The following is a 144179-nucleotide window of genomic DNA, read 5'->3' as shown; positions in this document are numbered from 1 at the left end:
TTCCTCGTTCATTTTCCGCTTGACTGCCCTGTGTAGATCGTACCACCTGGCTTGGCATTCATGCCTGGTCCTTCGGATGGGCGCAACAGCATTCACCTTATCGACGATCCTCTGCCACATGCATGATTTTTCAGCTATGCTGGTCTGTCTGACCAATGTTCCAAACAGCTGTGGCTCGACTCTGATGACTTTGTTGACAAGGAGGTCCAGCTCCACCCTTGTGAACTTTGGATTTTTGTCTGTGGGCATGGTGTGGGGTGTGGGTGTGGATGGTTGTGGGTGTGTGGATGTGAATGTGACAGTGTGTGTGTGTGTGAATGTGAAGAGGGGGTGTTTGTGAAGGAGGTTGTGTGAAGGTGTGTAAGTTAAGGTGTAGTTAAGGTGTAAGTAAGGTGCAGTTGTTTGTCTGTGGGGTCTGGCAGCAGTGGGTCTGTTGCAATGGCTCATGGGTTGTGTGGGTGGGCCCTTTTTATTGGTCCATTTGTGGGTGTGGCTGAGTTTGAAATTTTGATGGGTGTGTTATAAGAGGTGGTTGTGATTTTGGGCCTCTGTTTGCCTGTTTGGATGTGCCAGGTCAGTCATTGAGATGTATTTTGTCATGTAGATGTGTTTTGTGGTGCTGTGCGAGTCGAATTGACCCTCCTTGTGCTGTTTTACAGTGTCCTGGTTCTGTACGAGTTTTTTCACGTAGGTAAGGTCCATACATATGCAATGCTGGGTGAGGGGCTGGGGTACGGGCCTGGGGTACGGTGCATACAGGTTACTGGGCTGGGGTACTTGTCTGGGGTGCGGCGTGTACAGGTGCAGGGCTGGGGTACGGGCCTGGGGTGCGGCGTGTACAGGTGCGGGGCTGGGGTACGGACCTGGGGTGCGGCGCGTACAGGTGCGGGGCTGGGGTATGGGCCTGGGGTGCGGCACGTATAGGTGCGGGGCTGGGGTACGGGCCTGGGGTATGGTGCGTACAGGTACGGGGCTGGGGTACGTGCCTGGGGTGTGGCGCGTACAGGTGCGGGGCTGGGGTAAGGGCCTGGGGTGCGGTGCATACAGGTACGGGGCTGGGTACGTGCCTGGAGTGCAGCGCGTACAGGCACTACGGGCCTGGGTTACGGCGCATACAGGTGTGGGGCTGGGGTACGGGCCTGGGGTACGGTGCGGACAGGTGCAGGGCTGGGGTACGGTCCTGGGGTACGGTGCATACAGGTACGGGGTGGGGTACGGACCTGGGGTGTGGCGTGTACTGGCACTATGGGCCTGGGGTACGGCACGTACAGGTGTGCAGCTGAAGTACGGGCCTGGGGTACGGTGCGGACAGGTGTAGGGCTGGGGTACGTGCCTGGGGTATGGGGCGTACAGGTACGGGGCTGGGGTACGGGCCTGGGGTGAGGCGCGTACAGGCACTACGGGCCTGGGGTACAGTGCAGACAGGGGGGGGTACGGTGCTGACATACGGGGGTACGGTGCTGACATATGCGGGGGAGGGGGGGCTGTACGACTCGTATCCGGGCACAAGTTTACCCGTGTACATGTGTGCTACTGCGTTCGCTCCGTACTGGGCCTTTTACATGCGGTTGTGTATTCGGACGGGCGGTAAGGATCGTACTTGCACGCTCGGACTTCTGTTTTACGATTTGCACGTAAAAATTTCCAGCTCCCTCTCGTACACTTTTCCCGACGCTATTCGTATGTATTTTTCACTTACGATTCGTACTTCGCCGGTTGTAGGGCACTTGTACGAATCGTACGTAAAAATATACGGATACGAGTCGTACGCCATTTTTTTTTTAACGGATCGGAATCGCCACCTTAGTGTACCCTAGTGCATGTAGGTCTTTTCACTGTACACAGTAAGTGTGTATTCTGCACAGCACTGGTCCTGGGCCTTCTTAGGCAGAGCCTGGGAAAGTCAGAGTTGGATACCACCACTACCTGTCAGCAAAAAACGGGGGGTGCCCAGGGCACAAGGAGGACTTTACAACACTCACAAAGGTAGCTGTATAGGTTATATGCTCACCAAGAAGAACTATTTTTGTAGCAACCCAAATAATATCCCAAGTAATATCTCGGTTATCATTTTCCCTTAAATAAAGCCATCTTATAAATGTGTCAAATTTTAGCTGATGACATAGTAAGCACTACATCCAGTATAAACGCCAGAGGGGCATGATCAGACAGCACATCAATACCTATTGTAATGATTATGACTGGAGAGACAAGTCCGGAATTTACTATGAAATTGTGATTGTGTGTGTTTTGTGCTTATTTGAGAAGAAAGTAAACTCTTTCTCACCTCTGTTTTGCATTCTACATTTGTCCCAAAAATGTAGGTCATCCACCCCTTGTAGGAGTGGAGCAGATACTTTTGCCGCCAGAACTCTTCTTGCCATGCCCAGTCGCTGCCCCACCTCTAGCATCATTCGGCGGCTACACTGGCTGCCAATAGAGAGACGGGTGGAGTTTAAATCTCTCTGCTTGGCTTTTAAGATCTTGAAATCCCCCACCTCTGGTATAATCTCTGGCCTGCTCTCGACCTACATTTCCTTGCGTCATCTGCACTCTGCTGGCAAAAACTTGGTCTCTGTACTGCGTGTGAAGAGGGCCCATGCTGGTGGTCGCTCGTTCCGTTTTCTGGCTGCAAAGCTCTGGAATGATCTTCCGTCTCACATCCGGAGCATGGACAACTACCTGACCTTCCGAAAAGTGTTAAAGACCCATCTGTTCCCTCATTAAGTCCCCCTTCTCTTGACCCTCATGTCTTCCCTGGCCCTTCCTGTCCTCTTTCAGGAGGGATACTCGCATTTTAGTCTCTATTTTGCTCAGCGCCAGGACGCCCCGTTGCTGGGGCAGCTGCGCGCTTTACAAGTTATCTTAACATAACATAACATAACTTTCTTGCCTTAGGTTTTTTTTCAAGATGCTGATCCATTTTCAAACCTGATCAATTTGTCTCCTTTAAACTAAATAGCTTTCTGTTTTTCGTTGTGATCAAAATCTTTACTTTCATTTGTGAAACGTTACGCTACTGACGACATCTGGAATCACTTTTTTCATAGTCTGTGAAGATTCTGGAGAACTGTATGGCTCAATATCATTTCATGATCATTTAATGCTTGCCACAAATATTAATTAAGCTTGCACTCTCCCTCCAGCTCAGAGTTCCAAATAAAAAACAAAATGGTATTGATATGGACAAGCCTCAATTGAGCTTTTAGAAGTGAGTAATCAAACAGTTACGCATTTGCCAACGTCTTGTATTACAGTATTACAACACTAAGATAATTAATTCTTAGTTCACTGTTATGGGAAACAGGGGACTTAGGTATTAATTAGATGCCCAGCAAGCATTACCTCTCAAATAACGTTCAAGGGCGTGCCGCAATCAGCGAGGTCCTCAGTGTCACCACAGGCAAATAATTGCCCAAACCTTGCCTCTTTGGGCACCTTGCTGTCCCAGTGGGGTAAGTGTTGGTTTTCAAACATGGGTCAGGGCATCAGCATCTGTGGAAAATCTCCACCTAAGCACATTTTCTTCACTGGTGTGGATCTCAGGTTTACTAGCAGGACAGCAAAACTAGGCCTACATTTTGCTAAGAAACGTTACCTGCAGATGGTATTCATTTTTCAATCAAAGTCACAGCATCCAAGTTTCAGTCGTTTCCATAAAGAGCACCATGAACATTAAATTGAAAAGTGTTCCTTTAGATGGTGGCAAAAGACCATAATATAAACCCAGTGTCCGTTGCTGATCAAGAACACATCTTGCACAGGGTGCATCCTCTAAGAATCATCTTTTGACAATGTGAGATCCCTGATAAATTATGGACTAGTATAAAACATTTAAAGAAGACAAGGTGATTTTATTTTTTGGAATCCTTGAAGCAAGATGTCAATTATTGAGGCTATTGATAAGAGAAAATGCACCAGAGTTGTATGCTTCATGTTGCTGATAACATACAATAGGATTGTTGCTTTCCCTAACTACTAAAGCCCTCTTTTGTTGGCCACTCTCATGTTGAGACCCAATAGGCCATGTCAGAATGATTTGCAAAAACAGGGTGGACCATGTTAGGGGATTCCGTTCAGGGCGCCACATGGGTATTCCGCCACTGCTGGGCAGGTGGCAAGAAAGAGGTTGAAGTGTTCCTACTAGCTGCCATGCACAGTGGCACTAGCAGCAGTACATGCAGTTGGGGCTGGAAAGAGGGTGTGGACCAATGCAGCTTCTTGCAAGGTGGTGGGACCACTCAGGCATTAGGCTACTGCCGGGAGGACACGTCATACCATCTTTGCTCTAAAGACTCTGGAGCTGTCTAGATTGGTCAACAGTGTTTGTTTACCCTGTTTTCTGTCTTGGAGATGTGCTTCATTTAAGAAGATTTAAGAGAGGGGCTATCTATGGGCACAAAGAAGTCTCCCTAGTGAAGCCCTGAAGAATTTTCATCATCTACACCCTGGCAATTATGGGGGTGCAGTAGTCAAGTAACAAGCTAAGGCCAATCTTTAAGAGGTAAGTCGATGTTGACACTCTCCAGCCCCCCTTTAAGTTTATTTTTCATTGTTCATTTAGTTATGACCACATTCCTCCGAAACAACATTTAAGAAACACCTGCAACACAGTAACATTAAGTATTTGAGTATTGTCAGACCACTCTCATACCCGAGAGCTTAGCAGCTTTTATATTAGACATACAATATTGTTCATCGTGTATTATGACAGTCTGTGGTATCTGGCAGTTACCTTGTATTTCTGATATTCCTGTTATTCTTTTATCAGGAGACTAGAACATGATAAAGCTGGTAAAGGTGAAAAACCTTATGTAGCTTCACAAATAATGAACAGATCACCAGCTAACTATTGTGTATAACTAGCAGAAAAATCATTAGAAACAAAAATATTGGCTTCCCAAAAAGGATACAAAATTTGAGTCTTTTTAAACCTAACGATAAGGTCTGGGTGTATTAGAAAACTGGCAGACCCATTAACAAAATATAAAAAAAAAGTCCTCCAGATTCATTTAAAAAGAACTCAGATAAAAAAACAAATGCATAATCAGTTAATGCAGTGATTTCTCATCCTCTACTGAAGACGACAAGCCTCGCCAGAGAAACAGATAAACCCCTCCTAAATTTCATCACAATTTAAGATACCAAATGGGCTGATGAACTCATAACTGTCCACATCCCCTCAGCTCAGGTTATACATCAGAGTGTTAACAACTGTTAGAAATGGGATTCCCGGTTGGTTGAGGTATGCACCAAGGCCAGGCAGGAACCACCATGCTTGTCAGGGTAAACTTGATACACACTAAAAGATAACCTGTGCTCACACTGTGGTAGCTTGGCACAGAGTAGACAGGATTATCTAAAGAGGATATTTGTAAAGTATTTGTGCAACACACACACAATAACACATCAAATACACCACAACAAGATTCCCCATAGATTTAGAAAATAGAGATAATTTACCCGAGCAAAATATGATCAAAACGACAAAAATACAATTGGTGAAGTTGAGAAATGATTAAATCAAAAGATAGCACTTAGAAGTCACTATCGGTCAAAACGCTACTTGAGGCTGCAAGGGACTTGTGCACATCCAAAGTTCAGGCCTACTGCGATCTAGGGTAGACCAGCTACAGGACCCATGCAGGGCCAACTGAGAAAGTAACTAGGATGGAGCAAAGCGAAGATGCTGAGGGATCGATGCATCAATCTTTTCCACGCAGCTGTGCGGCTGCATCGTTGTGGAGCCGCACAGGGCATCACTGTCAGTCCGCGCAGGGTGTAGAACTTCTGTCGCCGAACAGTCTCTGCTTTGGTGTCGAAGTGCGATGTGTCATTTCCGATCTGCTCAGTGATGTTGATGTCTTGGTTTTGAAGAAAGCAGGAGGCAAGCCAACATGCCCTTGGAGATCACTTGGAGGGAAGGCAGAGTCTAGCTCCCCTTTCAGCAGAGTCAGGGACCAAATGTGCAAAAAGCATAAAAGCAGTCCTTCCAGAAAAGCAGTACTTCTAATTCATTTAAGCAGCACAGCTGTCCTTATGACAGAGATTCATTTCAAGATCTAGAAGGGTCTGATTTTAGGGGGTTAGAGACTGAGTACGCATACCCAAAAGTGGCTTTAATGTAGGTTGTGACTTAAAAAAAACTCTCTGAAGTGCACAAGGATCCCTTTCAATGCAGTCCTGTCTGCCAGACTAACCATACGGGGTTGAATCAGTCCTTTGTGTGAGGACAGGACACAGCCTATTCAGATGTGTGAGCCACCTCTCCACCTTCCTGCACTGGAAGGCTATCACAATGCCGATGAGTCCCCTGTCACACCCAACCCTTCCTGGGTTTGTGGCTGTCTAGAGGGAGAGCACGAAGTGTAACTGTCACCCAGCCCAGATGTATATTGGGGACAGGCTGCCAAGCACAAAGAGCAGAACGTACAGAGAAATGTCCACTTTCTGAAAGTGGGATTTCCAAAACAGCAATGTTAAATCCAACTTGACCAGTAAGGAGGATTTATCATTATCATCCAATCATATCAAATATGAAAAAGCTACTCCTCTCTGATCAGGAATTACAGCTTATAATGTATTTAAGGCATTCCCACTGCTAACCTATGAGAAGAATAGGCCTCATAGTAGTGAGAAATGAAACAAACTATTTGTCACTACCAGGACATGCAGAACAAAACAGTGCATGTCCTACCTTTTACTTATAGCATCCTGCCCTTTGGGTTACTTAGGGTCTACCTTAAGGGGGACTTATATGTAATGAAAGGGGAGTTTAAAGCTTGGCAAGTAGCTTTATATGCGAAGTAGAAGTGGCAGTAAACTCTGCGACAAACTCAGCACCTTTTTCCATCACAAATCAAGAGCATCAATGACAACTTTGACGAAGACAACCAACACACTGAACCCTCACCAACCACCCCGACACCCTAAAGCCAGCGATCGACAACTGGACACCCCTCACCACCGAAGACACACTGAAGACGATGAAGTCAATATACTCCGGGACCCCACGGATCTCTGCCCCCACCACATTTTTAACAGAGCCGCTGACACCATTGCACCCATGCTCTGCCACACCATCAATTGCTCATTGGCAACCGCCACGTTCCCCGATGACTGGAAACATGTCGAGGTCAATCTCCTCCTGAAGAAACCCTCGGTGAACCCCACCCACCTCAGAAACTACAGACCCATTTCCCTTCTCCCGTTCCCAGCGAAAGTCGTTGAGAAAGCCATTAACAACCAATTCGCCACATTCATCGAAGCGCACAACATCCTCGACTCCTCCCAATCCGGCTTCAGAAAAAAAACACAGTACGGAAACCGCCCTCCTTGCTGCAACAGACGACATCCGTACCCTACTGGACAAAGGAGGAACAGCAGCCCTCATCCTCCTCGACCTCTCAGCGGGGTTCAACACAGTCTCTCACTGCACCCTAATACGCTGACTCCACGATGCAGGGATCCAAGACAAGGCCCTCAACTGGATCTGCGTCTTCCTCCCTGACAGAACGCAGCGGGTCAGACTCTTCCCTTTCCTCTCCGACCCTACAGCTACCACCTGCGGAGTCCCCCAGGGGTCCTCCCTCAGTCCTACACTCTTCAACGTCTACATGGCTCCGCTCGCCCCCATCGTCAGAAGCTATGGACTCAACATTGTGTCATACGCAGACGACACCCAACTCATCCTCTCCCTACCCAACGAACCCAATACCGCCAAACACAATTTTCGAGAAGCCATGGAAGCCGTTGCCAAATGGATGAAAAACAGCTGCCTACAACTAAATACCAACAAAACAGAAGTACTCCTCATGGGCCCAAACCCCGACGCATGGAACAAGACCTGGTGCCCCCCCGCCCTCAGAAGCCCGCCCACCCCCACGGACCACACATGCAATATGGGAATCATCCTGGACTCCGAGCTCAAAATGGACACCCAGATCAACTCCGTCTCGTCCTCCTGCTCCCACACCCTCCGCCTCCTACGTCACACCTTCAAATGGATCCCCCTCGAACACAGAAAGACCGTCACTCACGCCCTGGTCACCAGCAGACTTGACTACGGCAACGCATTCTATGCTGGAATAAACAAAAACCTCACCCTCAAGCTACAGAACATCCAGAACACCGCCGCAAGACTGGTCCTCGACCTGCCAAGACATTGCCACATCTCCCAGCACCTACACACACTCCACTGGCTCCCCATCAAAGCTAGAGTTACCTTCAAGATGCTCACCCATGCCCACAAGGCCATCCACGACACCGGACCAGCATACCTTAATAGCCAACTCAAATTCAACGTACCCCAGAGGACCCTACAATCTGCCCAGCTCTCCTACGCTGTGGTCCCCCGCACCAGAAAGACCAGATCGGGTTGCCGCTGCTTCTCCTTCCTCACAGCCCGAGCCTGGAACGCCCTGCCGCTCCACCTAAGACAGACAACATCGCTCCCCACCTTCGCTAGAAACCTCTAAACCTGGCTCTTTGACAGACCCCCCCCCTTGATGGACTGGAGCATTCTAACCCCCGAAAGCCCCCTCCCAGCACCTTGAGACCCTTACAGGTGAGTAGTCATTCTTAACAAACACCTGATTGATTGAGGTTTCTAAGGCTACTTCAGTGGGTGGCACAATCAGTGCTGCAGCCGACTAGTAACATTTGAAGTACAGACCCTGGGCATATGGTATACCACATTACAAGGGACTTACCAGTAAAAAAAATCCTTACTCTGCTGTAAGGGACTTAAGATATACTTGTATCTTCATATACTTATACCTTAAAATGCTATCTCTTTGATTTGGTGTAGCTAACTTGGCATGTGTGCCAATATTATTATATCATTTGCTAATGATGTTTCTCCAATTAAATGTTTAAAAACAAAAAAAGCCCTAAAGCTTCAGTCAGATGAACAAGGTATTCCAATTGGTTTAGTACATTCTTTAGCCACTTGAGGAGCTGGAATCAACACTAAGCTTGAACAGCAAAAGAAGCTTATTCACTGGGCAAAAACAAAAACAACTCCCGCTCGAAAGTCTTTTGAATTCTCGCCACCTAGGAATTAACTAGAATCTGTTCCAAAGGTTGTAGACATCCTAGTGTGGAAAGCAAAATCCTTAAATAGCCATCATAGTGAAATAGACACTTAGCCAGTGCTAGAGGCATTAGGAGGTGTGGGTCCTATACATCAGTACCATACCTTGATAATGCAAAAGCATTGCTGTTTGCTATTGATAGTGGATCCTCTAAACTTGCTTGTGAGCAATCCAAACTTCACACTGTATTGGTTCATAGCCCTTCAGAAATATAGGGGATCCAACTTATAAAAAACTAATGCAATGATCAGTACAGTCCCGCATACCAACAATTCCAGAATATCACCTCAAAACCACTGTCAAAAGAAGCTGTTTTCAGAAAAGGTGGCACAAATCTCACACAATAACAAGCAAGAACCTCCTGACCAGAATGTTTTGGCAAGCTTAACACAATCTGTGGAACTAGCAAAAACGCATCACTGTTAAAATCCAAAAAGGGACGATACATCTCTCTAATTTTAGTTCACAGTTAATCATTAACCTCCCCACGACCCAACAGGATCACACAAGAAAACAAGAACACACAGGCAAACATATCAACTTTCTGAAACTAATAATCCCTCATCACCTTCATATAAAAGCTGATCACTACTGCTTCATCAAAAGGAACTTAATGTGAGCGCTCATAACACTGTCAACTCAAGTAGCACACCCCTGTTTAGGGAAAAACTTTGCCCTGTACACAATTATTCTTCAACTGTAGATGGGCCATAAGCTAAATTAAAATTCCAAGTACCATATCCAACTTACTTTCCCATATACAGGACCTGAAGAACTTGGTTCAACAACCTCTGACAACCTATGAAAACCTATACTATTATTCTATTTCACATGTAAATCATAAGGGCCCTTTGTAGTGTTAAATAGAGGTAACATCTTTAAGCTCCCGGAATAAATCAATGGGCTCTCACTCATAACTTATGCACACATAATTGCCACAGAGTTCCCATCCTGAAAGCAACAGCAAGAGAATGTGGTTCTATAGAATCTTGAAACAGCAAACTAGGTATTATGAAAGACACGGGACCTTGTTAATTGGTGGATGAATATCAAAGGAAACTGAACCCTCATCCAGACATATTGCTAGATCTCCCTCCCCCCCAGGAGTTAACCATATCTCCATTTGTGACTAATTGGATTGGGGAATTAAAGGTCACCTGCACATAACAAAAGGTATTTTATTAAGATGAGGATCTGGGCCTGACCATACATAATACTTAATTGAGCATATTTGTGCCAATTCTACCCTTGAAATATGTTGCTAACTTAAAGGTACACTAAGAAACTGATTAGTGTTTGATGACCACAACATTAGGTAACAGCACCTTCCACCAAAATCCCTCACCTCATGAACACTCCAGATTTACTCATAGAATGGAGGAGTCCTGGCACAGATAGCACTAGATGAAAATGTAACCTGATTTTGGCAAGCACTTTTTCATCCTGCAATTTCATGATATGGGATGTGATTCAGCATTCCCCTTCATAGGTTATCTTGAATTCCACCTTCCAGTAAGAAGGCACTTTGATAAAAGCCACCGTAAAGGAGAGTGAGCCATTTATGTAGCATCAAGTTTAAAACTCAGCATTACTTATTTGAATTGAGATGTATCAAGCATGATTGGGGTACTAATACACAACAGGGCCGTGGTAAGCTCAGGTATTCCATTGTTGTTCCTCAACATATACATAACCTCAAGATTAACACAAAGGTGAACTATTTCGAAAAACTGTGAAGACAATATTTGCATCCTTAAACCATCTCTCCTGGAAACATACTGGATATTGAGTTGTGACTTTACTATGAATCTACTATTTGAGAAATATTTATATGCGTATAAAATCGGAGCTTCTCAAAAATGGGAATGAGAAGGATGCGCTCAGAATTTTTAATTAGTTTTTGACAACATATACCCCGAATGATCTCTTAGGGCATAGGGGTCCCTTTCACTCCGCCTGGAGTGTATTGACAGTATAGAAGGAAGTAACAGATTCCCCACGGTTAACCTTTAAAGAAAAAGATAACAAAAGAACTGATAAGTCCTGATGAAGATGGTGATAATGCTTTATGGACCCATAGAACCCGAAATGTCGGGTAAAGAACCTAGCAAAAACAGGAAATGATTTTTGCTCAATCAGAGTCGGAAAATCAGCAGAAAAGAAAAAAAATTATTTCTTGTGTCCCCTCACTCATCAGGGTTTCCCCTTGGTGACATGCTTCATCACAGGGGCCATCTCAGTCCGCTGCGAACTTAGACGTGCTGCCACTTGCAAAATTACGTAGGAGCACTTTTGTGCGGATTATGTGTAGTGCAGTCGTGTTGTGGAGTGGGAGATGAGAGTTAAAAATACCTAACTAGTGGGCGAAATAACTTTATTCTAGCTCCTAGTCGGTATGTCTAAAAACGGGGTACGATACTGGGAAAAACCTAGCTGTGATGGGTTAGGAGTCCCTAGTATACATCAACATGTTTCGAGCATTCCCCAGAGCTCTTTTTCAAGACTACACAGGGTCCCGCCCTGTGTGTGCCACTTCAAAATAACCTAAATTGAGGTAAAGAGTGAAAAATAATCAAGATAAAACGCTGCAACTAATGAGCATGCGTTAATACATACGATAAACCATTGTCATGTAGTATTCATATGAAGGCAAAATTGTGCCCCATGGCATGCGGTCTCGAGGGGAACTACTAGGTAACATACCGTGAGGTGAACTCCCATCAAAATTAGAATACAAGAGCCCTCATCCCCTCAAGACCATGGGACACAATTTTGCCTCGCACTTTAGCGGCCATCTTGGGTCAGCGCTCTAGTTGCTGGACCCTGCCCGGCCTTCATAAAAGCGCGATGACACGACTGCGCAGCGGACACGCACAGCTTGTGCACCTCTGGCACACTGAAAGCGTCCAGATGGGGCCAGGGGCCACGACCCTTGTCCATTTCCCTTCAGATAAACTGTGTTATAGAGCGGAGCAGCTAAGACAGTTAAACTCAACCTCAGAACTCTACCCATTCCATTACCCCTAGCAGCTTAGTCTCTTGTTGTATGCATTGCACATTTAGGCATTGGTCGCCCCCACATCTTCCCCGTCGCACGGCATGATCATACACACTTTAAATGATTCCTATTAAATTGCAGATCATTACCTAAACATGCAGCAGAGATGCGCATCTTGTTAATGGATGAAAGCCCTGATGTTCTGTTTCTCACAGAAACCTGGACGAATGCGGGCTCAGAGCCCAACATTGTTCAAACCCTCCCCCCTGATTACAAAGTACAGAGGTTGGACAGGGCGACAGGTAAAGGGAGTGGCATTGCCATCATTTATAAAAGCCACTTTAATTGCCGGATTTTTGGGAGCCCCTTACCTGACTGTGAGAATCTCCACTTCTCAATAGGATTCACGCCTACGCTATCACTACCCGAAATAGTTACTAAACTTGCAAGCACCGCCTCGAATTTTACTCTTCTGGGCGATTTCAATGTTCATTTTGATGATCTAACTTTGACAGCCGCAACCGACCTATCCCTTGATCTTGCAGCCTATCAGCTCACGCAGAAGGTGCTATGTGCTACACATTCGAAAGGGCACCTCCTAGATCCTATATTCTCTAATCTGGAGGAGTTACTCTGTCAGGAACCAATTCCTATCCCCTCGTCAGATCATTTTCTGATTCTTTTCCTTTGGTCCCCTACCTATGTCATCCCCCCACCCAGACAACATGAATAATGTCTCGCTGCTGGCTGAAACTTCCTTTAGAAAAGTGGGTGTCAGTACTGGGAGATTCTAGGCCACCTCCTGAAACCGACCCAATTGTAGCTAATGAAAGATTTAACAACTGGATTGAGGGGACATTAGACCAGGTCCTTCCGAAGAAAATCACCCAGATACTTAAAAGGTCCAATAGAACGGCTTGGTACACCCCTAAACTCCGAGAGTTAAAGCAGATCTGCAAAAAAACTGAAAGAATCTGGAGAAAGGACTTCCCCTCAGCAAGAAAAGGGAATATAGGGTCGCCATTAAAACATATAAGAATGAAATCAAAAAGGCTCAAGTCTCCTATTTTGAGGAAAAAAATCTTCCTGGCAGCCAATTCCCCTGCGAAACATTTCTTATTGCGAAAAAAACGATTGAAAGCTCCCTCTCCCACTGATATACCCAAAGCAATGGTTCAACGTTGCAACTAACTTGCAGATTACTTTTATAATAAAATCCTAATGATCTATGGGTCCTTCGTCTTGACCGATGGTTATACCATCTTGCAGCCAGAGGATTCTAGCTAGGCCTGGGCAAAATTTCCGTTCCGTTTGCGGAATTTGCGATAATTTGGCATTTCCGCGTTCCGCGGAGAGCGCGGAAATGTCAAAATTTCCGCATTCCGCAGCTTTGCGATAATTTGGTTGTTGCTCGCGCTGTAAAATAATACATTCTCGCGCCCGCGCCATCGCCTTACCTGAATCCCCGCGTTCGCCGACAAGTTTTCCCGATCCGGTCGCGTTCTCCATGAGATGTTGTATTGTTTTAGCCATTTGCGCTGTCTCGCGACAGTTCGCGCCCGCAGTGACGTCATGCGTCGCGCGATAACGTCTTTCTTCTCGCGATCATGCACCGCGAGAAGAGTGAAAACAAGATGGCCGCGCCCGCAAGCAACCGCATGGGTAAGTTGGCGAGCCGCGAACACGCAGAAAATACCGCGAACGGGTGGGAAAAAAACTTCCGCATCTTCGCGATATTTCCGCGTGTTTGCGGAGATTTTAAACACTTTCGCGATAATTTGCGAAAGTCGCTTTCGCAAATTCCGCCCACCCCTAATTCTAGCCCTAGGAGCAAGAAACATTCTTTAGAAGCTTTTCCTTTAATGGACTGTGAAACTCTCCAGGCTACCTCTCCACTCACCAAGAGCGGGTCGCCTAGAGACTCCGCCCCGCCCAAGATTCTGAAACAGGTGGTTGAATCAGTTGGCCCAATCATATTGGATGTGATCAACTCCTCAATTTCTGTTGGTGTGGTCCCTCCCCTATAAAAAAATATGTCATGGTGAAATCCCTTTTGAAAAAACCTAACTTGGACCCAGACTGCCTTAGCAACTATCGATCCATTTCGCTTCTCCCAGGGATCAGCAAAATTGCAGAGAAGCATGTTAATTTGGTGCTTTCCACATACCTGTAATCCCACAACTTCCTCCATTCCTTTCAAACTGGCTTTTGCCCTTGCAAAGGAATGGTAATAGCGCTCCTGGCTGTCGTTGAAGATTCCAGAAAGATTCTCGATGCAGGAGGCTCCTCAGCTGTGATTCTTCTGGACCACAGCGCCTTCAATACGGTCAACCACCATATTCTGGTTCAACGACTCAGAAGTTCGGGGGTGTCCAGAATCGCCCTTACGTGGCTGCAATCTTTCCTGGAAGAAATATCCTTCCAGGTATTCGAGGATGAGACTATTTCGTAATCCTTGCCTCTCCACGGTGGGGTTCCTCAGGGGTCGTCCCTGAGCCCCATCTTTTTTAATGCTTATATGGCTCCTCTTGCGGACATCGTTCTTCCCTTTGGGGTGCATATTGTGACCTATGCTGATGATACCCAACTGGTTGTTACATTACGGTTAATGGGCATTGATTCTCGTACTCTACAGCAATATGGGACTTATATATTATGATATTATGTAAATTAATGCCATTGAGACCCATTAGATTTGGTGTCTCTCATGTTTCATTTTTTAACAATATGTCTTATTTTTAACTGTCATCTAACATTAGTTAAAGTATATATGGATATATTAGAAATTTGATTGCATCAATATAATAATTAATGGATAAGATCGACCTTGTAGCTTACCATGTACTGATTTCCATCGGTTTCTGCTTTTTCCTATGGAGATCGGTTATTAGAACAAAGTTTATATGTTTTAAACAAATGATTTCCTTGATCGGTAAATGGACGAGATCAAATATGAAATTGGGTTATACATAGACCACTGAGATTATATAACAATCAGTTTGTATGGAGAAATAAGCTGCTCTTTATGTGTATATATATACATGGAATGTATAAGGACGATATGTATTTTATACTTGATATATCTGTTATTTCAGAGATTTTACATTGTATAGAAACTTACCGAACAATGGAGTTTTAAATGTCTGAATTGTACAGTCATTCAATGAACACACTTTATGACATACTGTGAAGCCCTGAAGAAGTCTCTTTGTGAGACGAAACGCATTGGCAATGGCTATGATCATTTGTTCTTGGGGAAATAAAAAAAATCCTTTTAAGAAAGATAAAGAGAAAGTACTACAAGAAACACACATCTTGTATTCGGAAGTCTTTTTGTGTGCTAACTGTTTTTGAACTTTGATGTGGCACGTTTATATTACATTGTTTAGTGCTGAATCATTTTGCATTGACTGTTATTGTAGGACTTGTTCCTATTTGGGGAGCATAGAGGGGAGTGCTCCTTGGTTTTGTGCACTATTTAATACTCCGACACATTGTACACTTGTTGAGTGCAGTTTTCATAGCCTCTACCCACATTCTTTTTATTTTCATGATAACATATATGTCTCTGTGGTGGTACGTGCTCTGTGTGAAAAAACTGCACATGCCGAGAACGGACAAGCGGTCTGAGGGAGGAGCACCTACCTTGATGAGAGTGTGACTACAGGGTGTAGTTCCTTGTCTCTTGCCAGTTCTATTAATAGTCTAGTGTAAACTCGTATTTCAGGAGAGTGTTACTTAGGGGATACTGTTAGAAAAGTCTTATTTATCAAGAATGACGAGTGACAGCAAAGTTCAGCTGGAGCAGAAGTTTATTCACCTTCCACACTCCCAGTACAAACATGAATGCCCAACGTTTCCCCTAACGCTCACCACCACCCGAGTCGCGCTGTTTGAAACACAACACTCCGCGTGGTCTCCACGAGCAAGATGCAAGATTGCTCGTGGACACCACGCGCCATGAGCGAATATGTATACAACACATCTCCCCCCTTTATTATTATTATTTTTTTTTTTCATACATTATTATTCGTTAAACTAAACCATAATATAATCTTTAAACCTTCCCGGACAATGGTGTTCACGTTTTCTTCTAGAAAAATCCCTTCTCCAATGAGAACACCCTGGTTGTTGATCATATCTCATTTCATTGTGCACATTCTCCAATCGTGTGTCATTTTTAACATTCCTAAATGAAATGTCATTGCTTACATCATCTAAACACATGTCATTGGATGCATTCCCAGATGGTTGTGTAGAACCCTTAAATACAGATACTCTGCTCAAATTCCAAACACTTCCACCCTCTATTCTCACCGCATTGCTGAAAACTTGTACAACCCTCTTTGGATCTGACCAGCTTTGGGAACCCTAAGGACATTCTCTTTCCTCTTTATGCGAACCAGATCACCCACTCCAATTTTTTGTGTGCTCATTGGACCTCGCTTCTGGTCCATAACTTCTTTCATTTTTTTTTTATACTCACTGACCCTTTGTCTAACTACATTGTAATCAACAGCAACCAACTTCTTGTCATCCATACCCTTCTTTAAACACCACGGAACCAAACAAGTGCTGGGTTTCCGTCCTCTCAAAAGCTCGAATGGACTGATTAAAGTTACTGAATTAGGAGATGTCCTATATGCTAGTAGCATGGACTGTAGAGCATTGCTCCAATTGAGTCCACCCTTAATGGCAAGTTGAATCGCTTCCTTCACCACATGATTAAAGCGTTCCACCTGACCATTTGACTCTGGATGGAAAACTGAAATTCTCCTATGAGTTATGCCACATTTTCCAAAAAATGACTCCATTTCAATGGTAATAAACTGGGGACCATTGTCTGTGACAATCTCCTGAGGAATACCTTCCCTACAAAATATACCATCAAGAAATTCAATGACACTTTGTGACGTAACTTCCTTAACCATCTTGATTTCAGGCCACTTTGAAAAATAATCAATTAAAACGATCCCAAAGCATTTATCCTTGGGCAAAACATGAAATGGACCAATAATGTCGAGCCCTAGTTTCCTCCATGGCCCAACAGGATACTCCACAGGACACGACTCAACTCTTAGAGGCACCGCAGATTTGTCACTATTCGAACATTTGTCACATTTGCGTACAAAATGTTCAACAGCGGAATCAATGCCAGGCCACCAAAATGCCTCCCTTATTCGCCTTCTAGTAAATGAAACTCCTAAATGTCCCTCATGGCCAATTTCCATAATGGTTTCTCTAAGAGAAAAGGGAGGAATTATTCTGTCCATCCTCATAACCAACCCATTCTCAATGGCTAATTCATCATGGACCTTGGAATAGCTCATCATATCACCAGATAATTTTCTTTCTTCCGGCCATCCCTGCACAATGTAATTCTTAACATTGCTCAATTCACTGTCATTTCTCATTGCTTCCATCCAAACTTTTTCATCTAGACTCGCCTTATCACCATGTAAAAGGTTGATGTCATGTGTTGTGAAAGCAACTTCACAATCATCCTCCTGATAATCCTTATCACTATCCAAAGGTAACCTGGACATGCAATCCGCATGCATATTCGCTTTCCCCTGGACATATTCAATGTGAAAACGAAAAGATTGTAACCTTGATGACAGTCTAGCTAACCGTGCAGGCATGGATCTACCACCGCCAGGAGACATTAGAAAAACTATCGGTTTGTGATCAGTTTTTATTATGAAATCAGTCCCCCACAAGAAACTTCTAAAGTGTTCTGCTCCCCATACGCAAGCAAGTAACTCCCTTTCAATGACAGAGTAGTTCTTCTCTGCATCTCTCAAAACCCTGGACGCATATGCTACAATCCATTCACTAGAATTATCTTTCTGCAGTAAAACACCACCTAGACCTAGATTACTTGCATCTACCATAACTACGCATTTTTTCCCTGGAACAAACGGTCTTAAACAAGGTGCATTAACTATGAATGCCTTCAATTTCCCAAACGCCTCAGTCATGTCACTTGTCCACACAAATTTTGCATTTTTTTTCAATAGACACCTGAACGGTTCAGTCTTCATGGAATAATTAGGAATAAATTTGGCATAAAATTCAATCAATCCAAGAAAAGCAACCAACTGTTCTTTCGAGGTCGGTAGAGGAGCATTGGCAATGCTCTCAATGTGCTTATGTTTCGGTTTAATCCCCTTTCCACTGATAGTGTGTCCTAAATAATCCACTTCCTTAGCTTTTATTTTGCATTTATCTAACCGAAGAGTGAGGCCTTTTTTTGCTAAAGCTGCAATGACGTTATGTAAGTTCTCATCGTGCTCCTCATCATTCTTCCCAAAAACTAAAATGTCATCTTGGAAAGCGATGGCCCCTGATAGCCCTTCTAGAGTTTCTTTCATCAACCTCTGGAAAACAGAAGCAGCACTAGCCAACCCAAATGGCATACGACGATACCTGAATAGACCTTCAGGTGTGATAAACGCCGTATAATTTTTTGAGCTGTCAGACAGAACTACCTGGTGGTACGCGCTTGCCAAATCAATGCAGGAGAATACTTGCGCATCAGATAGAGTGGAAACCATCTCATGCAAATTAGGAAGAGGATGTGCATCTACCCAAATAACTTGGTTCAAACTGCGCAAGTCCACACATAATCTGAGTTCCCCTGAAGATTTGACTGAAATTACGATGGGAGAAACCCACGGGGAAGATTCTATTGGTTCAATAATGCCATCATTACACAGATTTTTTAACATACTCTTCAATTTATCCCTGTATGACAATGGGACATTTCTTACTTTTTGACGTACAGGAATGGCATTCTCATGGAGTTTAATTTCATGTTCAAACCCTTCGTATTTCCCAAGCTTACCACTGAAAACACTAGGGAATTCCTTAATGAGCTCACCCACAGTGACCGACCCATGGTGAACTTCATGGTCAACAACAAAAACTGGAGGATTGGCTCTGGGGTCAAGTTTGATGCTTAATTCGTGTTGATGTGGCCACCCTAAAAGTGATTTCCCTGACTTTGCCACATAAATTTTACTGTAAGTTTGCCGTCCTGCGAATTTTATGTTCGCATAAAAATAGCCAATCAAATCAATCTTGTGCCCTGTGTAACCACCTGGAGAAACATCAGGGTCACTAAGTTCCCTTTTTGGCCAATTTTCATTGAAAACCTTCAAAGAAATAATAGAATACCAGGTGCAAGAGTCAACCAAGAATCTCAAAAAAACGCCATCAACACTGATGAGACAGGAAGGAAATTTCGAAACTTTGTCATCACTACATACATTAATTACAGTGTTAATTTCATTTTCATCATTGTCATAGGACGGTTCATAATCATCTGAAAACTGTATGTAATTTACTTTCTTTGTGGGTGTTTTGCAAAACCTACTGAAATGACCTTTCCTATTACATTTAGAACAAACTTTCTCAATAGCAGGACACCCTTTAAAATTTGCTAGATGGCTGTTGCTTCCACACCTGAAACAAAGTAATGATGAATTATGTTTCTCAACCCTAGCATTTGGATACTTATTTTTGTTCCCATTTTTCGCAAAATTTTCAGATCTTTGAGTAACAAATCTTTTTTGTTTGTCACCATCTTTTAACTCTTTGTTGACACTGAATACATCTGTTTTCTCATTTCCCCTAATTTCTTTCATGAACTCTTCAGAGTGTTCAATGGATTTTGCAATATCAATAGCTGCATTTAATGACAAGTCAGATGTTGACCATAGTTTTTCCTGAACTTTCTTGCTGTTTGTACGCATTAAAATTTGATCTCTCAGTACTTGTTCGTATGATATATTCTCAAATTTGCAAGAAGCTGCCAACGATCTGAGTGCTGAGACATAGTCTTCAATAGATTCATCGCTGCGTTGTTTACGGGAGTAAAAGATAAATCTTTCCATCACTACGTTTTTTTTTTCCCAAAACGTATGTTAAGCTGTGTCGAAGCATACTGGTAAACATTAATTCTCCCAGGACTAATTAACGCAGGTAACGTTTGAAATTCTTTTAAGCCAAATCCACCTAAGCAATGTTTTAACAGTGACAATTTCCTTTCTGGTTCGCAATCCTCGCCTTCTAAAACCTCCACATATGCCAAAAATACTGGTTCCCATACTTCCCATGGCATGGGAGGATCGCCCGATGATGATAGAAATGAAGGAGGAGGTACAATACCAGACATATTGCACTGGTAAATGAACTGTAAATTGTACATGCAAAATAGTTATTATTCTGAATAACAATGAACTTATGGCACAGAAATTATTATGACTCACATATTGTTTGTCGATTTTTGTAGATTATCTTCCATTAATATGACAAATTAATCACACCCCAACCTTACTTTCAGTGACTAAAGCTGAATTTACGTGGATTATTCAGTCTCGGTTCTTTGTGTTGAATCAGGCAATCCAAAAACAAGATTGTATTTACAATCTTGACGAACAACGTGACGCGATGATACAATGCGCTTCCAGTGACTAAAACTGAATTTACATGGATTATGCAGTCTCGGTTCCTTTTGTTGAATCAGATAATCCAAAAACAAGGTTGTATTTACGGTCTTGACGAACAACGTTACGCGCTGATACAATGCGCGCATGCGCATCAACGCTGGGAAAATCAAAAGGAAACAGGTCCAGGATTCCTCTGCGATAGTGAGTAAATAAGCTCCTTTTATTTATTTTTTTAATTCCGTTGAAATCCTTGCTGTTTCCTTAAGCTAATCACTTCCTTAATACATTTGTTTCGACAATTCCGCGCTGTATTCAAAACACCTTAAACAGTCTTGGACTGGTTAAGTACTCGTTGATATGCTGCAGCTGCAGATACCCCTTGTAATCCAAAAGGCTTGAAGTTGTATAAGTCGTCCTTTTCGAAACGCTCCTTCCGATGTCAGTTTCATCTGAGCAAGATCATTCCTTTTTAAATGAACTTTATGTGCCGTCCTTTTCGAAACTCTCCTTCCGATGTCAATTTCATCTGCGCAAAATTATTCCTTTAAAATGACTTTTCTTCTTCTAGTATGTATGGGCGGTCCGTGCCCGATCGTCGCCAATGTTAGAAAAGTCTTATTTATCAAGAATGACGAGTGACAGCAAAGTTCAGCTGGAGCAGAAGTTTATTCACCTTCCACACTCCCAGTACAAACATGAATGCCCAACGTTTCCCCTAATGCTCACCACCACCCGAGTCGCGCTGTTTGAAACACAACACTCCGCGTGGTCTCCACGAGCAAGATGCAAGATTGCTCGTGGACACCACGCGCCATGAACAAATATGTATACAACAGATACCTCGGTGCAGGAACGATTTGTTCTTGGACAACCACACTCCAGGTAACCAGGTGACTGTGCATTTGGGATCAGAAAGGTCCTGACAAATGCTGGCGTAACCCTATAATTTGGGCACATAACGATGGCTGAAACATGTTGACAAATTGGCAGTAAGGAGGGGTGTAAGGAGTTCCTAATCTCTTTCAGTCACTACCATCCTTCACGTTTTTAATCCTAGCTACATGGTCCAGGAATAAAATTTACGCATAGCGACACATCTGAGCTAGTTTTAATTCACACTACACTTCCTCTTTCGGTGATCCCAGTCTAACTGTTTCTATATATTTTTTATATGTTGTGTCTTGTCTTCCCCTACCCTATTGCTCCACCCCAGGCGTTGGTCTGCGAGGGGTTGTACTGAATCAGCCCTATGATAAAGCATGTCACACAACTGTGTGAGTGAGGGCAGATTTTTCACACTGTGCACGTGCCACCACAGAGACATATATTTTATCACTCTCTATTCCTTTTGGTGTGTTTAAGTTGTGGCTAGGGGGGCCAGAGTAGAGCGGTCTTAACCCCTCACCCTTTACTTTTGTGTAAGATACCTTCCTTAGCTCTCCCTACTAAGGCTGAAGACTTCACAAAAGAGAAGGACAGAGACCAGCTGCTTTTCAAAGACAGCTGGGAAAACGATACTATTCAGATCAGTAAAATATATATGAAAGGGAGGTAATAGAAGGAAAACAAATTCCAATAAACATCAAAGCCATTTGAAAAAGCCCTGCCCTCACCCACTATGTAGTGGCGTGCTTCATCATAGTGTCGCTGTCACACCCTAGTGCAAACCAACACTCTGGGTGGAGCGCTTGTTTTATTTTTTATTTTTCCTCATGGTGAGACAAAGGGGGTAATTTACACCGAAACCCTTATCTTCTTAGGTAATCCATGAGATTGTAACATGTGACATAAACATAGGATTAAAGTCAGAGGAAATAAAATCCATATTTAAATGTCTATTGAGTTCAACACATGCTTTTGATGGAAAGGGGGTGTCTAAACCTCAATCACTTTGTATAGTAATCATTAATCTGTTCGAACAATTTTTAAAGTTATAAATATGAGAAAAAGTTCAAAATGCCCTTGAAATTGCAATATTATAAAGTACAGAATGCAAATAATCAGCATATAAAGAATGCAAATTATGTAGATTGTTTCTTAAATAAAGAAATTCTAGTTAAATGGGAAATGTAGAAATGAAAGTGCAAAGGGGATTTCTAGAGTGGAAAGGAAGAAGGTATCAGCATCATTTGAACTTAAGTAGAAGTTTAGGCAGCAGAGAGAGTGTTTGCATAAACCTTCAAACTCCGCGAAATTGGGTAAAGAAGAAATATCTGCTCTCCTCGAAGTCAAGAATAGGTCTCCTATCTAATTGCTATGGAACAGTAATTAAAGCACTCTCGAATGTCCCAGGACACCCATATCTGGTACCCAATATTAGCAGTTAATAAATCATTGTTGAGTCAGCACTTTCTCTTTAGAAAAAGAAGTACATTTATTACAGACACACACACATCCACACACTACACAATAATTTACAAATGTGTACATTGGCAGATGAAAATACCATATATGATATTGTGTAATCACTTGTGACCTCCTAAAAGGATCACACAAGCATATCCAGCAAGTCTGTGGGCTTTGTCAAGGCTTAGGAGCAACAAATAGCATGATAAAATCATCAGGGGGTACCTAGAAGCAATTATCAAACATAAGCCTACAGCATGAATGCACTTATTAAGGATATTAAAACATATATACTGTGAGCAGTAAGCATTGGCATCATTATGGTAAACCAATAATGCATTTGAAATTAGATAAACTTGTGTCTGTCTACTTTTTAAACATTTTTCACCACCAACTTGCATTAATAAAATCATCCCCATGATGACATCACATTGCATTGAGATTGTCTTGTAACAATACACTTGGCCCCTAGAGAGCACTTCAATACCTGAACTTTCTTTAACCACCTATGGGCATTCCAGGCCAGAGTGCATGCAGCCATACGCACTACCCATAGAGGGCCTATTGCTCCCACGTGTAGAGCAGAAACTCCAGCCTTGGGAGTGCTTTAGAATGGAATGAACATTCTTGGCTGGTGAATGTTTTGGGGTCCCCCCAACTTAGGGTGAGGACTCCTCAAATCTGTCCTGGGGAAAGGCTATGCCTTCCCGATCTAACGGGTGGTGACCCTGTAGCCACAAATGTGGGCAAAACAATGCGGCCCTGTTAGGCATTATGAGGCGCTCTTCCAGAAGTCCATTGAATAACATAGCATTGGCTCTCTCGCTGAGCTTGGAAAGCTGTGATGCTGTTTCTTTCGGTTTTGAGTGGTTTATTTTGAGGTTTTGCCCTGCGCTGTTTTCCTCTCAGGGCACTGGGTCTCACTGTGCATGATCCCCTATTGGGGGACCACTCGGGATCCCACTCCTGGCTGTCCATACCGGCTACCTGTACCGGTAGCACTCCAGCAATTTGTTGCGGTAGCAGGCAGCACTTTTCTGGCCTGCCCACATAGCATCATCCAGGAGTCACTGGTCACATCAGCTCCTGGGGTCTCAGCTCGCCTCTCACTGACATCATTGACAGGGACTTGTGCACTAGAATTTCAAAGAGGGCACCTTTTTTGCTGTCTGGGCACTCTCCTTTGTTCAGTGTGCTTGGGTATTCCCATCCCTGGTACGGTGTGACAGCTGAGGGATTGATGGACATTATTCCGACCCACCCCTTTCCTCCTCAGGAGCTGGAAGAAGTAATGCTAATTGTTCCTTTTGTGTGGGGTGGCCTTTGTTCCTGCAGCTGGAGAAACATTAAATCAACGGACACAGAAGGGTGACAAAAGGCCTGGGCTCTGATCTGGAGCTGAGCAAGGGAAATATAAAAAAAACATGGATTACCCATAAAGTGTACAGAGCCCAATTTGAAAGTCACATGATTGAATTTCCTGAACGGGTTAAACTCCAAATCCTGACGTCAATGATCTCGGTAGGCAAAAAGGGAGGAAAATTGCACTCTAAGGCAGTTCTCTCTGCATGTGTATAGTAGAGTGCCACTATAGCCAAAACAGTAAATCTCACTGACTTTCCCTGTTAGTGTACACTAACATTATAAGGCCTATCCCAGGTGAATATCTAATCCAGCAGAGTCCCCAATGTTCAAGACTACCTGGGCGCAGCTACCAGGATGTGCAAACAGTATTCATTAACGCATGGCACACATGTTAATGTGTAACCAGGCAAGTGCCTCTTACTCTTGCTGCGTGTCTGCGGCCTTATCTGAAAAGGCAGACACTGGCGGTAAACACAAGCAGCCCGTTTGTCATGTGATTACCGTGAGTGAGACACATGCAGTGAGACTCATCCACAGTAAAGTCCAAAACTGGTTGATCTAAAAAGCAAAAAGTCTAGGCGTACTAAGGGGCAGACTCTTCCCTTTCCTCTCCGACCCTACACCTACCACCTGCGGAGTCCCCCAGGTGTCCTCCCTCAGCCCTACACTCTTCAACGTCTACATGGCTCCGCTCGCCCCCATTGTCAGAAGCTATGGACTCAACATTGTGTCATACGCAGACGACACCCAACTCATCCTCTCCCTACCCAACGAACCCAATACCGCCAAACACAATTTTCGAGAAGCCATGGAAGCCGTTGCCAAATGGATGAAAAACAGCTGCCTACAACTAAATACCAACAAAACAGAAGTACTCCTCATGGGCCCAAACCCCGACCAAGTTAAAAATGAGCTAAATGTGGCGCAAGGGGCTTGCAAAACTGTTGCACTGTCAAGCCAAACCTAACAATTCATATAGGTTACTAACTACCCTCTTTCAATCTGTACTGCTGCCAAATAAAACGCAATAAATGATCTAGTTATCTAGGACACTTGAATAGCTTTACAGTATCATGCACAGGCAGCCAAACGTTCGGGCTCAGGCAGCTGGATACATCAAACCAATGATCACAGCTGAGTGGAGGGCAATCACTTTTTTGTGGAATCACACAACTTCTATCCAATCAAAACATGTACTCCCAACGTGTGGGCGGAGCTAAAGCCCCTCTCCTTCTGATTCTCACATAGTTGTCTGGCGAAAGGTGTGCTGTCAAGCTAGGCTGTACAAGAAGAAACTTGAAAGTGCGCATATTGAGGAGAGACTTTCGATAATAGAATTACTTTGAGGCCCAATTACAAAGGGTAAAGCAAACTGTTGCATTCAAAGTTGTGTTCATGGAACCGTGTGTACCCTCATCGGTGCCATCTCTTAAAGTTATTCACAGCACATGAATTCCTACACTTTCTAATGGCTTTGAAATTACGATGCAAAGACATTGCACACACCATTAGCTGACGTTTCAAGCTTCAAGCACATATGTAAGCCCTGACTTGACTTTGGACTCGTAAACCAGCAATAAGCCCTGTAGAGACCCTCCATTAAAACATGCAGAAAATGCAAGATACACCGCAAAAAATATTAAGCAACTATGAGCTGAAATAACGAGATCGAAAATACGTTTTTAATGGCTTCTCTGACACGTAAAGGCACACAGCAACAACGCCAATGATATTTAAAAAGCGAGTAAATTAAACCTGATAGGCGCTCTCCGTTTTACAAGACAAAGAGCAGGTCGCAGCTTGGCCTACGCCGGGGTGAAACATTCTTACAAACAACCGAGCCGACAAATATCTTGAAAAACCACATACAGTTAAAGTTCCTTTCACACTTATGGGGGGGTGGCTTTCCAACAAAGAAACACACTGTGCAATGGAAACAGACCTGGTCCACTTCAAACTGCAGACTATGCGGATATAAAACGGAAACAGACTTGCACATTTTTGAGTCTGTGCCCAGCTCTGATAATCACACGCAGGCATTTTCTTCGAAACAATTTAATATCTTACAAATAAGAATTTGTAGAGACGCCATGATTGATTCAGAGTCTAAGTCTAATATTCCACCTGCTCCTCTACGCGCCTCCGCAGCGCTGGGATGCCTCCGGATAGCCATGCGCTATATAAGAATATTTTCATTTCATTTAATTTCTAAGTGGTTCTCACACACAGATAAACTGACACTTGGTGAAATGTATGGCCTGTGCTTTGTGCCTAGCAACTCAATGATTACCTGTTTATGTCCCCTCTATGCCCTTAATGCTGCTTGAAATGTATATCAGCCTGCCCTCCTCCCCCTATCCTTTAAATCTGCCCCGACCATGCACAAACCAGTCCAATCTGACACTGCTGATCAAAGGAGACCTACGGAAGTACCGGTAACCGCACACCATGGGAAGAATATAAGTGAGAGAGCCCGCAATGCGATTGCAGTGGAGAAGTCCAGTGGTTTCCTTTACACACTAAAGTATCCTGATGATAGGATGCATACCATTGGAGGTGAGGAGTTGGAGTACACATTTGGGTCAGTGTCAATACATGGATACTGAGGAAGGTGGAATTATGATGCCAAACACTGGATTATCTTCCCCCTACCTCAAAAGTTGATCATACCATCTGTTGAGGCTGCTCCGGTGGGATCACCTTGCAGCCTACCTCATTGTCATAAACGGAGTAGGTCGGTACCACAGAGCTGGAATCCCAACCTGCCTCCATTTCAGCAACGTCATCATGACGGTGCCATGTTCTGACAAGGTCGTGTAATGATGACGTAGCACAGGGGTATAGGTAGGCCAAGGGCTGGTGGCGCTTAAGGGGTTATAGTAAGCCTGTAAACCACAATTGTAGTAACCGTATGATATATTCATGGGTTGCATGTATTTTTGTCACCCTGATATGATTAAGATCACTCATCTGATAACTTCGGCAGGTAAATCTGGCTTTTGGGAAATTTAGATTCGTCTTTAGAATGCCTTAGGTCAATTCTGTTTCCCCCTTTCCTTCTACAATGGGAACCTTTTGTAGGCACAAGTAGAGATGGAAAATCTTACTGTGATAATCATCATGTTTTTTCCTTTTAAGGTATCCTAATCTTGAATTATATATGTTGGTTATTTAGATATAAATGTCAGAATATAAAATGCACATTTATTCATGTCATTATGCAAATTTGCAGATGATAATCAAGCTGGCTTTGCGATATTCATGTTATTTTTTTCAGAATTGTATTGGGATTCTCTGTTCATGCAATTGTTTTAAATCATGAAAAAGGTTTCATGAAAGCTGATAATTTCACTTCTACTAATAATCACAGCTCCATAGACTGTAACTGAAAGGGTACCAAGGGCTTTTCTGCTAATTGTTTGTTATGAAAGGTTCAACAATGACCAGATAAATTATATAAACTAAGAACAGAGCTTGAAGAAAAAGAGGAGGTTTTGCCAGAGATTCAGGATTATACAGAACCGTATCAGATTCCTTCGCTGATCGCTACTTTGACCCACATTGAATATTCACTCTGTGGGCTTATCGGATTGCATGCAGACGCAGACGATTATAGCAGATGCTGCAATTTTGCTGAACATTGACTCTATTGTTCAAGAGAGGTATGCAGGTATGAACCATCTTTAAAACTCGAATTAGTCACCTTTTCGTTTGGTACTAAGATTAGTTAGCCAAAGAGATGAGGGTAAGGTTGGAGATATCCATAAAAGACCTTCCATCGTAGCTCCTTGTTGACGGTCATCAACTCTGTCGATACGTAATGCAACTTTATATCCGACATCACATCACAGTTCCTCATCGACAGTTACTCAATGCCGGCCCATGCTTCTCGACGCAAGGATTTCTGATATCGATGCCCAAGCTACAAGGTACTTTTGGTAGGCTGAAGTCAGTCTTGTACCCGGCCCATGCTCTATCACGGTTGGCCTGAACTTGTGACTTGGACCCAGTGTGCTGTGACCAGATAACCACGGTTGCCGCTTTTTCCTTCCTAGTGTTGGATTTCTATGAATCCTAAAAAATGGCATTTCTCTATTTCTACTAATTGGATTTTTGTCTCTTTGGTGTCAAATATTTAATAAAATATAATATATTTTTCTTTACTGGTGTGGGAATTTTCCTGGTTTGTGTTTTTATTTTATTACTGTTTGAATTGCTGCATAAATACTTTCCACATTGCTTCTAAGTTAAGCCTGACTGCTTTTGTGCCATGCCACAAGAGGGTTGAGCGTATGTAATATTGGGGTTTTCCTGTGTGTCAACCTGACAAGTATTATGGTTTTAACCCCCTCAACCAGTTACCCAAATTCCAACAAGGAGTATTATTCACAAAAGGGTGACAGCCATTTCCTTTAGAAGCAATGTATTCTGTGATAGGCCATGCACGTCAAGATGCTCTGGAGTCATAATGCCCATTATTCCGTTTCTTTATTGATGTTTCTTCTTTGCTGTGCCGCTAGTTAAGGATTCTTGTTTTTTTCCCCACCATCAACAATGGTAAGTAATAGCATAGGTTCCAGAAATAGGAAAATGATACACCAAGTTGCTTGTCATAAGGTATTACGAGCTACTTGGACATCATAGTGCTCAAGGGGCAATGAGGTCCTCCCATAGCTAGAAATACATTTGTGTGAGTTGGCTCAAACACAGTCTGTGCACTAGTAGCACTTTGTAAAAGAAACTGTCACTTTCCATTGTCAGTGCTGAGGGCCCGTCTTGAAACATTCCTTGTTATCTCTGGGAAGGAATGCATGTCTGTCCAAGCAACAAAATAATTTCTTTCACTGGTCAGAGGAGCAAATTAATAAACTCCTCTACTCTCCACCTGTGGGAAAAATATTTTTGTTTGTTGGATGGGCAAAAACTGCTGATTCCTAGAGACTACTGAAACACAGCTACAAGAGGCCCCAGTCATAGGTGAGACCTTCTGAAACTCCTACCTTTTTAGCCTACAGTATGTTGCATTCTTGGACACGTAGATGTGCTTCAATATTGAAATTCCCAGTAATCAAGTTTGTTGTAAGTAAAAAAGCAGGATAAACAGAAGATGTGACACATAACACAGGGCCACTTGTCAGCTATCTAATGTATTATATTGGCTAAACCACCCACTTTCTGTACATTATGAAGTATGCTGCAAGTTACCTTGGAGTTCCGTGACTAATAAAGGCATTTGTCCTAGGGCACTATGCCTCTATATAGTCATGGAACTCTTCGATGACTTGTAATACCCTTATAATCTACAGAAGGGGAAACTTTATCTCACCTATGTAAATCTTTGGAGCAAGTATAATTATCTGCTGACTTATAATATTTGGTTTGGAACCAGTGACCATCTAGTTATGCACTTATCTGTACAGAAGAAACATTATACTGCTACCTATAATTCGAAGATGGGAAATTGTGGCATACATTTTTCACACACACACACACACGCACACACACACACACACACACACACACACAAACACAATTTCACATTAACCCACACAAACATAACAACACGCATCCACACTAGATACATTTGCCCATGTTATGTTATGTTATGTTAAGTGATATTTCTATAGCGCACTGACACCAAAGGTTTCCTGGCGCTTGACAACAGAGGAGTGATAACGGCAACAGAAAAGATAAAACAGTAAGCTGACTAACAAAGAAGAGGGAAAAGGGAAGTCTTTAACAGTTTCCTAAAGTTGAGTAGGGAGGGACTCAATTTAATAGAGAGAGGTAATGAATTCCAGAGGGATGGGGCCAGGAGAGAAAAACAACGGCCACCGAACTTCTTGGTTTTAACTCTGGGAACAATCAGTAAGTGGAGATGAGCAGAGCGAAGGTTACGTGACGGCCGATAGGCCGTGACTAACGATTGCAAGAAGGCAGGACTAGTGCAATGAAGGGCTTTGTAGGTAATACACGCCACCTTAAAAGCTGCCCTTTGTCCAATTGGCAGCCAGTGAAGCCGCTGTAATAATAATTTTGCCGACTGCCACCTAGGGATTTTGTAAATGAGACGAGCCGCCTGTTTCTGAACGACCTGAAGGCGGTGCAGAAGACACTGAGGGAGACCATGATAAATAGAGTTTGAGAAATCCAGGCGGGACAGGACCAGGGAAATGACAACCTGAATTAATGCAGGGAATGAGAGTAAATGGCTGATCTTACGGATCTTCCTGAGCTGGTACATGGAGGAGGAAATAACAGCCCCCACTTGGGCTTTTAGCGAAAGTTCTGCATCAATTATCACGCCTAGACTTTTCACTGATTTAAGTGGAACCGGAAGAGGGCCCAATTCAGTAGGCCAGAACTGCGGGCCCCAGTGAGCAGAACTAGGACCAGGGAGCAGTAGTTCAGTCTTCCCCAGATTCAACTTTAGTTGATTGATGTTCATCCATTCCAATATGTGAATCATGACAGAATGGAAAGTATTAGCAGCATTAGGGGAGTTGAGTGGAAAAATGATTTGTAAATCATCGGCGTAATTATACACCGTGATGTCCCAGTTCCTAAGTGAGTGGATGAGTGGGCGAAGGTAGAGGTTGAACAACAGCGGTGAAATAGAGGAACCTTGAGGGACTCCGCAGGTGGTTACAGTTCTCCCGGCCATATAGGGGCCTAAACGTACAGCCTGTGTTCTGCCGGTTAAGAAGGACCCAATCCAACTGAGGGCGATGCCCTGGATACCTGCCTGTGCGACACGGCGGAGAAGGATGTTATGGTCCACCGTGTCGAATGCGGCAGACAAGTCCAGGAGCACCAAGGCTTGAGGAGTACCAGCGTCCGCATTACTTCTCAGCGTGTTCAAAACTGCAAGAATGACCACCTCGGTCGAATGGGCAGGTCTAAACCCAGCTTGGTTGGGCTCAAGGTAACTGGAGGACTCAATGAATTGTGAAAGAAATTGAGTAACATGAGCCTCCAGTAACTTTGAGAGATAGGGAAGGAGGGAAATGGGACGATAGTTAGAGGGTTCCCCAGGGTCTGCTCCAGGTTTTTTTAAAAGGGGTACCAAAATTGCCTCCTTGAAGGATGCAGGGGCAGTACCGCTGTTAAGGGAGCCGTTCAACAGAGAAAGGATGCAATCCGGTAACTTAAGGCAGATGTCCCGCATAACTGAGGGCGGGCAACAGTCGCTGGGAGCACCTGATTTGACTCGAGTTGCGAGTCGAGCCAGTGAATCGCCATTAAGGGCAGGGAACGTTGTAATGGTCGAACTATTAACTGGTGTGGAGTCCTGAAAGAATGGCTGGGGAGGAGAGTGAATCGAGTCTTTAATTTTTCTAATCTTTTCAATGAAGAAAAGGTTAAGGGCATCACATGTCTCTTGAGAAGGGGTCTGAGCAGGAAGAGTTCTATCATCGGTGGTAAGCTCGTTCATAATTTTAAACACTTCCTTCGATTTATTGGCTGCTGAAAAGAGCCTATCTGAGAAGTGGGCTGATTTGGCTAAGGTGATAGCTGCTTTGTATTCTCTACGAGCAGTGATGTAGAGTAATCTAGCTGAGTCAGAATAGGTATGTCTCCAGATGCGTTCCTGTTGGCGTACTTTTAATTTATGCAATTTGAGATCATGCGTATACCATCTATGAGAGGTGAAATGCTTGGTGGGGGGGAATCGTGTCAGCGGGGCAAATTGGTCACTAGCCGACTTTAGCCAGTTGATAATGTTGCTGTCTAATATGTGGATATCGGAACAGACTATAGGATCCCGGGCTGGGCTAGTGTCCGCTAGGGTCGTAAGGAAGGCCTGGAGATCCAGTGCGCTCCACTTTCGAGAGAGCCCGCCAGCCATACGAGGGGCAGGGAACCTTCCTGTGAGGGAAATAACCGTATCGACTAAAAAGTGGTCTGACCAGACACAAGGAGAGACAATAGGCTGAGACAGCACTAAATTATGTGACCAAATCTGGTCCAGAATGTGGCCCTTAAGGTGGGTAGGGCAAAGGATCTGTTGCGTCAGGTTCAGACTATGCAGCATCTCAAACAGTTCAAGGGCGTGAGAGCCGGCGTTGAGGTCGTTATACCAGTAATTAAGATCGCCGACAAGTGCGAAACTGGTATGATGTGTCAAAATGGAGGACAAATGCTCGCTTAACTCAGTAGCAAAGGTGCTCATGGGATATGGTGGCCGATAAAGGAGAAGCAGCGTGAGGGCACCTGTGTTGGTTCCTATACTAAGGAGCAGATTATCCACCCCTGGTATGGAAAGAGAAGAGGAGGAGAAAGAATTGAGACGTTTAGATATAATGGCAGCTACTCCACCACCAGAGCGGTCTCCCAATCGGTCCGCGTGAAGAATATAGTAATCTGGGGGGAGAGCCGCCAGGATATCAGGAAGCGACTCAGCAGTGAGCCAGGTTTCTGTCAGGAGGAGAATGTCCGGTTTTTCATTGGTGAGTAAAATAAAAATGTCAGACTGGTGGTTAACTAAGGACCGAGTATTCAGGTATAATACCCTGATGGTGGTCTCGCTAATATTGGCGTGAACAGGGGGCTTTGCCTCAGCGCGGTTGGAAATAGCTAGGCGATTGATACCTACAGTGTCCAGGCGCCTAACAAAAGTGGGACTTAGGGTGATAAGGGGTTGCTGTAATGCTCTAAGAGAGTCCGAAGTGTATGTAGTAAGAGGGGCAACATGGGTGGCCCCTGGTCCCAGTCGGGCGCGGACGGGCGCAGACGGGCTTGCCTTAGGCGCGCCTTCGGCGCGCCAGCAGCGCCCGCTGCGCGCGTCCGCTGCGCGTCCGTCTTTGCATCCGATTTAATCTTTCCCCCACCGGAAGTCACGGACCACTAGAGCGCTAACGCTAACCTTCCTAAGTGAAGATGGCGCTCAAACTCCGATTTAGCCGAACTAAGTTTAGAACAGCGAAAGTGCGATGTGCGATTCAATGTGCAAAAGAAATTAGCAGCAGATAGCAGCAGAATGTCTCAAGATGCACTACTCTTTTAAAAACAAATTTTTCCTTATCTCAATTTAAAAGAATTTTAACAGCAATAATAGCGAGTTTGTTCGTTAAAATCAGTACAACAGCAATACAGTACATCTAAGCGTTCCCCACACACTCTTAGTCAGGTTTCGCTGCGCGTCCGTCTTTGCATCCGATTTAATCTTTCCCCCACTGGAAGTCACGGACCACTAGAGCGCTAACGCTAACCTTCCTAAGTGAAGATGGCGCTCAAACTCCGATTTAGCCGAACTAAGTTTAGAACAGCGAAAGTGCGATGTGCGATTCAATGTGCAAAAGAAATTAGCAGCAGATAGCAGCAGAATGTCTCAAGATGCACTACTCTTTTAAAAACAAATTTTTCCTTATCTCAATTTAAAAGAATTTTAGCAGCAATAATAGCGAGTTTGTTCGTTAAAATCAGTACAACAGTAATACAGTACATCTAAGCGTTCCCCACACACTCTAAGTCAGGTTTTGCCATGCAACTCTCACAACAGTATTATTTTCTGTGGCCCTATGAATAAACACATTTTGAATAAAAATCCACTTTCTGGCCAAGAATTTACATTTTGTTCTCTAAAACAGGCACATTAATACACTGGGTCAATTACTGGGACTGGAACTTCCTGTCTGCAGGATTTATAAAATTATGTGAGGGATATGAAGAAGAGCACTTGGGTATCTCATTTGAAATTAAACCTGTGCTCTGCAGATCACAAATTGATAGTTCCAGTAGATGTTCTAACCAATAGATCTCAGACTTAGTTAGAGTTTTGTAGGATGGGATAATGCTATCACAAACATACTGGATGTCTAAACCTCCATTTTAATCCCTGCCCCCTGATATACCTCTGTAAATAAATTGCTGCCCAGAGATTTTCATTTTTGATTCGTGATTTTGGATCATTAGAGAAGTAATTTAGGTTAGGTAGACATTGCTGATCCGGGCTGAATATTTCTGGACAACATTTTTAAAAATGGCGGATGGGTTGCAGTGATGATGTAATATTTCAGGAACTATGAGTCCCATATACTTCTTTTTGGTGGCAAAACATAGGTTTTGGGGGACAGGTATCATTTTCCAAAATGGCAGTATTAATAGAGGAAGAAGCAACATGTATAGAAATGAAACACATAATAATGGCTTTTAATCATTTTATGTATACACCAAACAATGTTTATGATCTGAATATGGAAAAAATAATGCTTATCGCTCCTATTTTTGAGACATAGTTCACTTGTTTATTTTTTCAGGAATTACTCATGCTACATTTGTAGAATGTTGAACATTTGAGAAAAGCATATCAACAGGAACATCCTTTTGTAGTACATGTACGTGTAAGTTCTGTGGGTACAGGATTTAGAAATTTTGTAGGTTTTAGTACCCCTCCAATATCTTCAGAACCAAATTTACACTGATCTTTCTCTACATAGGCATGATCCAAAACATTTACACATTTTCTAATCAAGCAGAACACTCCTTTAATGTGTCCAAGCACAGAATATGATGACAGTGGAAGTTCTCTTAGCGGAAATGATCTCTTAAACTCACTGTACAGAAGTTCGTCAAATGTGTGACAGTCAGAACTCATTTTCCGTACATGCACACTGTATTTTTCTACATCTTTAAAGTGATATTCTTCTTCTGTCTAGGCAAATCCTTTAAGACACTTCACAGGTTCAGCAGTTAAAGCTCCAAGCTTTATTCTAATTTTGCTCATAGTGTCATCACCCGTTAGAACATGCCCCTTGATAAGAACACTGGATATCTCTTGGTTACGTTTCTTGTAAAGAATTAGAAGCTGGAATAAGTATCTTTTTTTGCCTCTTCCATAACGTATCCATAACTCTGACAATCGTTTACTTATTAGCATTGCAACAAATCTAAGTAGCACAATAATAACATCTGTCATTTGCCAGTACAATGACTCAATTGGAACCATTTTGAACAGCCCACTCAGCTTCCTCCAAATTGCTGTTAAGTTCTTGAACAATATAACCTGCAGCTTTTTAGTATATCTCAGCAGGCACCAGCTTCTCATTAGCAAATTAACATATAGTCCACAACAGCAGCAGTTTTTAATGAGGACACCTTTTAAAATTGAAATTCGTCAGGTGAAAGTTTTTGGGGGAGATATTGTACGAGTTTGTGCTTCACTGTTTTCGGTCCAGCATCTCCATCAAATAATGCATTTGTTAGAAGAAGATCATGCAACAGAATTTCCTTGATACATTCACCCTTTCTTTTGTTACATCCATCTCTCTATGTGCTTGCAAAAGGTGTTTTTTTATAACCTATTTTATAGTGGCTGGTTGGATGAAACTCTTAAAATGACAATTAAAACATAGAAGTTTGGCTTTAGTGATTATGCCAAACAGCTTTTTCTGTTTCAATACAAATCTCTCCTGCTTCAGTTCTGAGTATAGTTTTGATCCATGTTCCAGGACATCTAGCAGATGTGTCTTTAAATTGTTATCCACATATTGTATGGTCATGAAGTTGTGCAGCTGCATAGGCTCAGTCATATCAAAGGGGTTTCCTTGCTGCTGCATGAAATGAAGAAGGCTGTCAACCTGTTAATTAAAATGTTCCCTCTCTTCCCCACATATTCATGGTGAAAAACAGTTTCATGATGGTCCATTAATTTTGATTTTGTCATTGCTCCTCAAAAATTACAAATAGAAAGGACTTCAGGGTAAACTAGCTGGCATTGAGTAACATATTCACTTTCACATGTCTGACCAAGAATTCCCCTGGAGCTTTTCTGTGATCTTGGGATATTCTGTTCCTGTTTCGTATCTAGAGCCACAGCATTGAACCTTCCCTCTAAGTCTTTCACCACAAAATGTCTTTGGATGAATTTTCTGTAGAAATATGTTTTTTCCACCTTCAGCTTCTTCACTCTTTCCAAATACCAGGACCCATATCTCAGGCAGTTTATGCAATCGAGCTTGCAAAACATAGTAGTCAGTGACTCCAGAGTGTTCATGTGAAGCTCCCAATCACCTTTCCGATCAGCATGTACCACATTTTTTAGTAGAGCTATCATGTGTAAAACATTTCCCCAGTACTTGCAAAGCTCTGATTTATCTTCACATTCTTTGACAAACTCTGCAAACTTGCTTTTCAAGTTTTCTGATTTCTAACTGAGTATATTGAACATTGCCTGGCTTTTTATTGTGTCTTTTGAATGAAGTGCACCCTGTGCCTTTTTCACTTCTGAGATAAGATATGCAAAACCTAATTTGTTTTTCTTGTGCCAGAAGCATTCCAACACAATGTTTCTGTAGCTTCAGATATTACAAGCATACCTTGTAACAAACAAACACCGCAACACATCATTCACCATGTGGAAAACACACATCACCGTATAAAGATCATCAAATTCTACCAGATTGCTCATAAAAATGTCAGCTACAATACGGAAAACACCTCCATTGCAGAAAACTGGCAGACTAGGCTGGTCTTTAAGCTGAGCATGCACATCTTGGAATTCTTTTAAAGCTGTGTATACTTTTGAGTATTTTGTTACTGGAGATGGTTACTGGAAAAACCCAACCTTCTTCACTGGGACGGTATTCTGGAAGATCAGAGCATGAATTCCAGCCCACGGAAGAACTGGTTTTTCCACATTCTTCAGTCCGCATAGAATAAGCGATATGATAAATTCAGTTAAATCAATTTTGCAGACCGCAGCATCCGGTAGAAGAAGATCCATGTCATCCGCCACTTTAAAACTTTCTGAAAGATTTGGACATGTTGATGGCCTGCAGTGACTTTGCACACATTGCAAAGCAGTTGGGTTAGCTTTGTTTGTTTATACCTGCAGCTGACACAGCTTGTTTTCCTGCAGCTGCTTCATTGGTACCGTCTTGAAAAAGCACCATGGCAATATCATGTGTTCTGGATGTTCCAGACAAAGAAGAACTGTCTTCAAAATCCAAATTATCAGGAGCAGCCATTGTAAATTCTTTCCTGGTAAAGTGATGTGGAAGTGGTGTGCTGTCAAATTCAGAAGATGTTATAGCATGTGCTGCTAACAAGTTCCTGCTCCATACTATGTAATGATAACTTGTTGATACAACAATCCTTTTTATTGAAGTGATTATCTCTCTACTTTTGCACTTGTCATAGCTTTTAATGGGAAGTCATCATGTGAAGCAGGGTTTTCTTTTTTGCTGTGATATAATTTATATAACATGATTTGGGAAAGAGAGAACATTTACACAACATAAGCCTGTTGGTTCATCAAATTGTTTTCCACCTCTTTCCTTATATCTTCAAAGCCATCATTGATGTTGTCAGTTTCTGTCCAGAACTTAAGAACTTTAATCTATAACAGTTTTGCTTTGCTGATATTAAACAATGATGTAAAAATTGTTAAGACAACATCAGGCATTCTTGTTGACTGCCATGATTTGCGGAGCTCGGTGGCATCACAAAATTTGTCATTAAGTCCAAAATCTAAATGTTTCAGGATGCTTCTTAAAATAGTTCCTTCTGAATTTACTACATCATATGATCTTATTTTGGCAGCAAGAACTTCAGGAGTCAAATCAGCTGAGAACACTATAAGTGGTTCATTATTTTTGCTAGATTGACAAAAACCAATTCCGTCAATGTAGTAGTCACCAGAAAAATCTTAATTTCATTAATATAGATCAATGCAGTTTCATCAATGTTGACCATTAATTCTCTGATATCACTGAGCGTGAACCTGTAGCGAACACTCAAGATAGGTTGTAAAAGTTAATTTGCTTTTTCAAAGAGTCCAAACTTAACTGAATGCTGTCGGTTATGTTGCTGCTGGGAGCCCATTGTACATTCATATTTTCAAATGTATGTATGCACACATGCAGTTCGAGTGGGCATACAAATCCACTGCAAGTACATTCATCTCGCTGTTTAGATCAGCTACTCAGCTGAAAACCTAATCTTGGAAGAAACATACTCCAGAAAAAAACATGTTTGCCCTTTGAGACTCACATACTCATATTTTTTTTGTCAATCCCTTCAGCCCTTGGTCTTGCTAAACCTCAGATAACACATTGAAAGAGGGGTAGAAGGTTTGAATTGTTTTTGTAATTCACAGGTTTCTGCTATTTTTTATCTCATTATTTCTGGTCTTTTTTCCATTGTAGACAACTTGTAGCACTTGTTGTTACTAAGATAAAATATTTGAGGCTCTATCAGTTTATTCTTTTGTGAACTTCGTTTTGCTTTCCAGCACCACTTAATGTTAGCTTTTCTTCTGGATTAATTTGGAATTTGACTCATTTTCTTTGTTGAAGGAGTCCTCAAATCTTGTAGTACACAATACTCTGCCAAGAAGCAAATTTCCTCTGCTACCACCTGCTTCGCTCATGTTTGCGAATTTGAATCAACGGAAAACCTGAAAAAAAATAATAATAAAATGAATTACCAATATGATGGCTAAAACACATCATTATAGAGCCACCATTTTGGAAAGTGGCAGAAGGGTTGCTCTGAGGAGTTATTTTCTATCTCTTTATGACTATGTGACCCGCAAAACCTATGTTTTGACACCAAACTGAAGCATATAGGCATCATGGTTCGTAAAATATTACATCATCACTGCAACAAATCTGCCATTTGTAAAAACGTCTTGAAAAAAAAATTGCCCCGGATTAGCAATGTCTACTTAAGCTAAATTACTTCTCTAATGATAATAAACCACAATTAAAAAAAGAAAATCTCTGCTCCACATCTTCTTTACAGAGGTATATCAAGGGGCCAGGACTATTTTCAAAAATATGTTATATCCCATGTTACTTGTAATATGGCGGATGGGATGTCCGTCACGTTTGTGAGGATGCAGCTCATCTGCAAAACTCTAAAATCAGGCTCTGAGTCACTAAGGGGTAAAGTAGAGTATTTCACAACAAATTACCCTGTCCCCAAAACAACTCTAAATCATCACCTTAGAATAGAACTTGTGGATTCAGTGCAGGGCTATTTGCCAAGACTCATCACTTAATGAAAGATGAGCTTTTCAGCAAAGTGAAAAGCTCGAGTACATGCATCTCAAAGATAACAATTAACTCCATAAACAGAAATAACAGAATTACCATGGCAATATGCAAAACTTTCATGCTATATGCACTCCGATATGTGCAAACCAAAGCATGCTCTTACAGCATGTAAACTACTTTTCTTCACAAAACAATTAAATTCATTGCAAACAAATTTCAAAGGCAAAGGAATTGGATACACCTATTCATAAAAAACAAATCAAGATTTCCCATTGAGAGCAAGTGCACGACCTCTCTTCACATACAATTTATTATGGAACACTCAAACAACATACATGCATAGCACAAAAAAGTTTCTATAAAAAAACTATAAACATTGATTTGCTTTATACATTTCTGACTTTTCTCTTTAATGATTTTAGATTCAAAAGATATCTTGTTGACTATTAAAGAGAGGTAGAAATGCAAAGGGTGCCATTTGCATTATTTGAGAAAATAAAAAAATCAACTTGAATTGTAATATAAAACACTGCAGCATATATATATATACATATACATATACATATATATATATATATATATATATATATATATATATATATATATATATATATATATATATATATATATATATATATATATATATATATATATATATATATATATGTATGTATTATCTACTGGCGGTCGCCAGTAGATAGTTATAGTCAGGACCTTGTTTCCATAGGAAAAGCGTTTTTGTTTTCCCAATAACTTATATATATATATATATATATATATATATATATATATATATATATCACCCAAAGTTTGCCCTGCATCTGAGCCCGCACTCCACAACAGGTAAAATTGGAACACCAATATTTATTCAAAAGCAAAGCAGGCTTTTCAGTTTGAAGCTTTTTCCAGTTCACTGCTTTGAAAGCTGAAAACTTTACATGCCTTTGAAAACGGAGAAAGGTTCTCTGAAACGCGTCAGGCAAGAGACTAGCAGTGAACTGGAAAAAGCTTCAAACTGAAAAGCCTGCTTTGCTTTTGAATAAATATTGGTGTTCCAATTTTACCTGTTGTGGAGTGCGGGCTCAGATGCAGGGCAAACTTTGGGTGATATATATATATATATATATTTATTCACTGAAAAAACCATAGGTTTCAGGGGTGTTATAGTTAGCTGGACATTTCCCTCGTACAAAACCCTAGAAATTCCCCTGTTATAGTTAGTTCCGCTAACTATAACTCGCGCCCCCGCAATGCACTGCTGATGACGTCACACCTCATCGCAGCCGAGCACATCAAGAGGTCCTCCATAAGCCCAAACCTTGGATATCCATCCTCAATTTCAATATTTAAAAATACTCTGCAATGCGACTTTGTGCTATGGTGAGCAGTCGATCGATCTGATCTGCCGCAAGCAAGAAAGTCACATTTGCTAGTATTTTTTTTTGTTTTTTTTTATTGTTCCCTGAAGTTCATTGTTTGGTTTCTCCTGTTTTTTTTTTTTTTTTTTTGCAGAAAAACCAAAAAATATAAAAAATTGTTCCGAAAACCCAAAGAAAATTATAAAAGAAGAAAAAAAAAAGTTCTTGTAAGAACTAACTTTCCTGGTTTAAAAAAAGAGTTACATTTCTTTGTTAGTGTGTGAAAGTGTAGATGAATGTATGTGTAGTACGTAATTGACTGAATGAATGCATTAGTAGCGTATGGTGAATGTATAAGTGCAGAACTATGAGGAAGTGCTGCAGCATCACACAGTAACCTCTTTAACTGCAGTGTGCTGTAGTACTTCCGAAGCACAGGGATGCAACATATGTACATAAATATGTTGCAAATCTATGCTTCTGTCTGCACGGCTGCTTAAACTGCAGCCATGTGGTGACACAGGCACCCTTGCACCATAGTGCAAGGATATCTGTGTCATGTGCTGTGTGTTTTTATACAGGAAGACACACCTTCCTGCACAAAAACAATGAGAAAATGCAATTTTCTCCTTCAATGTATGCTGAACATTTCAGCATGCATTAAAGATATAGAAATGTGGAGAAATTAAAACAATTCTCCTTGTTGTGCTATCCTACACCAATTTTAGACTGGTGCACCATTCACACACATATCGAGATTTATGATTTCTGATAAATCTAGACATGTGTCTTGTTCTATGAGTATTAAGTGCAATCATGCACAACAACACTTATAGAACACCCTTTCAACACAAAGTGGTCTGCATGATGAGGTTGTATTTACATGGAGTATAAAAAGTGCACTCTCTTTGTATATATGAAAGAGTGTCTTGCGCTATAACTATGTTACAAAAAGTGACATATTTCCGTTTTTAAAATTCCTTGCGAATGATAGAAGGTAAGCACAGAGTCTTGTCTGCAAAGATGTTCAAAGAAGAATGATTGAAATAATTGCGGTCCTTCAATAGCTAAAATGGAAAATATTATGAACCCCTGAAATCTCTTTTTTGCAGGTCACATGATATCTGATTATGGTCAGATTTCAAAACTACATAGGTATAAACAGAGTGTTTTTAGAAACATGTTTCAACTTTGTAGCTTCTTGCAGACCTCCTCATTCTGCATATTGAGACTTAGTTAAACTTACCTTCACAGTAATAGGAATAAAAAATGGTACACATTTTTTTCACATTTTCATTCCAATCTAAATTCATAAAAATTGCTTATTTTAAAATTTGGATCTGTGAAAGAAAAGGAAAAAAAAACTATAACATGTAATAATACATTTTTTACAACACAGCATAATTTCCACAAAGTAATTTTTTTGCCTTTTTTGCTGTTCTCAGAATATATTAAATGTCACTAAAAATAGTGATTTCAATGGTACTCATCACTTAACAGCGGGCAAAAAAAAAACAATCTCAAAGATTGTTAAAAAAAAAACAACATGCTATTCTCAAAAAAAAAAACAAGATACAAATCACAGATATATAAAATGCATACAGCTAACAAAATTTTATAAGTTTAACTTACAAAAACTGTAAATGTTTTCGCTTTAAAATATTCACCGAATCTAAGGATGAATTTTTGGAGGATGCACCATGCCCACAACGTTTTCCATTTAGTGGTGTGGAAATGTTCTACTTTTCTCGAGGGGCAAACAAAGATCAATGCCACCTTCGTCACGCACAATATTTGCATGAGAGTTCTGTTACAAGGGGATCCTAACAAAAAATACTTGTGCGGCACAGCAAGTATGATGAAACACCTAAGGACCCTTCATCCAAACAATCTTGCACGAGAAGAGTGCAAACAGATGAGAAACACTCCTGTACTGTATCTGTAAAAAAGAATCACAAATAAATGTATATTAATAACTTTCAAATTTATACTATTCCATTACTGTACAAACACATTTTATATAAAAACTGACTAAGAAACTATAGCCCTGAACCACAAGTGTGACGATCGTTAAAACACTACATGCATAGTGCATACTGCTTTGAAGCAGTTCATGCCCTAAAGCCTACCTCACTAAAAGACTACATGATAACTGACTAAATGATTACAGTACTATAAGGAGACACACTGGGTGAGTGGCAGGGTGTTTGCTAGAAGTGTATGAATACTAACTAGGGAATTGAAGGTGTGAAAGACAACTGTATAGGTGATTAGAGGACTGCATCCATACTGGTTAGGCTTTTAAAGCAGTCCATGTGCTAAGGCCTGGCTCACTGCATGAGTACTTGGGTACTGACTGAATGATTAGAGTACAGCAAGGAGACTGCCTAGGTGAATTTTTAAGTGGTAGGCTTTTCGCACAGGGAATGGATTAGTACTTGGTACTTAATGGGTCACTAGAGGAGTGCAAAGGGAGTGACAGGATGTTTGCTGGACTGTATGGATACTGACTAGGAAATTGAAAGTGTGAAAGACAAGTGTTTAGGTGGTTAGAAGACTGCATACATAGTGGATAGGGGTTTGAAGCAGTCCATGTGCTAAGGCCTGGCTCAGTGCATGAATACTTAGGCACTGACTGAATGATTAGAGTACTGAAAAGATAGTATCTTGGTGAATTTATAAGTGTTTGGGTTTTGGCACAGTGAATGGATTAGTACATGATGCTGAATGGGTCACTAGAGGACTGCAAAGGGAGTTACAGGGTGTTTCCTGGAAGTGTATGTATACTGACTAGTGAATTGAAAATGTGAAAGACAAGTGTATAGTATGTTAGAAGACTGCATGCATACTGCATAGACATTTGAAACAATCTATGTGGTAATGTATGGTTCACAACATGAGTACTTGGAAACTGACTAAATCATCAGACTACTGCTAGGTTAGTGCCTGGGTAAAACTTTTAAATTTTCAGTTCCGGCACAGTGAAGAGAATAGTACATGGTACTGCACTTTAGTGTCAAACCCTGACTCATTTTATCAATGCATAAGCAAAGAATAGCTTCTAAAGCTACTAAAACTTGACAACATGACCAATTTTAAAACAGTTATCTGTCATCTAATACACTATGTTACCAAATGCTTCTCTCACAATCCTTACCCAAATGTACACAGACTCACAGTGTGATTTTAGACAAGCAACACTATCCCTAGCAGTTTACCAAAACTCATTCACTAGTCTAGAAGAGGTAATGGTACTGCACACAATCTACATATTTAAGTACAGCACATTAGTGTCAAAGCATGACTCATTTAATCAACGCATAAGCAAAGACTGGCTTCTAATGCTACTAAAACTTGACAACATGACAGGTTTTAAAAGAGTTATCTGCTAAAAAATACACAATGTTACCAAATGCTTCTCTCACAGTGGTTCCCCAATGCACACAGACTCACAGAGTGATTCTAGACTACAACCACTATACCTAAGAGTTTACCAAATATCATTCACTACTGTGGAACTGATAAGGGAACTGCATACAATCTACATATTTCAGGACTGCACTTTTGTGTCAAAACCTGACTCATTTAAAAAAAGCAAAAGCAAAAACTGGGTTCTAATTCTACTAAAACTTGAGAACATGACAGGTTTTAAAACAATTATCTGTCAGCAAATACACAACGTTACCAAATGCTTCTCTCACAGTGGTTCCCAAATGCACACAGACTCACAGTGTGATTCTAGACAAGCAACACTATCCCTAGCAGCTTACCAAAACTCATTCACTACTGTGGAAGGGGTAAGGGGACTGCACACAAACTACATATTTCAGTACTGCACTTTAGTGTCAAAGCATGAATCATTTTATCAATGCATAACCAAATACTGCCTTCTAATGCTACTAAAACTTGACAACATGACAGGTTTTAAAAGAGTTATCTGTCAGCAATACATGATGTTACCAAATGCTTCTCTCACAGTGGTTCCCAAATGCACACAGACTCACAGTGTGATTCTATACAAAAACCACTATCCCTAGGAGTTTACCAAAAATCATTCACTACTGTGGAAGTGGTAAGGGAACTGCACACAATCTACATATTTCAGGACTACACTTTTGTGTCAAAGCCTAACTCATTTAATCAACGCATAAGCAAAGACTGGCTTCTAATGCTACTAAAACTTGACAACATGACAGGTTTTAAAAACGTTATCTGTCAGAAAATACACGATGTTACCAAATGCTTCTCTCACAGTGGTTCCCAAATACACACTAACTCACAGTGTGATTCTAGACAAGCACCACTATCCCTAGGAGTTTACCAAAACTCATTTACTACAGTGCAAGTGGTAAGGGAACTGCACACAATCTACATATTTCAGGACTGCACTTTTGTGTCAAAGCCTGACTCATTTAATCAAAGCATAAGCAAAAACTGCCTTCTAATGCTACTAAAACTTGACAACAAGACAGGTTTTAAAACAGTTATCTGTCAGCAAATACACAATATTACCACATACTTCTCTCACAGTGGTTCCCAAATGCACACAGACTCACAGTGTGATTCTAGACAAGCAACGCTATCCCCAGCAGCTTACCAAAACTCATTCACTACTGTGCAAGGGGTAAGGAGACTACACACAATCTACATATTAAAGTACAACACATTAGTGTCAAAGCATGACTTATTTAATCAATGCATAAGCAAAGACTGGCTTCTAATGCTACTAAAACTTGACAACATGACAGGTTTTAAAACAGTTATCTGTCAGGAAATACACGATGTTACCAAATGCTTCTCTCACAGTGGTTCCCAAATGCACACATAGTCACTGTGTGATTCTAGACAAACAACACTATCCATTGCACTATACCAAAACACATTTCTTCATCTAGAAGAAGTACTACATTTTAGTATAGAAACATAACATAACTCATTTCACAAACAATGACTGGTTTCTAATTCTACCAAAATATGAAAACAGCACAGTTATCTGTCTGAAAACACATGAAAAACACAAATGCTTATTACAGAAAGGTTTCTCCATGCACACACACTGTCAATAAGATTGTAGAGAAAAAAAGTACTCCCTACACTTTAGCAAGAGAAATACATTAGTCTGATTAAAATCAAAATAGTCTACATACATCCCCTCACAATTAAATAACTCACCTTTCAAGTTGTTTTGTAGATTAAGAAGTATATCAGTCACACACCAGATTTTCTTTTGCAGAATCTCTGCACTGTGCACCTCTAAGCAAAAACAAAGAATTGAAAAGTTTCTCTTTCATTTTCCACACATATACATGTAAACATCAAATCACAATCCTTCAGACATACACTCTAAAGCAAACACACATTTCTATTGGTTAAACATTTCAACCCTTTCCAACTGAAATGCATTTCAACCCTTCCCCCAATCTGCCTTCTGCCTGTTACCATAGAAACAGGTCATGGAACACTGCACTGAGCTCACAGGTTATAAGTTAAGCACACAATGTTCCTACACAAGACAGGAAGTGTGCTTGACTTTTCAACATATCAGCTTATCATATATAATGTTCCTTACAATCTGTTTTTGTTAACCAATAAGAATCACACCTTTAAAAAACAGAAATATACACCCTACCTTTCAGTGTAGAAAGTACTCATACAACCAATGATTTCTTGTCTTTTTTTAAAAAAAAATTCCGTGGATCCGCGCACCCAACGCGAGAGAATCCGTGCACCCAATGCGGTAGGATGCACGCACCATGCGAGCATTTCACCGTTTGCTTTTTTTTTTTTAAAAAGGGGGCCCCAGGGGGTCCTTCTAGGACCCCCTAAGCACCTCTAGAGGGTCAGAGTATTTCCACTCTGCCCCCTTTATGTATTACGCACTTATTCCCCTTGCTTCTTCAGCCTCCCTTCTACTGAGACAGAAAATGGCCGCAACAGTTCCTGGTTTCGATTGTAGACAGACACTAGACAGCCAATTAGCATTCAGTGCGCGATCAGGAGGGTCCGCGCTCGGTTTGGGGAGGGTGTGCTTACGGTGTGGGTAGGGTCCGCGGACCCTCCCCGGCCATAGATATTTATGCACTTTTTTAGTTAAATAGTTTTTATTGAAGATAAAAGCACACAAGAGAACAAATACAAATTTAGCCAGAAGGAGTAAGTAAATTGTAAAACATGCCAGCAAATATATAAAATGACTAAACAATAGGGTAAAACTACGAGAGGAGGAAACATAATGTAAACAGTATACAAGATAAAAAACCTAAAAAATTTGCGAAGAACAGGCATTAAGAAGATAAGGCATAGGAGATCACGGAGAAATACAAAACTCCTAAAAAGATAGTAAAGTGTAGATACTATTTTAAATGGAAGAGCAAAAAAATTTTTATCAAAAAGGAGAGAGAAAAGAGGAAAGAGGAAAAGTATAGATAGAGAAAGAAAAGAGAAGTAAAGGAGAGGAAGAGAACAAAGAGAAAAGGAAGAAGAGCAAGATGCTAAGAGTAGATAGGGACTATAGAGTTGATGATAGGAAGGATGTGAAAGGTATCCATAATAGGTCGGATTTAATTTGTACGTGAATGGAGGATGGAGGGATAGTAGCAATTCTATGTTCATCACAGATATAATTCCACCAATGAAGAGAGGATAGTTTAGAGTTATCTGTCCAACAAGTGAGAATGACTTTAAAAGCCACAGCAAGGAATAAGTCTAACAACGGGGGAGCAGGAGTAACTAGGTCAAAGTCCGGAGAAACAGTACCCAAAAATACGTTGTGAATATTAAGTTGTACAATATTAGGAAAGATCCGTGTACATTTTGACCAAATCTCCTTCCAAAAGGCATAAACTTTAGGACAATGAAATAACAAATGTAACAAGGAGCCTTCAGCATTATTGCAAGACCAACAAGTTGATGAGACAGAGTGATTGAATTTATGTAACAACATAGGAGTAATGATGACCCTATGAAAAATAAAAAAGAGGGATTGTGTGAGATTTGCAGCTTTGGAGGTCTTGAAAAGTTTCTGCCAAAACTTATCCCATTGTGATACGGACAAAATTAAGGAAAGATCATGTTCCCACTCAAGTTCCACCTTAGACTTGATTCGTGTACAGCCAAGAGTAGAAAGAGATTTATAGATAAAGGAAGCACTAGGAGTGGTATCAGAAGAAGTGTGAAATAGTGAAGAGTCAGAAAGAGAGGAGGGAGGAGTTGGAGGAGAAGAGAACTTCTGAAGACACTCTTGTATAATTGGGGCCAGCTTATCATAGTGCAGAATACAGGAATCAGGAAGATTAAAGGTAACTTGTAACTGATGGAAAGAAAGCAGTACATTGTTGACAATTAATTGATGTACAAATAGAAGTCCCTTTTCTTTCCATTGCTTGTAGTAGAATGATTTGTGGCGAAATTTAATGTACTTGTTGAACCAAAGTGATGACGCTAGAAAAGATTCATAATTATTCAGGTCCTTAAAGAAAAGTGTGTGTAACAACATTTGAGAATGTTTCAAAATGGGATATTTAGAAATTAACGTACAGTTAGTCATGTGCACAACATCTCGTATTGAAAATTCATTAAGCAGGGAACATTCAACATTAACCCAAGCGGGTTTAGGTAAGTCTTGATAATCCCTAGACAAAGTAAAAAATTGACGAATCAAAAATGCATTATGATACAAATTGAAGTCAGGGAATCTCACACCACCTTCATTCTTAGGACGAATTAATTTAGCCAAAGCAATGCGAGCATGTTTGTTATTCCATAGAAACCTTGTGCATAGCGAATTAATCTGGGAGAAATAGAATTTAGGAATTTTGAAGGGTAACATAGACAATATAAACAAAATCTGAGGAACAATCATCATTTTAATTGTATCAAGTCTGCCCCACCAAGAGAGGAACAGCGGAGACCAGAAATTTAACAAATTAGTGATTTTAAGTTTTAAGGCAGAGAAATTCTGGGCAAGTGTATCACGAATGGTGGGGGTAAACCATGTACCAAGGTATTTTATTTTCGGGGGACACCACGTGAAATTAGACATTTCAAACATGTATCTATAACAGAAAGGATTTAGAGGTAAAATCTCAGTTTTAGAGAAGTTCAATTTGTAACCTGAAACCTTAGCGAATGAGGCAATTTCCTTTAAAAAGGGGGGCAGGGAGGATACAGGATTAGACATATAAATAAGAACATCATCAGCGTATGCAGACAGTTTAATTTGTTGGGATTTAAACTTGAAACCAGTAATGAGAGGATTAAGTCTGATACGTTCCAGAAATGGTTCCAGGCATAGCAGGAAAAGTAATGGAGAGAGGGGGCAGCCCTGGCGTGTACCTCTTTGAAGGGAGAAATAAGAGGAAAAGAGGCCATTGACAAAAATGCAAGCTTTGGGGTTGGTATATAACAACTTAACATAAGAGATGAATTTCGGACCAAAGCCAAACCACCGTAAGGTATGAAGCAAAAACTTCCAATTAACACGGTCAAAGGCTCTTTCAGCGTCCAGGGATAAAGCCGCTAATGGGGAGGGATATGTTGTACTAAGAGCAAGGATATTGGAAAACATTCTGGCATTATCAGAGGCCAAGCGACCTTTAACAAAACCAACTTGGTCAGGGTTGATGAGAAGGGGGATAATTTTCTCAAGACGAGAAGCCAATATTTTTGCAAAGATCTTACAATCATAATTAATTAGTGAAATGGGACGAAAATTTTTACAATAGGAGGAATCTTTATCTGGTTTAGGGATTACAATGATAAGAGCTTCCAGGAAAGAGCCACAGGCCTGGGAATTGGAGATAAAAGAATTAAAAAGTTCTAATAATTTGGGTGCAAAAATTGAGGAGAAAGCAGAAAGTATTTCAATAGAGAAACCATCAGGGCCAGGGGCTTTTGCTTTCTTCATAGAAGTAATTGCATCAGATAATTCTTGTAAGGAAATATCTTCTTCAAGGGATTGGAAATTATCATGGGAAATTTGTGGCTTAGGGATATCATTGAAAAAAGCTGCAAAATCATCTTCAGAGGGTTTGGTAGTTTCTGTGTATAAGAGCTCGTAATAAGATTGAAAAGTGGCAATAATATCCGAATCGGATGACAAAAGTGAATCGTCCAATTCTGAATGGATTGGGCCAATAGCCTTCCGTTCTGATTTAATTTTTAAATAGTTTGCCAACATTTTTCCGGCTTTATTTTGGCCTCCATGATATTTCGATTTAACCCTAAGGAGAGTATTACAGGCCTCCGTTGTAGCAATCTTATTCAGGGTGGATTTAGCTTTGATTAGCTCTTGTAGAGATGAGGAGGATTTGGAAGAGTAGTATTTGTGTTCCAACGCTTTTATGTGGGTTAAAGTTTCCTTATATTTAACATGCAACAATTTTTTCTTCTTTGAGGAATAGGCAATAGTAAAAGCTCTGAAAGATGCTTTAAAAGCATCCCAATTGTTGTGTAGGGAGGTATCTAAAGAATTATTAAAAGAAAAAAATTCCTTAATAAAAGAGGTCGCTTCTGAAATAAAAGTGCGATCTGATAAAAGAAAATTATTAAAGCGCCATCTACCTTGTTTGCACGTGGTGAGAGATAAGTCAATATTGGTGGAGACAGGAGCATGATCAGAAATAAAAATAGAACCAATCTCAGAAGATTGGAGACAAGGTAGTAGTGATTTAGATACAAGAATATAATCAATACGTGATCTAGTGTGATGTACAGGAGAAAAAAAAGTAAATTCTGAGGAATCAGGGTTACATGTTTTCCAAGTATCGAAAAGTGGACGAGAGGAGATGGCTGACTGAAAGGATTTGTGAGATTTGTCAGGTTTGAACTTGCATTTGGATAGTCTATCAGAGAACGGGTCTAACCAATTATTAAAATCCCCACCAATCACAATATTAGGGTTGGAAATTGACAATAATTTCAATTTTATAGAATTCCAAAAATCCACATCTGGTTTAACCGGCCCATAAATATTGAAAAAAGTCAATTGTCGTTTATCAATGACAACGTCAGCCAATATCCATCGACCATTCGGATCACATTCAGATGAAAGGATTTGAGCATTAATGGATTTATGGAATAGAATAGCGACACCACCGTGTCGGTCATTGGCAGGAGAGAAAACAATTTGATTGACCCAATGACGTTTAAGTTTAAGTGATTCTTTATCATTGCAATGCGTTTCCTGTAAAAAAGCAACCTGGGTGTTAAGTTTAACTAGATGAGACAATACCTTTTGACGCTTGACGGGGTGGCCCAGACCACGAACATTCCACGACACGACATTAACCATATTTCCAGGAACAGGGGAACATACGAACATAGGGCCATAAAACTGCAGGATTGACAAAAAGAAAAAAGGAAAGACATGTTACAATAAGCAAAACAGAAGGACAAGTCCTATATAATAAGCTAGACTTAGTAAACAAGATGAAGAATGAGGGAGAACGAAGAAAAGAAAAATAGAAAGAAAGAAGAGGGAGGAGATATGAAAGAGAGAAGAAGAGAAAAGTAAACAGACCAAGGACGAACATCCAGATCTGAAAAAAAGAAAGAAGATCTAAGAGCAGGGAAACGAAGTGACACCGAAGGACGCGGACCACAATTAAAGCAGGTGCCGAGAAAGAGATACGAAATGGGCTATAAGCCCCACTGAAAGAGAGAAGGACAGAAAAACAACATTAGAAAACAGATGAGTCAATGAAACAGTTAAAGCAAGAACAATCAAATACTGTAAATAAAATCAAGATCCAGTATCCATGCCATGTGAAGAAAAGTTATGAAGAAAAAGTTTGAGTTTCTCCGGATCTTCAAACGAGCGGGAGCGACCCTGATGGGTGATTTTGCAGAGGCAGGGATGGAGAATTCCATATTGAATGTTGAGTTGTCGCAGCTAAGGTCGAAGAGCGAGTAATTCCTTGCGTCTGGCGTTAGTAGCCTTTGATATATCTTGAGAGATGAAAATATTATGACCAGACCAAAGAAGGCGACGTTTAAATCTGACAGCTTTCAAAACTTGCATGAGTTCGGTGAACTCCAAGAACAACATTATAATACCCCGAGGTTTATTAGCAGATGGTTGAAGCCGACCCAAGTGGTGTGCTCTTTGTATGTTGAGAGGACTAGACAGAGATTGAAGGTCCAGAAGCTCTGGAAGAAATTTCTGTAGAAATGAGACCAAGTCGGACCCTTCAATATTTTCCGGCAGGCCAAAAAGGCGTAGGTTGTTTCTACGATTGCGATTTTCAAGATCCTCAGTATGGAGTTTTAGTTTTGAGATTTCTTGTTCAAGAAGAGGAATCCTTGTGGAGATATCCTGAATGTCGCTAACTCATTGCTCAAGATCAAGAACTTTACTTTCCATAACAATCCATCTTTCCTCAATTTGCTTAAGCTTGTCATTGGTAGCAGTCATAAAGGGTTGAAGGCCACGGACCTCATCCAAAATGGTATCCAAGATTGGATTTTGCGAGGATAAAATCGGTGAAGGAGGATCATTTTTGTGCCTTTTCGGCTTTGTGCCAGAAACCGATGGTCTGGACGAGTGGGAGTCGCTAGCCATCATCAAAAACAATGGAAAGTCAAACCAGAACGTTGAATGAGAAAGTAAATCCAAGGCAGCAAAAATATGTGCCTGAACAGCAATGTAAGGAAGTAAGTACGCCACTCACACTGGTGCACTGAAGCAGGTCAGGAATTGGCAAGAGGAACTGGACTAGAGCTTTTTGGTCTGAACAAGACGGAGATACCCCCAGGGTAATGTACTGAAGTAAGTAATAAAGGAACAGTGGATCTCAGCGTTGAATAAAACTAGTCCATCAACAATAAAACAAAGAGGACCTGGTGAAGGCTGCAGAAATTGGAGAAAAAAAACACTAGTCACAAGGGTACCTCATAATTAAAGAAGGAGGCGGGTCAGAGCACTTCAGTACTAGGAAAAGTGGAAAAACGGCCAAAAATGGACCTCAGGCATCACAAGAGACTGTTTGGAGGAAATACCACTTCAGGGTAGCAGGTGACACAGTCTGAAGAGGGAAAAGTGAGCACCGCAAAAAAACCGAAACAAAATGGCGGCCGCTCGCATCGTTGAAGAGAAGAAACTGCCGGTGCGAGTGAAAACTGCCAGACGCTTGGAAACTTGAAACGGAGGCTGGTGAAAGACTCACCACGATGTCCCCATTGTCATGCAGTCCCTCATACTAGCACCGCTGACGAAAAGACGGCAAAAACGGGATCCGAGTCCCGCGACGAAACGGAGCTCAGGCAGGGTCCGCCATCTTCCTTCGGCATCCAAGCCACGCCCCCCTATGCACTTTTAACTCTAATTTTCTCAGGAACTACTGAACGGATTTAAAAAAAAAAAATTTTCTTCCTTCGGTGTCCTTCTGGGATCCCCAGACAAAGGCTAGGGGGTCAGGAACTCTCTACCCTGCCCCCTTTTCACGTCCTCCACCTTTCTTTTTCACTGTCACACACAAAATGGCGTCCGACACTTCCTGATTTTGACCGATTCGAATGTTGACTGACATCTAACCACCAATCAGAATTACGCTCGCGGACATTTGGTGCACGCACCGTGCGCGCACCCCACGATTAATTGAAAAAAAATAAAATGTTTTTTTCTCCCTTCGGGGTCCTTCAGGGACCCCCTGACAAAGGCTAGGGGGTCAGGAACTCTCTACCCTGCCCCCTTTTTACGTTCTCAGCCTTTCTTTTTCACTGTCACACACAAAATGGCATCCGACACTTCCTGATTTCGACCGATTCGAATGTTGACTGACATCTAACCACCAATCAGAATTACGCTCGCGGACATTATGGTGCGCGCACCGTGCACGCACGGTGCGCGCATGGTGCGCGCATATAGATATTTATGTACTTTTAACTGCAATTTTCTCAGGAACTACTGAACAGATTGACACCATATATGCAAAAGGCACATGCCTGACCTGAGGACTACCTCTTTGCCAAATTTCAAGTAATTCTGTTCAGCCGTTCGGGCTGTACCTTCGACTAAAGGTGCTATGGGAAAATGCATGGGGAACACGCGTTATGGGCCCCCCTTTTTCTCAGCCCCCGCTTGACGAATCACCCCGAGACTTTCAGGGTAGGAGCTGAGCGGAGCGCCCCATTAGTTTTGAAAATTTCACGAAGATAAGTCAACCGGCGCCAAAGGTATTCAAAATAGAATTTTCAGATTTCCTATGGGAACTCGGTCCTAACTATAACTATCTACCGGCGACCGCCAGTAGTTAATATATATATATATATATATATATATATATATATATATATATATATATATATATATATTAAAATACAAAAAGAGTTGCCCCTGGGTGGTATGCACTCCCAGGTGGAGATTGTGCCAAGCAAGGGCACACGCTATGAACAAAGTCCTTTTGTGGTTTCCTTTCAGACGCGTTTCGGGCCAACGCCCTCTTCAGTGGCAGACCATGTGACGTGACGGCGTCTGGCAACCGCCAGTAAATCCACATAATAATTATGCTCAGATAAACCACCTGAAGCAATGCTTTCTGGGACTGGTGGTTCAGTAAGATGCAAGTGGGTCACCATCGGCACTCAAATTGAAAAATTTCTTTAAAAGGATTGCCGATGTTCGCGCCGGCCCCCCTGCATATAACAGGCACCTCCTGTTCCACAGTTAGCTGCCCCAATAAAGCAGCCGCGGAACCGCAAGTGTTTTGCGGTGGTGCAATCCCGCGACCAGCTCTACAAAATACGAAAAGAGTTGACCCAGGTGGGATGCACTCCCAGGTGGAGATTACGCCAAAGCAAGGGCACACGCCATGAACAAAGTCCTTTTGTGGTTTCCTGCCAGACGCGTTAAATCCCATAATAATTATGCTCAGGTGAACCACCTGAAGCAATGCTTTCTAGGACTGGTGGTTCAGTAAAACCCAAGTTGGTCGCCGCCGGCACTTACATTCAAAAAGGTCTTTAAAAGGATTGCCAATATTTATATATATATATATATATATTACTCAGTGGGCAGTTAAAAGTTAGGTCAGTGTTTCCGTAGGGAATGCATCTTTTGTATTGCTAAGAACTTTGGCACTGTTTGATGAATCTCTATTTCCAAAAAGGTGCTCTTGTTTATTTAGTTTGTGTATGGAAAGTTTCAGGGTGGTAGGTCAAGTGGGTCAAGAAAAAAGAAGGGTCCCAAAATGCAAAATCCCCATGCATTTTCCTTAGACTTCTTTAAGAAGCACTATCACAAAAACTGTTAAGCAGAATTACACCAAATTTGGTTGGAAGCTAGATTTTGGTCCACAGATTGTGCTTTTTGCGATGTGGTGTAAATCCATTCAGTAGTTTTTGAGAAATTAAGGTTAAATATATTTGTATAGTATATCTGGATATTTGGGTTCACAAGAGTCTTGAGAGAGTCTTGTGAGAGCAAAAAATAAAAATTAGAGCTTTTCGATTGGCCCAGGGAGCCTTTATTCCCTTGGGCCATCTCACTCCAATGGGAGTCAGACTGATTAGATGCCAGCAACATTAGAAACATATTGCTGACAGCCATTTTAGGATGCGGGGACTTAGGGCCATATGTATCAAAGGGTTTTATCCATTCTGTGTCTATGGGAAAATGTGTTCATACATATGGCCCTTAGTCCCATCCTGAAAAAAAATAAAGAAATAAAATAAAGGGGCAGGGTAAGGTTATCCTGCCCCACAGACCCTGTGTAAAATAAAGGGGCAGGGTAAGGTTATCCTGCCCCATAGACCTCCTGGAGTGACCCAGAGGGACCCCTCTGGGTCCAAAATATAAAAGGAATCTGCAATTTGTGTTCTGATCCTGTGTAACTTCCATTGGCGTGAAAGAACAAAAAAAAAATTGCTTCATTGTTTAATTAAGGGGGGCACATGTCCCCCCCCCCCGAGCCGTGTTTGGACCCAGGGACCCCATCCTCCAGGGACCAATTCATTAATATGGGGCTCCCCTCCCGAGGCCACATTCAGTCCTGGGAATCCCATCCCCCTGAACCCACTGTGTCTTTCACGGGGAGGGGTGGGCCTCTTGGATCTCTACCCACTCTGTTGAAAGTACCCTGGGGACCCCTTCCCCCAGGACCATCAGTTTTTTAAAAAGACAGGTGAGATCATTTGAGATGTCACCAGAGATGTCTTAAATAATGTCACAGAAATTGTCATGAGTGATGTATTATGTGAGATCATAGGCAATGCATGTCGGGATGCAAGATAAGTTATAGTTAGCTCTGCAAACTATAACTGGTGAATTTCTGAATTTTTTAGTTCAAAATGTTATTGTTGTCACTGAAGTATTCACCTAACTATAACATTACCGGAACCTTTGTTTTTTTCAGTGAATGTATATATATCCATAATCACACAAACACAGGCCCAATGTGTTTATTTTGGCTTCTGTTAATCCTATTGCCATATTGTATCTGCATATAACGGGATGCTTTGTGTGACTCAAAGGCAGCTAGTTGGCCCGACATAAAGCAACAAAAAAAAGAATTAAATAAACAATTGCATAATTTCCTAAAGTCACACGGTGTTAAATCTCAGGTATGTGCATGATGTCCCTATGCCTTCTTTCATTAGGCACAGAGAAAAGAAGAAAACACCGGAAGGGTTAATGTATATTACATATTCCAAATTATTCACACCTTGCTTAATAAATAAAGTTCCTGTTATCATTAGTGGCAGCTCTCAGCAAACTTTTATCTTTTTTTCCTGTAGATAAGCACTCTTCAGGGAGATGAATATTGCTGCAGTCATATTGTACTTTAAGTTAATGAGATGTGGGCGCCATTTGTTGGAGTTTTATGATAATGAAGCTGATGATTTACTGGCAAACTGGCTTGCTTTCCCACTCCTCCTGCGCTGCAGCGGCACTTTGTATTTGCCTCGAGAACAGTGATGTGCTAATGTCTGCTCTGAAGGCAGCAGATGCGCGCCTATTCTGAAAGGTAACCGAGAGATGAATAAGGGCATGCAAGAAAACAGAGGCTGCTGGCTGTTTGTAATCATCATTGTAATGGATATTTATTAAGGTATAGTAAACTACCTTTATGCCTCTGCACATCTGCCAGCAAGGAACGGCTGGGAAAAGTGGGCCAGATGATAATTGTCTGAAGGGCTTTCACAAAAGCCAATTTATAAAAAAAAGATACAGAAAATATGACTTTATGGGTTACATCTAAGGGCCGCTCTGCATTTGTTAAAGGTACAGATCAATGTTTATGGAATGTATTTTAATATTTAATGGTGTGGTTTTATCAATTTAATTAGTCTGTATAATTATATTGTAAGTGCACCAGGATCTCTGTGTTGCATATGCAGGTGAAGCATAAACACACCTTTAATGCAATTAAAACAATAATAATACAGCGCCGTAAACAACGAAACAAACTAAATCGAATGTTTAAGGGAGGTGGAATATAGCGCAAAACATATACAACACATCAGAGAATTGTACATTAGAAGGGGCAACGCAAGGTAAAAGGGCAGACGTGAAGGTAAATGGAAGGGGCGAGTGGAAAAACATCGCATTAGTTCCTCAGAAATGGCAGAAAGGAGGAAGAAATTATTCGGAACAATACAAGTATATAAGCAGTAAACTCCAGTCACGGTCTCAATAAATTATTGCCTTGCTCAACCCTTGGTAGCTTGCTGCCAACAGACAGACTTCATTTATGAGACAGGTGTGCAAAGCATTTAAAAACATCGATACATTAAAACAGTAAGACACAACTACAATAATAATCCAACTCCAATTTTTAAAAATAGGAAATATTTTTATGATTAAAATGACACCAAATCGAATACATTCCAATGCAGAAGCCAAACTGTACAGCTGGTGCAGTCATTATGACTGCAGTCCTCTCTTGTGCTGTCCAAGGCTCCAGCAGGGCTCTCCTTCCTCTTGTAGTTTCAAGGCAGGATCGGAGTTGTTGGGTAGCCCTCTCATATTTATCCAGTGTTCTTGGGTGAAAAGCAGGGGGGCACCCCTGACCAAAAGGGTACAGGGTGCACCCAGAACTCTGTTAGCTTCCTCGAAAATATGGTATATTCTTGTCCCAGAAAGCACTGTTTGTTTAAAATCCAAAATGGAGAAACTCTCTCCTGGATGTTAGGATCTGGCTCAGCCAAACCACTGGCATGACTAAGTTTCCCTAACACTCCATTTCTAGACCCTCTGTTAATTCAATTACTGGAGCTCCTGTCTGGCTGGGGCTGCAGGATGTAGGGGTGAGCCTGTGTCCTGTCCTAACTTTCATTCCCTCTTTGAAGACCTATTTAGCTACTTCCCCCCATCTTGCCTTTTGATTTGCAGCTGCAGAGCTCCTCCCACCAGATGTCCTTTTTCTCTATGCAGGCCACTTCACACCTCAACGGAGCTCAGCCTGTCAAAGGCTGGCCAATCAGGAGATGCTGCTGGTAGGCTGGATTTTGGTTAATCAGAAATGCATGTTCTATAACTGATTTATCTAACCATGGAAAGTTGTTGGATTTATTTTATCATTTTAAGTCTTTGAATTATATGTGTAGCTCACTCCTATCAATAGTTATTCTTTATTAAATTATTTCCCATGTTAGCCTATTGTGCTACAATGGGGAAAAACAAAATCGACAGCTTATCCCTCACCAGGGCATATAAAATATCTTTTAAAATGTCCCTGCTTACAGTTACAAGGCACTGTACCCCTGGGGCACTTAGGGGAGACCTTAGAGGTGACATATATGTGAAACTGAGGTAGTTTAAGACTTTGAAAGTACCTTGGGCTCAACACTTGGGCAGGTTCCCTCCAGAATTTCGACACAGCCCCCTGCCTTTGCTTGAGCGGGATCCCTTGTTGCTTGTACCTCGGCGTACCCGACTTGGCTTCCTGTAGTGGGCCCCAATGGTTGCAGCTCACCCGGGAGACCACACCACCCCATGGTCATGGTGAAACCCAAAAGCACTAAACAGCAACACATGGTGGGTGGTGCTGCCTAAATGGATCAGACACAGTGGGATAAGACTCTAAGCAGCCCTCAACATCGCGAGAAGACTCTCCAGGCTCCATCGGCACAGTTTGGCAAGGTCGTCCAAGCCATCCTGGATACCAAGACGTCACTGGAGGCTTGTATTGACTCATTCTCAGTGGAGGTAAACTTAAAATCACCGCAAGCTGTCAGGCCGCGTGGATGAGACTGAATCTGCGCTGGCAGTCCTTCACCCCTCTAATACAGAACTGCATGAATGCCTGAAGAAGATGGAGGCAGAGGTCATCCTCCTACACCTCAGATCAGAGGACGCTGAGGGCAGGTCCTGGTGCAGCAGCATCCACCTGATGGGCTTCCCTCAGTGATCAGAGGGCCCCAGTATGGAGCTGTTCTTAGAGAAATGGCTTGTGACCAATTTCCTCAATGTCAAGGCTCTAAATTTCTTTTTGATTGAGAGGGTGCACCACACTACGGGCCATCTCAATCTCCAGGACTTCTCCCCGCCCCATCATAGCACGTCTCCTCAATTATTGAGACCCTGACCTGCTTCTGCAGCGCGTCCGTACCAAGGGCCGATGATCTTATGAAAATGCCCAAATAACAGCCTACCCAAACTTCACAATAAAAGTGCAACGCCATCGAGGATTGTTCCTATAAATCAAGCAATGCCTCTGAGAGCTGAATTTCAAATATGCACTCCTGTTTCCTGCTAAATTACACGTCGTTGATGGGGACATTGAAGGACTGGGCTATTCTAAGGCCCAGTGGTGCCAGGGGACAACACCTGAAACCTTCGTGGGTTACCTGTTCCGGCGTACAAAACACAGAGACACGGGACACTTCCGGCGGCGTCAAAGATCAGCGTTTATTACTGCAGGGATACAGAAGTCGCAAGAAGTACACAACGTGTAGGTTCTGGGAGACTGCTTCAAATTGCACAAGTGGATCGCTCCTTTTATACACATTTTCGTCATTGCACAACATGACGAACAAAGGTTACAACTCAGTTCCCACAATAAACTTCAAGAGGGTCGCATTCATGTTTCAGAAGCCCGGAACATAATTACAGCAGCATTGCCGGTTCCCAACTGTAAAAGCACACTATCCCCACATTAAGCACATTCCATTCTGGCTGTAAACGAATTAGGAGAAAGGACAGGAACAGATGCAAAGGAAAAACAAGGATGCACAACAGATTGGAAAAGTGTGTAAAGAGCAATATCGGAAACTCGATTGCAGGATCAAAGGACTCGTGCCTAATGCATGCATGACTGAAACAATACACTGGCACGGCAAGATGACCCTCGAGCGGAGCCATCTGCCTTTGCCGTGTCAACCCCCTCATCATAAAGACACCTTCAAAGGAACACGTGTCCTCCATGAAAGCTCGGGAATCCCAGGGTCACGAAGCGGACAGTGTCCGTTCGCTGGCTACTTGAGGGCAAGAAACAAAATGGATGCCGTATCTAAGATGGAACCCGAGGGTTCAGATGGACATACCCAGAAATGAGATGAACCGTGCATAGTAGCGTAGCGAAAACGCATACACCCACTAAACTCGTCATTTGCGGTTCGTAGATACCAAACTCGTCCATATTCGAACACACCCAAAAAGTGCCATTACGATTCTCACGGAACCTCAGACGCTCCTTTTGCCCTCATGTAGGCAAGCACTAGTCGAGATCAGAATCGATTTCGATATTCATCAAATCGTTTAGTTGTTGCTGGAACATCATTCTATCCATCAATATCTCCTTGGTAACAGATGGCCGTCTTATACACGTTGTGGCACAAAGACCACATAAGGCAGGACCACACTGCACACAAAGACAACACGTGAACAAAAATGTTACAACAACCCCTACGATCATAAGAATCTTCCAACCCCAAGTTGATATCAGGCCCCAAAACCATCCTAGATGTGTCCAACCACCTTCGTCCACGTGTATGGACTCGGAGATCTTATGTAACTCCGAGATGGCTTGGTAAACAGTTGGAGCGTTGTCAGGGATGAAAATGCAACAACTCGAATGGATCACTTTGCACACACCACCTCTATCTGCTAGAACAACATCTAGAACCATACGGTTCTGCAACGTCATAAGTCTGTCCGCCTGAAGTTCTGCTGTTAGATTACCAAGAGCACTCGCAGTTATGTTAGCAGTCGACTCTACCACACGGGTCAACTGTCTCAGGTTCCTACTATTAACCATAGGTCCCCAAAACGGCAAGAAACACTTAAAGAAGTCTCCTGCTTCTTGACCGGCAGTGTCCTCTTTACTAATAACGCCTCTCACAACTCTAGTCTTGTGATAGTCTGAGGCAACTGTGAAAGTCGGTGGCAAAAGATTTGCAATATAACAGGTACCTGAGAAGTCACGGGGCAACCATGTACATGCACGCTCATAACATACGAAATAGGTACCCTTGGCAGTCAAGAAAACAGGGGAAGAGAGCGTTGGTAAAACATACGTATCAGTACAAGCACTCTCCCCAAGTTGTGCTCTCGGATTTCGACCAAGACCTTTCAAGCAGAAGTTACCGAGGTGGGGTACGATCCATATTGGAGACGAGCTCTTTAGCTGTCTATCACCCACTGACATACTATACTCAGCCTCACTCAGATCTTTATAGGCTTGCACCTCTTCCTCTGGAATAAGCGATGCATCAAAAATATCTCTATCTAAATCAGCAATCGCTATCGCCAAAGGCTTGTGGTACGGACCAGGGCCAAAGTTTGCAGAACGTGGCTCTCGACTGGGGTAGGAATCTAGTGCACTACGGAACATAGTTTGGAATGCTCGAGCTGACCCTTGGGAACTATAAGGGAGAACCAAGTACGGAATACCCCTATCCATGGTATGTGGCATTAACCCACACACCCAACAATTGGTAGTATTCACCACCAACTGATGCTGATGTAGGAGTTGAACAAAGGAATTATTCATAAATTCCGCACGCCTAACCTGTTCATGTTGGGGCAGAGGATGAAAGGAATGTGGAGAAACAGTGGTGACAGCACTTAGTTTAGGAGAAAAAGTAGGTGAAATGGAAGGCAATAACGATTGTATTCCAAAATACACTCCACCCACCAATAGCATAGATACAGTCAGAAACAGCAAAAATACCTGAAACAAAAAACATTTCGTTCGTATAATCTTATGCAATTTTGATCTTTGCGCCGACATCCTTTCTTCTTCCAACAGCTTAGAGAATGCCATCCTCTAGAACCGTCCGTGACGTCCTTGACGCACTTCGTTCTGAGTAGCGATTATCAATTCCCAGGAGTTCCCAGGAGTCGACAAAAGTAACCAACCTAGTGTCAGGAACCTGCTAAACAGAAAGGAGTACCCGCACGGCCCTACGGTTAACCCGGATGATAGGTTTCCCTAAACAAACACTCAACTTAATAAAAATCTCTTAGCTGTAAAGAGTACACATAAAAAGGAACTCAAAAATCAGAAAAGGATGTAATTGTTCATAATGTTCGTGGCAACAGTAAAGGAAAAGATGAGGGAAAATTTATTAGTCTTTGTTGCGTGGGCAAAGAAAATATCGATTTCTTCCAGATCGAGTCTGCTCCTCAAATAATTGTTCAACCGGTGTAACAGTGTTCAGTCGATCAGATGACAATGCAGACCTTGAGTTCTCCAAAACTGATGACTCAACAGATGTGTATGACCGCGATGAATTGTCTCTTACAGGTTGAGCATCACTGAACGGCACAAAGCATAGTGGGGTCTCAGTTTCCGTTGCCGCAATACCAGTTCTCACCCAACTGTCTGCTGGTAAAGGGATCGGAACTTTCTTGGTATGAGTGGCGTGAACCCAGTTCTTTCTGCCTTCCAACCGAACTGCAGTCCTTGTCGCCAGCAGCACTTGGTAGGGTCCCACGAATCTCGTCTCCAGGTTACGCTTTCTGCCGAAATTACGGGTAACAACCCAGTCACCCGGTTGAAGCCGAAGTCCAGGACCCTCTGTCTGTGCCGGTAAAGCTTCAAAGACCTGTTGATGAATTAACCTTAGTTTAGCAGTCAGATCAAGAAGATAATCAATTAGCATTGGATACTCAAGACTGTCAAAGGTCTTAGGCCTCGGGACTCCCCAAATGTTCGCAGGGCGGCCGAACACAATCTCATATGGGCTAAGCCCTACTCGAGAGTGCACAGTCGCTCTGGTCGATAAGAGAGCCAGAGGCAAGGCATCGGGCCATGACAAACCAGTCGTAGCTTGTATCTTCGCGAGTTTCAGCTTCAGAGTACCATTGTACCCCTCAACCAAACCCGCTGCCAGGGGATGATTGGCGCTATGGAATTTCTGTCGAATTCCAAGGCCCTTACACACACTCCGCATCACACTTCCCACAAACTCGCTTCCATTATCTGACCACACAATCCGTGGCATTCCATACCGAGGAAAGTATTCTTTCAATAGGACTTTCGCTGTGGACAGGGCAGTATTGTCCTTAAGAGGATAGGCCTCGATCCATTTAGAGAACGCACAAACCACAACCAAAACGTACTTCAGATTGTTGCATCTCTCCATATGGATGAAGTCCAGTTGGATAACCTCAAAGGGACAGGCAGGAGGAGCAAAATGACCAGGTGGAGTGGGGGTTCCCTTGCCAGGATTATGCATCAAACACACCATACAACTCTTAACCACCCTCTCAGCACATTTAGCAATACCATCGTTCTTCCATACAGGGGACAATAACTTACATATACCTTTCGCACTAATGTGTGACAAACCATGAGCCATAGTCACAACAGCTAGCACATATGCATCCGGTAACATCCACCTCTGATATTCTGACAAGTCAACCCAACATCCATGCGTGTCTAACTTCCCCGTGCTTTCTTTCCACTTAATCTTTTCAGTTTCAGTGGCCTCATTCTGAATTGCTTTCACGCTCTCAACAGTGTCTTCACACATACTAGTCTCCGTCGGCCACCTCACTGAACTCGTAACATACATTCGGGTTGCAAGGTTCTTAGCCGTTTCTTTAGCAATCTCATCCGCAAATGCATTACCACGACCAACGTCATCCGTAACCTTTCGATGCGCACTACATTTAATGATCGCCACTTGTTTAGGCAATGTAAGTGCATCCAAAAGATCGTTCACGAGCTGTCCGTGTTGGATCTTCGCACCATGCGATGTCATAAATCCTCTTTCTCTCCACAGTCGACCAAAACTATGTGCAACACCAAATGCATACTGACTGTCGGTAAACACATTCACTCGCTTTCCCTTTGATAAAACACACGCTCTTGTCAACGCAATCAATTCCGCCGCTTGTGCTGAATTCTGGCTCAATCTCGCAGTTTCCACAACTGTACTCAACGTCACTACAGCATACGCAGTCGTCACATCACCATTCGGCAACTTAAAACATGAACCATCAACATACAAAGTTCCATCGGGATCTGTCAATGGAGTGTTTTTCAGGTCCACACGACCCTTCATTTCTTCCTCAGTTCGTAAATAACAATCATGTGGTGGTACATCATCTGATTCCATATTAATCGGCAACAATGTCGCCGGATTCAGCACATTACAACGCTTGATCTGTATATGACTTGCCAAAAGCGTCAACTCATATCCGGACAACCTTGCACTCGTCAGATGTTGAGTCTTTGTCCGATTCAGAAGAGTGTCAACTGCATGCGGAACCATCACTATGAGCATATTATCCATGACCAGACCTGCGGATTGTCGAATAGACACCGCAGCTGCCGCTGTCGCTCTCAAGCAACTTGGCAACGCTCTAGCTACCGGGTCTAAGGTCGAGGAAAAATATGCACATGGACGCTGCTTACCACCAAATTGTTGCGTCAAAACACTCAACGCACAACCTTCTCTCTCGTGAACGTATAGTGTAAACGGCTTACTGTAGTCAGGAGTACCTAACACAGGAGCCGAACACAACGCATCACGCAGTTAAGAAAAACTTTTCTGACATTCTTCCGTCCATGGCAAAGGAGTCGAAACATCCTTGCACGTGAGAGCTATCAATGGCTTTGCTAACAGTGAAAAGTTCGGAATCCACTGCCTGCAGTATGACATGATACCTAGAAAGGCACGCACATCTCTCTGAGTTGTTGGCACAGTCATTCGAGCAATTGCTGCGATTCTTTCAGGGGTCAACCTTCTTCCCGCCTTTCACAATAAGTGACCTAGATAGGTTACTTCTTGACAACAATATTGTAATTTAGAAGGCGACACCTTGTGATGTAGGTCACATAGATGCTGTAAAAATGATATTGTAGCAGTTCTGCAAATCTGTTCAGTGTCAGCAGCTACTAACAGATCATCAACGTACTGAATCAAGGCCGCACCAGCCGGTAACACAAACGCATCAAGTTGACTCTTAAGAGCTTGGCTGTAGATCGATGGACTCTCACAGTAGCCCTGAGGTGCACGTTTCAACCTGAAGCTGCGACCACCTAATGAGAAACCAAATAAATCTCTGCTTTCTTCAGCAATTGGAATGCTAAAGAAGGCATTCTTCAGATCAATTACCGAAAACCATGATGCAGAAGCTGGAATCAGAGTCAGCAAAGCCGTAATGTCAGGCACCACAGGAAACTGTGGAATAACAATTTTATTTACCTCCCGTAAATCAATAACAAAACGATACACAGGAGGCTTGGATGGATCAGTTCGTTTCAAAATAGGTAACACAGGACTATTACAGACATTACCCCGAGTTTCTTCAATAACATCTTTATCGATCAAATCGTAAATGATCGCTAATAGTGCTCGTTCCCCATCAAGAGAGATACGATACTGAGGAATGCGTGGCAGTCGCACGTTGGATTTCAATTGAACAACATAAGGTGGTATATCCAGCAGGCCCACATCATTGGGACCTGTCGCCCACAAAGACTCAGGAAGAGAACTCAATTCCGGTGGGAGCTTATCAGTCGACAAGTACATAGGAGAGATCACTCTCTGACCCAACGTAAGCTCCACTCCCGCAGGAGAACAGTACAAAGTCGCATATAACCGCTTCAACAAATCCAGGCCCAAAAGATTCTCACCACAACCAGTAGTCAAAATCAAAGGAGCATCTAACTCACAAGACCCAATTGTAAGAGGCAAAGGGCTAGAAACTGGATTGCTAACGGGGGCGCCAGAGAATCCAACGGAAACATTCGTTAAGCCAGACAAAGGCGCGCCAGGGAGTTTCGAATGCATGATGGAACTTTTAGCTGCACCAGTGTCCAACAGAAAAGGCTTAATTACGCCCGATGTGGCAACTGCGACATAAGGCCCTCTCTGACCAACCGGAACTGATACTACTCCCCTTCTTTGTCCAAGGCTGTCCTAGTAATTACCGTCAGCATCAACATCATGCTCGACATAATAATCATCCACATGATACTGTGCAGATCTACCAGACGATGGATCACGCCGATCAAAACAATTTTGCGAGTCTGATGAAGTGGCAAAACGCTCAGTCTGATTCTGAGTAACACCACGACCTCTACCACGTGATGCCTGTTGAGGACCACTACGACCTCCTCGAGCCGAAACACCATTGTTTCGGTCACGCAAAACTGGACAATTAAACTTCAAATGGCCCTCACCCCTACAATATGCGCATTGATTATACCCCAGCACAGAGCGAGGTGTAGAAGAGTCAGTACGCAACTGCGATCTAGAAAACTGTGATTGTAATCGATTTGGCTGTTGCGAGTCATTTTGATTCGAGCGCGGAGGATACGCTTGCTGCAACAAGACCTTAGTTTTAAGATCCTTCGTTTTCTTATTTGCGCGTTCGCTCTCTTCTTTCTCTCTATTTTCGTAGTACTGGGCCGTGGCTAATATCTGAGCAGTGGTAGAAACGGCCCACGAACTTTCAGAATTCTTCAACTTGTTGCTTAGTTCAGGCAACAAATTCGACACAAATTTATCAACGAACAATCGCTGACCTCCTTCAGAGCTCATATCCTGACCACTATGATCGATAAATGCCTCCTCAAATCTCGTAAAGAAATCGGAGACACTCTCGTCCTTCTTTTGTTTGCACGCAGACAATTTGTCCCAATTAACACGTATTGCTGGCATAAGTGTCTTCATAAGTGTAATTATCCTCTGGGGCAGATTCTCAATGATCTGTTCAGGTTTAGCCCCACCAATTTGCCGTCCGTCAGCCGCCGCAAGAGCAGCCCAATCACCGCCTAACTCAGCTGCGTGATTCTCTTGATGGATTTTCGCCCAAATCGGTTGAGGAACTACATTATCAAACAACATGTCAATATCGGCAAGGTTCATAATAGTAGCATCCACTAATTGGGACAACTCCTTGTAATAACCTGCAGGATTCTTGCGGGGGTCAGGCAAAGTCTGCTTTACCTGCAAAACTTCCGATCGCTTCCACGGGAGGTGTATCCAGACTCTCTGAAAGTGCGGTGGAACAACAGGATTAGCAGCAGGATCACCTGGCATCCACACTGGGGGAACTTCCCGCATAGGATACTGACCAGGTTGAGCCAACCGCTCCTCAGTGTCGTCCTTAAACAATGCTCGAGGTTGTACTGTAGATCGAAAAGATAACAGACGCTCTAAAGCACGTCGAACATTATTACCCACAATCATACCAGTCGAAAACTGATTCTGAAGCTCAGTCATCTCGGGCGGTACATTGTCAACCTCCTCATTATCCCACTCTTCTCTCAAAGATTTACACATTTCCTCGAACACGAATCTTTGTGTGGGCTCATTGAACTGGGAAAATGTCTCAAAAACTATACGCGAAGTGTACTTTGCAGGATGCCTAATCCATTTACGCGCCATTTTCACTAACGACTCACGTTCTCTACCATCAGGAATTTGACTGCGCCTCTGAGCGACATCAGAAAGATCAGACCCGAGTATTGGTCCGAAAAGTGGAGAGTAGAGATTAGCGACAGCATTAAATATACGACTACGAACGGAAGGAGAAGAAGAAGGAAGCACAGGAGTAACAACATTTGGAGTAAACGCAGAAGTAGTAGCGGTAGTCGGGATAACGGGAGAAGTAGCAAGATGGGGCTGATGAGATACTGACAAAGGAGCAGTAGGAAAAAGAACGGGCAAAAGAGGATGAACAATTTGTGGCACAAGAGGATTCGGAAGAACAGGAGGAGCGACGGGCTGACCAGCAGCCGCCAGAACAACAGGTTGAGGAACAGGAGGAATCACAGGACCCACAGTATCTGGTGCATAAGGAGGTGGTGATTTCAATAGATAAGACAATATGGGATCTTCTATCGCTTCTTCTCCCGTCTTATCAGAACTAGACGGTAAAACCGGATAACATTTATCCACCGCCATATGATGCAGTCTAGCAGAAACTTCCTGCTCCTTCTCGTCTTTGTCTCGCTGATACTGTTCTGCATTTTGCATCACCGTTGTAACACCTTCTCTCTTATTTTTCTTCAGTTGTTTGATTTCTTTCTGCTTGGCCTCTTTACGCCATAACCGAAAGGAATCAAACATGGCCGGCCTAACCTTCTTTTTAAACAATTTAGCTTCAAGATTATCTAATATTGCAGTTTCGAAACTACCATGTGATGGCCAACTAAGAACACCATCATTTTTAGTATAACGAATCCAATAGTCATTGTATACAATAGGACCTACTCCATGACGACTATAGAGCTCATAAATTGGAGTTCCAACTGGAGGTATCGGACATGAATCCTCCAATCGGGAATCCGTGCTGCAACATTTAAGGAAACCAAACAAACTACTACTGCCAGGCATCGTGCACACTAACCGAGTTTACAAACTTTAAGGGCTATCGAATTACGATGTCCTCGCAAAAAAATGCAAGACCCTCGGTTTTTGGCAATTGCAATCGTCAAATAAAACCCAACAACTAAGAACCACAAATGCAATGGAACCATGCAAACAACCAAGTTTAACCAAGAACTCTGGGAGCTACCCACAAATACTTAACTGAAAGAGCAATGGCGTCACCAGGAAGGCCCGTCTATCGTCTCGCTGTACAAAGGACTAAGCCAGGCGCCAAAACAGGTCGACAGTCAGGGCATCAGTCCGTCGCAGCCGTCAGGAGGCGGGAATCTTCGCGGGAAAAGTCTTCGGGCCGCTTATTTCGACAACTGGATCGATGAAGCGGGGTGCACCTTCCCTCGGAGATTTCACACGAAGTTCCTCACGATCGTCGTGCTTTGGACCGGTACTGCTGATGTCGCCCCACGTTGGGCGCCAACTGAAGGACTGGGCTATTCTAAGGCCCAGCGGTGCCAGGGGACAACACCTGAAACCTTCGTGGGTTACCTGTTCCGGCGTACAAAACACAGAGACACGGGACACTTCCAGCGGCGTCAAAGATCAGCGTTTATTACTGCAGGGATACAGAAGTCGCAAGAAGTACACAACGTGTAGGTTCTGGGAGACTTCTTCAAATTGCACAAGTGGATCGCTCCTTTTATACACATTTTCGTCATTGCACAACATGACGAACAAAGGTTACAACTCAGTTCCCACAATAAACTTCAAGAGGGTCGCATTCATGTTTCAGAAGCCCGGAACATAATTACAGCAGCATTGCCGGTTCCCAACTGTAAAAGCACACTATCCCCACATTAAGCACATTCCATTCTGGCTGTAAACGAATTAGGAGAAAGGACAGGAACAGATGCAAAGGAAAAACAAGGATGCACAACAGATTGGAAAAGAGTGTAAAGAGCAATATCGGAAACTCGATTGCAGGATCAAAGGACTCGTGCCTAATGCATGCATGACTGAAACAATACACTGGCACGTCAAGATGACCCTCGAGCGGAGCCATCTGCCTTTGCCGTGTCAACCCCCTCATCATAAAGACACCTTCAAAGGAACACGTGTCCTCCATGAAAGCTCGGGAATCCCAGGGTCACGAAGCAGACAGCGTCCGTTCGCTGGCTACTTGAGGGCAAGAAACAAAATGGATGCCGTATCTAAGATGGGACCCGAGGGTTCAGATGGACATACCCAGAAATTAGATGAACCGTGCATAGTAGCGTAGCGAAAACGCGTACACCCACTAAACTCGTCATTTGCGGTTCGTAGATACCAAACTCGTCCATATTCGAACACACCCAAAAAGTGCCATTACGATTCTCACGGAACCTCAACATGACTCACATCTTCCAATCCCCAGACAACACTTGGACATAGCTCCAAGCACAGGATCTGTTGAAACCAACATCTGTAGCGCCCTGATGACACCTGGCTTGACCCTAAGCCTTGGCAGTGCTCCCCAGGAACGCATCCATCTAAGGACAAGGCGGCGGAGGAGCAGGCCTGAACTGTGGTAGAGGCCACCCTTCACAGCATGAACTCTTTTTACCCCTTCAGAATAGACATTCCCTCCTCATCAGGTGGGGTACACCACAGACTAAAAGTGACTCCCAGGTCGGCAGATGATTTGTAAGTACTGACCCTAGACAGGGGTAGCAGCCCTGCTCTGCCTGGCACCCATGCACCGCATGCTGACGTTATGTAAGTACCACACTGTGGGAACGGGACTGTGAGGTGTTAATGACAGTGGGGCCCACACCATTGCCCCAACAGGCACACACGTTACGGCACAAGTTCTGTCTCTGCCCCCGGTTCTGTGGCCACGCCACCCACGAATTCCTACCTGGACTCTGTGTCTTTCAGATTTATTGTTCATTATATCACATTCATTGATCTCTTTGTTATATAGTTTTGGGGTGTTTATCTGGACGGGCCGCAGAGGCAATTGTCCTGGGGGGTTATGTTTTTATCATACTGTTATGTTTTCACAAGCAGCTCTATTACGGTCCAGAAAGAATCAGAACTTTCAGAACATCTAGATACAGAAATATTGACTGCAAGAATATCGTGGTCAAGAATATCGAGTTTAAGGTAAGAAAGATCATTTAAAAAAAATATAGAAGTCATTAATATCGTTTGAAAAAATATAGTTGTTAAAATATAGTTTTTTTAGTTAGTGTTCTGTATTTTATGTTGTATTTTAAATGGTATGTGTTCTATTTTTTGGGTAAGTATTGCATTTGTTTTTCAATATATGTGTTACATTTTTTGAAGTTATTAATTTTATTTTAATAAAATTTTGCGTTTTAGTTCCGTATCTGGATGTGGGTTTATAGGGGAATAGGGTGGGAATTAATGTAATTATAATAAATTGAATTTTAATTTTCATTTATTAGTATTTATTTAATTTTGATTTTATAGTGTTAATCGTGGGAATGTATTTATTATTAATTAATAAATAATTGTTTATTAATGTTTATTGATTAATTCATTAGTAAATATGATAATTGTGTCATTTTTTTAGGAGCGGATTGTGTGTTTATAGGGGAATAGGGTGGAAAGTAATTTAATTATAATTACATTATTAATATTTTTTATGGAATAATATAATATTTTATATTCTTAATGATGGGAATTATTTATTGATTGGTTGTTAATTATTATTTATTAATTGTAATTATGTTAATTGTGTTATCTTTATAGGAGCTGGTTGTGGGTTGATAGGAGAGTATGGGGTGAGTAATTTAATTGTAATACATATTCATTTTTTAATATAATATTTATTACATTTAATTTTATAGTGTTAATTGTGAAAATTAATGTATTAATATGTATTTATATTTTGCTTGTTAATTGCTATTAATTAATACATTAATTAATTGTTAATTACGTCAATTGTGTCAAGTTTTAAGAAATTGGTGGTGGCATTTATAGGAGAATATGGTGGGGTAATTTATTTATAATTAATTAATTATTTGTTATATAATGCTAATTAATTAATTAAAATTTAAATATGGCAATTGTATAATTATTTTGATGTGTGAATTGTGGGGTTTATAGTGGTAAAAATGGTGGGAAGTACATTTTTTTAAATTAATTAATGATTAGTTGTTAATTGAAATTAATTTATTAATGTAAAATTAGATATGGAAATTGTGTAAATATGTTTAGCCGTGGGTTTTGGTGTTTATTGGGGTAATGGGGGAAAAGTAATTTAGTTTAAATTATTTAATGATTACTTGATCATTAATATTCATTTATTAATTGATAAATATTTTTGGTAATTGTTTATTTTTATTTTGTTTGGGGATTTAGGTTCTATAGCTGTAACATTTGGTTAGTACATTAATGTTTACCTTTTTAAATGTGATTTGTAATGATTAATATTTGTTTAATTGATAATTATTTAAGTTAATTATGGAGGTACACTTTTAAAAAACAAATTAGATGTGTATTGTAAATTGTGTGGTGTTATAGGGTAGGAAAAAATTAACACATTTATGTAATATTTATTTGTTTGTTCATTTTTTGTTAAATTAAAAACAATATCTTTTTATGTTAATAAAAATAATATGTTTCCATGTTTTGTAAATTTTTATATATGTTTTGTTTTTATTTTTTAAATTATATTTTGTATTGTAGTTGATATTTTGTTTGGTTTTAAATATGAATTTTCTTTAGTGCGAATAGTAATTTTTAGCCGTACGCTATCCAGCATCTTTCCTACTGTTGCACTGGTTGGAGTGGGAATAACAATATTTACCCCTCAGCTATCTAACACTTTCCCTACTGTTGCACTCACAGGAGTGGGAATAGTAATTTACCCCTCCGCTATCCAACACTTTCCCTACTGTTGCACTCACAGGAGTGGGAATAGTAATTTTATCCCCTCCGCTATCCAACTCTTTCCCTACTGTTGCACTCATTGGAGTAGGAATAGTAAATTATTCCCCTCCGCTATCCAACACTTTCCCTACTGTTGCACTCACTGGAGTGGAAATAGTACTTTTTACCCCTCCGCTATCAAACACTTTCCCTACTGTTGCACTCGTTGGAGTGGGAATAGTAATTTTTATCCCTCCGCAATCCAACACTTTCCCTACTGTTGCATTTGCTGGATCGGGAATAGTCTATTATTCCCCTCCGCTATCCAACACTTTCCCTACTGTTGCACTCACTGGAGTGGGAATAGTAATTTTTACCCCTCCGCTATCCCACACTTTCCCTACTGTTGCACTCGGTGGAGTGGAAATAGAAATTTGTATCCCTCCGCTATCCAACACTTTCCCTACTATTGCACTTGCTGGAGTGGGAATAGTAATTTTTGCCCCTCCACTATCCAACATTTTCCCTACTGTTACACTCTTTGGAGTGGGAATATTAAATTATTCCCCTTTGCTATCCAACACTTCCCCTACTTTTGCACTCCTTGGAGTGGGAATAGTAAATTATTCCCCTCAGCTGTCCAACACTTTTCCTACTGTTGCACTCGCTGGGGTGGGAATAGAATTGTTTTCCCCACGTTATCCAACACTTTCCCTACTGTTGCACTCAATGTAGTGTAAAATGTAGGTTTAAAAAATAACAATTATTTTTAAGTAAATATATATATTACATTTTATATATGTAAGTTTAATTCATTTTTAGATTCAATTTATTACTCCTAATTGTTAAATTTTACAAATAAATCTAAATATTTTTTTTAAGTTAAATGTATTATTTAATTTATTTTACATTATGTATTATAAGTAAACAAACGATATTTTGTACTTCGATATTTTTAACAACGATATTTTTTTCACGATATTTTAGTACTTACCATTATGAAAATAGAGGGTCGATATTTTTGACAACAATATTTATGTCCCGATATATGTGTAACTCGATATTCTGGTATTCGATATTCTGTCAGTGATACAGAAATACCACTCCAAATGGGACCTCAAAGAAAGCAATCTGGACAGAGCTATTGGGTCCATATGCCGCTTGCTCCCCTTCTGTCGATCTCCTCCTCTGTCCCCATAGGGCTGGGTCGCATTCTCTAAAATGCTTATACATCCCCACTTGTTGTATTACTTTGCAGCTTTCTCCCTCAACTTGAATGGATTGCTGTTGGAATTGATCTGGAGTTCGGGCTGCCGTCTGGCTGCTCTGTCTACGCTGCAGAACCCACTTACAGAGGATGGGTTGGGGGCGCCCAATTCTGAGCTTTATTACACTGTAGCACAGTTACAATGGCCCATATCTTGGCTGGCCAACCCGACTCACCCAGAATCCTTGCTAGTATGCGCAATACTGTGAGGGACAACCATTTATACCTGGCTATCGGATCCCACTATCCATCCTGCATTTGAATTCAGACAAATGACGGTAGCCCGCACTTGTTGGCCTGAGTTTCTGCATCCAAAAGCACCCATTCTTCCATATTCTCGCTCGAACCCCTCTGGGAAATGCTATTACCGTGGCTCGATCATATGGTTGGATGGGGGATGCAATCACTCAGCCAAGGGTTTTCTACAATGAAGGAATGCTCATGTCATTCCCGGACATAGTTGAAACATATGGACTGCATGCTGGCTTATTCTTAACTTATCTCATCAAAAGGAACGTGCTCCTCGAGACGTGGAGTGCTGAGGAGGCTGAGCCACCAAAATTCTGGGCCCTGTCCATATTGCTGACAACTGACTCCGTACGTCATGCTATTACATTCTTATAATCTTCCCACTAATATGCTCCTTCCGAACATGCTGCGGGAAGTGCACTAAATGGAACGCAGTTCTCCAGCAACCCCTCGCCGACGCAGCATGGGCTCACACCCTGCAGTTGACTAAGTCCCTCTCACATAATCCTAGGTTCTTTTTCACCCAGTTCAATTACATACACTACACTTATCTCTCATCACACCACACCCAACTCATTGTCTGGGTGCTCTCTCTAGAATGCCTGATGCAAATTATAGAGCGCTGATTTAATGCATTTGATATGGACTTGTGCAGATGTTACCTCAACGGTGGTGGAACTGTCCAAACATCATCTTACCCCCTGCCGTCAATCATGCCTATTGGGACTGCGATACCACATGAAGGGGGAAAAACACTTACATCACTTTATTGATTTATCGTTTGTTTGGTTAAAGCAAAACATAGAGATCAGGGAATGGCTCTGAGTATTGCTGACATGGACAAGGGCTGAGGCACATGCTCTAAGATCACTCCTGCACAGGGGGTGAGAAGTGCAAAATGTTCTTCTTGGCAGCTGAAGCCAATACTGACAAATGCCCACCTTGAACTCATTATGTAACTCAAACTCTCCTTTTTACAGTAGTGGACCAAACCATCACTTTTCTCACACCCCCTATGGCTTTGTCGATGCTCCACTCCCATATACCTCAAGCAAAGCTTCCCTCCAATACGCATCCGCCTGCTCCCATGGATCTTCTCTCGGAACTTTCTTAGGGGCTCATTAGGATGGGAGGTGGACCTGAGTCCACCTGCCATCCCCGCGGTGTTGGGACCGGGCCCCTGGACCTAATCCCTGCCAGCCTTTCCATGGCGGTATTGCCGCCATGGAAAGGCCTTTAATATTCGGCATCCTAATGTGGCGGACGGTGCCTGCTAGGCACCGCCACCATAGTAGTGCCCCTGCACCGCCCGGCAGGCAATTGTGACGATTGCCACCGGCGGAAAAGCGGCGGACGGACTTTCCGTCCACTGCGATACACACCGCCATCATAATATGGCGGGGGTAAATCTCATGACGATGTCGTAACGATCGCCACCCACGGGCTGGCGGTGGCGATCGTTACGCCATTGTAATGAGCCCCTTAGTCCCTTATTCTCATACTCATGGCACCCCTAGCCCCCAAAGGGCCTGCCCATCCATCACCACCATGCAATGCCATCTACACACATCGGACGACACAGTGATTTTCTGTTTCAATTGGGACAAGTAGATATGTGGACCTTGCATGTCCTATTTTGAATTTCATTGGTTGCAGAGCTCTCATAATGTTGTATTGCTGTTTTCGCACTCTATCCCTTTCCCTTCCTCCTACCCCATCTCTCAGTTTCAATCTTTCGACGGGGCAGTGGTCCATGCTTATAATCAAATGTACTGCATGTAGACCTTGTTTGCTAAATATCTAATGTGTAATCTGTTGACAATATGCATATACCAGCACCGTGAGCTCCACTGTTCTTCATTGCTCAGTATAATCCAAGTTGTTAATAAAAACGTTTGGAAAAAAAAAGTGCACGAAATCTGCTGAGCCTCTAAACCTAAATGTCCTACCATATACTAGGGGCTTACAGGTAGGTTGTCATACCAATTGCAATTATATTGAATTACCATGTAACCTTTAACCAGAGCGCTGGCCCTGGTCTGGTTAGCAGAGCCCAGGGCACAATAAGAGTCAGAAAATGTGCATCTACTATTCAAAATAGGGGCAAAAAGTGGATGGACACTGCAAAGACATATATTGCTTTTTAAGAACACACTCCTGCTTTTGGGATTTGTTAGTTAAAGACAAAAATGATGGAGAGAAGGCAGCCATCACTTAGTGACCCGGCTGGTATTTATTTTTCTACAAAAGGGCTCCAGCCAGTCTGGCAGAGACAGCTCTGCTGATAAATGAATGGTTTCATGGCCAACCCACTGAACTGTTAATGTGCCCCATAATCTCTTCAGATGAATTTATGAGCTGGCAATGAAAATGTACATGATGTTTACTCATATTTTCTATACAACATGTTTTTAAATAATATAGTGGCTAATTGAACTGAAATTTCTTGCATCTCTGGTAAGATTTATATATAACAGACACATTTGTCTATCTAAATGTAAGGAGATATGGAGAGCATTCTGTAGTGTCTTCCCCAGCCCAAGAGCATCTAGATGAATTATACCACACAGGAGATGCTATCAAGCATTACTTTATTCCTTAGCATACACTCACACACTGCGCATTACATCATACTTCACGTTAAACTCACCCTAACACCTCCTCGCATATTATGTATTTCCTCTTCAAAGTCCATCCATAACCACAAGGGCCCTTGAGCCCATAACATCAATATGTTATATCTCCCCCTTTGTTAAATAAAAAGTGGCAGACATTTCTAAAGTCTCAATTCCTGATGAGTCGTTGAGGCATTTGCACTTGTCTGCTAGCTCGGGTGATCCAAGATGATCGATGACCACTCTGATTGGGCAAAGGTGACATAGGATCTAGCGCTTGAGCCAGACCTGCTGGCTGGGTCACCTGATGCATGGTTTCAGCACTCTACAAGTGTTGTGGTAGGTGTTTAAAATGTGATATAATGGATTGTCCAGGAAAATGTGCTGTCACCATATGTCTCTTGAACGCCACAACCTGTAACGGATCAACGGCAAAAGGAGTGTTTGTTTTTTGCTTAACCAGTCCGTAGTCACCTTTGTCAAAGGCTGTCTCCCAGACATGGTGATACAGATCTGCATATATTTTAATTTTTCTTTCCCGAGTCGGGTCGTTGTTTTCAACCCTGTCAGCATTCACTGATTGATCTGGGGTTTCACTGCTTTAGTTTTGTTCTGATAGGTCTCCTAAATAGCAAGGTGGCTGGACTTCACCAGTTGTGAACTAAGGAGTTGGTTGATAGGCCCAGAGGGCCTGAAACATGACTTGGTTCAGATCGATTCCCTCCATGAACACTCATTGAACGTCTCTCTGGGGGGGGGCCATGAATTGTTCACATACACCATTGGCTTGGGGCCAGAGGGACGTACTCTTTTGGTGATTGACGTTGTAATGGGCATGAAATTCTTTGTACTCTTTGCTATTAAAGGGCAGGCCATTATCAGATTTGAAGATCTCAGGGATACCCCAGCTTTTAAAGATGCAATCAAGCCATTCTATAACTTTTTTCATTGGTTGTCAAAGATTCGTCGATGACTATGATGATATGGTGTCCATTTCCTATAGGCCCAAAGAAGACAACTGCAACTCTATCTCATACATGGGCAGGAAGTCATTGTCACTGGGTGCTGCGTCACCTTGAGGGACAAACAATTCCACATGTGGCATGCCTTCAGCTCTTTCTCACAATAAAAGTGAGATAAGCATCAGCTGTTCTTGAGGTTGAAATGTGATGCGATGGTGGCACTTGTGAAAAGTAATCTGCCGGGTTGTGATCCTTCCCCGGTTTGTGCATGATCTCATAGTCGTACTCTTGTAGGCTTAAACCCCACCTCTTGATCGAAGGCGGCATCTTAGCCTTTGGGTTTCCAAAAATTGCAAGCAACCACTGGTGAGCTGTGATGATGGTTAGTCATTTTTCATACAGGAAAAAAAGCAAATGTATGCAGGCCAACATCACAGCCAGACTCTCTTTACCCGGCTGAGAAGAGTAAGCACATTCTGTATCAGAGAGCCTTAGATTGGCATAGTTCAGGATGTGTCTCTGGGCATTTGGATGGCCATTTTGCTGAGCAAGGATTGCCCACAGCCTAACCGGGCTCGCATCAACCATTATTTTGGCATGTAACTTGATATCAAAGGAGGCCATTCCAGTTGTATTCTCAATGGCATGTTTAATGTCTTTCAAACTCTTGTTGCATTCTGGAGACCACAGGAAGAGTACATTTCTCTTTGTCAAGTGTCTCAATGAGACACTCACTGTAGCAAAGTTGGGAATGTATCTTGAGCAATAACTGGCCATGCCTAAAAAGGATCACATCATGGTAACCTCTTGGGGGGGGGGGGGCAGTGGATGACAGAACCTTCACCTTGAGTGGGTCTGGAGTCAGTCCCCCCATCTGAGAATACGTCCCAAGAAAACTTGAGTTTGGTTTTGTGAAACTCACACAGTAGAGCTTTCAGAGAAAGACTTACATCAGTGAGCAACTGGCACACCTGGTTAAGGGCTTTGTTGTGTTCCTCTTATGTTCTCCCAAAAACCAATATATCATCACTGTAATTGAAAGCATGAGTGACAGGTTGGATTACTTGGCGAATAACGTCCTGAAATTTCTCCACTGCCGAAGATACTCCAAAACTCAGTCTTTTATAGCTGAATAAACCAACGAGTTGAAAAGGTAGTAATGCACCTGCATTTCTCCTCCAGCTTCAGTTGATGGTTTCCTTTGTGCAGGTCAAGATGGGAAAACAATTTGGCTCTATTCAATTGCATGATCATGTCCACGATGTGTGGATCAGAGTGTCTCTCCCTCTCAATGCCTTTGTTTGTCTTGTTTATATCAACACAAATGCACTCTGCTCTGCTGCTGTGCTTTTTTGGTACTACAACTATGGATAGTTTAACACACATTTATGAAATGGTTCTCTTTACCACAACCTTTGCAGACTTGTCCTATGGCTGGACATTTACTTTCATGGGGAAACGAAAATCCACATCGGAAGCATAGCTTTGTTTTCCTTGAAGACGTTGACTTAGGTGTATCTTGTTTATGCTTGTGCTTGCTATTCAAGGTCAATTCTGGTTCATTGTGTGCTGTTCCTGCTTCCATATCAGCAGCTTTTCAGTCTGCTCGCTCTTCTGCTTTTGCAACCATCCGCATTTTCTCTAGACTACGTGTTCCTCCAGGGCCGGACTGCCTACCGGGCATTTTGCCATGCTGCCGAGCTGGGGGCTGATTACGTTGATGGTGACCTGCGTGCGATGAACAAAATATGTTTTGCTTTGTTTATTTCGAAGCACACGCAGGTCTCTATCAACTAAATTAGCCCCCACCGCAATGACATCAGCCCCCAGCTCGGCAGCATGCCAAAACGCCCGGTAGGCAGTCCGGCCCTGTGTTCCTCTCAAAATGCGACTTCTAAAAGAATCTGAAAGGCAGCCATCGATGACCCTGAGGCACATGGCTTCTCTATCAGTGAAGTCACAGATCTTGCAATGCTTAATGAGTGCATCAAGTCTTTCAACAACCTCATCCATTATATCACCAACCTGTTGTTATGCTTGGTTGAAGATGTACATCTCATAATAGACATTCAACATTGGATTGAACTTGCCTTTGAATGCTTCTTTTACTTCTGTACAATGTTGCATCAGTCCATGAAACTTTCTTTAGTACTTCTTTCACTCCATCACCTGCACGTTTTTCAAATATTTGATGATCTTCTTGTCATTTCCTTCATTTAGCACATCTATGAAGTCATTGAAAGCTTTGATCCATGCAGCCCACTTGGCACCAAGGTTATGCTTCTTAGAAGCGTTGAAACGCGGAGGTGGCTTCAAGAACACGGCTGCATTGCATTTTGTGATCCCTTCTGCCGCCATTGTGTTTACACATGCTGAAAATGCGATTGCAGTGCAGGCTGGCTCCGACAAATTCTGCAAGCTCTATACTTTTGCATGAACGTGGATCACCCATGACGGTGAGTAAGTTCTCTGTTTCCTGTACCTTGTTGACATTATCATTATTTCTATTTTTTCTAATTATTCTGTATTCGGGGCAAACGTTCACTGTCGACCACCTTAACATTGGTTTTGGCTGACGCCTGAAATTTCTCCTCTGCAGGGCCTTCGATTTCTTCTGCAGTTCTATATGAGCTGGAGCAGGGCTTTGACTCCATATGTGCCAGTCGCAGACTTCGTTGCATCTATTCTGGGAACAAGTGGCAAGCACTAGCAATTTGCTATACCGTTTCAAACTCTCAGGCAGAGCAGTCTTGTTTGTCTTGGCACATATTCCATCCTCACTGCCAGTTGTAGCATCTTCCCCAGCCCAGGAGAATGCAGACGAATTACACAACACAGAAACTGCTCTCAAACATTACTTTATTCCTCAGCATACACAAACATACTGCGCATTGCATCATATTTCACATTAACCATACCCTAACACCTCCCCGCATGTTTCCTCTTCAGAGTCTGCCCAGAACTGTGAGGGTCCTAGAATGCATAATATCAATATGCTACACTTATCTACAACTATACTTGTAAACTAGTGCAGCTTGTCAATGCCAATTGTTTTTTAGTAATATTTGTATTTGCCCAAACCCAATTGAATTACTGTATGACTTTTGTATGAGCATTTTTGTAATTGCCTAATGTTTATTATATGATCAGACCTAACCTGTATTGTGGTTTATTGAATTTGTACTTTAGCTTTTCTTTCAGTTCTCCATTTTATATTGTTGCGCTCAACTACATTTCTCAAAATTGGTTGCAGCCTTAATACCTCTATATCATACTTAATTCCTGTATCTGTATGGTTGTGTTCACATTAAAAGGATTTGCATCTGTATTAGAGCGCAAATCTACCTTTCAAAATTAGGGTGAGGAATGTCTTTCTGGACATTTTCTTTAACAGACAAATAAAAGATGCTTGTAATTTTGTGGTTCTCTTCCCCTTTATCACTCCCTCCTGTGTTTGCATGCAGCAGCAAACACTCTTTCCATCCCTCTCTATATACATCTATATTGACAAAGCTTGGTAAACCCCATAAATAAATCAAAAACAAATCAAGGGTTGTCAGACCTAAATGGCTGGCATCCAATGCCACACCTATTGGCTTTCCCAGTGCTTGGTTAGCTCTGATAGTGAACCTGTTCTTCATGATACACGTTCAGACAGTTTTAGTATTTCGTTTATGATAATAAGATGCTGCTATTCTACTGGGAAATTATTTGCAGAGAAATTCAAGTATTTATTGAGCCTCAACATTATAATCATAAATACTGATAAAATCAGCATTAATAATAATTTAAGTGCATTAAGTGCTTCAAAATTCAAGTCTGCATTGTTCGAATAAAACAAACTGAGAAATCAATGAGCAGCAATCAATAGGACTGTAAAATTAAAAGGCCACCTGACGGTATTTGCAGCTTTATGGGGCCTGCAGGTACATGTAAGTTCAACACACACACACTGACTTTACTGTTTTAAAATCTGAACGGGAAAAGACCAGAGACAAGGTTAAAAAAGACACATTGCATCTTAATAACAGTGTATTAATAAAAATGCACAAGGGACTGTAGTACAATGGAAATATTACCTGAACATATTAACAAGTGCATTCAACATTAAACCCAGCTTTTTGTCTTTACGTTTCCTTGCTCAAATGTCTTTAAATGTACACGAAAAAAGGAGTCTTTTATTATTCTCACTATGAAAGAACACTGTGCATTTAGTATTGGTCCACACAATTGACTAAAAGCTATCCTTTATTTAATGGTCGAAAGTGACACATTTTTATTGATGCACGTGCAGAACAATTTGCAGTTTACCACTCTTGGGAAAGTACACTTTTAGGAAAATGGCATGCATTTCATAGATATTTTAATGTATTCAGTGATGATTTCATTAGATCCATTACATTTGATCCTTTGTATGCCTGGTAGTAGAGCTGGTATAATGATCGCATGCACACTCTATGCACATACCATGTGGCAGACAACAGTACAATAAAACAAAGAATTTATTGTAAATGGCTTAAGCCTGCTGTTTTTGCAAAGGTTTGTATTTTTGACATCACATTGAGCCTCTGCAAGCAACTCCACGTTTTAAATTCTGCAATACCCATGTTATGTCAGAGGTTCAATTTCCTGCAGTTTTTTTTTCAGTGAGTAAGCATCTTACCCCTGGAAATTGAAGAGCAATTGCCTGATTTAGATGTTGACGGTCCTGGGCCCGCCGTCCTGATGGATGGTGGTCCTGGGACCGCCATACCGGTAGATGGCGGTTCCACCGCCCACCATCGCGTCGGGCCTCCCACCCGATCACAATGATGGTAGTGGGAACGTCACAAGATGGTCACCACTGTCCGGATCCCGTGGCAGTGGAGAAAGCAGGCGGGAATCGCGGTGGTGTCAATGCATGTAAAGAAGTCCCCCAACAGGGCCCCTGGGCACGCCTGCCCATGGGGGTGTGACCTGGGGGCACAAACATGCATGGTGCATGCCACAGCATGCACCGACATGCTGGAGACGCTGTCATAGTTTGCGGGATGCTCTTTAGGCTCGCCTATGAGCCTAACATTCCCCCAACACCGCCCACTCTGGATTACTGTTGTAATCCTGCAGGCTGGACTGCAGATGGCCTGGCGGTCTTCCTCGGACCACCACGTCAGCGGTCCAGTGGGAAGACACCCAACATCTAAATTAGGCAGTAAGTAAAAAAGCAGAGAATAATACAACTCAACTGTACCGTCTTCCCTAGGCTGGGTACCCACCAATGGCTACGCCACACCCGGAGCTTAGTATTACACATCTTTATTCTGCTGTGAGTAACTGCAAACTCAACATTCTAAAACAAGCTTTCATTGCCTTCCACTCTGTCCTCAAGGAGCCAAAATGGTTCTGTCATAAAAATTGCAAGACAATACATCAACTACCCACACAAATTTTCAGAAGTTAACAACAAGATATATATACTATTTCCACTGAGTGTGTTTAGGCAAAGCATGATACAGCTAAATAAGACAAAAAAAATCTGTAGAGTATATGATGAAAAGAGCACAAAACACTTCACCTATGACAAAATATTCTCACTGAAGACTGCTTTCTTCAGATTGATTGTGGAAAGTCACTATGGACGTACGGCAAGCTTAACAAACGAGCAGTACAAGAAAAAGAGAATTGGTGGGCAGGGCATGAGATGGGAGAGGGGAGATGAGAGCATTAGGGATATTTTGGGGTTAAAGCAGAAGTTTTACTCCATGGCAAATAGCTTGGACTAAATTTGTGTTGTTCCAAAGGTCGAGCTAAAAATGTTTACTTTTCAAGGCTAATGGCAGGTTTGAAACTGGCAGTAGGTAGTAACATCATAATGTCTGGTTGACTTGGTCATGTCAAGGACAGGTGTTTTTGGGCCTTATTGTACATTTATAGGAGCTCTGAGGGTCAAGCTTTCCTCCATTTTTGTATTAGAAATATGCATTTGCGTCTCTTGGGATTAATGACATGCAGTGACCTAGTGAGAGTGCACTGGGCCCTACTACATGTAAGAAAAACAGAGACATCTGCCCCTGGTTTGGGCATTTAAAAAAATACCACAGAGTGGCTCTAGTACCGCTATAGTATGGAAAGATTCCCCACTGCTGCATAATAATGAAAAACACAAACACAACAAACTATACACTAAAAATGAGAAGAGCAAACAATTATTGACTCCTTGAATTTCATAAAATTACCTGCATAAATATGTAACTAATTAAGTTTTATATTTTAGTCACTCTTATGGTTGCTTATTTTATGCTCAGTAATTCATTACTACTCACAGCAAAGTGACCTCCCACAATGTGCAGTAAATATTCATCTACTAAGCAGTAATTAGTTAAAAACCTCAGTGAAATGAGGTAAGTGTCTGAAACCTGCATCTCTACTTCTGCAAATTGTGTGATTCCAGCCAAGCAAGTGAAACTCAACATCAAGGAGCTCTGACTTGCCTTTTCCCACTTCTTGCAACTTAGGCTACCACCTTTCATCTCTTGTGTAGTTCTTCCTGGCAGAACAAGGACTTAAATGAGGAATTTTCAGATCTCCTTGCCGCCTCATCCATTCAATCCAGCCACACCACCCTCATGGGTGACTTCAACCTCCAAATAACCCAAGCTCAGAAAAACACAAATGGCACCACTTCAACTTTATGAAAACACTCAATGTGGTACAGCATGTCACCTTACTGACACACTCCATAGGCCACATTATTAACCTCATCTTCTCAACATCTCCAACATTCAAATGCAAACCACACATACCTCTGGGCTAGGCGGACCACCTGACCATCTCCCTATCAGTGTCCTACCAACAAACTAAGTTCAACTCAAAAGAGAAGATCAGAACTTCAGATCCTTCAAAGACCATGTTCATTGACAACCTAATACTTGAAAATATCTCTTGCCTTGCCAGCACCATGTCTCATGCCAACAACTTCATCACTTTTTGGAAATATGTGTGAACATCTGTTAGACTTGGCATCTTTTGGCGTGTTTCCCCTGAGTTTTTGCTTTCTGACCTCCCGGTTTGGACTCTGTTTTTGCTGGTATAATGATTCTGTGTACTTTTCTCACTGCTGATCAGTGGTAAAGTGCAAGTGCTCCTGTAGTGAAATGTGTTATGGATTGGTGTTTCCATGATTGGCCTATTTGATTTATGTGTGAGTCACTAGTAAAGTGCACTGCGAGTTCCAAGGCCCATAAATCAAATGCTGAGGGTGGGCTGCAGCAGTGTATTGTGCCACCCACACAAACAGCCCGTAAAGTGTAACTCTGGCCTGCCATTGCAGAGCCTGTGTGCAGCCTGGGGCTGCCATGTCAACTTGGAAAATGCACCCACTTGCCAGTCCCTAATCCTTCCCTTTTCTACATGTTAGTCACCCCTAAGGTAGGCCCAAGGTCCCCCTGTGGGTAGGGTGCATTATATGTGAAAGGTAGGGCATGCCCTCGTGTGTGTGACATATCCTGATAGTGAATTACAGCCTACTTCGTTTTTCACTATTGCAAGGCTACCTGTCCCCATAGGCCAGAATGGGCAGTTTGATTATAACATCTTAGAATCCTAACTGACCCAGGGAACATAGTACAACTCAGAATGCTAAAATGCATCTTTTATTGAAGTTGGTTTTAACATTCTGTGTTTGAAAATACCACTTTTAGAAAGTAGGCATTTTTTTGCCTAACCATCCAGCCTGCCTCTGCTAGCTTGTGTATTGTCTGTCTGGTTTGCGAGTGACAGGGGCTGGGGAGACTCCAGGAGACAGGGTGAGTTGGCAAAGGGCTGAATAGACCTAGCTGCATGTAAATGGGTGGGAGGAGTAGCACCTGGGTCTGAATATGGCTGTGCCTGCCTTCCCCAATGCTGTCTCCACCTCCTGTGGTGCGTCTGAGGACCCTGGCCCACACTGACAAAGTAAGAAGGTGCACACTGGCAGAATGCACCCAGAACTGGTTTGAACTAGGTACAGGACCCTCTGACTTCAGAGAACAAAGGATTTGCTAGTATAAATATTGGGGCCCAAACCCCAAGACTTTAGAACTCTTTTTGGGATCAAGAAGACTGCCAAGAAGAAGAGCTGGAGAAGTTGTGAGGAGGAACTACCACTTTGCTGTGTGCTTTGCTGTGTTGGCGTGCAGTGGCTGCTTCTCTCTTGGGCAGTGAAAAGACCGGACTGAACTTTCTGCAATCTACTTTTGTGAGTTTCTCCAAGGGCTTGAGGCGGAGCTTGCCCCATGTTCAAGAAGTCTCAGGAACAGCAAAGACTTTCAGCTCAACGCCATCTACGATGCCGCTGCCGACCCTGGTCTCACCGACGATGCCTGCTGATGCCGACACCGAGCCGCTGCTCGCACGTGACCTGTGGGCACCGCACTCTGTACCGCCTCGCTTCACGACCATACCGTGGTATCCCCAACGATGTCGCTCCACGCCGGACTCGATGCCACTGCCTGCACTGTGGTTTGGGAGCACCGCTCGTAAAGTTACACGATGCACCGCCCTTATCGCAGCCTTGGCATACCAACGCCGGTGCCATCGACTCCAGTTCCTCAGCTGACGACAGCGCTTCAGCATCGACGACGACGCTGCTTGCACCATGACATGCCAGCACCGTGACGAGCACCACCTTCATCTCTCACCGCGACCCTGGTCCCACCGATGACGCCATCTGACGCCGCCACCGAGGCGATGCTCACACCATGACCTGAGGGCACCGCACACCTCGCCGCTGCCCTTCGCAACACATACCCCGACGCCTGCCGACGCCAGCGTTCCTGACTTCAACAAAGTTAGATCTGAAAAACGTGTGTGACTTCGAGGGCCCCGACGACTTCTGCACTGACCTCCGGAACCGACACCTGCGGATGCTGTGCTTTCAGAAGCTCAAGGAGAGGTAATCGACGCCCTGAATTTCTGAAACGTGCTGTTTGCAGGTCTTCCCGACACCATCGCTGGCCCGCGACTCCGCGGTCAGCCAGGACTGTTTGGATTTGTTTGCTCACGACACCGTGATAGCCCTGGACAGAGCTATCGACATCAAGGAACTGTTTTTCAAGGATATTTTGATATCTAAAGATTTTTAAGTACTGTATTGTGGATTTTTATCGTTTTTGGTCTTGTGCCAAGTATATAAAAATATTGGATATTTTTCTAAACTGGTGTGGTGTCCTTTTGTAGTGCGTACACTGTATTACTGTTGGTTATGTGCAAATGCTTTAGGCACTGCCTCTAAGATGAGCCTGACTGCTCATGCCAAGCTAGCAAGGGGGTGAGCAGGGGTTATTGTAGGTGTGTAACTCCCTTATCCTGACTAGGAAGAAGTGTCCCTATTTGGACAAAGGTGCAAGCCCTTGCCAACTAGAGACCCCCATTTCTAACAACATCCAAACTCCAACTACAACACACAACTGCAAACCTACATCTTCAGGACCATAGTACTCTAAAGACCTCACTGACAATAAAATCTCCATCTTCATACAAGAAAGAAAATATAAGAGAACCCAAACTCCAGATGACCTCATGATACTGAAAACCATCTGAGCAACATGCAGAGAGCTCATCGCATCAGCCAAAGCAAAGTACTATACTAGCACCATCGATGAAGCCCCCAACAGAACCAGTACAGTTTTCAAGACAATCAGGTTCTGCATCAACCCTGTCGCTGAAGCTCTTATCCCATACCCCGTACACTTGTGCAATCCCATAAAATTCTGCTTCAGTGAAAAAATACAGAAGATCAACATCAACACCAAGCCTGCTTCTCCTCTTACACCCAACTCTTCTTCTAAAATCCAAGCTCTGGTTTGGTAACTCTCTCACCCATTCTCATCATTGGTAATACCTCCCTCGTCTAAAGAAAGTGAAACCGTTTCTTCCAGAGCTGTGGTGGAAGCCCTCGCACTCTTGCATCTGGATGGTGATAATGCTCTCTTCCATGACCTCTCATGCGCCTCATTGGCCCCCTCTGAAGTACATCCTACATGCTGCACCACATCTCCTTCATGGCCTGCAGTGATATAACCAATCCAGTCCAGAGGAACATTGGTTCTTCTTGCCAGCTAGAACCATCTTCAAAGCCAACTGCTTCATTAATAATGTCACTATAACCAACACTCCAGCTTATTTGTCAGGAAAGCTGATCATAGCTGGTGGATTAAGGCACACCGGAATCCAGAATCACACCAGATTGTAGAATAAGTAATGTAAAAAAGAACAGGGCGACTACTGGGAATGTGTGTGCGTGTGCTCTCTGCTTTTATGACTTTTTTGTGAAGAATCGAATAAAGCATATTGAATTGAATTGTGTGTGCGTGCTCTCTGTGTTTTTGTTTTGTGTGTGTGTGTGTGTGTGTGCGCGTATAAAGCCTGTGTTCCATACATGATTATCTTATATCACAAATGTACTAAGACATAATGTGCTATTTATTTACTATCTAATTTCCGCCTACATTGTACATTGTTATTGGTATACAATTGTTTTGTTATGACATACAGCTCTAGCATGGACTCCAGCCATTTTTAAGGCGTGGGCTCTGACACACGTTGGCGTAACTTTACTGAATTGCATCTATTGATTGGAATGGTCATCGAAATATAAGGCACGGCATACGATCTATTTCAGGCTATGCATTTGATCCAAATATAGATATTATGTAGATACAAGGAAATGAATACTTTGGACGAACTTCAAACAGTCGACTGAGATAAACATTAGCAGACTCACTGTTCCTCACCTAATAAGTGAGGAAAAAAGAATGTGCAAGATAAATGGTGAACCAACAAGGCCTATTAGGAGAGAGTAACACACTGCTCTTCTCCCAACAAAGGCATAACAATATTTTTTATGCAGAGGTAATTGGTATCTCACTAAATAAACAATGGGATGTTTCATTATTCAATTGTGCTAGCATTATCTGTCCTCTTTTTAATAGGCATCGAAACTTGACATTGGTTCAGAATCCATTCCAATGGAGAGATGTGCAACAGAAATGTCACTAGAAATCAACCTGAATAGCCTCCTTAATGAGAAGTGAATTTAAGAATGCCACTCCTAATGGAGAAGATGTTTCAGGCTGCAGATAATGGAAAAGGCGAGGCATAATACGCCGCCGTCCTCACAAAAGATGCTCACGGTCTCCGTGAAAAGATGAACAATTCTATATTCACAGCCCACAAAGGAGGCGCATGAAAAGGACACAGCAGAATATCCTATTAGGCCCCGAAGAGTGAAAGGCATGAAACAATGCGCCACCTAATAACATTTAATTGCCCTCGAGATGTCACGCTTCCTAAGAGCTGATATTTAAAAGAATGATAACTCTAACGACCTTCTAGGAGCAGAACACATTCAACCTGGCATAATGCATTCTGCAAATATAGCCACAAAAATCAATGTCAGGAGCGTGTTGATGTATTGCAAATATATATAAAGGCACACATTGATTTCTAACTAGTAGGAGGGGCTGCATGGAGGCTGAGGTTGGCCTAGTATGAAAAAGAGTGAAGCAGTTCAGAAACTTTAAAATCATGTGGTGTCTCTGAGATAACAATTGGGAAACGTGTTAATTGCATAATTTCCATGCAGTGTGTATTTTTCGCACTAGCACTGCTGATACAGCATAGTAACATGATTACAGAAGGAATTATGATTATACCAAATTATATTTTCGTAGTCATTTTACTTATTCTGAGGCATCACGATACCTCCGCCCAGCCGTTTTCCCCCCTCCTCTTCCGGTCCCCCCCTTGCTTACCTATAGGTGCCCCTTCCCAAATCCCCCTTTTCTTTTTGATTTGGCTTAGGAGCATTGCAAGCTCTACCCCAGAGAAGGGGCGGAGCGTGTAATGAAGGAGACACAACTTATCGTATTGACATCACTGTACGTCAGGAAGGTTTGATCCACGTTGATTAAAAACAGAGGAGCAGTTTGTTTTGTGTGAAGCCCCCAGGGCACAGCATAAGTCCAGCACGGAGGCCCCTCCTACAACTGCCCCTTAACTGGGCTGATTTCCAAAAATATACTATGAAATGCTTGTTCAAACGGCGACTCTTCAAGAGACAGATTTGACATGAGGAGTGATGCAGGTCACACAATCACTTAGAACAAATGAAACCAAGGCAGGCGGCATGAGGCACAAGAAGGCATTCACTACAAAGGAAACAGTTTCAAAACTAAACTATACAGCAAAGTTTAGAGCTAATAAATAAGACTGGCCTTAACATGACTATAGATACACGTAACTATACATTAATGTGACAGTGTAGTGGCATCTCATAGAGAATAATAAAGGTTAACACCTATTCACTTATCACAGTCCTAACAATGTCCAAGGTGACCTCCACTTGGGATACTCAAACCATATTATCTCTTTGCTGGGAGTTTCATATAGTGCAGATCAGACCTACAAATGTGACACATCACTCTATATAGTTGAAAAATAGCCACGTGTATCAAACCTTAACAAAAAGTGAGAGAACAATTATAAATCCAGTTATGTAGCAGCATGGAAGAAGGTGTCGAGGGTATTCCGAATTCGGGGGCCCATTAGGATGGCGGGCGGATCGCCCCTGCCGGGTTGGCGGTAGTCACCGCAGGCCCAGTGTGGGCGATCCGCCCGCTATCCACACAGCAATAACCCCCCGCCATATTATAATATTATAATGGCTGGGGGGTCTGCGGCAGACGGAAAGACCGTCAGCCGCTTTTCCTCCGGTCGACTCATCGACCGTCGGAAAAAGTACCTGCTTATGGTGGCGGTGTCTGAAAGACACCGCCATCCATATTACAATGCTGGCGGTCGAATGCCGTGGAAAAGCATATGGTCTTTGCTTTGGGGGCCCGTTGCGGGCCCCCAGGGTGAAAGGGGTGGGGGGTGCACATGGGGGTACCTATGGTACCCCCCCTCATTGCCATGCACTACGTGGCAGGCACCACGTGGTGCCTGCCATGTAATGCATGGCAATGATGTGCACAATCCTTTTCCATTGCAGGCGGGTCTGCAGCCGGCAGATCCACCCGCAATGGAAAAGGCACAGGATACGCCCGCCAGTGTGGCGGTCGCATCCTAATGTGCATGGCGGGATCACCGCAGCTTCGGCCAGCGGTCCCGCGCTCCGTTACGTTGGCGCTATCGTAATAGGCCCCTTAGTATCAAACGAATTGGCTCAGATAGGGTTTGCTTGAAAGGGCATCCTCGAGTGCCAATTATTCTATTAGAAATTATTATTGGAATATTTAGATTTCCCATTCATTCCTGAAGGTGACATTTTCCTGATTGTTGTAGAGATGGGATTTTGTTTGCAAACACATATTGTTTAGAGCTTTTCAGTCTTAGTTTCCTGAAAATCCGTGTCTCTACTTTCAGGACAGAGCTATTTGATTAGAGGGCTCCTTGTTTGGAATTCCTGCATGGACAGCTTTGTAGGTGATGCTGGATAGTTTGAATGGGGTTTTTCTATGGGTATCCATTTGAGTGTGATCCCAATCATAGTTATTTGAACACTTTTCCTCGTGCCTTTGATGAGTCTGGCCACTGTATAACGACTTGCCTTCAGAAAAGGTAGGTGGGTGTTGGAGTTTCCACAGAGAAGATAACATCAAACATCCAGTCTTGACAGTACTGATGAATTAGTCAAGTATATGAAGTCTTCTAGATGAGGTCTTTAAATCCTCGTAATATTCTCAGATAGGAATTGGTCCTCTTTAGCTAATGTATTTATGTAGCACTACGGGTGGACGTTTCTATAAGGAAGCAAACTGATTTTGCACACTTTAGTATTCACAAATTTGCTGCCTATCCAAGTAATCTTTTTCAGGCCGGCAGAGGTCCCCAGGTTAGACAGGCATGTTTATCATCTGTGGCAGGGAAAATGGACAGGTGTCCTGTGAATCTCTTCCACTCTACCGCTGGGAAAGGACCCACTTTGGGAATGGACAACACCAATCAAAACGACAGCTACATTGATTGGGTTCTCCTCAATCTAGCCATAAAGACAACACACACATAAAGAAGTCTGGCACAATTAGAATCTTTTTTAAGAAGCCAAGCTAGCACAGAACAAAAGGAGGATTATGGTAACAAATACAATTACAGTAATAGCACAGAATTAACAGAATGGCAATAATATAAATATAGAAGTAACATGGTATTTTATGTAATGTCCCTTCATACTTGGGGGCATATTATCAAGCCAGGAGATAAAATTATCGCCGCTTTAGCGGCAGGAAACTGCCGCTAAAACGGCGATAATGGGCTTGATAATATGCTCTATGGAATTCCAATTGAAGCCCATGTTAAATGTGAAGGACGTCTAACATGGACTTCAATTGGAATTCCATAGAGCATATTATCAAGCCCATTATCGCCGTTTTAGTGGCAGTTTTCTGCCGCTAAAGTGGCGATAATGTTATTGCCTGACTTGATAATATGCCCCTAAGTCCCTGATACTTCAAATGAGCACCTAAAAGATCTGCTTTTGGGAGAGATGGAACAACGATCACATATTTGCTGTGTAAGGGTGGGTTGTCCCATGCTCGCTGAGTGCCCACAATCTGCGAGAGCCTACCTGGGTTATCAGCCAGAGCGAGTCCCTGGTCATGCAAGTTCCTCGGATCCAAGATGACCACATCGCTGCCCGAAAAGTACGGAACATCTTATCTGTACTAATTCACACAAAAAAACATGAGTAGGTGTCTATCTGGATGGATGATGCATTGTTTAAACATTCACAGTGTTGTATGTGGTTACACATGAGTGAGCAGTCAAGGGAGACACTATACTACAGATAGTGATATTACTATCTGAGCAAAAGTCATACTATTACACAAGCAGTATATTGTCATAAAGTAAACAGCAAAGAGCAATTCAATAAAGCAAAACGCTTTTCAATGTATAACTCTCGGTTCTTATGTAGCAGGCAAATTGGGCAATGGTGAATGGTGGGGAGGTAAATGGGTGCACTTACATATAAGCTTGAAGACACACACCGGGTTACAATTTGCTACATTCAGTGCACTTCAATGGGGTACTTTGAATGAGCTATCAGTAGAACACTGCATTGAGTGGGTTTTTGTTTAAGGTCATTAGGTCATCCAGTTGTTGGGCCAGAGTGTCATTTAATGATCAGATTTTAATGTGGAATTGAGTGTTGTGAGCACAGGCATGTTGTGAGACTCTTGAGTTATTGAGCAATGTGGTCAGGCGTTTCATGCATAGATTGAAAATTCTTGGTTAGAAGATGGGATCATGGGGTACTTTTGTCCAATCATTAAAATGCTGATAATGAATTAAATGTTTTCATTCTTTGCCGTCTTTCAGCTAAACTGGTAAGCCATTTAAGATATTAAGGAGAGTTGAATCGGTAATTGTGTCTGAGGCTGCTTACAGGTCCAGGATGATGATCAATAAAAATTCACTTCAACCTAGTCTGAGAAGTGCATGATCCACTTATTTGTCAGATGTCTAATTTAGTGTTGGATCCTTGCCTAACACCCTATTGGCATCCGTGTAGGTGATTTTGTCAATGATATACTGTTTGGGCTGTATCACCTCACAACTTTTTGGCATTTTGGGTAGAAGGGTGGGTTTGATATTCGGTGCATGGTTTTCTTAGCCTCAGGATGTGTCCAATTTTTCTTTAGTAGGGGTATAACCTGTCTTCTGTGCTTAAGTTAAACATAGTTTTTGCAGGCCATTGTGATTGAGGGATGGAAAACCGCCAAATGTATTTAATCTTCTACGTGCATATTAAAAACATCCAAGAAACTGCTACAATAAGAGGAGATAATTTGTTCATGAGGAAATCTATATGCTGATTCACAAAAGTGGTGTTCTCTCCAGAGGTAATAGATGGCGTACACATTAATATAGTTATGGTCTTCTGCTGGTTTGCCGGGCTCTTGAATATGATTTAATTGACATAAAACAGTGCAACTCCTACTCCAGTATTGTCTGCTCTGTTAAGTGAACGATAGAAAATTTTAGAGGGCTGACCATGTCCAGTAAGTTGCCCCATTCAACCAAGTACCTGGTAAACAAAATACAAGGTTTATGTTTCTGTGTTCGAGCAGATTGTAGTCTTCAGGTTTAAATTTTCAAAATGATTAACCCAATATATTGGCCAGCAACTTTACCCTTCCTAAGATGTAGTTTGGGATAATAGCCCATCATTTTGATCTGATCACAGTGGTATGGTATTGTACGGTACGGTGTGGCGCGGCATGGCATAGCATGGCATAGTGTGGCATGGCATGTTGTGATATGTTTGTGACATATCATGGACAGTAGTTTGGTGTTTGAAAGGTATGGACAGAAGACTTTGCTGGTTGCTTACGCACATCTTACTTTGTTAAACTGCTCACTGTCAGAGTTTATTTAAACTTGGTGTTGGTGTCTATGTGGTATATTTAATCAGTAGTAGATACTTGTGGTTTTCTCTGACAATGTTGCCTTAGTTGTTGTATCCAAGGTGAGGGGGTGGGTGAATGAGTGAGTAAGTGAATAGATGTGTAAGCAAGTGAGTGCGTGAGTGAATGAGTTAGTGTGTGAGTATATGAGTGAGTAAGTGAGTGAGTGACTAATGAATTAATATCAATGGCAGGCACTAGAGCATAAGACACAAACAATGGTGTTTAATACTGAGGAAGATATTAAATAAGAAATTAACGATTGTAATTTAGGCACAATCAGATTGTCTGTATAAACAGAAATCCTCTTACTGTAGCAATTGGGATGTAGTTGTGAAAGATACGTTGATTTGCTTTTGACAAACATTAGCACCATGAATGAGATTTGTAGTCTTGTACCTTTTCATTGTTTTGTTGGATGCATTTCGTGTCATGGAAATTAAATGGTAATAAAACAATCTCTAAACGAATACATGACACTGTGTTCTTGGTGAATTGCACGTGCCGTGGATTTAGATTTAAGGCCCTCATACCGATGGCGGTTGGACGAGTGTCCGACCGCCATGGTATTGGGCTGGTGTCCGACTGACCATATATTAGTGGGTACCCCTGTCCAATTACAATGCGACCGCCATGCAGGCAGTCGGTAAACTGCTCTTTTGCAATAATGCCTGTGCTGTGTCCCTAGAAAAGGACAGCAGCACAAGCCACAATGCATGCATGTAAATATGTTTGTAACATATAATAGTTCAAGCCTAATCGCTGTTAAAATGTAGTCCTGAGTGAATTTTCAATTTGTTTATATATTTATCTCTAACCACTAGTATATGTAGTAGACCTTTGTACTTACTACCATTCCTATGTGATTTTAGAGCTTTTCTGTTTGTATCTCTTCCTTTAGTGACTTTACACCTTGTCGTTTGCAATTTATCCCTCCTTTCACTCCACTTGTTATATAACTCTAACCACTAGTACATGTAGTAGACCTTTGTACTTACTACCATTCCTATGTGATTTTAGAGTTTATCTGTTTGTATCTCTTCCTTGAGTGACTTTACAACTTGTACATTTGCAATTTTTCCCTCCTTTCGCTCCACTTGTACATTTGCAATTTTTTTCCTGTTTATATATCTTATGTAACTCACGTAATCCAAAGTCATTATGTAATGCAACTGGTTCTTTTGTAAAGCGCTCTGACACCTTCGTGTAATGTTCGTGCTATATAAAATCGCATCAAATAAAATAAAATAAAATAAATGCAAAAGAGCAGTTTTTAAACATCAATGCACTGTTTCCCAGGAACCATGTGGTGCCTGGCACATGGTGCATGGATGATTTGGGGCACCGCATGTGCCCTCCTAGGCCCATAGCGGAGGTCCACGGGGGAGGGGACCCTGCTAGGGGAACCCAAATTCCAATTCCGTCTGCTTTTACATGAAGGTCGGACCGCTGTTTAAAGACAGAGGGAAGATGGCTATGGTAATCCCTACATAGGTTCATGAGAAGGCACCGCCCTTATTGTAGAGATTACGGTCCCACTGCTACCCTGATGGGCTCCTTGAGCCCATCGAAAAAGCAGCAGTCTGTACCTACGACCGATGGCTCCGACCGCCGGATAATAATCTGGCAGTTGGACTGCTGCTATGGATGTCGGTGGGCCAATCTACTGACGGCCTGTCGGTGGTGGGCCCACCTACATCGTAATAAGGCCCTGAATGTTGGAATGGTACTTCATGATCATTTATCTCCTATTTCTAGTAAAATGAGAAGGATCTTTTCGTGACAGATTGTTTGAAATCATAATATAATCTTCAGCAGTCATTACTTGAGTCCAGTGAGTTTACCCTTGCAATTCAGAATATCGCCTTCCTCATTGACGCTATTGTGTTTAAGTCAGACATCTCATGTAATGTCTTCCCAATACGATATATTTAACTGTGTACCCAGAACTGAAGCTCATAAGCAATAGGAAGGGTCCAGTGCTAGGAAATACCTCACTTCAAAATAGATGCTCAGGATTATAGGAGTGCAGAGGCATAATCACTGGAACAGACTGCTGCAGAACACTAAAGGCTTTATCTTTGCATTGACCTAACCAAGTGTGGCCAAGAGCTCCCTGCATGGATGATTCAAATAAATTAAACCCTCTTAGAACTAAGAAGGTATAGGACACCAGTTTTGTTGAAAACTCAAATTAACACCCACAGCAATATTATACCTTCTGCTTCCGTTTTATGAAAACTTTAAGAATCCTGAGGGGACCTAAGGGGGGAGGTCATGTAAGCTGTAATGGGGCGACACTGGCCAATAAAAAAAACTAAGTGTTAAAGCAGTAATTCTAGTTTTTGTGGCAATTAACTTCCTTCATGCTCAATATCTTTCCAAAACATTGGGGATTCCAAAAGGTTATCACAATGCAATCTCCCATTATTACTTTTTGTGACTGCCCTATCCACCCACCCTACCCTCCTTGCTATGATAATCTCATCCAAGCCCTGCACGTCCAAGAGTTTGTGCTTAGTCAACCAGTGAACGGTTTTACTGTGGAACTGGTACCATGTTTCACAATGCTCTAGTTTAACAGGGGAATCGCTCGCTAAAATAAAACATATGGACAAGTTGTGGGTGGTAAATACAGAACATCCTCTCTTGGATTATTGTTTTGCCCAACAAGCCCTTTAGTTGTAGTATTGTGTTCAGAAGGCTGGCTGCCATATGAGGCTGGAGATGGCAGCTGGACAGCTTGCTTGGTGTGGAATTACAGGTGTTAGCAAAGGTCGATACAGAACTTTTGCCTGAATCGAATGTGGTGCTAGTCCCTGGTTGGCAAGAAGTGATTGCGGCCTGAAGAAGATGACTACTATTTCCAGCCCTGGTATGCTTTTATCGGGCAGTCCTTATATGAGGCTCCCAATGTGATCAAGTCTGTTCAATACAGGTTGCAGTTTTTCTTCCAGGATAGAGTATAATTCTGCGCATAGATCTGAGCAGCCTGATGCGCCTGGGTTGACTCAAATTGTAGTTGTGTTGGTGGTTGTGTCCACTCAAGGAACTGGCCTTGTTTAAGCTGTTCAGTTGATTGTTTTGCTTCCCCTTGGTATTCAAGGCCTGTCCTGTGAGACGTTGCATCTTAGCCACTTGGCCTTGAGAACATTGCGAGGTGGATTTAGTAGTAGATGGGCTAGACGCCTAGTGGTCAGTGTGCACATTTTTGATTATCACTAATGGGTTGCTTGGCAGGATGTGAGGACATATTAAACCGTCACTTGATTGCAATGTCTGAACAATACTGTCATTAACACTGCTGTGGTGTATGATTTCTACGATGTTGCAGGTGAGAGGAGCTTCTTCCAAGGAAAGCCTGCGCACCGCAAGTGTGATCTCATTAGATATTATCCCTACTGCTCTCTCCAACATGCTATTGATGGTAACTGTTGGTTGGGATGCAGCCACAGTGCCAGCAAATGTGTGCTTGCCCACTACTGTAAATATATCAAGAAGTATCACCTGCTTGTTAGGGGCGGAAAGCCTTCAGTGCAGGATACTGTTTCAAAAAGTGTGGGCCCAGCCTCATCTGGCCCTTGATGGGCACAGCAGGGCCCGTCCTTGGCCTGTTTTTCACCCGGGTGCGGCCTGCGCAATGGGAAAAGTGACATGCTGTTAAGTGCTTTAACGTGGCAGACACAAGAGCTTTGGTGCCTCCTGGCAGAAAGCAACCTGAGGTATGGAGTCCCTGGAGAACAGCCCTGTCCCGTACTACTGCCAACAATGCCCCTCACAGTGGGAGAAGTGGTGCGTTGTTAAGCGCTAGGTGGGAGGCGGGCACAGCAAAATTGGCGCTTCGTGTCGCAAAGTAAACTGGGTGATGGAGTGTCCAGTGTACAGCCTGGCCCTATCCTCCTGTCAACAATATATGAGCTTATTTCATGAACAAGCAATTAAAAAAATATATAAAATAGCCTCTGTGAACAAAAGCCATAGAAAGATTGTTCCTTAATCAGTTAAAATAGGACAGTAGGCATAATGGGGCACAACCAGATATGTAAAAATGAACTAAATTTTTAAATGATTGAAGCTGCAACATACATACACACACAGATCTCCTTTCTTCAAAGTGTAAAACCCAACCGTTTCCTTAAAAGTCAGACAGCAAATTAATATCTGCACATCATAAAAACAATCAGGGGGCTGATGTCTGCCTGCAGGATTCTCGAGGTGACAAGGTATTAGCTTATACCCACATTTATATAAAGTAGTTTAATACATGTTCATCTAGCCACTTGGTATAGAGGGCAGAAGAAAAGTATATGGTCAACAGCATCTATTCTTACTTTAAAAATGGGCATACAGCATTTACATTCTTCTTTTGCTTCCATTTGCGAGTGTATCTACCAACTTGCAGAGAGAAAAACCTAAATGTAATATATAGGCTTCTAGTTTGGAATGACATAATGGTGTCCATATGAAATTCTATTGCAAGCTTCAGTTTAAACGATAAAAAAAGCCTCTGTCAAACTATTGGGCTCGGTCTTTCTAAGATAATGCTCATTTGTGAAGTTCTAATATGTTAGCTTCTTAGTATTCTCATAGCCCCCTTTCATAGATGATGGATCATTCCAGAATGTTAGCAAGCCAGGGGCCTCTAAAGGGTTTTAATGTTACACAACCAGGGTGAGTTATGTGATTTATCCCTATCCAATATCTCAGCAATGTCTTTCATGCATAGGGATAACGCTGAGGTGGTCCACAACCTAATCCAATACATAAGAGGATTGAGGGTAGCTAACCCAACCCTTTAAACCCCAAATCAAGGACATGTGGGACAATAGGTGTACTTAGGGATACATTAAATAATGTCCTTTTGAAACTATTCTCTTTAATTACTAGCTTTTTCTTGTTCTCAAATCCCATATTTCACAACTATCGGGTGCCATGCTTTGGTCCTTGGTGTGGTACAGTTCGAAAGCCAATGAGGCATTATGGGTGTTTTAAATCTCTTAACAATTGCAGAAGCCCTATGAGACCATATGGTTGCAGTTTTTTTTTTAAATATGTGATTTTACAGGCTTGGGAGTTATGTAACCTGTACACAAGGTGGTCAAACTTCCCTACCTTTGGAAGCAAAGATCAATTTAGCAAGAAGAAATCACTGAATGATTTATGAGGGTTGAATGCCATATACTTGGTATTTGAAGCATTCACTTCTGGCCCCTCAGATCACAGAAATCAGAAAAGGTACGTACTATGTTTGTAGACCAATTGGTGTATGAGAAATTAGAAGAGTGTCAACGTCAAATAAAAGAGCAGGCATGGGAGAACTGTTCAATTTTGGGGAGTCATAAGTGCAATCGTTGAGAAAGCTTATGACATCATTAACGTATAGGGAGAAAAGAGTAAGGGAAAGCACACAGCCTTGGCATACCCCTAGGTACGTAGTCAGGTAATTCTCCCTTCTGCTCCCACCTCACTTGGGCAAATGCAAGGATGCCTAAAACATCTGTGCTTATGCCCATTGACAGTAATCAATCAATCAATCAATCAATCAATCATGGAATTTGTAGAGTGCACTACTTACCTGTGAGCGTCTCCAGGCGCTGGGGAAAAGATAAAAGGGAAGAGAAGGAGGGGGGGGTGCCGCTACTGGTCGAACAGCCAGGTCTTGAGTAGCCTCCTGAAGGTCAGCAGGTCTTGGGTCTGTCGTAGGCTGAGTGGAAGGGTGTTCCAGGTCTTGGCGGCGAGGTGGGAGAAGGATCTGCCGCCTGCTGTGGTTCTTCGGATGCGGGAGACGGTGGCAAGGGAGAGGTCGGCGGAGCGGAGCTGGCGGTTGGGGACGTAGAAGAAGAGCCGTCTGTTGAGGTAGACTGCACCGATCTTGTGGAGTGCCTTGTGTGCGTGGATGAGGAGTTTAAAGGAGATTCTCCTGTCGATGGGGAGCCAGTGCAGGTTTCTCAGGTGGGAGGTGATGTGGCTGTGGCGTGGTATGTCGAGGATCAGGCATGCAGAGGCGTTTTGAATGCGTTGCAGTCGTTTGATGAGCTTGACCGGGGCTCCGGCGTAGAGGGCGTTTCCATAGTCGAGTCTGCTACTGATGAGGGCCTGGGTGACTGTTCTTCTTGTATCTGTCGGGATCCACCTGTAGATCTTACGGAGCATGCGGAGGGTGTTGAAGCAGGAGGAGGAGACTGCATTAACTTGCTTGGCCATGGTGAGTGTTGAGTCGAGGATGACTCCCAGGTTGCGTGCGTGGTCCGTGGGTGTCAGGGGGGCCCCAGTGTCATAGGCCACCATGAGTCATCCAAGGCTGAAGGGTTGGAGCTGAGGATGAGGACCTCCGTCTTGTCCGTTTTCAGCTATAGTTGGCTGCTCTTCATCCAATTGGCGATGGCCTTCATTCCTTCGTGGAGGTTGGATTTGGCGGTGAGGCTGTCCTTGCTGAGCGAGAGGATCTTTTGAGTGTCGTCGGCGTAGGAGATTATGTTGAGGTCATGCTGTCGGGCGATGCGTGCGAGCGGGGCCATGTAGATGTTGAACAGTGTTGGGCTGAGGGATGATCCCTGGGGTACGCCGCGGATGATCTCGGAGGCTTCAGATCGGAATGGGGGAGGCGGACGCTCTGGGTTCTGCTGGAGAGGAAGGAGGTGGTCCATTCCAGGGCCTTATCTCAGATCCCTGCATCGTGGAGGCGTGCGCGTAGAGTGAGGTGGCAGACAGTGTCGAAGGCGGCAGAGAGGTCCAGCAGGATGAGGGCTGCGGTCTCGCCGTTGTCAAGCAGGGTCCTGATGTCGTCGGTGGCGGCGATGAGGGCAGTCTCTGTGCTGTGATTGCTGCTGAACCCTGAATGGGATGGGTCCAGGATGCTGTTTTATTTGAGGTATCGGGTTAGCTAATCTGTAGACGATCTTCTCGATGACCTTGGCTGGGAAAGGAAGCAGGGAGATGGGCCGGAAGTCCTTGAAGTCTCTCGGGTCCGCCTTGGGTTTTTTGAGCAGGGAGTTGATCTCGGCGTGTTTCCAGCTCTCTGGGAAGGTCGCGGTCTCGAAGGAGAGGTTGATGACGTTGCACAGGTGGGGTGCAATGGAACTGCTGGCTTTGTTGAAGATGTGATGCGGAAAAGGGTCTGACGGGGAGCCGAAGTGGATTGTGCTCATGGTCTTGATGGTGTCCTCGATGTTCACGTTGGCCCAGGCTGGCAAGGGGTCATGGCCGATGATGTGTGGCGAGTCTGGTGTGTCGGTGTCTGTTGGGCTGTCTGGGTGTTGAAGCTGTTGTGGATGTCGGTGATCTTGCGGTGGAAGAAGGTGGCGAGGGAGTCGCACAGGGCTTGTGACGGTGGGATGTCATTTGTGTGGGAGCTGGGGTTGGAGAGTTCCTTCACGATGTTGAAGAGCTCCTTTCTGTTGTGTGCATTGTTGTCGAGGCGGTCTTTGAAGGAGATCCTCTTGGCGGCCCTGATGAGGCGATGGTGTTTGCAGATGGCATCTTTGTGGGCTGCGTGGCTGTCCGGTGTCTTTTCACTGTGCCATTTCATCTCTAGTTTCCGGCAGGTATGCTTGGATGCTAGAAGTTCCGGGGTGAATCAGCTGGCTCTCTTGCTGGTGTCTCTGTAGGTGGGTTTGTTCAGCGGGGCGAGGGTGTTGGCGCAGTCGTCAATCCATCGTCTGAGGTTGCAGGCAGCGTCGTCGGTGTTGGAGAGGCCGATGTGTGGGCTGAGAGCGAGGTTTGCCTGAAGTTGGTCTTCGGTGACTTTGCTTCAGCAGCGGCGTGGGATCTGTTGGGTGCGGTGGTGTGTGGTGGGTTTCTGGAAGGTGAAGTGGATGCAGTGGTGGTTGGTCCAGGGGAGTTCGGTGGAGTGGTTGAAGGAGACGTGGGAGCTTGAGGAGAAGACGGGGTCGAGCATGTGGCCGGCGGAATGGGTCGGAGTTGTGACGAGCTGTCTCAGTCCGAGGTTAGCGAGATTGTCGATCAGGGTGGTCGAGTTGCTGTTGTTGTTGTTCTCCAGGTGAAATTTTAGGTCTCCGAGGAGGATGTAGTCGGTGGAGGTTAGGGCGTGCGGGCTGATGAAGTCGGTGATAGAGTCGCTGAACTGGGGTCGGTGTCCGGGGTGTCTGTAGATGAGGGTGCCTCTTACGGTGGTGTTGGGGTCCATGTGGATCTAGATGTGCATGTGTTCGGCGGTGCTGAGAGTGTCGTCAGTGCTGGTCGAGACCCTGATGGTGTTCTTGTGGACAATGGCGATTCCTCCTCCTACTCTGTTGGTGCGGTCTCTGCAGGTGATCTTATTGCCATCTGGGATGGCTATGGCGATGTCGGGTGCCGAGGAGTCGTTCATCCAGGTCTCTGTCAGGAAGGCGACGTCCGGGGATGATGAGTTGAGCAGGTCCCAGAGCTTGACGGCGTGTTTGCGTGCTGAGGGGGTGTTCAGTAGGATGCAACGGAGGTGGTTGGGGTCCTTCTTGGCGGGCGCTTCAGCGGCTCTGAGGCTGGTGTAGCTGCAGTTCCGGCAGGTGAAGGGGACAGTAACGTGGGCCTTAATGTTTCTAGGGACAAGAACGAACGTTGCCCTTAGGTTGACGAATGCCACAAAGAGATGATCCTTGATTAGCTTCAGATATTTTCAAATGATTAATATGAACTGAAATATCTGGTCAGTTGGGCTCACTTTCCATCGGAAGCGAGTCTATAGCGTGTATAAAAAAGTCTGTGTTTCAGTCAGCCCAAGCCTGCAGTTTCTCTCAAACTTGGTGACAATAACAACTTTTGTAAGTTATCGATCAGGTTTATGGGTCAGTAATTCCCCTGGATGACTCCATCACCTTTTTTTAAAACGGCTATTATTTCTGAAACACATCATGAATTGGGTACCCTGTCCGCAGCCATGATTCAATTGGGCATCGCAATTAATACATGGAGCACACAAGATATGCTTTGTTAATACTAGTGTATGGCAACTAGCATAAGTTACAACACTGGCATAAATTATGTCTGCTGCGTAATACATATTTTCAAAATGTTGAACTAAGAAACTAATAATACTTTTTTTCGATCTCACAAAAATCATTTTCTATGACACCTATGATTTCACTCCATGCACCTGTGAAATTTGGGGTGATTGCAATTTTTCACACGTGTTCATCCAGAGTTACTTCAGCATTTTCCACTCTCTATGGCTCACTTAGGAAATGAGAAAATGCATTTGAAAACTTTTATAAATTCTATTAAGGTTAATCGAATAGGGTTTTTACCTGAAATTCGGCCATCCCGAGTTACTTCAGCATTTCCCTCTCTTCATGGCTCACTTAGGAAATGAGAAGATGCATTTGAAAACCTTTATAAATTCTATTAATGTTAATAGAGTAGAGTTTTACCTAAAAATCTGACTTAAAAAATATACACACCCTTACCTTCTGCATTATCCCGCCCACCGTCACTCATGGAAAGGGAATGTAACCAGTGGGTCACAATATGTATTTTTGGTAACACCTTTGTTATGCCACATTTTTAGAAAACTGGAGCCCTCAATAAAGTTTATTGGTGTAACTTATGCATGGATGCGTAACTTAAGCATGCGTAATCATGCATTCATGAGTAACTTATACACTTGTGAATAACTTCCTCACTCATGCTTAACTTATGAATACAAATGCAGAACATGCCAGCACAGGCTATATAACTGCGAAAAATACACTTAGAGGCCGATTCCGATGCGGAGCCCTCCTGCCCGCATCAACTGTGCATTTGGATTCTATTCCGACCGAGCCATTCTGATGGACTCAGTTAGAAAGGAATCCAACTTGGTTTTCCAGATGGCTTACGATGGGATCGGCGAGCCCATCTGCATCCGTAAACCCTTCAGTACTCCCCCGGCTGGCTCTTTCCTGCAGAGGGAGTACAATGGCAGTTTCCCACTGCCTTTGTGTGCTGGTCTTTCTGAGTGTTTTAATGCAACTAACCTATAAAAGTGACTGAGATATAAACAATTGTTCATCTTGTCACATAGTTTATAACAATAACATTTACAACTAAATCAACAAGGTATGGTTAACGCAAACACAGAAGAAAAAATAATCTACCAATCTTTTTTTGAAGTTGCTGGGTCAGATAACCTCACAGCATAAAGAAGAGTTGAGGTTTTGTGCATATCAGAAAACAGATCTTCCATTGGCTGCTATACTCCATTGCATATTTCTTAAAACAGTGTTCTTTTCATCTGGATGTAGTGATATGATAAAAAAGCTGAACTGCCACGTGATACGGTATTGTCAGTAGCAGCAAATTGTCATTTACGCACTACAAAATTCTGAATATCCGTCCACAAATGACCGGGATCCGGCACCTGCTTGTCTTTTGAGAAAAGACAAGGCTCCATACAATTAGTTCCAATCAGAACTTGGAACTATTATGACCTCTTCAAATGCTGGCAAATCAAGCCATATTGCGTTCAGCTGTCCCACTTCAGTGACAAATCCTTCTTTTGTCTTTTGGCTCTTGCTCAAATCCACAATTCAATTTCCCTACCAATTTCTACTGTATACCACGGTTGAGCTGGTTAGATTCAAATGTGTTCCATGTAGTAAGTAATTTGGACACAACCACCATCAGCACACATTTGAAAATACTTCTCAAAACCTTCTTGATTCTTTACAGGGGTGCCTCATCTACCGCCTCTGTTGGTTTATTATTCTATTTGATTTCTGTTCCTTGTAACTGACACAATGATCTCTTCAATTCTGATTATTTGATCATTCCAAAAAACAAATTTTACTTTTTTACCAAAAATCACCATGATGAGCGTAATACATTTGCGTTGTCTTTTTTACATTTTAAATGAAGGACCGAGACAGCTCCTGGCTGTTCTGTACCATGCAACATCATGTCTTCTTCCTGCCACGTAGAGACCTCATCCCGCTTTTTTTCTATCATCTCACTTTCTTGTGCACTTCAGGGTCAATAGGTTACTAATATAAATATCTCACTCAAGGGGTCAATGTCTCTCTTTTTTTAAACCGAAGAAGCAAAATAATAAGTATAAGTATTTAGATAATTTCTAAACACTGATTTATGTTATAAAAATAGCATGATGGTTTGCAACAATATCAAGAAGGAACAAAATACAAAAAAGTGAACTAATATTCAAGAATGATATGCTGGTGGTCTATGTTGTAGGGCAAGCATAGCACTAGTGTTTGTTCCACCAAATTGAAATCTAATCTAATTTCCTTTCAGACATAAGGTGGTCACTATTTTTATCATTCATGTTGGGCAATCAACTGTAAATGTAGCAAAGCTTTTTGAGAATATAGCCCCATGTTCACACTCAATTTTGGGTGACAATTGATAATGGGAGAAATACCCGCAGACAGGGTGTTAATATAGCTATGACCTGGCATGCGGAGTCATACTGTTGGTACCACATAACCGTTATTTAGAACAACCATCTCCATTGACACAGTTGTTGGGTAAAAGGAATTTGGAGGAGGCTTAGGAGGCTCATACCATATGGAAAGTATGTGGTGCAATGTGGTGGCCTGGAAAGACTGAGGATTCAAACAGCTAAACAAAATATAATAATTTGAAATTTGTAGTTGATTCTGCTATTATATGAGTCATTTTCCTTATTTTCCCATATCTAGGTATCAGTATATATATATATATGGTCTTGATTGTGATTGCGAAGGACTATGAAATGTTAATCATTTATGCCGAAATAAAATAGAAAAACTGACCTGAATAGTAGACCGGTGTTTGTTTGAATGCGCCGCCGGATTGGATGTTCAGGTGAAAGAACATCGATGGAGGAATATATATATATATTATCTACTGGCGGTCGCCAGTAGATAGTTATAGTTACAACCTAGTTTCCATAGGAAATCTCAAAATTCTATTTTGAATAACTTTGGCGCCGGTTGACGAATCCTCGCGAAATTTTCAAAACTAATGGGGCGCTCCGCTCAGCTCCTATCCTGAAAGTCTCGGGGTGATTCGTCAAGCGGGGGCCGAGAAAAAGGGGGGGTCCCAAAACGCGTTTTCCCCATGCATTTTTCCGTAGGACCTTTAGTCGAAGGTACAGCCCGAACGGCTGAACAGAATTACTTGAAATTTGGCAGAGAGGTAGTCCTCAGGTCAGGGAAGTGCCTTTTGCAGGTCTGGTGTCAATCTGTTCAGTAGTTCCTGAGAAAATCAAAAGTAAAATCATATACATATGTGGGCGGAGCCTAACCACACATCTCATCCTGAGATCTGATTGGCTGCCAGCACTTCATCCAAGAAGTGTTGGCAGCCATCTTGGGACCAATATACATGATAGCACCTCATTAAAAAGCATTGCAGTTAATAGAAGGTTTTAAGACTTTAGTTACATTATAAATCATTTGTTGATGGTACCATACTCATTTTAGGAATTGTGGTATGTTCTAAGGTGATTTCACCATGTGAAAAAGCCTTCTGCTGGGATATCATGATTGAGAGAAAAATATTTTCTCATGCTTTTCCCACAGAGGTTTGGAAGGTGATCTATAAGCAAAACTGAGAGCTTATTTTCTGTAAATTCACATTATCTTTCTCAGTCATGTGAGAATGAAGTCTGACATTCTCAGTAAAACATGTACATCCAACAAGGGCAGAGACTGTCAGTTGATTCCTTTGTGTTCTACTGCAGCTTCCCAGAGTGTTCCAAAGAACAACTAGACCGCTAACAGTCCTACTTATGATAAACGTATGGCACACCTGAAGCCATCTTGCTTGGATTAAAGTGGTAACTCTTAAAACATTTAATTTAAAAAGGAACAAAATGAGGGGGTTCATTTTTCCATAAAAAGTATGATTAGTGCTGCCGAAAGAAAAATTAGGGCACATTTTGAGTGACTTCTCAAATCCTCTTCTATTTCATTAAAAAATTCTGACATGCAGACTGAAACATGCACTTTCAATACCAGCAGCAGTTTTCCCTGGTGAGCAGTAGCTTTACTACAGTGATCTAATGAGCAAAAAGAGTGCTAACATTCTGAATTTATGGCAAATGTGTGACACATCTGAATGCCTTCTTGATGGAATCAAAGTAAAAAACTGAAAGTATTTCCTACTGAGAAGACTGCAGTAAATGAGGAAATTAGGAAACTTCATAACAAATAAGTCTCCCAAGATGGCCACCAGAGACAAAAGAGCCCAAATGTAGCCCAAATATCACCCAGAAGTAGCCCAAGTATAGCCCAATGACAGAATGTCCCAGAGTGTTCTTAAAAACAACTAGAGCGCTTCATTATGACAAAAGTATGGCACACCTGAAGCCATCTTGATTGGAATAAACTGGTAAGACTTAAAACATTTAATTTAAAAAGGAACACAATTAGGGGGTTCATTTTGCCATAGAAATTATGATTAATGCTGAAGGAAGAAAATGAGGGCACATTTTGAGTGACTTCTCAAATCCTCTTCTATTTCATTAAAAAATTCTGACATGCAGACTGAAACATGCACTTTTAATACCAGGAGCAGACTTCCATGGTGAACAGTAGTTTTACTACAGTGATCTAATGAGCAACTAAAGTGTTAACATTCAGAATTTATGGCAAATGTGTGACATATCTGAATACCTTCATGATGGAATCAAAGTAAAAAAACTGAAAGCATTTCCTACTGAGGAGACTGCAGTACATGAGGAAATTAGGAAACTTCATAACAAATAAATCTCCCAAGATGGCCACCGGAGACAAAAGAGCCCAAATGTAGCCCAAAATCACACAGATGTAGCCCAAATATAGCCCAATGACAGAAGTGTGCAAAACACTTCTTATTTTGTGTTTTTGCAGTGTTATATAGTGCAGACTTGTCAGGTATTGGAGTGCTTTACATGAGCATTGGTTACATCACACAAGAACAAATTCATTTTGGTTGTAGACATGGGGAGATTAAGTGATTTGACCAGAATCACAGAATGTCGAGATGAAGCAGAAACTCCAACCTGGTTCCAAAGTTGCAAAGTCTGCAGTTCTGGAAGTAACACCACATCCTCTCCCCTAAGTGCAACATTTAATCAAGTGGTCAACTGGATAAAAAAACATAAAGATAACAAATAATTTAAAAGTGCTTTGTCGCTATTTGAAAACTCAGAAAATATGTCCTTATTTTAGTCTTTTAGAGCACTAATCATAATTTTGATGCCAATAAGACCCTCTCATATATGTAATTTCTAAAGGAAATGCTCTAGGTATTACAGTTTTGATTACATCAAGATGACGTCAGGCGTTCCACACTTTTGTAATAAATATAGAATGTTAGCAATCTAGTTGTTCATTAGGATACTGTTGAGAGGCAGAGGCCAGGGGCATGGACTCTGAAAATTGAAGGCAGGTAGGAGGGTGCAAAGGCAACAATTTAACCACACTGAGCAGGCAGGAAGGGCCGTGGCAGCACAACAGACTATGGAGGGCAGTGGAAAGGGGGGCAGGGGCAACAAACCAACAATACAGGACTTGCAAGAGAGGCTGTGGCAATGTAATAGACCATTGTGGGCAGAAGGAAGAGGCAATGGTAGTACAACCATACATGCCAACAGACCCGATTCAGCCAGGAAACGTCCAATGTTATTAAGCTCAAATGGGCTTTATTTGATCTGTCTCCTGTCTACAATCTCCTCTTTTTCAACGTAACTCAAAGGGGAAAATCAATACCCCAGTTTTTTTTCAAAATCTCCCTCTTACCAAGTTCAAAATGTTCGCAAGTATGGTACATTGGATCATGAAAGGAAATGGGGTAGGGACATGGACTTGGATAACAGAGGACAGGAGGGACATGGAGAGGTGCACCAAACTGACCCAGCAGGGCAGGCATCAGGGTTTGCAGCAGCACAATACACCACACAGGCCATGCGGGACGGGAGTGCAGCACAACAATCCATAGAAAGCAAGAGGGAGGGGACAGGACCATGCACATGGACAACAGAGAACAGAGGGGCAAGAGGCAATGGTAGCTAGCTGACCATAATGGACAGACAGGAGAGAAAGCTGCAGCATAACAGACCATAAAGGGCAGGAGGGACGGATCAGGGGCATTACAATGGAACAGACAAGCCAGGAGGGAGGGAGTAGGGGTCTGCACATGTAAACAGAGGGCGGGGGCCAAGGGGGCAGGGCAGGAGCAGCAAGATAGCCATGGAGGTCAGGCCGGATGGGCACTAGAAGCAAGACACACCATGAAGAGCAACAGTGAGACTGTGATGGCATACACATAGACCATGGAGGGAAGGTGGGAGGGGGTCAGGGGCAGCTAACTGACCACACAGGGAAGGTGGGAGGGGCCATGGCTGCACAGAAGACCATGCATGGCAAGTGGGAGGGTTAGTGGCAGCACAATGGCTATGATGGGCAAGAAGGAGGGTGCAGGGGCATGCACAAAGGACGATGGAGGATAGAAGGGAGGTACAGGACCTGTGCACTGACAAGAAAGTTCAGGGGAAGGGGCCTCACAACAGACCGCACGGGGCAGGCAGGAGGAGCAGTTGCAGCACAACAGACCAGGGAGGGCAGAGGGGTGTGGCTGTACAATGGACCATGTAGGACAGGAGGAAGAGGATAGGGGCATGGCATGTGGACAGGCAGGGTGGAGGTGGCAGGGACAGGTTACAGTCATCTGACAATGCTAGGCAGGTGGGAGGGGAGTGGCAGCTCAACAGAACACTCAGAGTAGATAGGAGTGGCAGGCCATGGAACATGGTGGGCAAAAAGGATGGAGCAGGGGCATGCACAAAGACATCGGAGGGCAGGGGGAAGGAGAATAGGGGCAGCAAGCTAACCACAGAGTTTAAGCAGGAGGTCAATGATGGGGCATAGAATTGGCCAATGGAGGGCAAGAGGAGTGGACTGGTACATCATACTAAATTGAGGGCAGTGGCAGCACATCAGACCATGCATGGCAGGAGGGAAGAGGCTAGTCCTTGGATTCACACAACAGAGAATAGGGAGGAGGGGGATGGGGCAGCAAGCTAACTGTTCAGAGAAGGCGGGTATTAGGAACTTTATTGTTTTTAAAACGTGTGTCTGTGCGAACTACTTAAAATATGAACAAGTATGCAGCATAATCTCACTTTTATTCAGGAAGAAGAGGACGTTTGTGACTGAGACTTCGGGCTCACTTGGCAGAAACACCCCCTGACCCTCCACCCCCTATCGCAAAATGTAATGCCCGTGAAAAGGGTAGGTGAACACAGTGTTATATAGAACATAGTCCTGAGAGCACGATTGAAAATGAAAACTAAATATAGTGTATGGTATAAACTATGCACCAAAAAGTGTGATATAAGATGAACCGGGCGTGAAATATATTATGCAATACATTGTGCACAATGACAGATTCATTGGAGAGCGCGAGATAGCACAGGCACTAGCAAGTGCTATGCAATATGCGCCTTGGAGTGTAATATGCACAGGGCAGTGTTGTGTAACCTAACTAGTCTCTAAAGTTGTAATATAAAATATGTGCTGGGGAGTGTAAAGTTGCATATGCACTGTGACAAAGATATGGATCCCAGATTGTAATATGTATGGCATAGCACTGTGCGTTATAACTTAGGCATCGAGGAAGGCACGTTAGATGGGGCAATATAACCCGTGCGAAGACAAGCGTGGAATGACATATTCACAGGGTGGTGTTACAGTACACATGGGCTAGAGAGTGTCGTAGCATATGCACTAGCTAGTGGAATACAACACAGAGGTGTGTGGCACTCAGCAGGCAATGGTGGGTGTAACACAGCATTGGGCTCTGCCAGGAGCGGGCTGTGACTCTCAAGTGATGTTCGTCCCCTTTCCAGAGAGTAAAATAAAAAGTATTACACATCCGGCAGTGGATGTGTGTTTTATTAACCGTGAGGGGGGTTTCTTGCATAGTTTTGGTCGAATTTTTGTCGAATCCCCTTTGAATGGCTTGGTGTGCATGTGTATTAAATGTGCCCGTCAATAGCTACCCATGTTTGTATAAATAAACGACAAGGGTGTCTACCGGGATTAGGCACGGTAGGGCATCAGACATGTCAGAGCTTCACTAGTGGTGTAAATACATTCCACGTGGATTCATTGTATGCATAGTCACCTTTTAATTAATATCACGCAAATCGTCATGGTGATAGGTACGTACGGTTTGTCCAGCATGTCCTAGGTGTGTCTATAAATATATATTTTTTAAAAATAATAAAAAACAGTGGCCGGCCCTGGGGATTGGGGTCAAAAAAATATAATTAGGAGGCAGGCCCTGGGGGATGGGGTCATCAGGGCCAATAAATTAGAATAAGAAGGGGAACCACACAGCCCCCCTTCTTAAAACATTAAAATAAATAAAAGACTGGCATCGTGCCGGAGGCCACGCCCCCTCCTTGCAGCACTCTGCAAACGCGCCCCCTGGCGAGTTGTAAGTTGGGGAATTAATTCCTCTTCAATTCTGAGGGTCACTGAGGGCCAACTAGCCCAACAGGCATCTCCAGTATGCGCCAGGGAGCTGCGCTGCAGACAGGTGTTCTGAGGCCAAGCCCCTTTTTACACCTCTCTGCAACGCAGCTCTGTGGCGCTTGCTGGAGGTACCTAGTGGTCTAGTTTGACCCTAGGGACCCTTAGGATTCAAGGGGACTTAATCTCTCAACTTAGAACAGCCACAGGGCGCGTTTACACAGTGGTGAAGGGAGGGGACAGGGCCTGAGGTGACGTGTGCAAACACGCACTATGGCACGTTTTAAATTGGGGATATAATTTCCCTTCAATACTGAGGGCCCCTGGGGGCTAACTAGCCCACCAAGTGCTTCCAGTAAGCGCCACTGAGCTGCATTGCAGAGAGGTGGGCCAGGCCGTGCCACTTTTTACACCTCTCTGCAACGCAGCTCTGTGGCACTTACTGGAGGTACCTAGTGGGCTAGTTGGACCCTAGGGACCCCCAGGATTCAAATGAACTTAATCTCCCAACTAAAAACGGACACAGGGCGTGTTTACACAGTGGTGAAGGGAGGGGACGGGGCCTGAGTTAACGTGTGCAAAAACGCCCTGTGGCCTGTTTTAAGAGGGAGTTTTAATCCCCCTGCCCTATTATATACTAGGGGCTTACAGAGGAGGTCATGCTAATCACAGGGGGACCCCAACGCATAATGTTCCCTAGTGTATGTAGGTGTTTTCACTGTATTCTAAGTGTCTTTTAACATAGCACTGGCTCTATGACTGGTTAGTCAGACTCAGTTACCACCAGTATCCATCTGAAAAAGTTGAGGGTACAGGATGATTTTGCAACAAGGCTTCTTTCTGCTCTTCTTTTTGTTCTTTCTGCACGTTAGCCTTCTTCCTGCACTTTTCTTCGTCTTTGAGGACTTCTGTTGCTTCTTTCTGCACTTCTTTTTTTTCTTTCTGTGCATTTTTTCTTCTTTCTTCACATGTCCTATCTCTGTAGGCATAGTTAGAAATTAGCATTTAAAAAACCTTTGAAATTCACAGAAAAAACCATAGGTTTCAGGCAAGTTATAGTTAGGAATTAGCATTTAAAAAACCTCAGCAATTCACTGAAAAAAACATAGGTTTCAGGGGTGTTATAGTTAGCTGGACTTTGCACTTGTACAAAACCATTGAAATTCCCCCGTTATAGTTAGTTCAGCTAACTATAACTCGCGCGCCCGCAATGCACTGCTGATGACGTCACATATTACATCACTCATGACATGGTCGGTGACATCACTCATGACATCACTGATGACATCTCAAATGACATCACTGATGACATCACTGATGACATCATCCTTGTGATAGAGTGGCAGACCTCCTCTCACCCTAATATAACCTTTGATACACACATTCAAAAATAGAAACTAAAATTTTCAAAACAATGGACATACCAATACCTGTTACAACAACCTCTTCAGTAATTCTAAGATCCACATACACATCCACTCATTCCCCAACAGTCCTATACAGTCACTCATACATGTACTCACTCATCATATGTACTCATACACCTATACATCCTGTTACAAAATGCCACTCATCCATAGAGTTACTCACACACATAGTCACTCATGCTAATAAAGAATCAAACATACATTTACTTGCATATACAGTTATACACACACCACCACACTTACTTCTACGGAAACTTACACATACTTAGTCTTTTAAACAATCACATATAGAAACACATACGTATTCATACAGGAACTCTTTCAATCTCTCACTCTCACATATACTCACTTATATACACCAATAGTCACATATACTAGTTTAAAACATATGTAGTTACTCATAAAGACACTATTGAGACAGTCATTCACTCACTAACACACCCATACACACATTCATCCACCCATACAATCCTGCACACATGCTGACTTCAACACATACAAACAGTGAGTCACTCATTCATGCACCTATGCACTACGTAATACCCCCCACCGAACCATGCAGACACTCAGACTGATACTCAAAAAACCAACTAATAACCTATATAGACACCCATGTAGCTACTCACCAACCCATGCAGCCACCTATACACAAAGTGAGAGACTGATACAGATATTTACATATTTAAACATTACTCACTAAGCCATGTATTCACTATGATACACTTAATCAGTCAGTTACACAATCAATTTTTCAAAAACAAATCATCCATTTAGACACTGATATACCCATTTATTCTTCTATCGACCTCGAGATATACATATATAAAACATATTAAATTTTCAGAAAAACACACATTCACTGGATGATGTCATCAGTGATGTCATCAGTGATGTCATTTGAGATGTCATCAGTGATGTCATGAGTGATGTCACTGACCATGTCATGAGTGATGTAATATATGCCGTCATCAGCAGTGCATTGCGGGCGCGCGAGTTATAGTTAGCTGAACTAACTATAACGGGGGAATTTCAATGGTTTTGTACAAGTGAAAAGTCCAGCTAACTATAACACCCCTGAAACCTATGGTTTTTTCAGTGAATTTCTGAGGTTTTTTAAATGTTAATTCCTAACTATAACGTGCCTGAAACCTATGGTTTTTTCTGTGAATATATATATGTAAATATATATCATGTCGCCAATCCTACTTCCCCAAAGAAGAGGCACGCACACCGGTCTGTGAGTATGGGGCTGATTTAATGATGTTTCAGGTCACCCTCGATCCCACAAGAGAGAGAGACGCGTTTCGCCTGCGCAGCAGGCTTTATCAATCCAAATGACACCAACACATCGAGGATATATATAGCACCCTCCCACTCCTTCAAACATGAATAAACATGGTGAAAAGACTAGATGTAACGAGGTCACTGGAAATTTACAACTAAACTTTGCTCAGTGCCGATAATCCAAATGTCAGCTAATGTGTAAAGATCTCGACACAATGTCTCATTAGCATACTTAGCTGCATGCTATACATGGATAACAGTTCTACAGTGTGATAACACAGAGATTAAAGAAAACATCTGTTCATTAGTGGTGGGGGTATATACTGTTTAGATGTGGTGCCATTTCTCTCATCACATGCTACCCTGTTTGGGTGGATAGCAGAATAAAATAAGAACTGCGTCAAATGCAGTGTATAAAATCGGGCTGCACAATAATATGTAACACTTGCTGCACTAGAAATGCGAAGCAAAAAAACCCCAGCCATCCAATTGTCATCAATTAGTCCCGTAAAAAGTGGAGCATGATTAAATTGTCCATATGCAAATATGTTTGTGAAACGAATCCGTGGATGTATGATGTTGCAACGCATGCTTTTATAACGCATGCTGTTACAACGAATTTTTTACAACGCAAATGCTGTGACAACGCAAGTCTTTACAACGCAAGTCTTTACATCGACTTGCAGTAGATGGCGTGCTAACATTAAAAAAGGGTAATTTACTATTCTAACTCCAGTCCACGTTGCAGTAGGGAAGGTGTTTGGATAGTAAACTACACTATTTTTAATGTTAGCACGCCATCTAGTGCAAGTCAATGTAAAGACTTGCGTTGTAATGGCATGCGTTGTCACAGCATTTTGCGTTGTAACAGTTTCGTTGTAATGGCAGTGCGTTGTAAAAGTTGCGTTGTAATGGTTGTTCACCCGAATCCGTTACTGGCATCACATGGGAGTGTGGTCCAATGTCCGTGGCGCTTTAGTTTTACTGTTCCTTGGAACTACAGGACCCATAATTCCCTTTGTTGGCCTTAGAATGTCAAAGTCCGTTGGTGTGTGCCAGCAGAAGAGATTCGAAATTGCAAGTGTTCTTTAGAGATGCCCTAACTGAAACGGGTGTTTTGAATTTGATCCAAGGTTCAGTGTGGGAAATAATAGTGTCACACACCTGAATTCAGCAGCAGCTCGAAATGTGATTCCATGATACACATATCACGGAGATTGAGGGAGACTAGTGTACATCAAAATAAGCAAGCCATGACAGACCTCACCGTTTCCACATCAGCATCTACGGTGTCCAGTCTCCAAAGGTCGTCAGTATACCAGGTAAGGCTCTTCGTGCTTTGGAACACAGGCTTGCATGTAAATATATATATATATATATATATTCATCAATGTTAACTTTTGCAATCCGCGTGCTCTCAGGAATCACAGACCCAACGAAGAATAGATGAATTGCTGTTTATTCACACAACGCGTTTCGCCAATGGGCTTGATCACGTGTAAAAAAGACACAGCATGGTCGACAAACTTAATACTGTGGAAGCAATGGGTCGTGGCGCAGTGGGAAACAGCAAAACACGCGCCAAAAAATCCTACTAATGGTCGAAGCAATGGTAAATAGAACTATTGTGAACCTGTCCAAAAGATCTGTAAGCATGACAGAAAAAAGAACACTCTGCCTGGCTCTCATTCTGCCCCTCCAACCCTTCTAGTTATACCAACAATAGGATTGACCGTTTTAAGTATGTTCGCAAGTTAAAATTGAAGAAATAGTTTAGGCTTAAAGGTAACAATGTTAGCCATGATGCAGAAACAATGAGAATTGATAATGACAATGACTATGATTTTAATTTGAGGGATGTGGATGTGCTTAACACGATGGTGGAGCTGGGTCTTAATGAGGAAGGGGCAGCACAAGAGAACACTCTAACACAGTTATTGATTGAACTAGACGTTACAACAGATGTGTCTGCAGAAACGAATTTTAAACCAAAATCATATTTTCTACCTATATTACCGCATGACATCATAGACACATTTAATGAATGTGTGAGTAAAGCACTCAACGAAGCCAGACAAAGCAAAAATAATCGCACAAATAGGGGGGAGTCTAATCTGACCTTCAAACAAAGACAAGCCCTCAAGGTATTGATGGAGGATGACAGTATTGTCATCCGTCCTGCAGATAAGGGGGGCAATATTGTTATTTTAGATTGTGAAAAATATATTATGGTTGCAGATAGGCAACTGACAGATACTACATTCTATGAAAGAGTGAAATTTGAACAGTTTAATGAGAGCATTACTACTATTTGGGAACTACTTACACAATGGAAGGACAAGGGGATATTGACATGGGAGGAATATGGATGTCTCAAGTGAGATTATCCTGTCCTTCCATCTCCTTCTCAAGATACACAAGCATCCCAATAGACGACCAGGGAGGCCTATAGTGTCTTCAAGGGGGAGCGTGACAGAACATGTTTCAAAATACATAGACCATTTTTTGAAGGGAATATGTGACCACCTTAGATAGGTACATCAAAGACACCAAGTATTTTCTAAAAAAAGTAGAACCTCTAGAGAGGGATACTGACAGCATATTTATCACCCTCGATGTACATAGTTTGTACACAATCATCAATCATAAACAAGGTGTGAAGGCTTGCAGACACTACCTAGAGACCAGATCTAGCAGATTTTGCGAACATACGCAGATGCTCCTCTTGATGATAGAGTACTGTTTAACAAATAATATTTTTTTGTTTAACGGGGCTCTATTTAGGCAGGTGAACGGAACTGTGCTTTACTCCCAGCTTCGCCAATTTGTTCATGGGAAGCTGGGAGGAAGATATTCGGTCCCATCCGGCCCTACAACAAGATTTCAAACATGTGTCGATGTGGCTGCATTATATCGCCGACCTGTTTATTATATGGAAGGGATCAGAAACAGAAGCCCATGAGTTCATAAGAAAACTTAATAACAACGCTTTGAACATCATGCTGAGTGGCACTATCAGTAAGACGCAAGTAGAATACCTTGACGTTAAATAGGAAATAAAAGACAACAAAGTACATACCTCCCTTTATCGGAAAAGCACAGCAGGGAACAATGTCCTGCACGCCCTCAGCAGTCACCCAGATACCTTTAAATGGAGTATCCCCTATGGGGAGCTGCTGAGGGCGAAGAGGAACTGTAACACTGAAGAAGCATACAATCTGGAAAGCAATAACATCACTGGGAGGTTCAAGGAAAGAGGTTTCCCAAATTGGGTACTCAGGAAGGCACTGTCTAGAGCAGCAGAGGTAGAAAGGATACAGACCATCTCAGATACATCACCAACGTTGAGCACAGATGAAGACACAACCAGAATGATAATGACATAAGGCTCTGATTCTAGTGCCATAAAACGAATTATCACAAAAAGCTGGGGGATGCTAAAAAATGATATGGTAATAGGTGGAAGTATCCCAGAGAGACCCAGCATAACATATCGGAGAAGTAAGAACATTAGAGATATGCTTATCCATAGTGATATTACTACCTATCCGTCTAACAATATACAGGGCCTCGATTGTTTTTACCCCTGCGGCCACTGCAAAGCGTGTAGTAACAGCATATCTCAGAAGAAGGTAACATACAACGGTGTGAGCAAGAACATCACCCAATTGCTGACATGCAGCTTCATGTACGTAATATACGCCATAGAGTGCACTTGCAAACTATGGTATATAGGTAATACTACGTGCATGGCTAAAAAACGTATCCTGGAACATTGCAGGGCTATTACTAATTTCGATCAAAAGTACCCTGTAGCACGACATTTTAACACTTTTCCAATACTAAGGAGTTACGTTTTATCCTCCTTGAACAAGTAGATAGGAAACTCAGAGGTGGGAACAGGGTTCTCAAATTAAGACAAAGAGAATCCAAAATGATTATTGATTTCCAGACTAAAACCCCGGGAGGGTTAAACCAGGAAGAGGAATTATCCGTACATCTCAAAGAATGATAGTGCTGTGATAGACAACTTTCTCATTGTAATTGAAACATTTTTCCCGTTCATGACTGTGTATTTACTGTGTTTATGAAATGTAATTGTACATTGTGCATTGTCAGTAGGTTATGTAACCTTTGTTTTTAATTATTACATTTTTTTTGGGGGTCGAATTATTGTTTTATTTGTTTATTTCTAGGAAGGAACGGAAGGGGCCCATTCACCAGATCTCACCTGCACGGGCTGCCTACCCTTATTCTTTCTTCCACCCCCGCCCTTTTTTGCACGAGCACGTTACACTGTGGGTACCACGACAAACTGAAGTGTGGTAGAGGCAATTTTTCTTTCTGGGTTTGATTATGTTTGGATAACGCTAGCATGTTGATTTTTTGCTCTTAGGCACTTGCCAATGCAGCCGGTAGGGCCGATTTACATGACAACACAATTATTGATATGTCACTTTACCTAAGGTTGGGTGTGTTAAATATCTCTCACCTATTTATACTACCCATCCCTCTGTTAACGATAACAGGATTCGGGGGGTCGGGTTAAATATTGAGGATGTTGTGGTATTTTAGCACGAATACAACACGCAATAGATAGGACGACATTTCTATGTATAAAACGGAGAACTCCGCATCATGGTCACGTCTGTATGTGTGGGATGTATTTTTTGATACACCAACTCCAATACATTTATATACTGGTTTTGATGAAGTATACCACTTCACTATGAAGGTTTTGTTCTCATTGAAACAGAAGGTTTTCTAGTGAGGGTGACATTGGTTGCTAGGATATGTACGAGGCATGCGCATGGGGCGCTGCCGGTTCGTAGAGCAAAAACGTTATTGTTCACGACAGATCTGGCGACATGTACTGTTTTATTTATGAAATCCCAGAAATGTTATGAGAGCATTATGCCCGTATTGTTGATGGCATTACGAAAGGAGAGGACACAACGGTTGATTCTGACTGTATTTCTGTCAATCATAATGAGGGTGCGAATATATTCATCCACGATTTATTGGTGATATATTTAATATTAAAAGCGTCAGCAATAGTACTTAGAACAAGGCCCACATGGAATTTATTCATTGTTTTGTTTCTATTCATTGAGCATTGCTGATCGTTTTGAAAATGCTGTCCCCTTTCTATTTTTATTGCTTCCACAGTATTAAGTTTGTCGACCATGGTGTGTTTTTTTACACGGGATCAAGCCCATTGGCGAAACGCGTTGAGTGAATAAACAGCAATTCATCTATTCTTCGTTGGGTCTGTGATTCCTGAGAGCACGCAGATTGCAAAAGATGACATTGATGAGTTGAGATTGCTAGTTATCTCCACCGGCGTGTGCACCACTCTCCAAGGGTCCATGAGAGTCCGGAAGGAGTTGTTGTTGTTGGATATGTATATATATATATATATAATATATATATATATATATATATATATATATATATATATATATATATATATATATATATATATATATTCACAGAAAAAACAATAGGTTACAGGGACGTTATAGTTAGAAATTAGCATTTAAAAAACCTTTGAAATCCACTGAAAAAAACCATAGGTTTCAGGGACGTTATAGTTAAAAATTAGCATTTAAAAACCCTTTGAAATTCATTGAAAAAAACATAGGTTTCAAGGACGTAATACTTAGTTGGACATTTCACTCGTACAAAACCTGATAAATTCGGCCATTATAGTTAGTTGAGGTAACTATAACTCGCGCCCCCGCAATGCACTGCTGATGACGTCACATATTACATCACTCATGACATGGTCAGTGACATCACTGATGACATCCCAAATTACATCACTGATGACATCATTCACATGATAATATGACGCACCTCCTCACACCCTAATATAACCTTTAATACACCCACTCTAAAATATAGACTACCATTTGTTAAACCAAAGACACACCAATACCAGTTACTATATACCCACTGACTGATTCCTAGGTCTACACACACACATCTACTCATTCACTCATACATGCAATCACTCATCAATACAGCACTATCATATACACTCATACACCTATACAGACACTCACCACCACTGACCCATAGAATTACTCACACACATAGTCAGTCATGCAAAGAATCAATCACACTCTTATTTACTCACCTACACAATTATACACACACCACCTCACTTATTTATACAGATACTAACACATACTTACTCTCTTATACAATCACTGACACAAGCACACACTCATCCATACAGGCACAATCACTCATTCTCACATATTGTCATTTATATACTCCAACACTCACATATACTGCCTTTCACATATGTAGTTACTCACACATGTACCATTGAGACATCTATGCACTCACCAACACACCCATACACACACTCACCCACCCATACAGCCCTTCACAGATGTATTCTTGAACCCATATACCCAGTGAATCACCCACTCAGACATCTATTCACAAAGTCACACACCTCCCACCCACCCACACAGACACTCAGGTACCCATGCAGATACTCAGACAACCAATCAATAACCCATATAGGCACTCATGTAGCTACTCACCAACCCATGCAGCCGCTTACACACCAACAGACAAACTGATACAGACATTCACACAGTTCAGTCACTAGCCCATGCATTCTATAAGACACGTTTAATCATTCACTTATATAGTCAGTCACAAACCTACTAAATCATCCATTCAGACAGTCATACACCCGCTCATTCTTCAATACACCTTGGCCTATATATATATCTATACATATATATATATATATATATATATATATATATATATATATATATATATATATATATATATATATATATGAAGAAATTTCCTCCCCTGTATACGGAAGGAAAACGAAGCCGTGTGCGGTTGAAAATTGCTTTTATTCCTCAGTCAGCCATCCGTCAAACGCGTTTCGAGTGCGCAGCACCCTTGTTCACTGACGCTGAGTAAAGTTTTCACAACCATTTTAACTTGTGCTTACCACGTGACTATACAACTACACTGTAAGTGTATTGGAAGACAGACTCGTAGTTTTTACTACTAATTTCATAATATTGTACTTAAATAGTGAATCAACAATGATTGATGTTGAAAAACAGATAAATGCTCTGTCATCCATTTCAAATAACAATAAATAATAATACATTAAACGGTGTCGGTAATGCCCAAGTGGGCTTTTGTAGTTGTTACATGTTTTTCCACGATGCTGGCCAGTTCATCACAGTATAATTTCATTAATATTAAACTCAGATAGTATCAACAGTGATTACATTGGAGATTAATTTCTCCATCATCCATTACATTAATCAATCCATCAAACCAATCAAATAAACTACATCGATAGCGCCCCAGTGGGCTTGACCATATCACTGTTGGAAAATGTTTAGTAACCTATTTAAAGGCCTTAGCTCCAACGAGCTGTTTTGCCAATGTGATGCCTTAATACAACTTTCGTCAATTTGTACATGGATAAGCTCTGTATAACTAAAAAATTACCGGCTAGGAACGTTAGTTCAAATTCGATTAACCAAGGTGAGTGTACATATCCTCTTCAACATTCAAACCTTCTGGCTGTTTGGAATTCAATTTAATTATATATCGTGACTCCAATCTCCTTAACTGTTTCTCCCTGTTGCCTCCCCTAGGATTCTTTTCTACAGCATCTATCACAAAATATGTGAGACCATCTGGTCGTTTATTGTGAAATTTCTCAAAATGTCGTGCGACAGGATATGATCTGTCATCATTTTTGATTGCTCTTAGGTGTTGCAACACTCTCTTATGTACTTCTAAAATAGTGCTGCCAATGTACCTCAAGCCACAAGGGCATTGAAGCACGTAGACAGCGTACTCAGTTTTACATGAGAATTTTCCTCTTATTGTTTGCATTTGTTTATTCAAGCCTGGTACATACTTTTCTGTGTTCACACCGTGCTTGCATGCTTTGCACTTGGAACACTTTATAAATCCCTGCTTTTTTGTTAACCAAGTCGTTTTTGGTTTAGATTTCTTTAAAGTACTTTTAACCAGGGTCTGTTTGAACGATTTCGCTCTGCGAAATGTGATCTGTGGTCTGTTAGGGAGAACTTTACCAAGGATTGGGTCATTCTTAATTACATGCCAGTGTTTGTTTAAAATGCCTCTTAATTTAGTGTGCTGTGTGTTGTATGTTGTGATGAATCTACCTGGTGTAGTTAAAGACATTTTCTTATTTTTCCCCTGATCCTCCTCTTTTTTGTCAAATAAAATATTTTCTCTTTTCTTTCTCTGCACTTTGTGAATTGCACTTTCTATCCAATCATCTGGGTATCCTCTCTCCTGAAATCTCCCCTTTAGTACTGATAGTTCTTGTGTAATTATCTGTTCTTGGCTACAGTTACGTTTAGTTCGTATGCATTCGCCATAAGGGATGCTCTTTTTGAGATTAATGGGGTGAAAACTTTTTGCATGTAAGATAGTATTACTGGAGGTAGGTTTTCGGTACAACTTGGTCTCAATTTTTCCATCTTCAATGTATACTGTCAAGTCCAAAAAATTAATTTCAGTCTTGCTAATTTCACTAGTAAATTTTAAATTGAGATCATTGTTTTGTAGGCTATTGATAAATGTCTTAGCCTCCTCCTCAGTCCCTTTCCATATGACGAACAAATCGTCAATAAACCTACTCCAATGTAGAATATTATTCTCCCACTGTTGTTGATACTGCGTCCTGACCACCTGCTCCTCCCACCAGCCCATATGCAAATTAGCATAGCTGGGGGCGAAGCAGGTGCCCATCGCAGTACCGCATACTTGATGGAACAGTTCATTATGGAACAAGAAGTAATTACTTGTGAGACATCTCTCAATCATTGACAAAAGCATTTGGGTATGGGCCCACAATGATATAGGTCTTGAACCTAAAAAGTATTTGGCAGCCTTTATCCCATCAGTGTGTCGTATACTCGTATAGAGTGTTGTAACATCTATCGTTATCAAAAGATAGTCATCTTCCCATGGTAGGTCATAGATACCCCTCAAAAAATCCCCTGTGTCCTGAATGTAGGAAGGTAAAGTTTTAACTAGGGGGTTAATGAAAGAATCTACATATTTTGAAGTATTCTCCAGTGCACTACCAATAGCAGAGATAATTGGGCGCCCTGGAGGTACCTCAATGTCTTTGTGGACCTTGGGAATTAGATAAAAAACTGCCGTTGTTGGATGGTCTATTTTTAAAAACTTGTATTCGTCTTGTTTGAGTAGGCCCTGATCAAACCAATACTTCAACTGTACATTGTACTCATCATTGCTAGTCAACATGACTTTCTCATCCACTCTTACATAACATTTTTTGTTATTGAGTTGTTTATATGCTTCACTCAAGTATTTCTGTTTGTCCCATAGGACAATGTTGCCCCCTTTGTCCGCATTACGTACAATGCAGTTCTCATTTTCAGTTAACTTCTTTAACAGGGCTTGATATTCTGATTGCTTTCTATTTTTTTCTCTGGTGTTTATTTGACAACTCAATTTTTTAAGTTCATTGATAACAAGTTCACAAAAAATGTCAATTCCATCTCTTGCTGACATTGGAATAAATCTTGAAGTGGGTTTGAAGCTTGTTGGTATCCCTTGTCCAATTGATATGCCCTCTTCTTGTGCGATTGTTTCCACATCATCAAGTGCGCTTGTTGTATCCATTGATTTCAGTTCCATCATTAGATCAAAGTCCGTGACTTGTAGTCCGCTTACTGTAGTTGTGGGGCTTTCATCCGTTGATATTTCACCCATTGTAGGTATGCTCCTCAGCATGGGGTTGATAAGAAAATGTTTCTTTAATTTAAGTGTTCTTATAAATTTGAAGAGATCTATTCTCGTTTGTACATAATCCAGGTTAGATTCAGGGCAAAATGTTAGGCCTAACTGTAGAATTTCTTTTTCTCGATCAGTGAGGATTATATTCGTTAGATTAATTATCGCCGCATCATTTGTTGCCCTTATTTGTTCGTTTTCTTCTCTTGCTTTTGTTGCCCTCTTCCGACAGGCTGCCCCCTTCCTCCTCGCTGTCCTCTGCCTCTTCCTCTTGGAGGTCTTTGTGATCGTGTTTGTACCTGTTGTCTTGGTCGCAGGTTGAACCTGCGTTCTTCGCATAAAAAATCGAATTCTTCTATTACTGATGGTACTGTGGTTTGTGGGGTTGCTGCCTCTTCTAAGTCGGTATCAACTTCTGAACTCTGTATACTACTGTGTTCAGAGTGTTCTTCTGTGCTGGGCTTGTTCATCTGGGCAAGTTTGTTCCTTCTGATTGTATCAAACTTTTTTGCGAAGGTGTAGATCTGGCCCCTGTCATAATCTTGTTTGTCCCTGATGAATTTTTGCGCTTTCCTCTCTCTTATGGTGGCTTCATACTTCTTCATCCTTTCTTTCAATGATGACTTGAACTCAGAAATCAAACTTTGATTTTCTTCTTTACTTAAATCACTGAGTAGACATTCTATTTCAGATAGGATTTTGTTTCTGTCAATATCGGCATACTTAATTAGAATCGCCAGCATCCTTCTTGAGGCGTCATTGTTATTGGCTGCCCACTCACGTAACATATCTGGATTGGGTTCTTCATAGGTTGGAGTAACCATTATTCGTAGTCCCCTAGGCACTCTTTCTACTTCCAGATACCTTTGTAACGATCTTGATTCCCACCATTTTGAGAGTTCCAAGCGCTGGAGCTTTTCTAAACGCTTTAATCGTGAATTTAAATCACTCACTGTTTTATCAGTTGCCATTGTTCCCACAGCAATTGGAATCGTACACTCATCATTGAAAATCTGCGAAGCTGCTTCTTCGCGTTCCTGTATCTCTGAGGCTGACATGGCGAGGAAAACAATTATTTGCTCGAGACGTTCCCGTCAACCACAACCGTTTGCGGGACAGTGTTTTGTTACACTTGCACGCATTGCCGTCGCTGAGTAAAGTTTTCACAACCATTTTAACTTGTGCTTACCACGTGACTATACAACTACACTGTAAGTGTATTGGAAGACAGACTCGTAGTTTTTACTACTAATTTCATAATATTGTACTTAAATAGTGAATCAACAATGATTGATGTTGAAAAACAGATAAATGCTCTGTCATCCATTTCAAATAACAATAAATAATAATACATTAAACGGTATATATATATATATATATATATCTTATCTACTGGTGGTCGCCAGTAGATAGTTATAGTTAGTGAATGTGTGTTTTTCTGAAAATTAAATATGTTTTATATATGTATATCTTAAGGTCGATGGAAGAATAAATGGGTATATAAGTGTCTAAATGGATGATTTGTTTTTGAAAAATTGATTGTGTAACTGACTGATTAAGTGTATCATAGTGAATACATGGCTTAGTGAGTAATGTTTAAATATGTAAATATCTGTATCAGTCTCTCACTTTGTGTATAAGTGGCTGCATGGGTTGGTGAGTAGCTACATGGGTGTCTATATAGGTTATTAGTTGGTTTTTTGAGTATCAGTCTGAGTGTCTGCATGGTTCGGTGGGGGGTATTACGTAGTGCATAGGTGCATGAATGAGTGACTCACTGTTTGTATGTGTTGAACACAGCATGTGTGCAGGACTGTATGGGTGGATGAGTGTGTGTATGGGTGTGTTAGTGAGTGAATGACTGTCTCAATAGTGTCTTTATGAGTAACTACATATGTTTTAAACTAGTATATGTGACTATTGGTGTATATATGTGAGTATATGTGAGAGTGAGAGATTGAAAGAGTTCCTGTATGAATAAGTATGTGTTTCTATAAGTGATTGTTTAAAAGACTAAGTATGTGTAAGTTTCCGTAGAAGTAAGTATGGTGGTGTGTGTATAACTGTATATGCAAGTAAATGTATGTTTGATTCTTTATTAGCATGAGTGACTATGTGTGTGAGTAACTCTATGGATGAGTGGCATTGTGTAACAGGATGTATAGGTGTATGAGTACATATAATGAGTGAGTACATGTATGAGTGACTGTATAGGACTGTTGGTGAATGAGTGGACGTGTATGTGGATCTTAGAATTACTGAAGAGGTTGTTGTAACTGGTATTGGTATGTCCATTGTTTTGAAAATTTTAGTCTCTATTTTTGAATGTGTGTATCAAAGGTTATATTAGGGTGAGAGGAGGTCTGCCACTCTATCACAAGGATGATGTCATCAGTGATGTCATCAGTGATGTCATTTGAGATGTCATCAGTGATGTCATGAGTGATGTCACTGACCATGTCATGAGTGATGTAATATGTGACGTCATCAGCAGTGCATTGCGGGCGCGCGAGTTATAGTTAGCTGAACTAACTATAACGGGGGAATTTCAATGGTTTTGTACAAGTGAAAAGTCCAGCTAACTATAACACCCCTGAAACCTATGGTTTTTTCAGTGAATTTCTGAGGTTTTTTAAATGCTAATTCCTAACTATAACGTGCCTGAAACCTATGGTTTTTTCTGTGAATTTCAAAGGTTTTTTAAATGCTAATTTCTAACTATGCCTACAGAGATAGGACATGTGAAGAAAGAAGAAAAAATGCACAGAAAGAAACAAAAGAAGTGCAGAAAGAAGCAACAGAAGTCCTCAAATACGAAGATAAGTGCAGGAAGAAGGATAACGTGCAGAAAGAACAAAAAGAAGAGCAGAAAGAAGCCTTGTTGCAAAATCATCCTGTACCCTCAACTTTTTCAGACGGATACTGGTGGTAACTGAGTCTGACTAACCAGTCCTAGAGCCAGTGCTATGTTAAAAGACACTTAGAATACAGTGAAAACACCTACATACACTAGGGAACATTATGCGTTGGGGTCCCCCTGTGATTAGCATGACCTCCTCTGTAAGCCCCTAGTGTATAATAGGGCATGGGGATTAAAACTACCTCTTAAAACAGGCCACAGGGCGTTTTTGCACACGTTAACTCAGGCCCCGTCCCCTCCCTTCACCACTGTGTAAACACGCCCTGTGTCCATTTTTAGTTGGGAGATTAAGTTCATTTGAATCCTGAGGGTCCCTAGGGTCCAACTAGCCCACTAGGTACCTCCAGTAAGTGCCACAGAGCTGCGTTGCAGAGAGGTGTAAAAAGTGGCACAGCCTGGACCACCTCTCTGCAATGCAGCTCAGTGGCGCTTACTGGAAGCACTTGGTGGGCTAGTTAGCCCCCAGGGGCCCTCAGTATTGAAGGGAAATTATATCCCCAATTTAAAACGTGCCATAGTGCGTGTTTGCACACGTCACCTCAGGCCCCGTCCCCTCCCTTCACCACTGTGTAAACGCGCCCTGTGGCTGTTCTAAGTTGAGAGATTAAGTCCCCCTGAATCCTAAGGGTCCCTAGGGTCAAACTAGACCACTAGGTACCTCCAGTAAGCGCCACAGAGCTGCGTTGCAGAGAGGTGTAAAAAGGGGCTTGGCCTCAGAACACCTGGCTGCAGCGCAGCTCCCTGGCGCATACTGGAGATGCCTGTTGGGGGCGCGTTTGCAGAGTGCTGCACGGAGGGGGCATGGCCTCCGGCACGATGCCAGTCTTTTATTTATTTTAGTTTTTTAAGAAGGGGGGCTGTTTGGTTCCCCTTCTTATTCTAATTTATTGGCCCTGATGACCCCATCCCCCAGGGCCAGTCTCCTAATTATATTTTTTTGACCTCAATCCCCAGGGCCGGCCACTGTTTTTTATTATTTTTAAAAAATATATATTTATAGACACACCTAGGACATGCTGGACAAACCGTACGTACCTATCACCATGACGATTTGCGTGATATTCATTAAAAGGCGACTATGCATGCAATGAATCCACGTGGAATGTATTTACACCACTAGTGAAGCTCTGACATGTCTGATGCCCTACCGTGCCTAATCCTAGTAGACACCCTTGTCGTTTATTTATACAAACATGGGTAGCTATTGACGGGCACATTTAATACACATGCACACCAAGCCATTCAAAGGGGATTCGACAAAAATTCGACCAAAACTATGCAAGAAACCCCCCTCACGGTTAATAAAACACACATCCACTGCTGGATGTGTAATACTTTTTATTTTACTCTCTGGAAAGGGGACGAACATCACTTGAGAGTCACAGCGTGCTCCTGACAGAGCCCAATGCTGTGTTACACCCACCAATGCCTGCCGAGTGCCACACACCTCTGTGTTGTATTCCACTAGCTAGTGCATATGCTATGACACTCTCTAGCCCATGTGCACTGTAACACCACCCCGTGAATATGTCATGCCACACTTGTCTTCGCACGGGTTATATTGCCCCATCTAACGTGCCTTTCTCGATGCCTATGTTATAACGCACAGTGCTATGCCATACATATTACAATCTGGGATCCATATCTTTGTCACAGTGCATATGCAACGTTACACTCCCCAGCACATATTTTATATTACAACTTTAGAGACTAGTTAGGTTACACAACACTGCCCTGTGCATATTACACTCCAAGGCGCATATCGCATAGCACGCGCTAGTGCCTGTGCTATCTCGCGCTCTCCAATGAATCTGTCATTGCGCACAATGTATCGCATATTATATTTCACGCCCGGTTCATCTTAGATCACACTTTTTGGTGCATAGTTTATACCATACACTATATCTAGTTTTCATTTTCAATCGTGCTCTCAGGACTATGTTCTATATAACACTGTGTTCACCTACCCTTTTCACGGGCATTACATTTTGCGATAGGGGGTGGAGGGTCAGGGGGTTTTTCTGCCAAGTGAGCCCGGAGTCACAGTCACAAACGTCCTCTTCTTCCTGAATAAAAGTGAGATTATGCTGCATACTTGTTCATATTTTAAGTAGTTCGCACAGACACAATGTTTTAAAAACAATAAAGTTCCTAATACCCGCCTTCTCTGAACAGTTAGCTTGCTGCCCCATCCCCTTCCTCCCTATCCTCTGTTGTGTGAATCCATGGACTAGCCTCCTCCCTCCTGCCATGCATGGTCTGATGTGCTGCCACTGCCCTCAATTTAGTATGATGTACCAGTCCACTCCTCCTGCCCTCCATTGCCCAATTCTATGCCCCATCATTGACCTCCTGCTTAAACTCTGTGCTTAGCTTGCTGCCCCTATTCTCCTTCCCCCTGCCCTCCGATGTCTTTGTGCATGTCCCTGCTCCATCCTTTTTGCCCACCATGTCCCATTGACCTGCCACTCCTATCTACTCTGAGTGTTCTGTTGAGCTGCCACTCCCCTCCCACCTGCCTAGCATTGTCAGATGACTGTAACCTGTCCCTGCCACCTCCACCCTGCCTGTCCACATGCTATGCCCCTATCCTCTTCCTCCTGTCCTACATGGTCCATTGTACTGCCACACCCTTCTGCCCTCCCTGGTCTGTTGTGCTGCAACTGCTCCTCCTGCCTGCCCCATGTGGTCTGTTGTGAGGTCCCTTCCCCTGAACTTTCTTGTCTGTGCACAGGTCCTGACCCTTCCTTCTATCCTCCATCGTCCTTTGTGCATGCCCCTCCACCCTCCTTCTTGCCCATCATGGCCATTGTGCTGCCACTAACCCTCCCACTTGCCATGCATGGTCTTCTGTGCTGCCATGGCCCCTCCCACCTTCCCTGTGTGGTCAGTTAGCTGCCCCTGACCCCCTCCCACCTTCCCTCCATGGTCTGTGTGTATGCCATCACAGTCTCACTGTTGCTCTTCATGGTGTGTCTTGCTTCTAGTGCCCATCCTGCCTGACCTCCATGGCTATCTTGCTGCTCCTGCCCTGCCCCCTTGCCCCCAGCCCTACTCCCTCCCTCCTGGCTTGTCTGTTCCATTGTAATGCCCCTGATCCGTCCCTCCTGCCCTTTATGGTCTGTTATACTGCAGCTTTCTCTCCTGTCTGTCCATTATGGTCAGCTAGCTACCATTGCCTCTTGCCCCTCTGTTCTCTGTTGTCCATGTGCATGGTCCTGTCCCCTCCCTCTTGCTTTCTATGGATTGTTGTGCTGCACTCCCGTCCTGCATGCCCTGTGTGGTGTATTGTGCTGCTGCAAACCCTGATGCCTGCCCTGCAGGGTCAGTTTGGTGCACCTCTCCATGTCCCTCCTGTCCTCTGTTATCCAAGTCCATGTCCCTATCCCATTTCCTTCCATGATCCAATGTACCATACTTGCGAACATTTTGAACTTGGTAAGAGGGAGATTTTGAAAAAAAACTGGGGTATTGATTTTCCCCTTTGAGTTACATTGAAAAAGAGGATATTGGAGACAGGAGACAGATCAAATAAAGCCCATTTGAGCTTAAAAACATTGGACGTTTCCTGGCTGAATCGGGTCTGTTGGCATGTATGGTTGTACTACCATTGCCTCTTCCTTCTGCCCACAATGGTCTATTACATTGCCACAGCCTTGAAGGAGGGTAGATTTTGTATCACAGGGGGCCCCTGGCCCGTTCTGTCCACACCTGAAGTATGAGACCCTTGTCCTTGCCCTGCCAGCTGCATTTGTAGGCCGTATTAAATTGACCAGCGGGTCCTGTGTTGCTATATAATTATCCTGAGACATCCTTACCACTCAGCCAGCATAAAACCCCTGTGTAGGCCCTTCTGTTCAATATGTAGGCCTCTTTGTTAAATTGACCATAGCTCTGCAATTTTAGTGTATAGCAGTCTGAAGGCAGGTCTGCGAGGCCTTCTGATCCAAACTAGTAGCCCCCACCCTACCCGAGTTCTCCGTGCTCGGTATCAAAGTTCAACATCCCCCTGAAGCTGTCGACATACAGTAGGCTGCATCCTGGACTGGTACTTGCTTCCTGGGCAGGTTTCCCGCTTTTAAGGAAGTGGCAACCGCAGAGCGTCAAGTTAGGAGAACTGAGGAGATTTTATACATGAATATATTGAATTCCCGTACAATACCCATTATTTTCTGCTTGCTCTATGGAACTTACGATAAGCGATTGGCCTGAGAGACTGACCTTTTCACCCAGTCCATTGTCAGCATTAAGTGGGTAAATGACGAAATGTCTGGTAAAATCTGCAGACGAAGCTTTTGGGTAGCATACGTAGGTAGATGTAGCGTGCAAAGGAGCCCACAAAATGGTATAAAAAGGGAGCACCCACAGATATCGACGGACTACCTCGTCGTCTGTATGTAGGTTAACAGGCAGTGCAGGTTTTCCCCAAGAGCTGGGAGCTCTTGTCTTCCTTTGCTTAAAATGTCTTGCTCTGCTTTGCTTGAAGTATCTTATTCAATTTTACCTATATGAAATGTCATGTTATGTTTAACCATTGTTCTCTTTACTTTTGCATTTAAAAGATTTTGTATTGTAATTGCAGGAATGCTTAATCTAAGAGTAAACGTGAGTGTTCCTAGGTAACATTTTCCTTGGTGTAACTTGTTTCTCATGATGCATTTATAGATGTGTTTTCTCTCTCTCTCTGTCAGTACATTAATTGAGATACAGAGAATATTATGACAGCTGTATGATTATCTGGATTCTGTATTTTGTACTTTATGTCTCTATTCTGCGGTTTCTTTGAAGTTGCATCTTCTCATTAAACTGCCATTGTATTCTGCCTCCAATTCCATGTCTCATATGTCTGTTTTCTTCATTTTTGGAGCAAGCGTTCCTAGGCACCCCGGCTCAAATTAAGGTGCCCCTTTTGTCCCTGACTCACTCTCCTGCTCAGTTCTGTGGTGGCTCCCGGGGATCTGGGGACCGCCCCTAGCTTCCTTGACCCGTAATAGATCTTCCCTCCAACAGCCTCTCTTGCAAGTCCTGTATTGTTGGTTTGTTGCCCCTGCCCCCCTTTCCACTGCCCTCCATAGTCTGTTCTGCTTCCACGGCCCTTCCTGCCTGCTCAGTGTGGTTAAATTGTTGCCTTTGCACCCTCCTACCTGCCTTCAATTTTCAGAGTCCGTGCCCCTGGCCTCTGCCTCTCAACAGTATCCTAATGAACAACTAGATTGCTAACATTCTATATTTATTACAAAAGTGTGGAACGCCTGACATCATCTTGATGTAATCAAAACTGTAATACCTAGAGCATTTCCTTTAGAAATTACATATATGAGAGGGTCTTATTGGCATCAAAATTATGGTTAGTGCTCTAAAAGACTAAAATAAGGACATATTTTCTGAGTTTTCAAATAGCGACAAAGCACTTTTAAATTATTTGTTATCTTTATGTTTTTTTATCCAGTTGACCACTTGATTAAATGTTGCACTTAGGGGAGAGGATGTGGTGTTACTTCCAGAACTGCAGACTTTGCAACTGGGGAACCAGGTTGAAGTTTCTGCTTCAGCTCGACATTCTGTGATTCTGGTCAAATCACTTAGTCTCCCCATGTCTACAACCAAAATGAATGTGTTCTTGTGTGATGTAACCAATGCTCATGTAAAGCACTCCAATACCTGACAAGTCTGCACTATATAACACTGCAAAAACACAAAATAATAAGTGTTTTGCACACTTCTGTCATTGGGCTATATTTGGGCTACATCTGGGTGATTTTGGGCTACATTTGGGCTCTTTTGTCTCCGGTGGCCATCTTGGGAGATTTATTTGTTATGAAGTTTCCTAATTTCCTCATGTACTGCAGTCTCCTCAGTAGGAAATGCTTTCAGTTTTTTACTTTGATTCCATCATGAAGGTATTCAGATATGTCACACATTTGCCATAAATTCTGAATGTTAGCACTCTAGTTGCTCATTAGATCACTGTAGTAAAACTACTGCACCATGGAAGTCTGCTCCTGGTATTAAAAGTGCATGTTTCAGTCTGCATGTCAGAATTTTTTAATGAAATAGAAGAGGATTTGAGAAGTCACTCAAAATGTGCCCTCATTTTCTTTCTTCAGCATTAATCATAATTTCTATGGCAAAATGAACCTCCTCATTGTGTTCCTTTTTAAATTAAATGTTTTAAGTGTTACCAGTTTATTCCAATCAAGATGGCTTCAGGTGTGCCTTACTTTTGTCATAATGAAGACAGTAAGCGCTCTAGTTGTTTTTAAGAACATTCTGGGACATTCTGTCATTGGGCTATACTTGGGCTACATCTGGGTGATATTTGGGCTACATTTGGGCTCTTTTGTCTCTGGTGGCCATCTTGGGAGACTTATTTGTTATGAAGTTTCCTAATTTCCTCATTTACTGCAGTCTCCTCAGTAGGAAATACTTTCAGTTTTTTACTTTGATTCCATCAAGAAGGCATTCAGATGTGTCACACATTTGCCATAAATTCAGAATGTTAGCACTCTTTTTGCTCATTAGATCACTGTAGTAAAGCTACTGCTCACCAGGGAAAACTGCTGCTGGTATTGAAAGTGCATGTTTCAGTCTGCATGTCAGAATTTTTTAATGAAATAGAAGAGGATTTGAGAAGTCACTCAAAATGTGCCCTAATTTTTCTTTCTGCAGCACTAATCATACTTTTTATGGAAAAATGAACCCCCTCATTTTGTTCCTTTTTAAATTAAATGTTTTAAGAGTTACCACTTTAATCCAAGCAAGATGGCTTCAGGTGTGCCATACGTTTATCATAAGTAGGACTGTTAGCGCTCTAGTAGTTCTTTGGAACACTCTGGGAAGCTGCAGTAGAACACAAAGGAATCAACTGACAGTCTCTGCCCTTGTTGGATGTACATGTTTTACTGAGAATGTCAGACTTCATTCTCACATGACTGAGAAAGATAATGTGAATTTACAGAAAATAAGCTCTCAGTTTAGCCTATAGATCACCTTCCAAACCTCTGTGGTAAAAGCATGAGAAAATATTTTTCTCTCAATCATGATATCCCAGCAGAAGGCTTTTTCACATGGTGAAATCACCTTAGAACATACCACAATTCCTAAAATGAGTATGGTACCATCAACAAATGATTTATAATGTAACTAAAGTCTTAAAACCTTCTATTAACTGCAATGCTTTTTAATGAGGTGCTATCATGCATATTGGTCCCAAGATGGCTGCCAACACTTCTTGGATGAAGTGCTGACAGCCAATCAGATCTCAGGATGAGATGTGTGGTTAGGCTCCGCCCACATATATATATGCTTTTAAATGCTATTTTCTCAGGAAATACTGAACAGATTTACACCAGACCTGCAAAAGGCACTTCCTTTACCTTATGCCTACCTCTCTGCCAAATTTCAAGTAATTCTGTTCAGCCGTTCGGGCTGTAGCTGTGTCTAAAGGTCCTATGGAAAAATGCATGGGGAAAACGCGTTTTGGGACCCCCCTTTTTTCTCAGCCCCTGCTTGACGAATCCCCCCGAGACTTTCAGGGTAGGAGCGGAGCGTAGCGCCCCACCTATTTTTAAAATTTCGCGAGGATTCGTCGACCGGCGCCAAAGTTATTCCAAATAGAATGTTGCGGATTTCCTATGGAAACAGGGTCCTAACTATAACTACCTACTGGCGACCGCCAGTAGGTAATATAGATATATATATATATATTAACCACCAACTCCAATCTTCGACAAAAGAAAGGACGACGACACCAACGACTTCACTGAATTCACAGGTTTAATGATCTCATTCCATTGCTACGCGTTTCGGCATCACCTGCCTTAATCATGCAATAAGAAACTAGTTCAGTGTGTAGGTTAAAATACAAAAACGTAAACTGCAATTAAAGGTCACATGGTTTTACGCACCAATCACTGGCTATTAGACATGAAGAAAAGACTATCACATTTTGATGTGGGATTTTCTCTAAATACATTCTTTCATGTTATGTTTCCATTTTTTTGTCTGAAACAAAACTTTATCCGCACAGATAGTGTCCAATACCACATATTATTTCATATTTGGTATGCAGTCTTTACTCTTGACTGTTAAATACATAAACGAAAGTATACATTTTTGAATATGTATATAAAAATATATATGCGCGTGAAATAATGGGACATTATTTAAACAGAAACTCCATCAAAAGATTCTTATTTAAAAAAACAGGTTCCCAATAAAACTCCTTCAATGTAAAAATTATTTTACAATGATAAAGTGCCTTAGTGCTTATCTCCTAATATACGAATAAAGTGCAAGTGCAAAAAAAGTGCAAAAACCATTTCACATATCACATAATATTAGAAGATGTAAATTCTTACTCTATGACCCTGGGCAAGTGCCCAGCATGCTTAGCTCGCAAATTATATTTATCACAAACCTTTCAGTATGCAACTGACTGCTTCATAATTCCTCATTGCCAGTGATAAAATCTTAACACAGTGTCATCTTTTAACACACATTGCCAGCCAGTGAATGTTTGTCTACTTCAAAATGAAGTCTATCAAGCATGTAAAGTCACCCGGGTAACAATTTGTTTACTTCATTAATCTTATCATATCGATGATTTAAACTCATAGTTTTAACTTTATCTTTGTTGATATCTGTCTGTTTGTTGCTTCTTTTCATTCTGTTCTCCATTACTCAACTTTCTCTCTCTGATCTTTTCTTTTTATAAGAAATATCTAAAAGGCAAACCAAATTATGGATTTAAAATGACAAAGGGCATCACAGTAAATGCCTGTTAAACTTAAAACAGTATCTTATACTTATAAATAGATAATTGTTAAAATTTCCATCCTTAGTAAGTAAAAATTCCATGTTGCATCATACAGAGCTGCCACGATGATTTTATCTAAATGGTTTACTATGTACAAAAAGTGCAAGTGCTTCTATATACGAGATCTCATAAATATTGATCTATAAACCATCCTCTGTGGCACAATTTCCTATTGAATATGGCAAGCAAAACACAAATTGTTATAAAATCCCCGAGTCTCAAACACATGATTTCGACTGGACTGACAATATCAATATGCACACTTTAAGAAAAAATTAATGGAACAATATCAATTTTAAACAAATAGTGACCTTAATAAAATGTTTACAGAATTATGTGAAAATACGAACACTCAAACGATCTATCTAGTTAAAGTTGATTTATAAATGAACATGTAAATCTTCCTCAGAGTTTAGACCAAGCGGCACCTTTGTGTTGAATAGAATAATGTACCTTGATTCCAGTTGTCTCAATTTACGCTCCCTGCTTCCTCCCCTCCGGGATTTGAGAGCCTGGTCTATAGCAAAGTAACATAACTCATTTGCATTCCCATTGTGAATCTCATTAATGTGTCGGGCAACTGCATAGTTGGGGTCTTTGTTATTTATTGCCCTTAGATGTTGTAAGATTCGAAATATGAACCATATGTATCGTGCTGCCGACATAAAGCTTGGGGCAAGAGCATTTTAGAATGTAGACTACAAACTCACTTCTACAGTTGAGCGAGCATCTACTTTTCCATGGATTTTTTATCAATGTGGATGTGACCTGTGTTTCATTTTTCCCAATGTTGCAGGCTTTACATTTAAAGCATTGATGAAAGCCTGGACTGGGTTTAAGCCACATCTGTTTAGATTTTAGTTCTGGGCTTGTTACCACCAATTCATCTCTCATCGATTTAGCCTTTCTAAACGTTAGCAATGGTCTATTGGGAATGAGGTCGTTCAAAATTGGATCCCCTTTGTGTAAATGCCAATGCCTAGTTAGACTATGTCTAACATCAGCCTGGTATGCTGAAAAACCAGTTATTAATCTTATAGCCTCACCCTTTTCTTGTTTCATTTTAGCAGTTTGCTCATTAGGTGTCGTAAGGAGTTCATGTCTTTGCATACCCTCAACTTTTTTCATAGCCTGATTTAAGGTTTTAGCCTCAAAACCCCTCTGTAAAAATCTTGAATTGAGCTCACTTTGTGCTTTAGATAATTCAATGTCCTTACTGCAGTTTCTTTTCATTCTGATATGTTCTCCATATGGAATGCTCTTTTTTAAACACTGGGGGTGAAAACTCCCCGCGTGTAGAATCGAGTTTCCTGCAGTAATTTTCCTGTAAGTTTTCGCATGAATGCTCCCATTCATAACATATACTTCCAAGTCTAAAAAGGATACTGATGACCTGCTTATGGTTTCCGTAAATTTAAGGTTTAAGTGATTGTCCTTGATAAGATCAATGAACTCCTTTGCACTGGCAGTGGTCCCATCCCACACCATGAACAGATCATCAATAAAACGGGCCCAGAAGATGATGTTTTTTTCCCAGGTCTTTGAGCACCTACTCTTCCCACCAGCCTTTATGCAAATTAGCATAGCTGGGGGCGAAGCAGGTGCTTATCGCCGTACCCTGTTGTTGCTTGTACATGTCTGCTCCAAAAAGGAAAAAATTATTTGTGAGGCACAGTCTACACATTTCCAAAAGCATCATAGAGTGTTGATAAAACTGGATTGGTCTGGTTTTCAAATATTGTGAAGTAGCTTTTAGACCATCAACATCCATCGTTACCAGGATATATGTTTCTTTCCAATCAATCTCTGCAATCTTGCTTAAAAAGTGTCCTGTATCCTGAATGTAAGCAGGAAGTGATTTGACACACGGTTGTAAAAAAGAATCTAAATATTTGGAAGTGGATTCAAATAAGCTACTGATGGCAGAGATTATCGGTCTCCCTGGTGGGATTTTTTGGTTTGTATGGACTTTAGGGATTAAATATAGCACGGGAGTGACCGGGTTATCAATCTTCAAGAACAGAAATTCTTTTTGAGACAAAAGGCCAATTCCACGCCATCTGGAGAGGTCTTTGTGATACTTTACTTTAACCTCATCTAGATTACTGGCAGGAACCTTAAGATAACTGTTAGTGTCTCTTAATTGAGATTTCGCCTCCCTGTTATATGCCTCCAAAGACCAGAGCACCAGGTTCCCACCCTTGTCTGCCTGTCGAATTACAATATCAGGTCTTAATTTAATTTTGGTCATGACAGTGTGATATTTTCTTTCAAAGTCACTGCAGTTCTTAGGGAAATTAGTACTCGATTTTAAAGAAATAGCCTTGAAATCTTTGATCACACGGTCAGAAAAGAGGTCTATGGCATCTCTATGAGTGTTGGGGATAAATGTCGATTTGGGCCTGAAGTTAGTATCTGCAGTGTCAAATAGATTTAGACCTATCAATTCCCCCATCAAAGTGCCATCATTACGATCATTACATGCACCTTCTACCTCATTTTGTAATTGGTGTAAAGTACATAGAGCTTCCAGATCTCTAATTTGAAGATTATCAGACTCGTCAGTATTTGTAAATTGTGAAGGAAATTTTTTATGCACAAAACATTTTTTTAGTTTCAACTTTCTGATAAATCTAAAGAGATCTATTCTGCTTTCAGTGTAGTCAAAGTTGGTTCTTATACAAAATGTCAAGCCCAGTGCAAGAATCCTGGTTTCTTCTCCTTTGAGAGTCAAATTGGTTAAATTAATAACAGTCAGAGGTTCCATATCTATTTGTGTTGATAGGAATCTTTCCTCCGTGTTCCTGACCTCAGTTCCATTGCCGTGGCGCCTGTATATATAAATTACATTGACATATATTTTCATTGTTTCTCTTTTTATCCACTTTACGTGAATAAAGGTGGCTAGAAAAACTTGATTAAATTTTGTCAAACATATTTTATTAAATTTTTGTATACAGCGTACATCATACAACATAACCATCAAGTCACCTCTCGCAGGATGTCGCCAGCTGCAATGAAGCTGTAAAAGGTCAATGACATTTAATGATTCATATCAGTCCAAACCCTGTCATCACTGGGTTGCTAAAAAGAGGTTACAGTTCCTTGTAGTGACGGGGTGTGGGTGAAGCCGTTAACAACTTTTAAGAGGGATCAGTGTAGCAGCTAGCGTGCTATCTTTCTTTCGCGATGGTGAAAACATTGAATCCCTCCTCAGAGGGTGGTACTTGAACAGTTCACATTTGTGCAGTAACAGTCCCCAACTAGGGGGAAACAAGAACAACATTTAGAAAAAAAAAAGAAAAAAAGAAAACAAACCCTCCCTTCCCCCCTCCCTCCTCCCTGACAATGGTGGCGGCGGCGTGTAAAACCAGGCTGACTATAGTCGTGTAAGATAGATTATAGTTGAAAATGATGAAGAGCTCTAAGAGACGAAGGGCATACTGCAGATGGCAGGCCTCGTGAAAGGAAGGCCACCAGGGGACCCCATTGAAATTCCAAATTCTTAAAATCATCTCAAAAGACATCAGACATTTGTTCCAGACTAAGAGGTTTCCACAATCTAGGATTCCACAGGGAGATCGCTGGGACTTCCCTCCTTTTCCAGGCTGCCGCCAAGGTAACTTTTGCTGCGCCTATACAGAGCCACATGATTATTTTGTCTGCTCGAGTCTGGTGTTCTAGTGCAGGATCCCAAAGGCCCAAAAAGACCCCCGCTATGGTGGTTGAAATAGGGTACCCCAGCATATCCTTAATGTGTGCGAGTATTTCCTCCCAGAAGGGCCGAATAGTCGGGCAATCCCACCAGATGTGTTGAAAATCTCCAAGTAACCCATACCCTCTCCAGCATCTATCAGAAGCATTAGGGAAAATCTGCTTGAGCCTAGATGGGTGGAGGCACCAGTCCATCATGGTCTTTAGATGTGCTTCCCGAACATCAGAAGAATGATTGAATCGTGCAATGTCCGTCCACAGGTGTCCCCATTCAGTATCCGAGATGGGATGGCGTAGGATGCCCTCCCACATGGACATGTATCTTGGCCTCGGGGAAACAGAAGTGGTGAGAAGAAATTTGTATATGAATATATGAAGGAGATCGCTCCCTTCATGGCTGTGGTCTTGGTAAGGAAGGATTCGAAACGGGTAAGGGGCCAGGTGGCTGCAGCGCGTATTTGCGGTGTGAGGGCCAAATGCATCAATTGGGAGTAGTGGTATCGTTCTGAGCTTCCCAAATTATAGTCCCGTTGGCAATTGGCGAAGGTGAGAGGGTCATAATTATGAAAAAGATGAGTCAGCGCGAGACAGCCCCCTCCCAACAGGCATCAACAGGCCCCTCTTGAGTACCCGGCTGGAATTCTGGATTAAAGTGAAGCGGTGTAAACGGGGAAGGGAAAGTGGTCCGTCTTTCGTCACCCGCCAAAGTGTCCCATACTTTCAGTGTAGTGCGTTTGAGCGTAGCGATGTACGTGTTTGGGGATCTATCTTTTTTAGGATGCCAGACCAAGTCCCAAATGGTTCTCCCAGTCACACTACGATCCATGTGCAGCCATTGTTTGCCGGATTCCCCTTTTGACCACTCGACCAAGATTCTTAGCTGCGCTGCCTTGTAATATAACTGGATGTCCGGAAGGCCCACTTCCCCCTCCGAGCAGGGGCGATGCAGCAGGGAGAAGGAGAAATGGGCGTGTCCCCCTTGCCATATAAACTGTAGGATCATAGTCTTAACTCAGCGGAAAAAATTTCTTTCTAGCTCAATGGGTAGTGCCTGAAATAAATAAAGAAGCTTGGGGAGGAGTGTCATTTTTACTGCTTGTCTCCGGCCCAGCCAGGGCAAGAAGAGGGACCTCCACTTTATAAGATCAGCTTGGATACGATTGAGAATAGGCGGAAAATTTGCCTTAAAGAGCCTTTCAATCTTTGACGTGAGTTGAACCCCCAGGTATTGTATGGAGGAGGTAGCCCATGCAAGGGAGTAAGGGGCTGGAGTCGATGGACCTCCGTTGGTGGCATTGTGAAGTTAAGCATATAAGATTTGCTAAAATTTATTTTAAAGCCTGCAACAAGTTTGAAACGTTCAGGTTCTGTCTTTAGGGCTGGAAGAGAAGTGGCCGGTTCGCAAAAGGACAGGAGAACATCATCTGCAAATAAGGAAATTTTATGCTGTTCTCCAGTAAATGGTAGACCCCGAATACTGGGATTATTTCTGATTGACATGGCTAGGGGCTCAATGCTAAGGGCAAAGAGAAGGGATGAGAGGGGACACCCCTGTCTAGTGCCTCTAGAGTGGAAAAAGGAGGATGAATGAACCCCGTTAACTATCACTCGGGAGCAAGGTTGCCGATAATTAGCTCGGAGCATGCTTAGAAATTTGGTAGAAAAGCAAAATATCTGAAGGGTGTGAAACAAAAACGTCCAATTGACGCGATCGAACGCTTCCTCCGCATCTAGACCCACCAGAACAGCAGGGAACTGACGTCTATTGGCCTTTTCAATGAGATGAATAATTCTACGGGTGTTGTCATGAGTCTGGTGGCCCTTAATGAATCCAGACTGGTCTGGATGTATGAGGTCAGGCATGAGGTCATTCAATCGTTTGGCTATGATGGAGGAGTATAATTTGGCATCTAGGTTGAGAAGGGCAATAGGACGATAGGAAGCACAATGTTGGGGATCCTTACCAGGCTTTGGGATCACTGAGATCATGGCTTCAGTCATAGAAATAGTAGATTCCCCAGATTCGGCCATCGTATTGAAAATCCGCGTAAGATAGGGGCAGATGTCTGGTGTGAAGGTCTTGTAGAAAAGGGCAGTGTACCCACCCGGGCCTGGGGCTTTGTGGGGTTTGAGGGCTTTAATCGCTAAATCGACTTCTTCACAGGTGAAGGGAACAGAGAGCACCTCGTTCCATTCTTTGGAAACCTGAGGTAGGGGCAGCACCCGGAGAAAGTTCTGCTGGGCATCAGTATCTAGATCCTCACCGGAATATAAAGTATCATAAAATGAGCCATAGAGGGCCGCCTTGTCTTCATCCTTATGCAAAACCGCCCCATTGGGACCCACAATGCCACCAATGTATTCTTTCTCCCGTAAATCACGCAGTTGCCTGGCCAAATGTTTACCAATTTTGTTGCTTTGGGAGTAAGATAAGTGGCGGAGTTTGAGGAGAGTGAACTCAGCTCTGTTGTTATAAATGGCACGGAGCTTGCCGCGAAGTGCCGTCAGCTGGTGGAGGGTCTGTCGCCTGGGGTTCAATTTATGTGCATTTTCGACATAGGCCAGTTCCTGCTCTAACCGCTCCCTTTCTCTAGCCCGCTGCACGTTTAATGCGGAGTTAAGGGCGATACATTTCCCTCGGAAGACTGCTTTGAAAGCGTCCCAGGTGGTAAACTTCGACGTATCCTCTGGTGCAGTGTTTCCCAAACTGTGGTCCGCGGACCCCCAGGGGTCCCTGACACATTCCTAGGGGGTCCACAGGCAGCAGTTTTGAAAGCACTGCAAAGTATCTTGTTTAATTAGCAATTTTCAAAGAACAATAAAAGTGTCAAGATAACACCAGTGATTAATGTCCCTGCTGGAGAGAGATGAGTTTTGTCCAGTGGCAGCTTTGACTTATCGAATGTAGCGCAGAGGGTTAAAATGCCTACTGCAAAGAACATGTACCATGCCTTTTAAAAAACAGTATTTTATATGCATAGGTCAGTGGGTTACTTCTTTTGTCAGAGAGATTCTTTTTTTTACTGTGCAGTTCATAAGGGACAATCGTAATCTAGCACAGTGACCTATAAACTGTCATCAAACAGCTGCTTGCAAACTGCAAGGTGCAAGTTAGTGACTTATGTTTTTTCCCAGTCTTTCATTATCCTGATGCTGCTAAAAAGGTTTATTTGGGAGGAAATACATTTTTAGTGTTAAAGTCAATGCTAACCACTGTGTTATGTTCTGTATCCTGAGTTTGCGCTTCTCCAGACCAAGCACTCCTTAACAATGCCTACCAGTGTGAATGACATGTGAATTCTACACCTTCTAGTCCCCTTTGCCTTATGTAACATTTTCTATACTCTGATTTACACGTATGATTCACTGTCTCTATATGTGTGTGATGTAAAGTGCTCTGACATCCTTCAATGGTATGAGAGATGCTATAAAAAATGAAATACAGGTGACAGAGGGGCTATGGCGAGATGAGAAGCACTGTTGGAGGGTGATAGTGGGGGAATCATTGAAGACCCCACAGAAAGACTGTCGTATTCCGGTGTATAGTAAGGTCTTAATTTACTATTCTTTAAAAGCTAATACAATTCAATAAATAATGGTAGATGTGTTGTAGATTGCACCATTGTTTCCTAAATGTTTTGGGGGGAGAGCCTCCCAAAGCCCCCTTTGTAGTGGTTAGGCTCACTCACTGCACTTGGTGTGCACCGTATGGGGACTGGTCTGAAATCATTTACCAGGGATGCTTTGGATTTCCAGTCTGGCCCTGTCAGGAGCAGGAGCCCCGTACTGCGAAATGAAACCAACCCTTGAAAAGTTAGTCACGGAGATGCAGCACCAACCTTCCCATTAACTTTTTTCGTTTTCTTGCAAATGCTTTCAATATATAATACAACAGAAGTGACGGAGAGGGTCGTTAGCCTCCTTGGCTTAACACACTCCGCTACTTCAGAAATGCAGGGCTGCACCATTTTTACAAGAATATGGTGCAGCCCTGCGTTTCCCCTGCGCTGGCGCTACACGTAACAGGGGAAGATTGTTTATGTACAGGAAGGTCCCCCTCCCTGCACATAAAAAATCTTGAATTGTCGTTTTGTCACTTCTATGTGTGCTGCTTAATGCAGCACATATGGAAGTTACAAAATGTCATTTATTTTTATTTTTTTAAAGATTGTTGATGTGCAGCAAGGCGTTTTGCAAAAACGAGGAGAAATGAAGCATTTCTCCTTGTATCGCCAAGTTAAGACCAGGTTTTCCCTGGTGTTAATTTTGGCACTGTCTCCCATTTACGCTGCCCTTGTAAATAGGGGGCCACGTCAAAATCAATGGATAATGTAGGGGAAACGCCCACCGCAACACCCACTGCCCACCCCTTTCACGCTAAGCATTGGGTGAAAGGGGGGTCTTATTTACAAGGCAGCGTTAAGCCACGTTAAGGCTTAACGCTGCCTTGTAAATAAGGCGAAGCCCCTATCGCCACGGGAACGTCTCAAAAAGTGATGTTCTCATGGTGATAGGGGCTTGTAAATATGCACCTAAAATCATTAGTAATTCGAGTATGTGTTTTGTGTGCACACGTGTTAATTGTTTTCGAATTACTGTTTTAATGTTTGAAATTTAAATCCTACAAATTGCTTGGGGGTCCCCGGCATACAGTGGTGACTCAATGGGGGTCCTCAGGAGTCAAAAGTTTGGGAACCACTGCTTTGGTGCGTTAAACTCAAAAAAGTCTTTCATAGTGTCCCGGAGTGTAGCACAAGAACCTTTATATCACGTTAAGGACGCCGGAAAGTACCACCTGGGAGTAGTTGGCACGTCCCCGCGCCAGGACAGACAGATGGAGAACAAGCTATGATCGGACACAGAGAGAGGGAAGATTTTGGCATCCTGAAGGGAACCCAACAAGGACTGACTAATAAAAATATAGTCAAGCCTGGAGTATGTGCGCTGCACATGTGAATAGAAGGTATAGTCTCGGGCTTGGGGGTAAAGAGTACGCCATGAGTCTAGTAAGCCTAGGTCTCGGAGTCGTTGTTGGGAGTTAGTGGAA

The sequence above is a fragment of the Triturus cristatus genome, chromosome 5_2 (assembly GCF_964204655.1).
Source record: "Triturus cristatus chromosome 5_2, aTriCri1.1, whole genome shotgun sequence".
In the NCBI taxonomy this organism is placed as follows: Eukaryota; Metazoa; Chordata; class Amphibia; order Caudata; family Salamandridae; genus Triturus; species Triturus cristatus.
The sequence above is the reverse complement of the archived record's forward strand: the minus strand, read 5'-3'. Positions refer to the sequence as shown.